General features: G+C 38.5%; 3 protein-coding genes across 6 annotated transcripts in view; 2 read left to right on the top strand and 1 right to left on the bottom strand.

The window, feature by feature from the left end:
- The window catches only part of LOC122123761 (bile acid-CoA:amino acid N-acyltransferase-like), an 8,947-nt gene extending 4,433 nt beyond the window's left edge, over positions 1 to 4,514 (top strand). For all 3 annotated transcript variants that reach the window (XM_042698198.1, XM_042698207.1, XM_042698217.1), the window contains exons 3-4: positions 1,832 to 2,034; positions 3,104 to 4,514. In XM_042698198.1, the coding sequence (XP_042554132.1) occupies positions 1,832 to 2,034; positions 3,104 to 3,697 (797 nt within the window). In that variant the 3' untranslated portion in view covers positions 3,698 to 4,514. The remainder of the gene's footprint in view (positions 1 to 1,831; positions 2,035 to 3,103) is intronic.
- Positions 4,515 to 18,253: 13,739 nt separating this feature from the next.
- On the top strand, positions 18,254 to 23,888 carry Baat (bile acid-CoA:amino acid N-acyltransferase). The gene is given in 12 exon segments (XM_042696597.1): positions 18,254 to 18,672; positions 18,674 to 18,720; positions 18,723 to 18,737; positions 18,846 to 18,852; positions 19,663 to 19,702; positions 19,704 to 19,800; positions 19,803 to 19,861; positions 23,210 to 23,264; positions 23,267 to 23,424; positions 23,426 to 23,454; positions 23,456 to 23,515; positions 23,517 to 23,888. Coding segments are annotated over 12 exon segments (1,227 nt in total). The 5' UTR covers positions 18,254 to 18,322; the 3' UTR covers positions 23,827 to 23,888.
- Positions 23,889 to 30,020: 6,132 nt separating this feature from the next.
- Positions 30,021 to 143,089, bottom strand: Plppr1 (phospholipid phosphatase related 1). Of its 2 annotated transcripts, none has more exons than XM_042696279.1 (8): positions 143,061 to 143,089; positions 142,613 to 142,720; positions 76,340 to 76,528; positions 60,500 to 60,632; positions 44,438 to 44,688; positions 40,534 to 40,710; positions 36,207 to 36,338; positions 30,021 to 30,553 (listed from the first exon to the last, which is right to left on the bottom strand). In XM_042696279.1, exons 2-8 carry the CDS (start codon positions 142,673 to 142,675, stop codon positions 30,521 to 30,523), a joined length of 978 nt encoding a protein of 325 aa, XP_042552213.1. In that variant the 5' UTR covers positions 142,676 to 142,720; positions 143,061 to 143,089; the 3' UTR covers positions 30,021 to 30,520. The 2 variants fall into 2 exon arrangements, with proteins under 2 accessions (XP_042552213.1, XP_042552205.1); XM_042696271.1 differs by lacking the exon at positions 143,061 to 143,089 and adding an exon at positions 142,875 to 142,952.
- Positions 143,090 to 144,179: the final 1,090 nt, after the last annotated feature.

Raw genomic sequence — 144,179 nt, 5'->3', positions numbered from 1 at the left:
AAGTTTAGATCACAATTGTAGAGGCTTCGGTGCACAATTGGTTGGCCTCATTGCTTTGAGCAAAGCGGCACCTCGTGGTAGGCATATGTGGTAGGGAACAACTGCTTGCCTCATGGTTAAGAAGCAAAAGACAGGAATAAGAAGATGGGGTCCCACCACCTCCTGCAAAGTATCCTCTCAATGACCTGAAGACCACCCATTAGAATTCAAGTCTTAAAGGTCCCACCACATGCCAGTATTGCCACCCTGGGACACACGACATGACTTTGGGGGACATTTCAGATGCTAGAGCATCTCCCATCAATAAAATACACATATGAATGGACATACCACATCTAGTATCTCATTTTAGGACTTTGGTAGGTTTCTTGAAATTTATTTGTACATATATTAGAAGTTTAAAAGCTTGCTGGGCACCAGTGGCTCACACCTGTAATCCTAGCTACCAAGGAAGCTGAGATCTGAGGATCATGGCTCAAAGCCAGCCCAGCAGTAAAGCCCGTGAGACTCTTATCTCCAATTAACCACCAGAAAACCAGAAGTGGTGCTGTGGCTCAAGTGGTAGAGTGCTCACCTTCAGCTGTAGAGCTGAGGGACTGTACCCAGGCCCAAAGTTCAAGCCCCATGACTGACAAAAAACAAAACAAAACAAAAACTTTAGCACAACTTTTATGGCTTTGTTTATAGCAAAACTATAGAAATAAGCCCCATTTTCCTTGGCTTCAGAGATTAAACAGGTCTAGGAATATGATTCGTAAGAAAATGTCTAGAGACAAGCAGAAAAGATCAAAAGCTATGTACATATGACCATATAAAATGATGCCAAGGGATAATAATGTCAGGAAAATGAACCCTTAGATATGTATTTTAATGGTTTTTTCTTTCATGCATGTGTTTCTAACGCATTTATAAGATTATCTCTTTGTTGCTTTGTATGTCCCTCCCCCACAGTATAACCCCTGCTTTCACTATATTTGATGTCAGTATAACTTGTGGAGGAGATGGGGAAAAACCAGTTGTTTAAGGATACAGGTGGACCTGTTGCAACACTGAGAAGTACAAGTTGTCATGTCCAAAACGAGCTTTACAACGTCGGTGCGGGGGGAGGGGGGGAGGTGGTGGAAGGAGAAGGATTGGGATTGGGGGGGAGGGGGGAGGCTGGGAAGGGATGTGAAGGGTAAACCAAAGGAGGAGGCTGCAATGCTTGGTAAGAAATGTACGCATTATCCTGCCCATGTAATTGTAACCCCTCTGTACAGTATGTTCACAAATAAAATTAAATTAAATTAAAAAAATATCCCCAGACATATAAAGGAAACACATGCTTTAAAAGGCAAAGCTTGAAAGAAAAAAACATTAAAATACATTGTACAGTATGTTCTCAAATAAAATAAAATTAAATTAAAAAAAAATGATGCCAAGGGAAATGAACCCCAAGATAGGGACACAAAAAGTTTTACTTTTGTTGCTGTTGTTCTTAATGTACTGTGTGATTTTTTTTTGGTTTCTTTTATATGTTCTTCCCCCATGGTATAACCCCTGTTTTCACTGTATTTGATTCCGGTGCCTGCATCTTATATATAGATTTTCTAATTTGAGAGGGGAAGGAAAAATGACAAAATGCTGAACCAAGAATCCAGGTTAACCCATTGTAGCAATGAGATGTACAAGATACTATGTTGAAAACAAACTTTACAGCTTCAGAGGGAGGAGGGAGACACATATATACTCATTTCAAAATTTGGATGCATTTCTTCTTTGTGGTTTCATATTTTATTAATAACTGTACTGTGTGTTTTGTTTGTTTGTTTGTTTGTTTTTTAATTTTCAGGAGAGGGCAAGTTCCCAGGGGTCATTGATTTGTTTGGTGGTATTGGAGGCCTGATTGAATTCAGGGCCAGTCTCTTGGCCAGTCATGGCTTTGTTACCTTGGCCTTGGCCTACCATAGCTATGACGACCTGCCCTTTGTACTTGAAAAGGTAGATCTGGAGTATTTTGAGGAAGCTGCCAACTTACTACTGAGACATCCAAAGGTAATTTTTTTATTCTTTAGTAGATGTTAGTCCCAATGTTGTTTGTATTTTTCATTTTTATTATCTTTAAATTAGTTGTACAAAGGCGTTTCAATTCTGCAGGTCAATTTATGTATACAGTGCATCTTGATTAGTGTCATCTCTTCCATTATCCCTTCCTGGTCTATCCCAGCTCAGGCTGTCCCCTTAAGTTCCCCAGTTCCATTTTCATATGGGTACATATGCATTTACATCTTTATTCCTCCCTTGATTCCTCTCTCCATTCTTCTACCCTTCTTGAAAGTCCCACTCCCCTTAGACAAGACAGGTTTCAGCTACTTGGTCTTTATTTTGTTGAGCTGTCTGTTAATTGTTCAAAGAGATTACACCATGGAAACCCACCTTTGCATTTACTGGGTTAGCCGGCTTATCTGTGTGCATTCTTATGTCAGAGAATTTATGATCCTCTGATTATCTAAGCTTTCCTTTCTTCCCTCATCTCTCCATCTGGCAGAGAGCTCCTTGATGATAAGATATTGTGCCTTTCTAGTGCTTATTTGATGACTAACAATAAAAAGAAAGCTGAACTAAGCCCCCTTTCAAGATCTTTTGGAAAGCAAGCAAGCCAACGACTTTATTCAAGTTTCATATTCTGTCTTATTAATTTCTACTTCTTCTCTCGCTGTAAGGTGCCCACTCCTCCGAATCTTTAGAGACTCGGATTTTGTGCAACCAAGTTTACCCATTGGTTAGCCCCCTGACCATTGTTCACAATACTATTTTTTTTTCTCCTCTATATTGTTATTTCTTGAAAGCATCTTGAACTCATAATAAAACACAATGTCGAATCCATAATATATAGGCAGTAAAGTGTGACAGTAACTATAATATTTCTTTGTAAATTCATAGAATTCAATATTCAGTAATACAGAGTTCTGTATTCCAGAACTCTAGAAATGGTTTATATAAATATATGGATGAGGATTTTTTTTTGCTTACTTTGTTCTCATTTCTCACCCAACTTCTTGATTGAGATAGTGCATTTCCTAACTGAAGGAAAGAGTCCATTTTGTTTCCATTTTATTTTCAGGTCTTGGGCCCAGGCATTGGGATAATCTCTATATGCAGAGGAGCAGAGATTGGACTCTCTTTGGCTATTCACCTAAAACAAGTCACAGCCACTGTGCTCATTAATGGTCCTAACTTCATTATTGATGTTCCACATATATACCGTGACAAGATCATAAAGCCCACCCCTTACTCTTTACACCTGCAATCCAGTGATGTCTTTGGATTTGTAGAGTTTTATCAAGTTTATGCTGAAACTGGATGTAAGGATAGCCGTTATTTTCTTCCTATTGAAAAGGCTCAGGGACATTTTCTCTTCATTGTGGGAGAAGACGATAAGAATATCAACAGCAAATTACATGCTGAACAAGCCAAGGAACAGCTGAGGAGACATGGGAAGAACAACTGGACATTGCTATCTTACCCTGGGGCAGGTCACCTGATAGAACCTCCCTATACTCCACTGTGCCGTGCCTCAAAGCTCAACTCCTTGACCACAGCCATCCACTGGGGAGGAGAGGTTATCCCACATGCAGCTGCACAGGAACATTCTTGGCAGGAGATTCAGAAATTTCTCAGGAAGCACCTTGTGCCAGTGAAGACCAGTCAACTCTGAAAAGACTAGATATGCCTTAGAAACAGAGACGTAAATTTCTTTATTAGCACCTTGTCTCAGTGTTTATGGAGGAACAGCTTTGATCTCTTCTTGTAATAAAGAAGTTAAAATGAGAACAGGGCAGAAGGACTGAGAAAGGGGGAAAATGATTTCCACTTAACCAAATAGACATTGGGAGTCCAACATTTGAAGAAGTAAACGTACCTGCCCTAAATATTGTCAGCAGAGCAATTCTCAGCCATAGCAATTATCAAGAGAATAAAGATAATCGATGATCAGTCACAGAAATCTTAGGCTTATAAAAACAAACTGAAAACAATTAGATGCCATTTGTTTCCTAAAATTCAAACTGATCACATTTCAAAATATTTTTGAAATTGCTTCATGAAAATAACATGCATATTTTCATAGTTGCTTTATTATTATTAGAAACTCAAGCTGGGTATTTTAAGGCAATTTGTAAACACGTCCATAAGATCATTGAACCATTTATGATCAATAAGTTAATGAAAGCTAACAAAATTATGTTTGTGCTTCAAAATGTACAACAGTTTGTATCCTCAATGATTTGAAGGGGAAATCAAGACCCATAAAATTGTATCTCAGGGAAGTAGTCATAATATTGGGAACTAGTTACCTTTCTGAATTAGGAGCTAGTATATTTTTTCTGTAAACTACCAGAGAATGAATATTTTAAGCTTTGTGGGCCAGAGGTCTAGACTACTATGTCTTACTTTGATACTTTAACACAAAATCAGCAAAGATAATGTGTAATGAATGATAGTGTCTGTGTTACAATTAAACATTTATTAAAGGATATTAAAGTTTCCCTGTCATAAATTTTATTCACCCCAAAAGCAATTTTTAAGATTCTCTTTCAAGCATTTTACAAATGTAAAAGACTATCCTTAACCTACTGACAACACAAAAATATTTTCTGGGTCCATGGAACCTAATGAATTCAATGACTCTGAGTATAGACAGAGCAAAAGGTCACATATGTGGTTCAAATATTCCTGAGTTATTGAGTTACAATAAAAGTGAAAGGTAATAATCAAGGAAAGAAGAATCAGTAGAAACAATTCTGAATCATTTTGGAGGTATGATGGGTGAGCCAGTAAAGAATCTGAAGAGCAGAAAGCACAGGATGATCCTTTTCTGCTGTGCCTGCCTAAACTTACTTCCTTCTATTTGCTTTCTAATACTATTTCAATTAAAATAATTCTGTTTATTCAGGGTGGCACAATTACCCTTTCTCATCTCTTATTCGGAGAAGTGGTTACATTTCACACCCATGGTCAATCAGAATACCTCACTTTGACTCTTCTAACCAGTAAATTTAGCCTGATATATATGCCTCAATTTATATTTTATGGACTCTTCTCAAAACTAAGACCATTTGGGATTTTTTGTGTGCTTTTTTTTTTTTGGACATCACCAGAATGTATAAATTCAACAGTCTCTTGAATAACAAAGGTTTGTACCCTTAGTAGTATGTGTACATTTTTCTCGTCTTTAACTGTTTTTTTTTTTCTCAGATTTGTAATCATGTTAGTCACTTTTTTTGTCAGTGGGACAAAATACAGAAGAAAAATGATTTAAAAGAGAAAGGATTTTTTTTAGCTGTTGCAGAGAGTTCAACTCGTGGTCACGTGACTTCATTACTGCTGAGCCTCTGTGTGGTTCAGGGAGTGTGTTGGGGAGCAAAGTGGCTCACCTCATGGTAGGCAGTGGGAAGAGAGAAAGACACACAAAATTGCCAAGGACAAGATATACCTTCAAAGATTTGTCCCCAGTGACCTACTTTCTCCAATTAGGTCCCATTTCCTAATAGTCCATTCAGTTAGTGACCCCATGACCATATCAGTTCTCAGTTGTGCTATTATCTGAGCTCCAAAGTTCAAAACATGAACCTTTTAGGGAGACACTTCTTGTCTAAACCACAACAATAATCCTGGAGGTATTCAGGGTTGGTGTAATATTTGTAAGTTTCACTTGGCAGTTGAACATTTTGCATACCAAATATTTATATTAGTCTTAAATCTGGATATGTGTATACATGTGTGTGTGTGTGGATGGGTATGTGTGTGTGTGAGAGAGATACAGACAGACAGACAAGAGAAGAAGAGAGAGAAAAAGAGAACTGGGGCTTGAAGTTAGGGCCAAAAGTTCTTGCTTACTCATGGCTGTCACTCTATCACTTGAGCCATGTGTCCAGTTCCAGATTGGTTTGTCTGTATTTTGAGATAAATAGCTATGAATTGTGATGCTGATGTTTTATGTAAGCATATTGGTGTTGATATCACTTTAAGAGAATTAAAACCATAGTGTTATTGATAGCAATTGGTATGATGAAATTAAACAATTCCCGGAGTGATAAATTCTCATTTACAAACTCTCAGTTTTTAATCTTAAAATGTAAATTGCTTACTTGAAACTTTGCTAGCTGTGACTGCATACCTGAGAGAAACAACTTAAAAGACAAGAGATTTATTTGGCCCACCGTTTGAAAGGTTTCAGTCCATGGCTGGCTGGTACCACTGCTGTGAGGAGGCCCAACCTACCATGAGTTAAAGCATCATGGTAGTAGGAAGATGTGACAGAGGATATTGCTTACTTCATAGTGAGAAGGAAGGAGAGAGAGAGAGGGACAGAGACAGGAAGACAGAGAGAAGAGAGGAAAGAGAGATAGGAGAGAGCAAGAGATCTAAGAGATCTGTAAGATAGCTGTAGAGACATGAGGCAGGGACAAGTTTTATATATATATTAGGGCCACCACCTCCTAATTTCTACTACTTTCCAATAATGCCATCAACTTATGATTCCATCAGGGATGGATCCATTGATTAGGTCTCAAAAGTCCATCAACTGGCAACCAATCTTCCAACGTGTCAGTGTCAAGATGTCAAGGGACATCTCAGATTTCAATCGGAACAGTGGCCTTCCACAAGGACACCTCAACAGTCTTATAACTATTGAGTATTTTGATTATTAAAGACTTTTAGTGAAAGCCAAATATATATGTTTTTTGTCTTAAGATATATTTTAGGTAAGATTATTAAATATTTAATGAGTCTTTTCCCACTGGTTTATTTTACATAGTCATGATATTATATGTAAATCGTCATTTTCGTCCTTGCTCTGGGTCTTGTAGGGGACAGGCTTATACATGAAATTTAGCCACTGCTATAATTTTAATGTTGGTGTCTCTCTAAACTTCATATGTTTAAATCTATCCTCTCCCCCTTCCTACCTAAAGATAATGGTTAAGAGAAGGGGCCTTTTGGTTAATGATGAACTCCTAAGTTTTCTGCTGTTATGATGGGATTTGTGCCCTGATACGAAGGTTAAAGGAACCTGTCTTGCTCCTTCTATCACGGGAAGATGTAGAAACAAGGTGCCATCTATGGAACAAAGAATGGCTCTACTAGCCATTGAATCTGCTAGTACTTTTGGATTTTCTAGTCTCCAGAACTACTGCTATGAGATATGAGGCATTTATTATAGCAGAAGAACAGACTTATACAGAAAATTGTATGAAGTGGGATGTTATTAGAACAAATACTAAAATGTGAAAATTGGCTTTGGAACTCAGTAAATGAATAAAGGCCAGTAGAGTTTGGAGATACGTTGCGTTGAGAAAATTCAGAAAAGAGTAGAGCTGTAATGTTTCAATCTTTTAGGAAATTACTTAAGTGTTAACCATCAGAATATAGATAGAAGCATGGAGAGTGAAGGTGACTGTGATGAAGTATAGCAGTATGATGTATGTTACAGGACACAGGGCCAGCTCACAACAGACACCAAATCTGAAGACCACTCCAAAGGGTGAGAAATAATTATTACTTAGAAATTACGCATTCTAAGGTATTTTGTTACTGCAACCCCAAAAGTATACTCACTTTCTATGTAAGAGTTATCAGTGACTTGGCTATGCTTTGCTGCAAGGAAGGTTGAAAAAATGTAACTCAGCCTAACAGCAAAATAGAATACATGGTATGTATTGAAAACATCACAGTCTCTACCACACGATCTTAGTATAAAAGGAACTTTTCAAGTATCAGGTTCTTTAAAAGTAGCTGGTAAATAGTTACATTACATTACATTATTTGCCTGAAATTATGAAGTGTCAGCTTTGAAGATGGGTGTGTGTGTGTGTGTGTGTGTGTGTGTGTGTGAGAGAGAGAGAGAGAGAGAGAGAGACAGAGAGACAGAGAGACAGACAGACGCAGAGAGGCACAGAGACAGAGACAGAGAGGCAGAGACAGAGAGAGAAAGAGAAAAATAGAGAAAGAGAAAAAGAGAGATACTGTAGTGTATCCTACAACTTCCAGCACATTATATGAGATCTGTCAAGTCAGATTTTTTAGAAGCTATGGGGAACAGAATTATTGGCTAGAAGACTCCTCAGCTGAATTTTTTTCAGGCAGAAAAGAGTTTTATTGGGTGAGGGATGGAGAGGAAACTGCCAGCCTGCACAAGATGGAGGCAAGTGGAGACAGAGGCAAGGGTAAAAGAGAAAAAAAAAAAGACAGAGAAAGGGACTCCTCAGGTGATGACCTGAGGTCATCCAATTATCCAATTATCCAAAGGTGGATAATTGGGGCCCTTCATCTTAGGAAACATTACAGAGGAATCTTACGAGATTGCTGACTTAGAGAGAGAAGAAATTAAAAAGTGACAGAGAACACAGCCAGGAGCCAAGAGGAGGAGCCCAGGGAAAAGTATTTTGATGAAAGATTAGACTCCATTATGAAACTCTTAGATTGAACAGCATAAATGAGAATTAGAGAGGCTCTGGTCAGACTTTATACTAGCAGCTGCTGTTGCAGCAATACTTGGGACCTAAAACAGGAGACCACCAGCTGTCCATGGAGATGATTTTAACTTGCATCAACAGGTTGAGATGTTTTGAATGATAAAAATTGGAAAGCAAAGGTAAAAACCCATGCCTCTAAAGCTCAGCAAATCATTTCACTCAATTCTGCCTTTGCAATTAAATTTAAAGTAGGTAGGAGTAGGGGAGTGTCGCATTGTTTAATCAGAATGGTCTGCTTTCTCAAATAATTGCTTACAGGGCATCTGGGAAAAGCTATTTTCATTTTGTTCTGGGTTTCTCTCATTGCAAGAAATAACAAGGTTATCTGAGGGACTAGAACTCACCGTCCTACCAGGTTATTGCTCAGAAATGCAGATTTTTATGTCAGTTGCATCAACCTAAACAAGAGGTGTTTTAGTGGTACTTTGGAGGTGAAAGATATAATTTGAATGCAAAAGCCAGTGTTCAGTTAATGTGAAATTATAAAGAGATGATTTCTGGATTATTTTGAAAAAAAATTTCCCTAGAATTCAGTGCATGTGTCTGGCATGGAGGTATTCTTCTCTGGACTGAATAATGAAGTCTTTTGTAACAAAGAAAAACAACAACAGGCTGCAAAAGGAAATAGCAATGTGTTTCTTGATTAGTAAATTGTATCTACCATGGGTGACCTTTATTGTGTTTTATTCTTTGTTTCTGATCTTTTCATATTGGTGCTCTGCCAGTTCCCCACTGGTTTATAGGCCTGAGTCTCTTCACCTTGGGAATCTGGACATCTAGGACCTGCTCAGAACCCCACCTTTCATGTTTAACCACCAATGAGGCTGCTGGAGTTTTCTCCCTCAACCACTTCAAGATTCAATCTGCTTGATGCAGAAGGATTATTGCTGTTTGTCCTTTGGCTGTTTTGTACTCTTATTTTGCTAATACCTTGCAATGGCAGGGTCCTACCTTCTGGTGTATGTGGGAGAATTTAGAAAATCTATACAACTGAATGTTGAAGACTCCCATCTTCCGAAGTAGCCCTTAATAATTTAATTTGGCTTCTGTGCTTTCTTATTCATATTCTCTCAGGAATTTCACTTGACTTTTTCTTACATATATCATTTTTTTCATTTAGTTAGTCAAACATTAAATGACCACTATCTGCCAAGCACTGTGCTAGGAATGCAGTATTGAACAAGGTATATTTTCTGCTCTAGAGGGATTTACAGTGCTGTATTATAATAGAATGTTTCTTGATGATAGAAACATTCTATATCTATATTGTCTAATGCATTAGCTTTTAGTTACACTTAACTATTGAGCAATTTAAAGGGTAGGACAAAGGGTAGACAAGAATGATACTCACTGAACACTATTTGAAAATGAACTATACAACTATACAACTGAGACATTGAGGGAAGGGGTGACACTGTTAACGAAGAAATGTGCTCATTGCCTGACTTATGTAACTATACCCCTCCTTTACAATAACACAAAGTGCATATTTTAATGTAGTTAATGTAAGTAAGGAACTACAATTATAATTGTATGTATATATGTATGTATGTACGTATGTATGCATGCATTGGTCCTGGAGCTTGAACTCAAGGCCTGGGCACTCTCCTTGAGCACTTTTGGCTTAAGGCTAGCACTCTATCACTTGACCCACAACTCAACTTCCAGCTTTTTTTGTTTTTTTTTTTTAAATTTTATTTTATTTTATTTGAGAACATACTGTACAGAGGGGTTACAATTACATGGGCAGGAAAATGCGTACATTTCTTACCAAGCATTGCAGCCTCCTCCTTTGTTTACCTTTCACCTCCCTTCCCAGCCTCCCCCCTCCCCCCCCACCCAATCATACCCCCCCTCCCCCCCCCCCACCGACATTGTAAAGCTGGTTTTGACATGACATTTTGTACTTCTCATTGTTGCAACAGGTCCACCTGAATCCTTAAACGACTTGTTTGTCCCCGTCTCCTCCACATGTTATACTGACATCAAATATAGTGAAAGCAGGGGTTACACTGTGGGGGAGGGACATACAAAGCAACAAAGAAATAATATTATAAATGCGTTAGAAACACATGCATGAAAGAAACAAAAACATTAAAATACATATTTGAGGGTTCGTTTTCCTAACATCACATTCTCTGACTTTTTCTGCTTGACTCATACCTATACTAGATATTGCAAATAAGGGAAACCATGGGACCTATGTTTCTTTGGGCCTGGCTTACTTCACTTAATATAATTTTTTCCAAGCCTTTCCATTTCCTAACAAATGGGGCAATGTCATTCTTTCTGATGGAGGCATAGAATTCCATTGTGTATATATACCACATCTTCTTGATCCATTCATCTACTGAGGGGCATCTGGGTTGGTTCCATATCTTAGCTATGGTAAATAATCCTGCAATAAACATAGTTGTGCTGGTAGCTTTAGTGTGGCCTTGTTTGTGATCATTTGGGTAAATGCCCAAAAGTGGGATTGCTGGGTCATTGGGGAGCTCTATGTGGAGTCTTTTGAGGAACCTCCATACTGCTTTCCAAAGTGGTTGAACAAGTTTACATTCCCACCAACAATGAAGTAAGGTTCCTTTCTGTCCACATCCCCTCCAGCATCTGTTGTTGTTAGAGTTCTTGATTTTTGCTGTTCTAACTGGAGTGAGGTGATATCTCAATGTTGTTTTAATTTGCATTTCTTTTATGGCTAGGGATTCAACTTCCAGCTTTTTGATGGTTAATTAGTGACAAGAGTCTCATGGACTTTCCTGCCCAGGTTGGTTTTAAGCCATGATAATCAGATTTTAACCTCCTGAGTAGCTAAGATTACAGTCATGAGCCAATTTTACTTGCTTTTAATTAACTGAACTTAGCCACATGAGACTAACAGCTATCTTTTGGACAGTGTATAAAAGGGAGAGACAGTTAAAAAACATGTTGTTACAATCACATGAGCTAAGATTATAAATAGATGGTTGGAGTCTTTGGCTTGGGAAGATTATCAATTTGCATATGCCACTGGAAATATCAAATAATGGGCCTTCAGCTTACTAATCAATTTCAAAAACGAATAATCAAAACTGTACACTATGTTCAAGTTGATTCCATCCAGTGGATGCAAGGCTGACTTAATATTCATAAAGCAATGAATATAACACAGTATAATAACATAACCAAGGACAAGAATCACATGACTATGTCAAGAGAGGCAGAAAAAGCATTTTACAAAATGCAACCTCCTTTTATGATTAAAAAAAAGCTCTAGAGAAGTCAAGAATAACAGGAACCCACTTTAGCATATAAAGGCTATTTGTGATAACCTACAGCCAACATCATACTAGATTGTGAAACACTGAAATAATTTCCACTCTTTTTCAATGTAGTACTGGAATTCTAAGGCAGAGCAATAAGGTATGAATAATGCATAAAGAGGATCCAAATAGGGAAAAGAGAAGTAAAACTATCCCTATTTGAAGATATTATGATCGCATATCTAAATGATCCTAGAGACTCCATCCTTGAACTCCTAGAGCTGATATATAACTTTGACAAAGTAACAGGCTATAAAATCAACTCACGAAAATCAGTAGCTTCTATATACTAACAATGAGCAGATGAGGGAAATCCAATTGCAATAGCCTCAAACAAACCTAACACTCAGGGCTCACATCTGTAATCGTAGTTACTCAGGTAGCTGAGATCTGAGGATTGCAGTTTAAAGCCAGCATGGGCAGGAAAATCTATGAGACTGTTATCTCCAATTAACCACTAATATGTAAGAAGTAGACTTGTGGCTCAAATGGTAGAGCAATAGTCTCAAGTCAAAAAAAGCTAAGGGATGGGCTGGGAAGATGGCTCAGTGGTAGAGCGCTTGCCTTGCATGCATGAGGCCCTGGGTTCAATTCCTCAGCACCACATAAGCAAAAAGAAAAAAGCCGGAAGTGGCGCTGTGGCTCAAGTGGTAGAGCGCTAGCCTTGAGCTGAAGAGCTGAGGGACAGCACCCAGGCCCAGAGTTCAGGTCCCACAACTGGAACCAACCAACCAAACAAACAAACAAAAAAAAAAAAACTAAGGGATAGTGCCCAGGCCCTGAGTTCAAGCCCTAACACTAGTATGAAACAAACAAACAAATAAATAATAAAGTCCCTAGGAATAAACCTAACCAAGGAAGGGCAGGATCTCTACAATGTAAACTACCAAACTTGGAAGAAAGAAATTAAAAGATACTAGGAAGTGGAAAGAAATCCATATTCTTGGGTTGGTAGAATTCATATTGTGAAAATGGTACTGCTAAAGGTAATCTACAAATGCAATTCAGTATTCAAAGTGCCAATGTCATTTTTTTATTGACATAGAGAAAACAGTTCAAAAGTTCTTGTGGAACCACAAAAGGCTATCACCAGAGCAACTCTACAGAGCTATAGAGGGGGAAATCAGCCTGGTACTGACACAGAATAGGCTTGAAGACCAATAGACTCAACTAGAAGACCCAGAAATCAACTCATATGCTTATGGTCATCTAATATTTAACAAGGGATCTAAAATATAGGTTGGAAAAAATTGCCTCCTCAATTAATTGTGTTGGATAAACTGTACATCCACAGAAAACAAACCAGATTTCTGTCATCTGTATTAATATCATATATGAATTGGAATAAATCATTTAGCTTTTTGGGTTCCCTTTTCTAATTAATGATGTAAAAATAGTATTGTAAAAAATATCCACAGAGTTGTTGCAAGGATCAAGAGAAAAAATGACTTGGAAAGGACCTTAAAAAGTGAAAAGGCTTAATCAGGAAAATTAATATTATCCAGTAGCTAGGTTTTAGTAAGTGCTCAATAATTATACGCCATTAGGAAAAAAGTGGGAGATGCAGGGAGTATGAATTAAGGGAAGAATAAATCCAATAGCCATTTAAAATAATCAGCCATTTTACTTGTGAAATGACTGTAATATAATTATATTTTTCCTGGAACTAATGATGTACTGTTTGATTAAAAAAAAAAACCTGTTAGTTTGACTATGCACAATGGAATAAGACCATTTATATTATAACAAATGCAAATCCTACCGGTAAACAACTTCACTGATATTTTAGTTCATGGTATATCAGGAAAGGACTAAAAGATGGTAAATTCATCTATAATCTTAAGATAGTTATCTTCAGTTCTCTTCTGTTTTACACTTATGTTTTAAAATCATCCTATTGGAAATGTAAGGTTGTGTCTTAATTGTTTGTTCCAAGATAGAACGAAGACACACTTCAGAAGACAGATTACAGATAGTTCAACAAATAGCAGAGGTTGTGGATACATTTTGAGGTTGCTTGTGGACTGTTAATCTTATTTCAAAGTCTTTCAATGGGCAACTTATGAAAATACATCCTACCTTTTTTGAGCCTGAGCACAACCAACCCAATCAGAGGGGTAGGGCCTGCTGCTCCAGGAATAAAGAGGGAGACAGCATGTCTGATCCCAGTGCTTGCTTGCCAGATTTTTGGCTGATGGCACTCCTTTCTGCAGAGTAAACTTTGCCTTTGCTGAGTTAAAAACAAATGATCCTATTGGGCCAACCAACATTTTTACAAATTGCAAATGCCTACTAATTAACGTCAAGTGAGAGAAGTTCCTTAAAACCACACGTTTTTATTACAGTGCTCTTTTGCTGTTCAAACCTTGCAATATTTTCAGTGATCGTCAAGTGTCGAGTGTGACTGAATGCCAATGCATAAAAATTCAGTTTCAATAATGCAAATTTCCTTCTGATTAACACCGGTAAAGTTTGCTCAGTCCCTTAACTCATTCTACTAAGCATTAGGATAATTCATGTGAGGTACATTTGGGAAGGAAAGGCAAAAATGTCGGCTTATTCTTGCCTCTCCATGCAGATACTGCTTTCTGATCATCAAAAAACCTCCCTTATCCTGGAACTGAAACTTAAAACAGACTCCACCAAAGGAGGGTGTACTTGCTCATGTTGTACAAGATGGATTAAAAGCCTGTTCAGAAGTCACTAAGAAGGCTTCTTAAATCACCCTTCATCATTGTGATCACTAGTCACACATGACACTTGAAATCCAGAAAGTGTTGCTTTTTCTTCCATTATTATTTTTGTTGTTGTTGTCAATTTAAAGCTCTTAAAGAAAACTTAGTAACATTTTGTAGGGCTGTAGGGATGAGCATTTCTGGTGTGCAGACAAGAAGACTTTGGTGTGTATTGTGTGTTTTAATCCTGGATTCTTCTCTAATTTTATTTTATTATAAAGGTGCTATACAGAGGGGTTACAGTTACACGAGTAAGGTAATGGTACATTTCTTGTGATGCCTTGTAACACCCTCCTTTGTTTTTCTCCTACTATCTCTTCCCCTGGATTCTTTTTGCTTCTACTGTTACATTAAGAATAGATAATAGATGGTTCTAGTAAGACTGAGATTTGACAGAGCAATTTGTAGGAAGGTGATCTGCTGAACTCTGCCTTGAATCCCTACCAAATCTTCATGAGGGCACACTCTGCCTTGTCCAGCTGTAAACAAAGGAGCCTTTGTTTAGCACCTATTGCAGGTGCAACAACTATAAGGTCACTGATCATATGGTCCATTCCCTGTCTTTGTTGGTTGGGAAACCTGAGACAGCATTTACAGCACAGAATGGTGACTGATCAAGTGATCTCTTCTGTTTGGTTGTTTTATGGCCTGATGTTTAAACCTTGTAAGTTTCACTTTGATTTAATTCCTGAATTTACCTTAGTGTGAATGGCAAACATTTGGAATTAAAATAGCAATAAGCATCCTGGGAAATTTCAGAAAAAAAACAGTCAATAAATTAATGCATTTGACAAGCCCTCCAGAAAAGTTGAGAGACAAAACATCCACCATTTAATCGTGATTTTGATACAGAGACCTGACAATAATATTCTGGCTCTGAGGAAGATTTTTCTGAAACTTATCATCTTGCATTATATATATCCACGTGACTCCTTACCTTCTAGATGAGCTTTTTTTCCTCCTTTCAGTTCTTTTTCAAAATAAGAAAGTTTACATTATAAAATTGCAAGCATAGAAGCAGGCATGAGAAGTTGAATTAAAACTCAGGTACAGAACCAAATTAAATATTATAGCTAGACATTTTTCCTAAACAAATTTATCACAAAATATATGATAGAAGATATTGTTCTAAACTACAAATGCATACTATGGTAAGCCCCTGAAATGGAGTATGGGGTAAAAGAGGAAGTTTAAGAAACCCAGTGCATAAAACTTTTTTAAAAACTTCCTTGAGAGGATATAATAATTCCAGGTCCTCTTAAGGATTGAACAAAGGATCAATATTAAAAGCAAAATAAAGATTAAAGGGGGCCGGGAAGGTGGCTCAGTGGTACAGAGCTTGCCTTGCATGCATGAGGCCCTGGGTTCGATTCCTCAGCACCACATAAGCAAAAAGAAAAAAAAAGCCAGAAGTAGCACTGTGGCTCAAGTGGTAGAGCGCTAGCCTTGAGCTGAAGAGCTGAGGGACAGCGCCCAGGCCCAGAGTTCAGGCCCCAGGACCGGACCCAAAATAAAATAAAATAAAATAAAGATTAAAAATGGTGCATACAAAGTTTCACATGAGTTAATTCCTTTTTTGGAAAGGCCTCACCTCTTCCACTTCTCTATGGAACTTTTGTTTTCTTTTGTAGTCCTGTTGTAGGACTGTTATATAGGAATTCAATTATGAGATACAGAAAAGCCACATTTTGAGAGGTTGAATCAAGAGTCTTTATTAGAAAGTCGGTGACTGTGGGCAGACATGTGTCCCCCGAAAACTTGCAGCCTCCAATGCACTTAATACCATTAGGAACCGTAAGGGGATAGTAAAGAAAGAACAGAAAACAATCTCAACAAACCAGATCAACTCTACTGGAGAGATGAAGTGGAATGCCATGGTGGCGGGAGGAGAGTCAGAAGACACGAGGCATGGTGCAAGGGTGGCAGGGATGGAGAGGCCTAAATAGAGCTGGGTTAGGGGGCAGGGTCCCATGGAGCTTGAGAGTTCAGAGTATTGCGCGTTCAGGGTACAGGCCTGGCAGGTCTGGGAACCTATTGTCCAAGTCCCTACTCCTGTTTCTAGGAATTCAGGCTCTATTGCCTGGGATTGGGATAGGGGAATGGAAGTTTACCTCTAGGGTTTTTGGAAATTCCCCATCATCCACCAAGATCCCAAGATGGAGTCACTTGGACCCAGTATCCATATTTCAATACCGGGGTTTGAACTCAGGACCTTGTATTTGTCAAGCAGGTGCTCTGTCACCGGAACCATGACCAAACCTTTAAGTATTAGGTAATTTTAAATAGGCTTTCATGCTTTTCCCTGGGTTGATATCAGACTGTGATCTTATTATTTATATTATCCACATAGATTAGATAACAGGCATGTGGGACCACAGGAGCTATTTGTTAAGATAAGAATGTGTGTGTGGGGGGGAGAGTCTTCCTAACTTTTTACCAAGATTGGTCTAGAACTTTCATCTCCTGAATAGCTGGGATCACAAATGTGGACTGCTTTGCCAGACTAGAACTTTTTCTGTTGGAATAAATAGAACAATGTAATTGATAAGATAGTATCCTTTCCTTTGGCTATACTTAGTTTGGTGCCAAACTTAAAGCCTACAAAATGCTATACTTTTCATTTTTCAAAGTTTTTTTCATGTGTCTGTGACTACAGTTCATATGTTCCTCAATCATATTTTGTTTTTTTATTTCACGTGTATGTGTTACTGGGATTTGAATTCAGGGCCCGTGTTTACTAGACAGGTGCTGTACCACTTGATCCACTCCTACCACTGGCCTTTTGAGCTTTAGTTCTTTTCAGATACAGTCTTGTACTTTTCGGCTGTGGCTGGTCTTAGACAACAATCCCCTTCCCCTCCTCCCCTCATTTCTGTCTTCTCTGTAACACCATGCGTAGGCCTGGCCTTTATTTCACTTTTATCTGTTGTCTTTAAATAAGTTTCAATCCTTTGTTGAATTACACACACACACACACACACACAGAGAAGAAGGGAAGAGAAAAGGCAAGGAAAGAGGAAGTCAGAATAATTTTCCTCATAATGGAGTAGGGTTTGAAATGACCTGTCTAATGTATATTAAAGGTCTCATTACTACAAACAACATAGGCATTTACCAATATTGGAAAGGCATAAAAACAGAAAAAAGAATGTAAAGTTAATGTTCTTTTAAAAGAACAAATGTCTGGGTTCTGGTGGTTCATGGCTGTAGTCTTAGCTACTCAGGAGGCTGAGACCTGAGGATTGCGGTTCGAAGCCAGCCTGGGCAAGAAAGCTTGCCAATTAGCTACTAAAAAAGGAAAACACCTGTTGGGTAATCCCTCTCCTGCCCCCTTGTGTGGGCAGTAGAAAGCTCTGCTGACTCAAAAGCCCTTTATCATGTATTACTCACGTTGAATGCTAACAAACACCCTGGTAAATAGCTCACCTGGATGGTTATTATTTCAACTGAAGAATGAAAGCTCAAGTGTCTTTGAATCACTTAACCATAATGTTTTAATGAATAAAACCTGAGAGTAGTAGTAACCTATTAACATGTGAGAAGTGAGCAGGTTATTGAACCCAGTTCTTCATCTGTAAAATGATCTTGAGTACTGTGAGGCTTTTGCTTTGTTTTGTTTCTCTCCTGGAATCTTGTACTTTGTACTAATCCCTAAAGTTTAATTCAACTCCATCTGATGCCCTTCACTGGAATTTGAGTCTCCAGCTCACAATCTTCACTCCCACCACAGGACAGCAAAGTACCACTTGGTCTTCTCGCCACAGTCCCCATGTTTCAGCTCACTACTCCAGAAAGTGCCCTGGCAGATGAGCCCTTGACCATCCAAGTGACAGGTTTGCCTCCATCCCAAGTGGTGACCCTCAGGGCCTCACTGACTGATGAGAAGGGGAATTTGTTTCAGTCAAGAGCCTTCTACAGGGCCTTCTACGAGGCTGGCCAAATAGACCTGGAGTGAATTCCATCTTTGGGAGGTGACTATGTAGGCATCCATCCAATGGGCCTCTTCTGGTCTCTGAAACCTAAGAGGCATTTCAGGAGGTTACTCAAGGAGGACATGATGAACAGCACCTTTTGGGTTACTTTGGACCTGTATGATTCCATGTGCAGTGCTGGTTCTCAGCCCAGGGGTAGAACGAAAGCAGAACCGAGAAGGTCGAGTCTGTGGACCCCGTTTCTCCCTCCAGGTAAGACTACACTAGTATTGAGTGATATAGAATACATTGTTGATAGAAATAAAAATGTGGGGCTGGGAAGGTGGCTCAGTGGTAGAGCGCTTGCCTTGCATGCATGAGGCCCTGGGTTCGGTTCCCCAGCACCACATAAGAAAAAATTTTTAAAAAGCCGGAAGTGGCGCTGTGGCTCAGTCGGTAGAGCACTAGCCTTGAGCTGAAGAGCTGAGGGACAGCACACAGGCCCAGAGTTCAGGCCCCACAACCACACCCCCCCCCCAAAAAAAAAAGAAATAAAAATGCATGTTTATGCCCATTTGGATGAAATTAATTTTGCGTTATCAAGAGTTTCGGGACAAAAACTTCTCCTTGGATAGATCCAACAAACAAGGGTCACCTGCCCCTCTCTTGATCTAGGGCCTTGTCTCAAGAAGAAAGTTAACATGGCCTGGGCTAGGGAGAGGTTGTGTCTACCCTTGTTGCAAAATGTTTGTCCATTAGACCTGGTGACTGCAGAAGAGGATAGCTCAGAGCAAAGAGACACATACAGAAACAGGTTTGCATATTGGGGGAGGGGGGAGGTTGTGTGTGTGTGTGTGTGTGTGTGTGTGTGTGTGTGTGTGTGTGTGTATACTGGTACTTGAGCTCAGGGTCTCTCATTCTTGCTTGGCCTTTTCTTCCAAGGCTGGCACTCTACAACTGAGCCATATCTCCACTTCTAGCTTTTTGCTGGTTAATCGGAGATGAGGGTCTCATGGATTTTTCTACTTGAGAGAGCTTTGCACTTGAACCACCAGCACCCAGCACATCCTGCATTGTGTTGCTTGTGGGTCCAACTGAGGAGTTTCTAAGTGTTTTAGAAAATAAAAGCAGTTTCTAAGTGTTATTGACCTTCTTTAGCCTTTGGATCCCATTTTCTTTTGTTTCTGGTCAGGGGAAGCCCTTTCCCAGCAATCATTGATTTGTTTGGAGGCATGGAGTGGGGGTTTAGGTGAACTTGGTGCCAGTGTTTTAGCTGCCCATGGCTTCGCAGTGCTGGCATTAGCCTACTTTGCTTATGAAGACCTTCCTGACCGCCTGCTGAAATAGATTTGGAATATTTTGAGGACGTTGCCAACTTTCTACTGGCTCATCCCAAGGTATTTAAAGTACTTGTTTTCTCTTGCAACATTACAAGAAGCAAAAATCACAAGGGTCTGCTCCCATTTATCAACCTGTGAAGACTTGGGCATAACACAGCTTGAATTTAAATAAGAATGATCACATATGTCTGGTAGGATTGTTGAGTTGATTAGTAATTAGTATGTACTGGTACATAGAAGGCAATAACCTAGTGCTCATGTGATAATTCTTTGAGAGAGAGAGAGAGAGAGAGAGAGAGAGAGAGAGAGAGAGAGAGAGAGAATCAACCAGGATTCCTTACATTTGAAATGCTTGTCACTTATTTGTCAGTGGCTCTTCAATTCCAGGCACAGATTCAAATAATAAGCTTGACTTCAGTGATTGTCTCTGCCTGGGGTAATGCCAGTATAAATTGCACTAAAAAACCATGAGATTTAACAACAATGCACAAGCTCATTATTGGCAATGAGGCACAGGTCATCCATAATCTAATTCTTTAGTAAAGTTTCAGAGCTCAGAGATGGACCCAAACTTAAAGTAAGTATCTACTAACAGCACCAGAGAAGAGAAAGGAATGTGAAAAGGCAGAGCTGCTTTACTTATTTTTTTTTGTCAATCATGGGGATTGAACTCAGGACTTGGGTGCAGTCTCTGAGCTCTTTTGCTCAAGGCGAGTGCTCTACCACCTTGAGCCACAATTCCCCTTCTGGTTTCTGGTGGTTAATTAGAGACAAGAGTCTCACAGTCCTGCTTGCACAGGCTGGCTTACAACTGCAATCCACAGATCTGAGCCTCCTGAGCAGCTAGGGTTACAGGCATGAGCCACCATGCTCATCTTAATTTATTCTTTAAAGACTCATTTAATTATTTAGGTCAGAGGGAGAAAGCCAATTGAAAAAAAATTAATATTGGAGTTAATCAAGCACATGAGTTTTAATTTCTACCTCTGTCCTAGATACTATTGTGGCATTAGGTACGTCTTCCACTTCCTACGCCTCATTTTTCCCACCAAGAAGACAATGAGGCCCACCTGTACAGCACTTAGCTGTGGCAAACTCTCCCTAAGTCCATGGGCTATCTTTGGCTATCTGGTACTTTCCCTTTCTCTTCTCACACATTCTCAACTCCTCCCAAAAGTTTTGAGTTCTACTCTCAGATCGTTTTCAATCTAGGGCATGTCTAGCCTCTCTGCTGTTACTATTTTATTTTTGCATAATTTTTTTATTATCTTAAGCAGTACGGAAGAGTAGCCACCCAACAAAGCAGTTTATGAATACGGTGCATCTCGGTCTGTGACACCCCCTTTCAGCATCCTCGCCCACCTTTCTCAACTCACCCCTTCCTTCATTTTTCTTAAGTGTCAGGTTATAGATTGAATTTGGTTTTGCCATTAACCAAGCAGTTTATGTATGCGACACATCCTGATCTGTGTCATCCTTTCAATGTCTTTGACCCACTCCTTCCCTTGTTTTTCTCCACTCTGTGGCATTCTCTCCTCTTCCCCTCTTCATTCTTCTGCCCCTTTCCCCTCGGCCAGCCATATTTTAGTTCCCCAGCATTACTTATCAACGGCACTGCAGCAGTGCATTCATCGCTCTTCCTCCCTTGCTTCCTCCTCTGTTCTTTTTTACTTTCTTTTTTTTTTTCAGGAAGTAATGAAATTTGATCTCAGGGCCCTGCATTTGTTAGACCAGTGCTCTGATACTTGTGCTGTCCCTCAGCATTCTTCCCCTTTCTTTGCTTTCTTCCTTTCTTTTTCTTTCCAGATAAGATCTTGCACTTTTTTCCCCCCTGGGCCAGCCTCTGCCTACATACCTCCTATCGATATCTCTCTTGTATTATAGATACATCTTCACCATGCCCAGCTTGCTTATGGATGTATAGACTTGCTAACTTTTTGGCCTCAAAGTGTTCTTCTCCTGGTCTCCACTCCTGAGTGACAGGGATTGCAAATGTAAACCCCCCCCCCCCCACCTATTCTTCACATGGAGAAGAATAGATTTGGATGACTTCCAAGTGTAGACACGTACTGGATTTCTTTGAGGATATTTTACAGTATACCTTGACCTACGCAGATCAGTTGAAGCAACACTTGAGAGGTTGGATTGCTTTTCTCCTATGAAAATAATGACAAAAAAGTAGCTCAGTATATGGTTTCAAGCAAAATAAACAACCTAGGTCTCTGTGTTTGCGGTTGTTTGTCCTTCCTGTCCCTACTCACCTGTCAGTCTTCTTCCCTCTCCTGTGCATCTTTTAGTCTACTTGAGAATGAAGATTCCTATTACTACTGCCAACCTATTCCTAGTGGGATGCAGCTGTTTAATGGGGTTCACTCCCAGTACTAGCAGAATTAGATATTGGATTAATGAAGGGTAATACATACACAAATCTTCATGGTGGTTAAAAAAGTACTAGGTAAATGGGAATTGCACACATAGTATTTCAGGGAACTGAGCCAACATCATTGCAGTTGTTGGTATTGTTTTGTTTTGTTTTGAGATGAAAAAACAGACTTGATTCTTTGAAAAGCTTTTCTGATGCCCACTGTCGCAGGTCTCTGATTGCATGTATAGATCTCTCTCTTTTTTTTTTTTTCCTTTTGGTGAAGGTAGTATGGTTTGAACTCAGGGACTCCCTTGTAAGGCAAGGTTTCTTACCATTTGTAAGGGTGGCTGAAAGGAAACTCCCACACGATTCAGGAGGAAGAGAGTTTATTAGAAGAGAGAAAAAGAGAAACCAAACTGCTGGCCCCTAGGAATTGGAGGCGAGTGAAGCAATAGAGTTTATGTCCAGAGGAGAGAGATTATATAGGGGAGAGCGAGGAAGAGGTATGGCCCCAGCTGATGAAGAGGTGACCTCAGAGAATGGGAAAGTACCTCAGAGCCTGGGGGTCCTCCCCCTGCTTCCAGACATGCCAGTTGCCTTGGTTACGGGTGGTAGGTGGGGACTTCTAGGCTGCACAGGGTAGAGAACCAAGGAAAGAGGCTGTGTCTCCCAGGTGCGATCTAACATCCGTGAGCCATGATAACAGCTAGAATTCTACTTAGGTAAGTTTTTGTTTTTATTGCTTCCTTTGAATCTTCATAACAACCCTGCAGATGTATAGAGAAGGCAAGTAGGTAAAGCTCTCCGTTGGAGAAGCTGATAAACCTGCGGTTAAAAACTCGATCATGTTTTGTTCTTTGTTTTTAATTTCTTTGTTTGCACAGATATGTGTGTGTATACTTGAATTCTTTTTAATTTTTATTATTTCTTTGTTTTGGGTTCTGTAATTGATTCTTCTCATCAGTCCAGGTGACCGGCCTTCAGCACAACAGCTTCTCAGAGTACAGGCTGTAATGGCTTCCCTCTGTTTTGTGCTTCAGATCCAGAGCACAGGGATTGTAGTGATCTCCGTGAGCAAAGGTGCAGAGATCGGGCTGGCATGGCCTGCTACCTGAAGCAGGTGGTGGCTACGATCTGCATCAATGGGCCCAGCGTTGTCTGTGACTTTCCACTCAGGTACCGGGGTCTGGTTGTGGCCCCCATCCCCTCAGCTCTAGAACGCATACAGGTCCTCAGCTCTAGAACGCATACAGGCCCACATCTCTGGGGCTGTGTGCCTGCGCCACATTAAAGGAGATCGTCAGAAAGAGCTTGCTTCCAGGGGAAAAGGCCCAAGGATGGATCCTCTATCTTAGGAGAGAATGACCAACGCATTGAGGGTAGAGCACATGCAGAGCAGGCCATGGACCAGCTGAAGAGCCCCAGGAAGAGCAATGGAAGGATGCTGATCTACCCTGGGGCGGGCCATCTCATAGCACCGCCCTATTCTCCCTTGTGCTTTGCCTCCTGGAACCCAGGCTTCTCCTCAGTCTTGCTCTGGGGAGGGGATCCTGTGGCACATGCTACAGCCCAGGAGCACTCCTGGGGAGAGAGTCAGAAATTCTTCAGGCAACACCTCACTGAGACCATAAGCAAACTCTACGCAAAGTTTGTGTGATGAAAGCATGGGGAGAAGAGGAGGAAAGATGTACTCATTACCTTGCTCATGTAACTATAACCCCTCTGTACAGTATTTTTCACAATAAACTTATTAAAAATAAAAAATTATTGCATGTTTATCAGGTATAATATATATATGTAAAACTTGCAGAATGATTATATCAAGCTAATTAGCATCAACCATTTCATATGTTTATTTTTTGGTAATGGGAACATTTTAAATCTCTTCCTTTCGTAATGTTGAGATATAAATACATTTCTATTGACAATGGTCACTGTGCTCTCCATAGAATTCCCTAGAGATCTTCTAGTCCCCCTGACACTTTGTAGCTTTGTACTGTTTGGTCAACCTCACCACACCCTCCACCTCAGTCCCCAGGTCCCCTTCTCCACCAGAGTAATTTGAATATGGACTGGATTTTAAGTCACACTAACTAAGAAATGGATATGATCTTGTTAGGTGTGGAAATAATTTTGTATTTATACTTTTTTGTTGTTGTTGTTGATTGTGGGGCTTGAACTCTGGGCCTGGGCACTGTCCCTCAGCTCTTCAGCTCAAGGCAAGTGCTCTACCAATTGAGCCACAGCGCCATTTCCAATTTTGTATTTATATTTAAAAAGGGGTCTGTTGAGATACATATTGAAATATTTGACAATAACTGGTCTTAATACCTGGGAGTCTTTTAAAATACAGGTATATGCTGGGAAGGTGGCTCAATGGTAGAGTGCTTGCCTTGCATGCATGAGGCCCTGGGTTCAATTCCTCAGCACTCCATAAGCAAAAAGAAAAAAGCCAGAAGTGGTGCTGTGGCTCAAGTAGTAGAGCGCTAGCCTTGAGCTGAAGAGCTGAGGGACAGCACCCAGGCCCAGAGTTCAGGCCCCACGACTAGACCCCCCCACCCCCACAAAAAAAAAAAAGAGAAGAGGAATATGGCAAAAACCATGCCTAGAGTTTATATAGTCAGCAAGATCTCTTACAATATTCTCTGCTTTTATGTGGGCCTGCCCTTTTTCAAAGTGGAAAATTTTAAAAAGAGATACTGCCAGGCATTAGTGGCTAGCAAAAATCCTAAAGTGGAGGTGTAGCTCAAATGGTAGAACACCAGCTTTGAGTGAAAAAGCCAAGCAAGAACACAAGGCCTTGAGGTTAAGCCCCACAATCAGCATGAGAGAAAGAAATAGAAGCAGAAAGACAGAGACAGGGATTGATTCCTGATCACACCTACATTCTCTTTAAAACTACATTCAAAGCACTATGCATTACATGTTTTGTGCTTGTCCATCTTTTTTTTTTTGGAGTGAGGTGGGGGGGTGGGGGTGGGGGAATGGGGAGGGAGGAGATGGGAAGAGATGGGAAGGAGAAACAAAGGAGGAGGCAACAATGCTTGCTAAGAAATGTACTCATTACTTTGCCCATGTAATTGTAAACCCTCTGTACAGTATTTTCACAATAAAAAAAAAGAAAAAAAGTCAAGAAATGGACCTAAAACCTGAAAAAAATACTGATGAAAAACAGGGCAAGTAATCCAGCTTTGTCTCAGCCTAGCAAGTATGAGGCATTGAGTCAAAACATAAATCTCAGAGGCTTAGAAAACACCTTTATAAATATAGCTTAAACATTATTTTCATTATTGTCCACCTTTTTTAAAATAAGTTTTTTATTGTGAAAATACTGTACGGAGGGGTTACAGTTATGAGCAAGGTAATGAGTACATTTCTTATCCAGCATTGTTACCTCCTCCATTGTTTTCCCCTTCCCATCTCGTCCCTCCCACCTCCTCAAATACACCCTGCTACCCCACCCCCTGCCTAAATTGTAAAGGTTGTTTTTCGACATAACATCTTGTACATCTCATTGTTGCAATGGGTCCACCTGTATCCCTGTTTAAACAATTTGTTTTTTCCTTCCCTTCCCCAAATTATACCAACATCAAATACAGTGAAAGCAGGGGTTACACCATGGGAGAGGGACATACAAAGCAACCAAAAAAATCACGTGGTACCTTATAAATGCATTAGAAACAACAGTAAGGAAGAAAAAATAACCACTTGTGTCCCTATCTTGGGATTCATTTCACTTAACATCATCTATCTGACCTATTCTGTTTGTCTCAGACATATACTAGTTATTGCAAATAAGGGAAACCATGGAACCTTTGACTACCTTTTTCTCCAACTATCAGCCTTTTAAGGGTAGAAAGCTGATCTACATTTGTGCATATTTCTTGTTAGGCTGGGCACCGGTGGCTCATGCCTGTAATCCTAGCTACTCAGGAAACTGAGATCTTAGGATCACGGTTCAAAGCCAGCCCAGGCAGGAAAGTCCGTTCTTATCTGCAATAAACCACTAGAAAACCGGAAGTGGCACTGTGGCTCAAGCAGTAGAGCGCTCACCTTGAGCTGAAGGTCACAGGGACAGTGCCCAAGCCCAGAGTTCAAGCCCCACGACCGACAAAAAAACAAAAAACAGAATAATTGTTAGTACATTATAGATGCTCATTATATACTTATGAAGGAATCAGTTAATTAATCCTGGTACATTCTGGCTCAAGAGCGAGGATGTGATCAGTTTTGTGTTTATTTGTGTTTATTACAGACTTGTCATGGAAGGATAAGAAATGACTGTAAGTGACACATTAGTTCTATTACACATCGTGAATTGAGCAGGCAGGAGTGCTATCACAGCTGTGGTATAATCTCCTTAACATAAAGTTGGAGAGTTCAAGCACTTCCTGTATGTACCTACAGGATATTCAAACACCTTGGATTCTTGCAATTGCAGTCAATAGGGAGACCAGACAATTTTTTGAAGCTGTGATAACCTCCTACAGTTTTTCACCCCAAATTACCTACTGGTCTTATTCAAAAATACCCACTCTCTTTTAAGTACAAGATTATGGCTATTTGCATTCTCTGATTTTAGAAGAGCTATCCACCATCTTTTCTTTCCCCTTTCCCTTTCCCTTCCCTTCTTTTGCTCCTTTCTTTCCTCCTTCCCTCCCTCTCTTTCTCTTTCTCTTCCTCCTTCCTATATTAGAATTTGAACTCAGGGCTTTATGCCAAGCATTTGTGCCACATTTCCAGTACTTAGTTGTTTTTATCCCCCAGAATATCTCATGCTAACTGTGTTTTGGCTGCCCTTAATGGACAAACCTATTTCAGCCTTCTAAGCAGCTGGAATTATAGAGCAGAGACACAGCTTCTGGCTTATCTACAACTCTTCTGTCTATTGAAACCTAATAGGGTGATCTTTAGAACTTACCAGAAGAGGCACTTACATTTTCATATCTGCTGAGTGAAATTTCTTCCCCATTATTATCTCGGTATCTAAATGTTTGTCTTTCTGTTCCTAAAGTCCCTATGATTATAATTCTTATTTCCATATGAGTCATGGTCTCCATTTGGCCAAGTTAAGAAAAAGTCTGGCATGCATCTATTGGACAAATATTTTAACAGTGTTCCCTGCATCAAGCCCTGTTATGGGCATGTAATCAAAGAAATGGAAGATGTCATAGATAACTACAAGGATAACTGTTGGGGGAACTTGTCAGGTTTTGTATGTCAACACACTTTTATTAGATTTTGTTTCTTTCCAATATCCTCTGACAGTGAGTCACATTTTCTTAGTCTCCTCTGGGCTTTCCTTAAAAGAGGAAAAGTGGCAGCAAAGCTCATCACAGAATTCATTCTCTCTTAAGCTAGAAGGACCAGTTGTCTCATTTGGCTGGATGACTTTGTCCTTGGCAGAAGACCTAAGCAGATGAGTCTCCAGGCTGAAGAAATGAATCTCATGTGATTGACATGAAAGATGAACGTTAGTGTGACACCTATAAAGTGTCATGGAGTAAATAAAGGCAACACTAAGTCTAGCATGGCACAATGGCTCAGGGATGCAGGAGTGCAAGCCTGCAGACAAAAACCTTCATTCCTTAGTGGCATCTTATAAAGCATGGCTGTCCATGCACCTGCCTTCCAAGTCTACAGCCAGAACTCTGAAACACTGTACACAGAACTCTCTGGAATCAAAACTAGAAAGAAGTATGGGAGGACAATGTAATTTATTGTAAATTAGTGTTTTATCTTTGGAATTTTTATCTTTGGAAATATAATCTAGTGGTCAAATACATCAGTGTCGTCTTAGTGTGACAAGAAATGAATGATATAGTCTGCCTTCATTTTTTCAGATATCTTATGAACAATCAAATAAAAATAAGTCTTCATTGCTTTTTTTTTGTTTTTGTTTTTGTCAGTCATGGGGGTGCTGTTCCGCAGCTCTTCAGCTTAAGGCTAGTGCTCTACCACTTGAGCCACAGTGCCACTTCTGGCTTTCTGAGTAGTTTATTGAAGATAAGAGTCTCATGGACTTTTCCTGCCCGGGCTGGTTTTGAACCGTGATCCTCAGATCTCAGCCTCCTGAGTAGTGAGGATTACAGCGCCTGGCTTCATTGCTTTTCTTTTTAATTAAAAAAATTTTAAAGCATGTTTAGGAAAAAAAATCATCCTAAAGTTAGATAGCATTATACCTAGGTAGTTTATACAAGATTAGAGACCCCAGAGGTTTCAAACTATTATTATTATTATTGACTAATTATTTATTTTGAAGTCCTTGGGTTTGATCTCAGGGCTTTGTGCTTGCTAGGCAATCGCTCTGCCAATTTACCCTTCCCACCCCCAGTACTTTTCTGTTTTAGTTATTTTTCAGAAGGCCTCACATTTTTGTCTGAGCAGTCCTACTTATGTCTCCTACCTAGCCAGGATAACAGATTATATACTACCAGACCAAGAGTGTTGTCTGAGTTGAGTTCTCACTAACATTTTGTCTGGGCTGGCTTCCAATTAGTGTTTACAGTCTCTATCTTCTGTGTAGCTGGAGTTATAGGCATGAGTCACACTGCTCAGCCACAAGTTATTCTTTCTCATTATTTCCTTGTTCTCTTCACCACAGTCCTCTGAGCTAGCTAAGTTGGTTAATTTCTAAAAAAAAAATCCTGTGAAAAGATGCAGACACAGTTCAAAAGCATCTGGATGCAAAAGAAAAAGCCAGAAATGGGAGTGACACAGATCTGGCTTATAATATTGGTATTTATGTACATAGCACTGATTTGTCAGAGCTTCCTTAGCATCACTGTATTGAGAGCCACCTGATTATGTACGGGAAGCTATGTGGTTTAATGTCTAGGATGAAGGGAACAAGAAATATTCCTTGTCCTCTTTTCCAACGTTCATGGATTATCACTCTGAAGGTATATGTGAGTGTGTATATGTGTATAAAGTTAGGCAAGTGAGAAGTCAGGAAAAGTTTAACTTTTACTGGTCTCAAAAAAATCGACAACTCATACATATCCACAGGCAGCTTGAAGAACGGGTATGCAGAATGCACATCTGAGAGTAGTTTAAGAAATCACTGTCTTTTGCCAATCCATCAGGTCCATCCCTACCCACACCTGTGTAGTAACGTCTCAGTCATGCCCTTATTTGGGTTTGCGGTCTTGTGAATTTGAAAGGAATGGACACTTGTTGAGGTATCTTCCTGGCCATTCTGCAAATACCTTTCTTTGCCCAATGCATGAAACTTAAAAAACAAAGGACAAGAGTCAGAATACATTTTGTGATAGTTTTCTTTTTCTTCTCTTTAGAAAAAAAATATGTACAAAAAAAGCTAAGAAGGATCAACATGAAAATGTAAGAAAACATTCTGATAGGTACAGACAAAGAGCTCCTTATCGCAAAGGAGGTACACATTAGTTAGTTATCACCATGCTAGAAAAACAGGATGCAGTTAAAATCCTAGGAGAGTTAAAAGCCGCAGAGTGAAGATGTTGCTCTGGGGACTCTCTTTTGTAGATGCTCTGAAACCTTTCTGTAAAATAATACTGTGTACACTGTAAAATATTCATTTTCATACAAAGTCCATACAATTGGAGATATATAAAACTGTTGAGTTGACAGGAAAGGCTGGTGCTGGCTGCTGTTTGGAAAGAAGGTTACAATGTCACCTGCCTGCTAAGGGACAGAATTCTAGGCAGATTATTAGTTTCTTAGAGTCATACAACCTGTTACCCTCCCTTCCTCCCCCAAAAACCTAGGCTTTTTTTTGGCAATTGTTGCATAATGGGGCAACTTCACTAATATTTTACCTTTGAATGTCACAAATAAACTATTAGATCAGAATGCAATGTTTTCATGGAATTTTCTTTTTCCTAGAATTGATTTTAAGATTTACCATTAACCAACATTGTCCTTCCTGGCACTCAAAAGTTTAACTTCCATTAAAATTCAAAAATTTTGGAGGAGGCAGCAACTGTGGTAATAAAAGTTTGAAGTGAATTGTCATATTCACCATCTTTGTGTCTATAAAACTGAGAATAGAAGGTTTGTGTACAAATCTCACAAAAACAACATCCACCAGTGAATAAATGTGATTCTGCAATGCACACTTGAACAAGAAATTTTTGTTGGTTTTAAAATTCTGGCATAAATATATTAAAGCTGACCAAAAGAGAGAGAGAGAGAGATCAGGGCAAGCTACATCACTTCTTCATACAAAAAAAATGTACAAAACATTTGCCTCTAACTAGATAAACATAATACTTGTCTCCACAGTTGGACATTGAGTAACTGTGTGTTTTGAAGTATTGAATTGGAAGGAGATTAAAAAAAAAAACAAAGCACAGCTGTGCACCTTACTCTTCTCAGGTGACTTCTGTCATGGAGGCTGAGTGGTTCTGTGGAGAAAACACAAGCAGAAAGGAGCTCAGGATTGGGTTGATTGGCTTTGGCACGCATCCACTCACCTATGAAAATTCCTTCCTTGGGTTTCCTTTCCTGTGCTTTTCCTTTAAAAATTTCCCCAAGTGTTCAACTAAACCAGGATCAGATCATTTCTCCACCTAAAACTTCTTTCTATTGGGATAAGTGGTAGAGTGCTTGCCTTTCATGCATGAGGCCCTAGGTTCAATTCCTCAGCACCACATAAGCAGAAAAAGCCAGAAGTGGTGCTGTAGCTCAAGTGGTAGAGTGCTAGCCTTGAGCTGAAGAGCTGAGGGACAGCGCCTAGGCCCAGAATTCAGGCCCCAGAACCGACAAAAGAAAAACAAAACTTCTTTCTATGTAATTCTAATAATTCTAGTACTGTTTTTGTAATATAAGCATTTAAGTATCTCAAAAGAACTTCAACTGCATCTCACAGTTCTAAAATGTTTTAATATTGACTAATACAAATTTTAAAAAATATTCTATATAATTTTCTTATTGGTGGTAGTGGCTGTTTGGCTTGAACTCAGGGAGTCTGGGCACTGTCCCTGAGCTCTTTTGCTCAAGGCTAGCACTCTACTGCTTTGAGCTACAGGGAAAATTCTGGTTTTCTGGTGGTTAATTGGAAATATTAATCTCATAGTCTTTTCTGTCTGACCTGGCTTTGAATCACGATCCTCAGGTGTTAGCCTCCTGAGTAGCTAGGGTTACAGGTGTGAGCCACCAGCTCCTGGCCTATATGATTTTTTTGTAGTTATAAGTTCTACAGAAATGTGTTTAATATTTTCCAGTGGTTTGGGGTTGAATTTAGTTAGTTGTCTATTTTTTTCCTATAAAATTTGATCAGTAGGATGCAGAGCCATTACTTTTTTTTTTTTAATTTACTTTATGGTCTTGTACTAGAGTTTTTTTTTTAATTTCACATGATTTTTAGGAAAATGAGTTAATCTATATATTTACTCTCTTTTGCTTGCCTAATAATCACTGAGAAGAATGCATTAAAAGTTTACTATGATTACTGACTTACACAACCTGCTTTCTTTTTGTAGCTTCTTTTTTTGGGGGTGGGAGTCAATACTTATGCCATTTATAGGTTTATATGATTTAATCTAATAGTAAATGGTAAAAAATAAAAAAAAGCAATATCCTAAGGTAACCAGAGTGACGTTGGGAAGATTTCATTTATTTATTTAGAATACAAAAGACAGTAGGTACTAATGGGAGGGGGAGAGTGAATAAAGATGAATATGGCTGAAAAAGATAGTTTGCAAGAAGATAGTATGAAAATAGAATAATGAAACCTGTTGCGATTATCTTAGGAAGGGAATAAAGGAGAGGGATAGAAGATGTGAGATAGACTGGAATGCAATGTGTACACAAGTAGAAATGGCACAATGAAATGCCACCCTGTGTAGCTAGTGTACGCTAATAATAAACAATATAATGTCTATACTACCACTTATCCTGAAGCAGGGTTTATCAGAATAATCCTCTGGGAATATTTTTCACTCTTCCTTTTCTGAAAAATAATCACTTGCTGTTTTGGTCTAATCATCAGTGTACTTGGTAACATCTGGATTTCTCATTTAATGTTTTTTTTTTTTTAACAGATACCTTGCTGAGTCTGTCAGGACACACCTGTAAATGCAACACTCAAGAGACAGAGGCAGAAAGATTGAATGTTTGAGACCAGTCTGGGCCACATTGCAAGACCTGTCTCAAAATCCTCTAAGAAAAGGGTCAGACAGAGACAGAGATGAGAGAGACAGACAGAGACAGAGACAGAGACAGACAGAAAAAGAGACAGAGAGAGACAGAAACAGAGAAAGAGACAGACAGAGACAGAGACAGACAGAGACAGAGACAGACAGAGAGCCTTTAAAAATCTTCTTTTCTCTGAAAAAGGAAGGCAAATGATGATTCTATGTTATATTCAGAGTGAGGTAACAACGTTGTTTTATTTCTAATTTAATTTCTCTATGAGAAGAGAATGTGAACATTTAAATAGAACATGAATTGCTAAAAGCTATTCTCTCTGATATGACAAAAATTGCACAGGGTCATAAAATAATGCTTTGGAAATGACTTCTTTCTATCTGAACTTTCTATAATTTTTATTTTCTGGCCTCTCATTAGTACTGAAAAGATTTTTAGAAAGTGTACTCTGTCTCACTCTATTAGACTAAGAGCTATAACAGAAAGCAAATGTTCAAAGCTGAATTAAAGTTGTAAGGAGGAAGAGAGAACTGTTGCATCGGTCTTATATCTTGGATGGTGAGTGGATTTCATGCATGAACTTGCTCTGAGGAGAAGAAGGCAATCCTTCTCTCAATCCTAGAAAGTCATTTTTTTTCTGGGAAGATGGTCTGTTTCAAAATTTACAAGGAGTAAACTTAAAGGAGTAGCACAGAAATTCTTATGAAGAGGAGAAAACAGAAGCTACTTATTTTGGAAATGTACCTCAGGTTAAATTATACCAACTCTATAGTACATTTGCATATTCAGGCCTGAAGGGTCATAGATTTCACAAGGGAATTTTTACTTGAATAAAGACTCAGGCTGTGTAGACAGTAGACCAAATAAGGCCTTTGGAATTAGATGTGTCTGTGCTTCATTTTGATTGAGAAACCTTGGGCATGCTGCTTGGACTGTGTGCATCTTTCTTTCCTAATCTATAAAACAAATAATACCAATTACAGTAGGATTGTGAAAATTAAATATGGTGGTTTTCAGTGTCTTTCAGGTTTTTTTTTTTGATGAGCAAATAAAAGGTACAACTTCCTTACTAACCATGTAAAAATGTTTGATATAAAAGCAGTGCTTTTATATCAAATGCTTTGTAGCTTCAATTTCCACTACTGGTATAGCTTGCATCGTGTGAGTGAGAAGTTCTAGCTCCCTGTGGCCCTTCATTTGGAGTCACCTGCACAAGTCCTGCTCAGCACTTCTTCTAAGTGTCTACTTGCCATGGAAGTTCAGAAAGTGTCAGATTTGGGGTTCTTGATTTTAAATACTGTATCTTATTCTGGCTTTCTTTCAACCATTCAATGTTTATTTCACACCTATTGAACAGCAGGATATAGAAAAAGTAAGGCAAGGTTCACAGAACCCAGATTCTCAAAGATCAAAGGTTTTCAAGTCTTTGGAAAATATGAGGGGGAGGTATTGACTTTATTTGCGAGAGGCAGTAATATGAGAGACCCTCAAAGTCCTTTGGCCCAAGCTTAGTATTCAGAAAGGCCTCATATTATTTTCAATGATATTGCATACATAGTCAAAAACATATACTGAAAAATATGATGGAGGTTCAGCTATAACCTATAGTGGATGACGAAGTTATGAGGAGTTCTGCTGTTTTTAAGAAAAGTCTTTTGGAAACTTTTGGTAGTTTTTCCTCTAGAATAAGTAAAACCTCTCTTAGCTTGGCCAACTATGAATTGTGGTGAAGGAGAAGGGAGAAAAAAATCTTGGGACGAGTTCAGATACAGGATAATGCGTAGGCAGTGAGTACAGAGCAGAATGATGGTAGGTAAAGACATTCTTAAACCGAGATACCCAGGGCACAGCATTTCCAAGGCCATGCGGATTGACGTGTTAGTGTGACCCAGCATGTGTTTTTAAAACTCCTTTTCAAAATTCATTTTGGTCTTCAGTTATCTCACTTCAAAAATAGTGGCTGCTTTGAACTCATTGGGTATTGAAACCTAATTAGAGAGTGAAGAAAAGCCAGCGAGATTCCATTTCCTGGAGATTCCATTTCCTTACTTTATTGTGAGGTGTTGTTATTGACTGTCATTCATTATAAAGTGTTGTTATTTACTGTTATCTACTGTAAAGTGTTGTTATTTACCAATAGGCTGTATATAAATTAGTCACATATGGGAGAATGGTAGGAGGGATGATTCAACTCACATGGTGAATTAAAACCCCTTTGTACAACTGCTTAAAGATAATTTTAAAAAGTTTATATATATATATTTAAAATAAGTACATCAGAACTGTTTTTTTCTGTTTTATTTCCAATTTGTTCATTAAAAATGCTCACTGTCATGTGAGGAAAGGGAAAACAATAAAAAAAAAGCTCATGGGGGTATAATGGTGAGCCCCAAGTATTTTTCCTTGCATGGAAATAGTTTGTCCCACTCCCAAGGCACACCTTTCCTGATCATATTAATTCTCTGACGGCAAGAACTGTGGTCTTAATTAGTTTTTATAACTTGGGCATAAGGCCAGCTTCTAGCCATTGTTTTCACTGTATTTGATGTTGGTATAATTTGTGGAGGGGAAGGGTAAAAACAAATTGTTTAAATAGGGATACAGGTGGACTCATTGCAACAATGAGATGTACAAGACGTTATGTCAAAAAACAAACTTTACAATTTAGAGGGGGTGGTGTAGTTGTAGAGGTGGAGGGAGGGGATGGTAGGGGAAAAACAAAGGAGGAGGCAACAATGCTTGACAGAAAATACACTCATTACCTTGCTCATGTAATTGTAACCCCTCTGTATAGTATTTTTACAATAAAAAAGTATTAAAATTTAAAAATTTAAAAAGCCAGGTTCTATTGTAAAATAACTGGTATTCATTGCATTGAAATTCTAATAGTTGTTTTTGACGCAGACTTAGCACTCATAGTTACCAATCTTTTTAATATGGTGTGGCTCCAACTTATATCACTGGATGTAACAAAAATCTTTTTCTTTCCAAATTCAGCTGACTCACTTTACTCATGGGTTCTACATCTGTGGATTCAACAATTACAGATCAAACGCATTCAGACAAAATGAACATGTATAGAAGTCTTTGCTTGCTATTGTTCCCTGAAAAAATCCCATTATTTCATTTACACTTTATTTATTTATTTATTTGTTTGTTTGTGCTTGTCCTGAGACTTGAACTTAAGGGCTGGGCATGGTTCCTGAGCTTATTTGCTCAAGGCTAGAATTCTACCACTCGAGCCATAGCTCTACTTCTGTTTTTTTTGAGTAGCTAATTGGCAATGAGAGTCTCACAGAGTTGCCTTCCCTGGCTGATTTCAAACTATAATCATCAGATCTCAGCCTACTCAATAATTAGGATTACAGGCATGAACCACCAGTGCCTGGCTTACACCTACATTTTCTCAAGTATAAGTAATCTAGAGATGGTTTAAAGCACATAGGAGTTTCTGCACATGTTACATGCAAATACTATACCATCTTCTATGAGTCTTGAACAACTTTGGATTTCAGTCTAATCTGGAGGGTTTGAACTAATCCTCTGTGAATACCAAGGGACAGCTGTACCTTGCAAGGGACAACTAGATACCAAATAAAACTTGGCTTCCCACATAATTAAGTACAATTTTGAGAATCTGTAATCATCTATTAGAGGTGAAAGTACAGGAAAGTATCCTAGCTTAAGTTCAATAGAAGAGAACTTCCTGAGACTTCGTGATTGCAAAGCACCTGAGCAAATTCAGAACTACTTGTGGGAGGTGGTAAAGACTTCTTTCTCAAGGGTCTTTACAATGAACCAGAATCTTACTGACGCTGACTGGATTCAGTGATGTCCTTTCTTCAGGGGGAGAATGGATCACAAGGTTTAAGCCCATTGGTTTGGTTCACTAAAAACACAGTACTATACCTGTGCACTTAGGGTTTCCAGAGGGCTCTCTATCCTTGGGAAAGCCATGAGGGGTACTCCACGGGGATCCTCAGGTTTGGGTTTGGAAGGAGATCCTTGTGTTCCTTTAAAGTTATGAACCACACACATTCCCTGTAGGAAGAGGGGAAGAAAATACCACATTCAGCCTATAGCCACCACTGTCTGGCCATCACGGAGAACAGCAGGCTTTCCTCTCTGCATAACACTGCTACAGTGACTTCTGTTCTTTCAATGAGGAGGCAGACATAAGGGAAAACTTGAGGAAATCTATCTGCTGAGCACATCTTAAGAGATACAGAAGCATCTACTTACTTACGAGATGGCAAGGACAATCCATCCACTCCATGGATGTGTGTCCTTCGCTGTCAAGGACAAATTGGAATACCTAGCTCATCGATTGGCAACCATTCAAGATGATAAACGTAAATCACTTCCTAATAAAAGAATATTTCTTGAGGATGATTATATGCATAGCACTATCCGCATCTCACCTAACTCACCCAACAACTTCCAGTAGTAACAAGAGATATAATATTGTCACCCCTAGGCTGGATAAGAAAAGTTAGGTAACTTTCCCTAGATTACCCAGAGGTTTAAACTCCCAAGTCCCTACAGCACTCCACCACACCATCCTGTTTTGTTGCTTTTCCACAAGTGCCAAACACATTAACCAAATGGGAACTCAGTCAGCTGAGCAGCTGTTGGCTGCTCTCTAACTTCTACCTAAGATAATCCTCCTCAAATTGTGGGACTACTATTACTTGGGGTTAAATAATTCGCTTTTTGAAATTGCTGTCATTAAAACCATTGTCTATAAATTGTAACTCAACATTCTGTATTTTATGTCAGAGTCATAACCACTGGGTTTTCTCTCGTTTATTTATTTTATTCCCCATTTTCTTTGCTCCTGTAGCAGTAGGAGAGTTTAAACGCTCTTACAATTTCTTTCATGATTTTGCATTTCTTCATGATTTTGCAGATAGTTTTACAATCTTTCCTACCAATCTTCAGTCCATACAGAATACTTATGTAAACACTCTTTATCTTGCTCACCCTATCTTGCTTTACAACTCTGTTTAAACTTCTTATACTTGGGGAATGCAAGGAGAGGAGACATGGAGGCCTTTGAGGGACCCAGGTGTAGCTTTCTTCTTTATTGTTTCATCGGTCATGGGGCTTGAACTCTGGGCTTGGGTGCTGACCCTCAGCTCTTCAGCTCAAGGCAAGTGCTCTATGCTTGAGCTACAGCACCACTTCCAGTTTTCTGGTGGTTAACTGGAGATAAGAGTCTCATGGACTTTCCTGCCTGGGCTGGCTTTGAACCGTGATCCTCAGATCTCAGCCTCCTGAGTAGCTTGGATTACAAGGCACCCGGCTATAACTTCATTCTTATTGATAGGTGACTCTTGGTAAGTTATTTACTGTGAGTCCCACATTCCTCATCTATAAAATGAGGACATAAAATATTGTGAGGACTCCCTTGGAAATACATGCCTACATGCATATCCTTTATCAACTAATTTTTGGTCTTTTACCTCTATTATTCATCATATGAAATATAAACATGTGAAACAATACTACACATAGGAAGCCAGTATGCTGCCCTACTCGATTTTCTGTTTATGTCTTTCTCCATTTCCTCTCCAGACCTCTGCTCTGGAATGCCTCCATGACTTCCCCCTACTTCCTTTCCCCACATCAGTGTGTGTGGGCCTGGGATGTATGTGTGTGTGTGTGTGTGTGTGTGTGTGTGCGCGCGCACGCACGCACACACGTGCACATGCAGAAGGGATGCTCTTTCCCAAGACAGGGAAAGTCAACAGCAGCTCTGACTCGTGGGTGAAGGTCATTTAAGGAAAGTAAATTTTGACAGCAATTGGGAAATCACTTAAAAACAACACAAACCAAAGAGTAAGTGGACTGGTGGAAAACAAGAATGCAAGTTACTGAGAGAAAACAAGCGTAATGTTAAAGCAAGATTTGTATGTGGACTGTTGATATTATGTCACTTGCAGAGCAATGGATGATTGTGTTAAGTGATGTAAGTCAGGCCCAGAGAAACAAAGAACGTATGTTTTCTTTCATATGTAGAAGCTAGATCTAACTTATAAACATATATAGGCTTATATGCATGCACACATAAATATATTAACTAATGTATGGTATATGCAAGGAAGAATTCCAATGGTGTAATTCCTTTGAACAACTAAGCTTACAGTTTAGCAAAAATGAGTATCAGGAAGCTGGTACGTGAGTTGTCTGGGGGCTAGGTTTGTGATGTCAAGGGTAGGGGAATAGACAAATGAAGAGAAGGGTGGAAGAATGCACCCGTCATATTTAATGTACATTTGTGAAGGGATAGGTGAAGCTGGGTGAGTTAGAGGAGATGGATGGAAAGGGCAACATTGATCAAGATGTATTATCCTCCTAAACTGACCCATTAAATTAAAATCTCTTCATCTAACTACTTAAAAAATAATTTATAGGGGCTGGAAGGTGGCTCAGTGGTAGAGTGCTTGCCTTGCATGCATGAGACCATGGATTTGATTCCTCAGCACCACATAAGCAGAAAAAGTTGGAAAGGGCACTGTGGCTCAAGTAGTAGAGAGTTAGCCTTGAGCTGAAAAGCTGAGGGACAGCGCCCAGGCCCAGAGTTCAGGCCCCACGTCTGTCCTTAAATAAATAAATAAATAAATTTATAAAAGGGAAATACATAGGCTTTCTCAGACATCCCTAAAAAAACGCCATGAAATAGCTTGAGTCTGTCTAAAGTGTGCTTTCTCTTAAGCCACATGTAGCTGGCTCTAGATCTGAATGATGGATGCCAACATTGTTTGCATTTTCTTTTGAGCCTAATTTCCTTTATGTACCAGTGATCTCCCTTGGCAGATGGTATTCAAAAAAAATCACATCTGTTCTTTCCCCTCTTTCCTAAAACATTCGGCAGGAAGTTAGTATATCAATATCTGAGAACCATTTAGGCATATTTTTTTTGAAACTTTACCCTGGAAATTCGCAGATAATTTCAGGCCCTCATCACGTTTCATTACAAAGAGAAAGGCTGGACTCTTCAAAGACATGAATCATAACAGAGCTTTACAATCAGTGTTGGGAGACAGGTATGTGTTTTATGTGTGCTTCTTAGTGGGGAAGGAAGTTGGGGATGTGAGTTAGAGGCTAGGATAGGCATATGTGTATTTTGTATGCTAGGGAGGGCTGGGAGGAAGGAAGGAAATGGAGCTAAGTCACATGACTACAAAACCAGTCTGGGTGCAATTCCAGTTGTAAGGGGACATAGATCATAAGGCATAGTAGGTGTGAGGTTCTTTTGAGACTGTGATGGCTCTTTTTCTCCTTACATAGACCAGATTGTTGACAGGGGACTTCTTTCAGGAAAAATATAAGAGTTTTCAGGCCTAGTGATTTACTGTAAGTCCTTTGGGCCTATTGTAAGAAGGAAAAATCTTTGAGGATTCAAAAAAAAATCCCTGCACAACCATAGTATACCCATGAAACAGAATATAACACTATAGGTACCACAATTGGGTTACTGATATATTCTACCACATGAGTGCATCTTTAAAAATAATTATACTAGATAAAATATTCCAGAACAATGATATGTATAATATGATTCCTTTGGCTATATCTCTTGGCCAAATTTTTATCAAATGGGACACTTTACACATTATTACATACCAATCACATCTCAATGGTGATGTGTAAAAAGAAAACAAAAAAGATTAAAAGAAGGGGTGAAGCTGGCTCCCAAATTCTTTTTCTTTAATTTTTTTATTGTGAAAATACTGTACAGAGGGGTTACAACAATTACATTGGGCAAGACATTGAGTACATTTCTTATCAAGCATTGTAGCCTCCTCTTTTGTTTCCAAATTCTTATGTTAAACAGAAGGATATGCATACTGTGTTGGCTCATGAGTCCCGGGAGGGTAGAGGACTGGTACCTGAGTTGCCAGTGCTCTGTCCTCTGTACTTAACGGAGACACAGACCTTCTGATCGCAAATACTTCCAGGCACCCTGGATGGAGTATGTCCAGACCCAACCCCAACCTCAGAGGTGAAGGAAGTAGAGCATTCCTTCTTTCTTGAGAAAATCCTCTCTGACACTGAAAAGGTGTTTTAGATTCATCCTTTCAGAAAGGGTTGCATGACACTTAGAGAATGAGAATTACAAGAGGGAGACAGACACAGACTGTGAAAGCTGGACTTCCCACTCACCATGACCCTCGCTAGCCCCCACTCAGTGAGTAAGAAGGAAGAAAGGGGTCACAGCAAGCTGACCTACCAGGAACAGAGCGACTGCAGTGCCCAGGATGAAGCCCGCGATCACGTCCGAGCAGTGATTCCGGTACTCCGAGACCCGGTTTAGGCCAGTCAGGAAGGCTGTACAGAGAGTCCCCAGGCACAGCACCGGCTTGGCCAGTCGACTGCTCTTTGTCTTGATTGTGCTTGTGATGTACATCTGGAGAGGTAGAAAAGCCAGGGAGTGACCAGACCGCTTCTTCCTGCTGGGGTGGACCCGTGTATGCACAGACAACACCGGATACATGAGCAGAGGTCCAGCCAAAGCAACCCCTTTTCCATGAGCAACTCCACTGAGTTGCTTAGCAACAAGTTTAAGTAGGAAAACTAGTGCAGCAATGACACTGAACAGATACACCTCAATCAGCCCTCTCTAGTTTAGTGAACATGGGGAAGAGAAGTTATGCTGTTGTAAAAATGATTGGGTTTAGAATATGCCACAAATTAGAAGATGGTTTGGGGTTACTTGGAAAACCATGAAAGAAGCTTAAATTAAAAAAAAATAATCCTCCCATGAGAAGGAATTTTAAGGTAGAGAAGGCCAGTTACAACAATAATTTGACTTATGGTACCCATAATTCTATCTGCTTCTGCACACTTTAAGGCAATAATGGAAAGTGTTGACTATTTGGTGGACTGAAACAGAACGGTCCAATCACTGATATCAAACAGATGGTAGTTGTGCTGAAGTAAAGATTCCTCATTTCTTGGGACATCTGTGCTCCCTGCCTTTATTTACTCCAAGGAGTTTGAAAATATTAAACTTTCCTGTGTGTACCACAACATGCAAAAGGGTTGGAAGAGTTGAACGAACTAAAGCATAGTATGACATGTAAGATGTGGGCTGTTAGTACTTCATCACGAGAAAGTATGTGAATGTATTTCTGCTGGTAGAATTAGGAAGATGGGAAAATCACCACTAGAGGGCATCATTGGTCCATCATTCCTAAACAGACGGGCTCCGTTTAGTAACTCTTGATACTTAGATCATGGCATCTAGCATGGTCACATGGTCTGAGCACACATGTGTTCAAATAGATGCACTTTACAACATTACAATGGAACCTGAATTTCCTAGAAAGAGGTTTTTAACACTAATATGAAGACTGAGAAATAGGAATCTTCATTCTATGTTACAGATGCTCTACAAACACATTGCTGGATCAAAGTTACATAAATTGCATCCTATTCTGAGACCATATGGGAACTAATGATTAAAATGTTTACAATGTAATTTTAGCTTTTTGTGCTCCGGTATTGTTTTGTAATTCATCCCTTGTAAATCTTTTCTTTAAGAGCATGAACTATTTAGAGTTTGCCCAGTTTTAGCTGGTAGCAAGGATATTGTGGAGTTTCTCTTTTGATTTTTACTTGTCACACAATAATTGTAAAGATTTATGATGTTTCAATACACGTCCACACTGTGTAATGATCAGCTACTGGTAATTAGCATATCCATCACTCTGGCGTAATAAGCACTTAACACATAAGCAGGCTCTGAGGATATCTGCGGTCAGACCCTTTGTCCTAGGGGGGAATGTGATTTGCATCAGGTTGAACGCAAACTCCAAATGTATGCTTTTGCAGCCCCTGTCCCAGTGAGGTTTAAGTATCATTTATTAATAAGACTGGTTTAAGTAATAGATTTTTTTTTTTTTTTTGGTCGGGGCCTGAACTCTGGGCCTGGGCGCTGTCCCTCAGCTCTTCAGCTCAAGGCTAGCACTCTACCACTTGAGCCACAGTGCCACTTTCAGCCTTTTCTGCTTATGTGTTGCTGAGGAATCGAACACAGGGCCTCATGCATGCTAGGCAAGCACTCTACCATTGAGCCACCTTCTCAGCCCTCTAGATTTGTTTTTTATGCTAAAATCATGAAACTTAATTTCCTACAACAGTGATTTGAATCTGATAAAAGTACAAGACAAGAGTACAGTACCTTATGCAAATCAGGTTCTACATAATTTAGGACAAATCAGTATCTTAAAAATGGAAAATAGACTGAATGTCTCAGAGGGTTTCTTTGCTTAGAAAAATATCCACATAAGTTTTTTTTCTTTTTCTTTGGTAAAGAAGTCAAAACAAGTGACAATTTGTTTGTTTACAAACAAATTTATGTTCACACTTCCTTAACCTTGGGGCAGCTGAAATAAGGACACAAATGGTTTGTTCTTTCTTGCTATTGTTTATAACATATTTCTAAGGTACTACGTGATTTTTTTTTGTTGCCTTGTATGTCCCTCCTCCACAGTATAACCCCTGTTTTCACTGTATTTGATGTTGGTATAATTTGGGGAGGGGAAAGGAAAAAGCAAATTGTTTAAATAGGGATACAGATTGACCCATTGCAACAATGAGATGTACAAGATGCTACGTCGAAAAACGAACTTTACAATTTAGGCGGGGGGCAGGGGAGGGGGAGTGTAGTTGTGGAGGTGGGAGGGAAGGGATTGTAGGGGAAAAACAAAGGAGGAAGTGACAATGCTTGATAGGAAATGTACTCATTACCTTGCTCATGTAACTGCAACCCCTCTGTACAGTATTTTCACAATAAAAACTTATTAAAAAATCAGGTAGACCATAAGGAACGGTCATCCTGTAGATGAGATGCTGGAGCGCAAATGGAACATAAAGGCACTACCTGCCCTACGTTGTGTGAAAGAGAATATTCACCATTATTTTATTTTATATTTTAAGCTAATACTGGAGATTGAACTCAGCATTTCTTGCTTAGCTTTCTTGCTGATAGTTAGTGCAATCCCACCTCAACCATGCCTCCAGTCCAGATTTGTGCTGGTTAAGTGGAGATAAATGTCTTCTAGACTTCCCTGTTAGGGCTGGCTTTGAACTGTGATCCTCTAGATTTCAGCCTCCTGAGTAGTTAGGATTATAAATGTGAGCTGCTGGGTGTGTGAAGCTCATGCCTTGTTTTAAATGCTGCTGCATAGATTGGGCCTGTAGTTAGCACTATTGTTCCAGCTTTGGAGCCACGGGAAGAACCCAGATCCCTCATAGACGGAGAGGGCCTCATGCAGCTATGGTCTTGTAGACTACATTATTCTAAATATAAGAAAGGGAGTGTTTCTGACCAATAGCTACTTCAGTGGGTACATGTATGTGACTCTTACCAGTCCTATTAGCATGTATGCCTTTAAAATGACCTTGCTGCTTCTGTGTTCTGGGCTTAAAGGAAGCACAGATCAGAGAAAGGTGAAAGATGGCCCTATCCAACATGGATACAGTCAAAAGGCAGGAAAATAAGCCCATTGTTTCTTCTCTACCGAGAGCAAAAATGTTCAAGAAAACCTTACACCCTAATGGGATAGTCAAGGTGGTATGATCTAGAGGAGCAGTGTGACATGAACTCTGGGGTACTGGTGTTTTAGGATCACACACCTCTTCTAGTAAATTGATGAAGTGTCAGGAGAAGCAAAGCAAGGCTGTGTAACCCCCTGGTCAGTTTGCACAGAAAAAGGGCAGCCATTTACCTAGGGCCACATTTGTAGGCCAGTGTGAGAAAGGTGGGATCTCCTGAACCTTGGCCCAAACTGGCAAAGAGTGGATGATAAGACAATCCCCATCCTGGTTCCAGGAGTCTCAATCTCAGCTTTATTGTGAGTTCCTAGTTATTCTCCCAGCATGATTTCTGCACAGAACTAGGGAATTTTCTGCAGAACTAACATCCCTGGAATATGAGATCAGGATATTATGCTGGGATGACGGAAGTGAGGTTGGAACGTTGTAACAATAGCATGTGTGCTACAGGAGAAACATGTCATACATGAATTGAAAGACCACTTGCAAACGACAGGGTAGAAGTTGGAGGTAGGGGTGTGTGCACATCCCAGCAAAACCCCAGCTTCAGGGTGATAGGAGACTTGAACACTCACTGTGGCATATAAGGCGGAGTAAATGCTCAGAGCAGCATGCTTGGAGGGAAAAGATCTCCGAGCCTTTTCTATAACTTCCAGGTCCCCAGTGCAAATGTTCCCATTGTTGATGAACTGGTGGTGTGTCCGGCAGTCTGAGCTGGTATAGTTTGGCTTGCACACCGTCAGGAAGTATGGTGTTTGGTGTCCAGTGACCACTTGTCCGGCGTTTACAAAAATGTCAGTAGCAAACAGTCCAAATGCAAACACCCCTGTAAAGAGATTGAAGAGAGTTCAGTGGCATGCAATTCCTGAATGGTTTCTCCCCTGAGAAGAAAGAGCAGTTAAGAGTCTGTGATGATCCATCACAGAGATTCTAAGAACATCCCGTCTTTAAGAATGCCTCCCATCTTTATCTTCCTAGGGAAGGGACCCTGCTTCTCAAAGGCCCCTTTCCACCAGCCTAGGCAAACAGTCTACTGTTGGCATTTTATCGTTTGATGTAATTCAGAAGTAGCACATTCTAATGGGAAGGATTTGAATTTTGGCATGTCATAGACCTGGGCTTCAGTCTCCCTTTTGGTGAGCCAATTACAGTAAACATTGTTTACCTTCTTTAATCCTTAGTACTCTTGGTAGAAAACTGGAGGGCAGATAGTTGGAGAAGATGAACGAAGACACATGTAAAATACCCAGTAAGGTATCTTGTTTTAAGTAACTACACAACATCAGGTTTCTTTCTATAGAAAATAATTTTTCCCTGATCTTATACAAGAAAATAAATATTCCTACGAGGAGTAATCTGTAACAGCATGGTACGTGACTATGGTAGATAAGCGTTTTCAGAGTGTTCATGCCTATAAAGGTAAACAAGAAATATTCCCCACATTTGATTCCTCCAGAAATTTGAACATTTTATCTGATGAGGGGTTAGAAAATGAGACTATAGGAAAAGTCATGCTAGTAGTATTTGAATTATTTACAATATTGCTGCTGCAGTGAATTCCCGCCCACCAACTAGCTTAACACAAGATAAATAGGTCATCACTGAGCTCTGGAAGTAAGAAACCCAAAGTCAGATTTCACCAGGCTACACTCAAGGTGTTGGCAGGCTGAGTTTCCTTCTGAAAGTGCCACAGGACCATGCATGCCTGGCTGTTTCCAGCTTTTACAAGTGCCCTCCTTCCTCATGTTATGGCCTCTTTCCAACTTTCACACAATTCCAACATCTGCTTCCACCCTCACACCTTCTTGCGCCCTGACCTCCTGGCTTGTCTCCTTAAAAGCACCCTTGGGATTATATGTCCTCCATCTGGATAATCCAGGATAATCTGCTCATGTCAAGAGTCTTAACATAATCACACCTGACAATTCCCCTTTGGTCCTATAAGGTAATGTATTCAGTTTCCAGGAACACGGCTGTCTTCTGGTGAGGGGGAGAGGGAACTTCTTTTCTGACTTTGTTATTTGGCTGAGAACTCTGTGGTGGGGGCACCTCTAGATTTTAAATTTTAAATTTCACAGGATCAGCATCAACAAAAGCCTGAATATGGAAAAACAGAATACTTTCCTTTAAGATTATGTTTTGGCAGATAAAGGAAAGCATAAAATTGTGCCTATTTATGGGGTATCAAGTGGTATTCCAACATGTGTATATTGGGTTATGTTTAAATCAAGCTACATACATCAGTGCCTTCAAATATTGGTTATTTGGTTACAGTAAGAATATTTAAACCCTTGTTTTCTAGTTACAATGTAACACATGATTGTTCTCTATGGTCACTGTACTGTGCAATGAGCAGAATATCCCATTTGTTTTGAACTAAAATTTAGTTCATATTAATCTGCATTTCCTCATCCCTCACTCCTGCCACTCTCTCCTGATGCTGGTAGCCATCAGTCAACTCAATTTCAATGAAGTCAACTGTTTTTGATTCCACTTAGATGTGAGATTCACGTAGCAAAAATGTCAAAAATGGTGGAATTTAATTCCTTTCTTTAATGGCTGGAGAGTATCCCATGACATATAGGTACCACAGTTTTTTTGTCCATTCATCTGTTGATGGACACTTAGGTTGTTTCTATCTCCTTGCTATTGTGAGAAGTGGGAATGCTGAACTAGCCTTGAGATACTGATTTTATTTCTTTGGGATACATACCCCAAAGATGGTATTGTTGGATCATATAACAGTTCTACGTTTTGCTTTTTTTTTTGAGGATCCTTCCTACTGTTTTCCATAATGGAAACTTATATTGACAGCTGTCAATTTATATTGCCATCTATTTATATTGACAGCAACAGCAAGCAAAGGTTCCCTTTCTTTACACCCTGACGATCCTGTTACCTTAAAGGTGACAGGCCACAACCATTCTTAGCTGTCATTCTGAGTTGTTTTCCCTGATGATTCTGTGATGTTGAGCATCCTTGGCTTTTTGTCTTGTTTTAAAGAAAGGTGGACTGCCATGGGTAGCACTTCATTTGGGATGTGTCTGGAAGCTGTCGACCCCATATCATCTGTGGACTTTGAGATCCTCTCTGGATGTTTTACCAGGGGATCATTGTTATTCGTATACCTTGACTGAAAAATGATAGTTCAAGTGTGTGGCTTTGAGAGGGTTTTATATGGAATGGGGAGGGCGGAAGGTGACATCTGGGAAGCCAGATCAGCTGACGGAGCCCTGGGATCTCTGGGGTGACAGATGTAGCCAGCTCCTCCCTCCTATCCATTCATATACTTGCTGGCCATTGAATTTGTCCAATATAATTCATTATAGGAAGTTTTGCTGTGAATTATTTCAAAGCCTATTCATTCTATCTATTAAATAAATGATGTTAAGCCAGGCCCTGCTCATGCCTGTCATCCTAGCTACTCAGGAGTCTGAGATCTGAGGATCGTGGTTCAAAGCCAGCCCAGGCAGGAAAGTCCATGAATCTCTTATCTCCTCTTAAGCACCAGAAAACTGCAAGTGGTGCTGTGGCTCAAGTGGTAGAGCACTAGCCTTGAGCTGAAGAGCTCAGGGACAGTGTCCAAGCCCAGAGTTCAAGCCCTATGACCAAGAAAAAATAAAAATAAATAAATAAATAAATGTTAAATATATCAAGAGAGGCTGACTAGAACCAGGTCTACAATGGATGCAGAGATAAAAAGAGCTTTTTAAGTGCAGTGGCAGAAGAAGTTTCCAAGCATGAGACCCAGCATTAACCCCTATGTCCAGGATCTGCTCGGGTTTTAATTACATTTCTGTCCAATTTTGACTCCCCTATTCAATGTCTTGAATCTGAAAATGGTGCTGATTTCAGCACCTCAACGTTAATCTATTGTAATAGAAGGGAAAACACATTTGGCTGAAATCTTCATCCGGTTTCGGTTTGGTTGGTATTGATTGCTATAATTTTCCTTTCTGTGGCTTTGCCAGAACATGCTTTATCACAATGAGAACTGGCTCTTTTAATAACTTCAGCTAGCTTCTACTTACAAGCTCTGACCCCTGGGTACAGGCATCCATTGATCATGCCTGGCAGTTTTCACCCCCGGGTTCTTGAAGTCCGAATGCCTGGAAAATTTTTACATTCTCAAGCAAGATTTTCAAAGACCAAGTCTCTGGCTTTGTCAAACATCAGTTTGTCTAGACATCCTTTTCCAGGAAAGGAAAGGTGACAGTATTTTCCTCCAGAGTTGCATCTGTCAGAAGTGCCTCCAGTCAAGACAGGTCTGTTCTTCTCGAGAGGAAGGATTTCTAGGCTCCTTGGATCAGTGTCTGAAATGCCAGCTTGGTGGCCAAAATAATTCTGTGACTGATAGCTCTTGCCTTCCCTGTCCTATGTGCCCTGGCTGAGCATTGCTTCTCTCTACGTCCTCTAGATGGAGTCAGCTTCTCCAGATGGGTTAACGGCATCTACTTTCCTAACACTTTTTTGTGTGTGTGAAAATACCATACAGAGGGATTACAATTACATGGGCAAGGTGATGAGTACGTTTCTTATCAAGCATTTGTTGCCTCCTCCTTTGTTTCCCCTTCCCATTCCTTCCCACCCCCCCCCCCTTACTATCCTCCCCAACATTTCTTATGGTGCATTTGATCTAGCCTGAGAAAGGCTAGAAATCCTTTACTTGGGGAGCCCAACTTCCTGGCCCAGGCCATGCTAAGGGACAGTAAAATCTTCCATGGTGACTGTAGATGTAGCATCAGATCACATGGAGGTTTGGTAAAGAAGTCTAGACCCACCGCCCTGCTACCTAACCCTGAATTCTTTATATATGGTTTTATAAGCTTCAGAAACTAAAAAAAAAAAAAAAAGCTGGTTTTGTCCTTAGAGTCTTGGTGAAGTACCATTTATGGTGCCTTGTATTGTGAAGTATGATTTAAAGGATTTAAAAAAAATAACTATGTATCCTAGCTTACTGGCTAAAATTCTCTAAGAGGGGGATCCTGTTTTGTGGAATGTTAACCCATTTATCATTCTTATGCTCCTTGCCCCACTGGTTCTATTTGTCTTATGCCTCCAGTTCCATCAACAGCCCTTCTTTGCTTCGGTGGAGCTGATTGCATTTCAGAAGGGAATTCTGAATTTACGGCAGTCACGAGGCTTAAATATAAAACACTTCACCAGAGCTGCGTGTTTGAGACATTCACTGCTGCTATTGTTCCTTCGTTTGTTCCAAACTCTGATTCATGGCAAGAAGGATGAGAAAACTGAGTTTCTAAAATCAGCCACAGAGCTGGGTGCTGGTGGCTCCTGCCTATATCCCTAGCTACTCAGGAGGCTGAGATCTGAGGATCAAGATCCAGAGCCAGCACAGGCAGGAGAGTCCATGAGACTCTTCAGTTAATTAGCAAAAAAAACAAAAAAACAAAAAACAACAAAAAAAAAAACCCCTGGGAGTTGAGCTATGGCTCAAGTGTCTAGAGCACCACCCCTGAACAAAACAGCTAAGGTAAAGTGCCAGGTCCAACACAGAGCAGAGAGGATGCGAATGAGAACGCTACAGGACAGCCAGGCCAGATCTTGCTGATAGAGTGAAGGGGAAAGGCATTTCTGTGCTCCCTGCCTTGTGCTGGCATCAGGCCTTCGGGGCTGGGTGATCAAAATCTTCAAAATGACATTTCAGACATGCAGAGGGAAGTGTGTTCTGTGCCTTTCAGGATACAGCTCAAGAGCCCTGCAAAACTCTTTTTTGTATTTTTTATTGTAAAAATACTGTACAGAGGGGTTACATGAGGGGTTCATGAGCGAGGTAATGAGTACATTTCCTATCGAGCATTGCTACCTCCTCCTAGAGACCTGTCACATCCAACTTGGCCTGAGAGCAACAGAGTGACAGCAATGGCTGAGAGGAGGAAGGGTTTTCAAGTATGGAAAGAAAAAGCCTGAAATTAGGACAAAGAGATTTGGCATCTACCAGTGATGCCCATCATACCTGTCCTGATGACACAGGTCATCAGAAGAAACTGTAGTGTGCCCTTTCTTTGTGATCAAAAAGAGCTGACACTTGCAAGCCAAAGCATGAAGAAAGAGCAGGAGGAAAGTTTTGAAATCTCCCGTTTCATTCCCAGGCTTTACCTGGATCTCTCTAATTTCAGATACCATACCCTGTTGGTCAAGCTAGGATCTTCCATCACCAGTATCTTAGGATGTGAAATGAAATGCTGAGACCCAGTTCTTCTGCAGGATCAGGGCAGGGAGGGCTCCAGAGCTTTTCCTTCCAGAGTGGCAGTGTCAAAAATCTGTATATGCTGATGACCTTGGAAGCCATTGAAAATTGGTAATTGATTAATAGGGCTTATTCCCAGACTCCTTTAGAACCAGGCAAGACACATATCCAGACTGCTGGGTGCTGAGAGGACTTCTCTCGATATAGACACATTTCATCAGGAAGCCCAGATCCAAGTAGCCACAATCATTAGCAGGGATTGGTGAGGGAAGGAGGGAAAGAAAGAATGATATTTCTTTCATCCTCAAATAGCCTGTGACCTTGGAGGTGGTACCTCCAAACGGAGGACCAAATGTTTTATACTAGGTTATGAATGCCTTATTTTCCAGTTAAAATTGAATCTTGTCAACCACCTGTCATACTAGATTGTCTCTCAGCTATTCACTAAAATATACATGATGTCTGAAAATATATATGATAAGGGGGTGGGTACTGCTGCCTCTAGCTAGCTCTGCAGCGAGCAAGGCCCTCTGTCATTGTGGTAGCAGTAGTAATGAGAAGTATGAAGTGCTTGTTCTCTGGCCAGTCAGTGGTATAGGCCTGGATGCTACATGAGAAAAAGTAGTAGCAGGAACCACAGCTCTCCCTTTCCCAATGGCAGAATAAGATCAGACAAGGTGCCAGGGTGGCTGGCAGCAGAAATTATGCAGGGGTGGAACTGTGTTGCTCCTCTTTGCTCTTACTGTGGTAGTGGCCAACCAGAAGTACAGTCAGTTTCAGCTGAAGCCAGCCATGCATTCCCAGAGTTAGGGTAAGAGCTAGAGCACCTCCTCACTGGCCTGTGAGCAGGACAGTAGCAGAATTGCAGTGCTTACTCCCTGCTGGTGCAGAGAACAGGTACAATGGGAATCACATGACTGTCTACCTTCAGTTGAAGTTCAATAGGGCTGCCCACACCCTTGGTTTCAACCCTGGTTCTCAAGGATGGTGGTTTCTATTCCTTTCTATGTCACATTATTTGTCTCTCCCAGTGCAAGTCACAGTCATGTTGCTGAGTCAAGTTGGTTGTGCTAGACAGTTATTCCCCCAAGCTAGGTCAGGGAAGTCCCAGAGATGTCCATGGAGCCCCAGAGATGGGGTTCTGGCCTCTAGGTAGTCCGAATTCAGATAATAGCTTACTTCACAACATGGCTCCTGGCTACAGCACTCTGGTGGTTCATTGCAAGATGATGTGAGATCCTTCTCCAAAGCAAGGTGACTGTGGAGATTGCAGGCTACTTATTAAAGGTGCTGTAAGCTCATAAGGATGGTGAAACTTTCCTGTAGCTAGAATTGCCAGCATTGGCTGGGTCTCTCATGTTTCCCCTTTCCCTCTTCTGGATCTGGAGCTAGGGCAGCAGACCTAGGCTCTTTCATTTTTCTTTCTATGCTGTTGTAGCAGGAGTCCAAATCTTAGTATGTTTTGTTTATTTATGCATTTTTGAAGGAATCTTCAAGCTGCCTTTCTGCAGGGCTGGCACTAGTTTACATTTCAACCAACATTGTAATAGGGTTCGTCCCCCCCCCACATCCCCACTGACTTTTGTTGTTTTTCCTATTCTTATTTCATTGTAAAGAGTGATGAACAGTGGGTTACAGTTACCTAGGTCAGGTAATGAGTAGTTCCTTTTTGAACAATGTCACCTCTTTCCTCATTTTCTCCCAGGTTTTTCCCTCTCGATCCCCCTTCACCAAGAGTTGTATAGTTCATTTTCAACATAATGTCTAGCAAGTTTTACTGTTGACTGAGTTCACCTTTTATGCCACCATTGCTGTGCTTTGAGGGCGATCTGGCTGCAACATCTGTCACCCCATTTATCGTCAGAGTTGATTCAGTTGATGTAGCTGGCTAGGCGGGTGTCCCCTCCCTCCCTCCAGTGCTCCAGAAGCTGCATACTCCATTGAAGAGGATGACCATCCCTGATAGAGGAGGACTGGTCTTCGATCAAGGGGAGATGAGTAGCTGCGCTCCCCTGCTAGAACCTCCAAACAAGCTCTCAAGGTCTAAATCTTATGGTGAAGCTCCATCTCTTTGTGCTTTTCAGAGCTTCATGGTACTTAACTTCAATGTGTAAGTGTATACCTGTTGATTATGTTCTTTCTTGTAAAATATACTTTAAAGAGTTCCTACATTGCAGAGTTGTTATTCAAATGATAAAAAGTTATGAACACATGTTGTAAAAGTGATTTCTAAATAGATGTTACTACTATAACTAAAGGATGTTGTTATTAAATTAGTTCTAAAATCAGATGAAAGACACCTATAACTCTAAAAAGCCAAGGCAAGAATGTTGGTTATTCAAGCTTTTATTAATAAAGCATTTTTTATACTGTGATGAGATTTCATCTTTTTTTTCTTTAAATGCCCTGCACTTGTCATTGCTGTGACTACTAATCATGGAAAATGAAGATGAAGATTAGTTACATAAGAAATACAAAAGGTAAACCACTTAAAACACAATAAATAACAAATGAAAAGGCAGTCGAATAGTTATTTTTAAGTCAATAAGTATGTCTTCTTCATTCTTCTTCTTGTAATACATCTCTTCTGTGTTTTCTTAAATGTTTACTTCTTTTCTCAACCCTGCTAACTTATTTTTCTTTTTGGGGGCCAGTACGGGGGGCTTGAACTCAGAGCCTAAGTGCTGGCCTTTAGCTTTTTCATTCAAGGCTGGTGCACCGTCGCGTGAGTCACAGCTCCACTTGTGGCTTTTTGCCAATTAATTGGAGATAAGGTTCTTATTGATTTTCTTGCCCTGACTGGCTTTGAACTCTGACTCTCAGATTTCAGCCTTCTGAGTAGCTAGGATCACAGGCATGAGCCACACTTACCTAGCACCCTTGCCACTTTCCACTTCGTGGCTGCTTAATCCTGCTTAGAAAAGGTGGATCCAAATGCTGGTTGGATAAAGAAGAAGAAGGGTTTCTAGAAGCGATAGTAACTTTTCCAAATGGAGAATGTGAATATAGATAAGACTAGAAAACGTGTTATGGATGCAAACTAAACATGGAGAGGAAAGTTTAATTCTCATCAAACCTAAAATCTGAATTTTTCAGAGGTCCTCCAGAATTCTTCAAGTCTTATTCTTTGTTTATAATGTTCTGAAGCTGATGATCTAAATCACCCAGTATTCCCACCAGCATACACTTTCCTTCCCAGTCCTCCCAGTACCATTGCTGGTAATCAGCACACACGGATCTGGGATCTGATGCTCTTATCTTCTGCATAATGCATCTCGCAGTAAGTTTTGTTATGTCCTACCATAGTAATTTAAATAGATTCCCAAACACACATTGGCTTTCAAAAAAATTAGAGAAAGCTTTGAAATTATCCTTTACTCAATGTTGGGAGCCATGTCAGGTGTTCAGAAAAGTGTTTTTGTACCCCAGTATGTACAATTTTGTTGTGAAATAGTTAATAACTTTGAAAAAGACTTTAAAATTTAATTGTGTTCTTAAAGCCCGTGGCAGTAGTTCTCAGCTGAGGACCCTCAGCATGACAGGATGAAGTAGTCAATGTGTGTAGACATTTGGGACACCAAATGTCAACCAAAGGCGGGGAATGGTATAGGTATCTGCTTATTAGAGGCCAAGGATGCTGTTATATATCCTGAAATACACAGTGTATATGCCACTCCTGTGCAGAAAAAGAACTGTCCAGTGTAGTTCTGTGGGCAACAAACACTACTTTATTCAGTTAACTTCACTGAAGTGTTACAATTCACACTGGCTAACCTTCAAAGTGCTAGATAAAGCAGTTATCTGCTTGGTTAGTCCTTTCATCTGAACAAAGAGGCTAGCCTGTAAATGTGAGTGATGAGTAGGTTCTTTCAGAAAAGGGTCACTAGAGTCTCAAATAGCTCAGTACTTATAATAATTAGGGAAACCTGTAGAATTCTGGCTTTGGAGTCTGTTCAGGTGTAAATGGTTCACTGAGGATGACATTTAAAAGAGAATGGAAATTTCCTGCACGGAGGGGAGCATCTGAAAGCAACTTCATCCCAACCTCTTGAGACCCAAGTAGAATTTGCTCCATGGCTATGCTGTGGCTTGCAGAGCCAGTATCCTTCCTCCTCCTAGATTCTTGAATCCCACGCACAGTGGGGAAATACCCCACTTCCCTACTGGGAAGCACTAAACATCTTGGTATCAAATTCATAGGGTCTAATAACTAGAGTTCCATTACCCGCCCCCCTACTTTCCATCCTGAATCTTTCCACCTGATCTGTGCACCTGAAATTCAACTCTTGTTACTACTGTTCAATTCTAGAAATGTCGCCATCTGCTTTTGTCTGTTTATCTTGCCTTTCTCTTGACATTCTTCTTTTACAGTTTGGACTTAGGATTCAGAAACAAAGTTGGATGCCTGGAGGATGTGACTTACTTTTAGATGACTTAAGGGAGTTGAACTTCAGTGAACACATGAAGTTGGCCCAGTTTTCTGGACATTTGATCCCCTGGGATTGTTTCTGTCTCAATTGTTCTTTCATTCACGTCACTGTTGACTCCAGACCATGCTCATACTATGGGAGCTTTCCTCTCCATTTAGAATACAGTGATTCCTTATTTCATTTCCTCAGTTATATTTGTCCACAACACATGTGATCCGACAGGGTCTATGACTGACTTATTTTCTTTAATATCTGGCTTTCTCTACAAGAATATAAACTGAGAGTGAAAATTTTACTCCATTTGGTTGACTAATCGGTCTTCACAAATGATTCAGTACATGTTATAGATACTCAATCAATTATTGGTTGAAAATAGAATGAACACGACTAGTCCTTTGCCTATATTTCAATTATAAAAGCTAAATGAAAGCCCAAGTACACTGATTAAACCAAATAAAGGTCATTTTTTTCAAACAAAATACATTTAAATGACTTTGAAAACTCAGAAGAATTAATTCTCAAAAAGGTTGACATTAAACTTGTCTCCAGCTATCAATTCTTACAACCGTAAAACACCGTGACCTTTGAAGCTGCATTTGAAATATTCATGCTTCATTGAGATCACATTTAATTTATGGCAATTAATTAGGGTTACATTAATTAACTGTTTACTATGGCATTTGATATTCTGTCCAGTGCTATCTAATTCTTAGACTTGACCTAAATGGCATAGTCTTGGTTAGTATTTAATTAAATTTTTACTGGAAATAGCATTAGAAACAATAATGAGATATTTATATGATAGTCAATGAAAAGACCTTAACGGAGGATTCTTGGAAGGTGGTGAAGTAGTGACAGGGAAAAGTCAGAGCTTCCTCTGATCAATTAAAGCTACAGGGAAATCCAGCTCAAGAGAAGACAGCAGGCAAATTATAAGTAGTCAGGATTTAGTGTCAGTCAAGAAATATTAAATCTTAATGTCTGAAATATGAGAAAAAGGAAACAAAAATCCTAACCAATGTGCAGAATAATGGCTTGGCCTTGATCCATGGCTTATCAGAAATGCTAGGCCACCGTTGCCGAGCCAAGCCTGTGATTTTCTTCTCTCTCACTCTCTCTCTCTCTCTCTCTCTCTCTCTCTCTCTCTCTCTCTCCCTCTCTCTTTCTTTCTCTCTCTGTCTCTGTCTCTCTGTCTGTCTCTGTCTCTCTGTCTGTCTGGCTCTCTTTCCTTTATTTCCCTCCCTCCCTCCCTCCCTCCCTCCTTCCCTTCCTTCCTTCCTTCCTTCCTTGTCTTTCTTTCTTTCTTTCTTTCTTTCTTTCTTTCTTTCTTTCTTTCTTTCTTTCTTTCTTTCTTTCTTTCTTTCTTTCTTTCTTTCTTTCTTTCTTTCTTTCTTTCTTTCCTTCTTCATTCTTCTTGGCAGGCATGAAATATTTTCCAAAATAGACCATAGATCTAAAAGCATACATCATAAAGCAAGTCAGCAAATTTCAGAGTATTGAAATTACCTTGTATCCTGTCAGATCATAATAAAATTAGAGCTTAATAGCAAAAGATATCACAGGAAACACTCAAACTCATGGAGAGTGGAACAACACATTACTGACTGATCAGGGGTCATTGAGGAGATAGGAAGGGAAATCCAAAAGTTCCTAGAATCCAGTGTAAACAAATACATAATGTACTAGAACCTGTGGGACACAGCTAAGGTAGCTATAAGTTATAGCTGTAACTAAAAGTTATATAACTATAACTGTAAGTTGTTTATCTATGGGCATCTACATAAACAAATTAGGGAAATATCAATTAGTACTCTAATGATGCACCTAAACAAGTAAAATCTAAATCCAGTAGACAAAAAGAAATAATAAAGAATAGATCAGAAACAAATGAATTAGAAACTAAAAGAACTATACAAAAATCAAGAAAATAAAATGTTGGTTTTTTGAACTATAAAAAGACAAATTGGATAAGCCCTTAGCAAACCTGGCCAAAGAAAAAGAAAAAATCATCCAAATAAATAACATCAGAGAGGAAAATGGGACATCACAACAGATATGAGTGAAACTCATATCTAACAAACTGGCAGAAATGCATGCATTCCTAGATAACATCAGTGTACCAAATTGAGCTAACAGGATTCAAACCACTTAAACAGATCCATTAGAAGTAATGAATAACTTATAGTCAAACCACACAGATATCAGAAAACTGGCACTTGAAGGTTGTGTATGTCAGGGGAGGGGGGTCAAACAGAGGAGGTTAGACAAATGAAGAAAGGAAGGGAGAAAAATGTAGTCATACTATTCAATGTGTACCCAGTGAAACTAGAAAAATTGAGGGGAGGGGTTAGGTTGGGAGGGATGGGGGAGAATGAGGAAAGTGGGGATATCAATCAAGAGGCATTGTACTCAAAAACTGATTTGTTGAATGGTGATCCTTTTGTACGATTACTTAAAGATAATACAAATATTATTAAAATAAAAATGAAAAGACTATAATAAGTAGCTTCTGTCTTAGAGGCTATTTTAACTGTTAATAGGCAGTTTAATCTTGTCATGTTTGCATCAGCATTTTTTTTCATTGACTCCAAAGAAAGTAGCTATTTCAGAAGGAAAGTCAATTTGGTATGCCTTCCATATGGCATGCAAACCAAACCTTTTCAATATTAAGTACAAATATAATCATTCATAATTGATACGTACAAGAATAGTTTACTGATTTGAATGAATGTGTGTGTGTGTGTGTGTGTGTGTGTGTGTGTGTGTGTGTACATGCATGTGTGTCTGAATTGTGTGCTGTCCCTTAGTTTTTTTTCTCAAGACTGGAACTCTACCTTTTGGGCCATGGCTCCATTTTTTACTTTTTGTTGGTGTATCAGAGATAAGAGTCTCAATGACTTTCTTGCCTGGGTTAGCTCTGAACCATGATCCCCAGATCTCAACCTCCTAAGAAATTAGGGTTAAAGGTAAATGACACCAGTGCTCAACTGAATGAGTAGAATTTAATGGAATCTAATATATCATATATATGTATATGTATGTATGTGTATATATATATATATATGTAATTAGGAAAAGGTGGCTTCTTTATGTCTTTGTTGCGAACAATGTTATGCCATGGGTTTATCTTCCTGGAATGTAAATATGTGGATTGCTGTTGCCAAACAATGGGAGGCAGCATTATGGAAGGGAAAGGAATATAGATGGGGGAAATTAGGAAAAGGAGAGGTCCAAAAACTTGTTAATTTGCTTACCTTTATTTGTACAAAATGTGGTAAAATTTGATAGTTCAATCTTTTCTCCTCTCCCATATATCCTGTAAATACCACCTCAGAAAATATACCATGGTTTAGAAAAGGGTAGATGAGTTCAGCTAAGAAGGATTATATTTAAGACCTACAAGACCAGTCATGCTTTCCCTAATGTGAAAAGAAAATTGGAGAAAATTTTATTGTTGGAATTCAACCTCTTCCATCAAGGTCAGTAAATATTAGCATTTGCTGGAGGAGATAGTTTAATTTAAACGTTTTCCCTTCCCATTTTCTCATTTAAAATTTGATTTGGGTCTTTGACCTGGATCAGGGCTAGCTAATGAACTCTAGAGAAAACAAGAGAGAGCTGGGGGGGGGGGCATTTTCACCTCTCCTCTCTATTTTGAAACCCCTCTAGTTGATCAATAATCATTATTTTGTCACACATACTTTGTTTAGACAATTATACACATTCATGATTAAACAAATGGAAATTACAAGACAATATGAAAGCAAAACAAAATCATTCATACATTAGTCAATAACTAAAGTGACATCAGATAGCTTTCAATGTTAACTGAAAACCAAAACTTTTGTGTACACACACACACACACACACACACACACACACACACACAACACACACACACACACACACACACACACACACACATGAGATAGAATGTTGCTAGGCAGTCAACTCACAATCCTCTTGCCTTAGCTTCCTGAATGCTGTCACCACTATACACTAGCTGTATCTTTTTTGGGGGGGGTGGAGGGGGAGAGGTCCGGTCGTGGGGCCTGAACTCTGGGCCTGGGCGCTGTCCCTCAGCTCTTCAGCTCAAGGCTAGCGCTCTACCACCTGAGCCACAGTGCCACTTCCGTCTTTTTTCTTTTTGCTTATGTGGTGCTGAGGAATCGAACCCAGGGCCTCATGCGTGCAAGGCAAGCGCTCTACCACTGAGCCACCTTCCCAGCCCTGGCTGTATCATTTTTATATTTATATAGACAAGTTTCTACTTTTTCACATAACATACCATAGACAATCTTAATATTATTTTTTAGATTCCAACTTTTGTTGATAGCATTATTTAAAAAGGATTTTGTTAGATATTTATCACTTTTATTATGACAAAATAGTTTTAGCCTATAAAATTACTCTCTATCTCTGCTTCCTTAGGATCATTATTTGAAGTGAATTTTGAGTTTAAAAGAACATTGTTTTTATTGTCATCAATTAGTTGTATGGGGGGGTCCATTTTAACTACTCCATTTATGTAAGGGATGATTCTTTATTATAATCACCCCTCTATCATTCTCCTTTCTCACCCATCTTCCTTCCCATACCAGTATCATCAAATTTCCTTGTATACATTAAGGGAAGTATGTTTCATTGTTTTTCTTACCTTAAAGTAGGAAAAAATATTTTTGACACAACTAAAATATGCTGCCAAGTTGTAATTCAGGAAGGGAATATGAACTCTTACCAGAATCCCATTTTTTTCCTCACTGTTGGCTATAAAGCAGTATTAACAATATATAGTAAATCCACTATCTTTTTTTGCAATGTGAATCTGATTAGTTGGGAAATAATATTTATAATGGTTTCTAGGGAATAATATTTATAATGGATTTTAGAATAATTATATAAAGTGCAAGAGAAAAGTTGTGTCATTTCAGCTTAATTAGAATAGTTATCTAAAATAACTGTCGCTTTCCAAAGGCAATTGTATGTATTTTGGTGACTATTGGGCTAGAATAAAAGACAATTAAGCTCTTTGCAATAATGTTCCTAATTCATTTTTATTACTACCTTATTTTACTTTAATTTTTGTCAAAGGAAACATTTAAAATATCTTGATTCCAAGTAGTACATTTTCTTCATCTTCTGAAAAGGACACCCCTGTAGATACTGAGCAATATTAAGTCATCTTTCTCAAGACAAACAGAACCATTGCCACTTCTCTACCTCCAATCCTACAACATAATATTAGAATATACTTCTCAGACTTTCTCTCAGAAACTGCCTTCTTTGTATATACTTCAATATCCTAGAACTAAGCCAAAGAATGCTAATAAAGGTAATTTAAGATGAGGCAAATGAATATTGAAGAATCAAAATTTCTGTAACTAGTGTTAGTCATATGTATGTATGTATGTATGTTTGTATATGTGTGTGTGTGTGTGTGTGTGTGTGTGTGTGTGTGTGTGTGTGTGTGTGTGTGTGATTTAACTGTGTTTGCTATATACTCATCCAAAAACAAAACAAAACCAAAAAACAGCCCTACTATCCCTCACATTGAAAAATCTATATGCCAGGTCCTGTTCATCAAGCTGTTGATGTGACCATCAAGATACAATCTTTGCTTTCCCCAAATCACAAATCATTAGGTGTAGCATTAATAGAGTAAATGCCTGTAAAAGATGCAGTGTGGGCTTAGAAGACAAGATTAGCTAGTTGCCTGGATGGGCACACAGGTAATGTTTTATTAACACTCTGAAGAATGAGTAGAGTGAGTAGAATTTTGGATAGCTTTTCTGGTAAGAGAGTAGCAATGTGATGTTCTAGGCAGGAACAACATATGAACAGAGTCTGAGTCAAAGAATCCTATAATCTTTTGAGGGTCCTTTTGTGTTTGAGTTCATGAAGGGCTCTGCAGGTTATGTTAAGAACATTAGAAATCTTTACTTCAAGGGTCAGACTTGGCACTAGAATGGGGTAAACTTATAACGGGTTCTGGAACTCACCTATGAATCTGATGATCCTTCGTAATAATGGGTTCAGGTAACAGCATTCTCCAGTTAGAATTGTTTTCTCCTCAGCAAGCAGGGATTCCCTCGTTGACTTTATGAAATACATGGATAGCTCGCCAATAAAAATCTGGGGGAGGAATGTTTAAGAAATGTCAAGCTGGAGAGTTGTTGAATTAAGAAGATATGTGTGTATTTTTTCAAACAAAATTTCTGAGAATTGAGTCCTTTGTAAAGATATGATGTTGGAGATAAGAGGAGTTAAGATACTAATCTGTATTTAATTCTTCAGAAAAAATTAGAGAAAGCAAATTGACCATAGTAGATAGAGTTCAGGGCATGACACTAAATTCAACTGTCATACAAAATATAAATTGAAGCAACAAATTGTAACTGAATTTATGATAAAGCTCATGATAGAACTGAATTTTTGAAACTTAACATCTGCATTACAGTTCAGACAGCCAATGAATCTAAGAAGACATTATATCTAAACATCCTATCACAATAAATTTTTATTTACTATGTGGAAAAAATTATCATTGTTTGCATTGTAAGTCCTTATTTGATTGTATTTACTGTGGTACCTTTCTCCTACACTGAAATGGTTGATTGCCCACGGCACTTACTGGGCACTTATCTCTTGTTTCTTTGAGCTAATTAACACACTGTTTAAATCATCATGTCCTTTCATGGATTGCAAGTTCCTTGATAGCACAGTCTATATCTCACCTTAATTTTTAAATTATTATTATACAATCTAGTAGAGTGATCCCATTTAAAACAATGAATTGGCCTGAGATAGGTTTTTTTTTTTTTTTTTTTTGGGTCCGGTTGTGGGGCCGGAACTCTGGGCCTGGGCGCTGTCCCTCAGCTCTTCAGCTCAAGGCTAGCACTCTACCACTTGAGCCACAGCGCCACTTCTGGCTTTTTTTCTTTTTGCTTATGTGGTACTGAGGAATCGAACCCAGGGCCTCAGGCATGCAAGGCAAGCGCTCTACCACTGAGCCAACTTCCCAGTCCCCATGAAATAGGTTTTTAACAAATCCTGACACTACTATGCCTAAAGACTGAGTCCCATCAATAGAGAATAAAAAGTTGATTCCCAGCATCTATTGAAACCTCAGTACCAGGTATTTTAGCACAACAACAGGCTCACAAGATCCCTCATTTAGAGATGGATCATTACTCTTGTTTTTCTGGAAAGGAGTCAATGAATGTCCTCAAAAGCATATAGATGGGACAAGATAGAACTGGGAGTGGGTTTCAAACTTCCCACATTATATGCTATTTTTAATCATTTCAACCTTAATGTAAACATTTTTAAGAAGACTACGCTTTCCTTTGTTATTCATAGGCCTGTGATTTTAAGAAATAAATGATCAATGTTTTAAGAATTCCCATACCTTACATTCCACTTGTTATCATGGAACATCTGTTTGAATGGATGAAGATGATAATACTTTGAAAAACATATGGCTAGTCATTTATAAGTGTTCTTTTTTCCTTCCCTTTATGGGCAAGGAAACACAGGTGTCAGGAAGTTGGTCACATGCAGACAGATGGTACCTGAGGCAGCTCTGGAATGAGGCCAATGGTTGTGTTTTCACTGCATCTGTATCTCATACTTTACAATTACATGAATCTTTCAGTGGGTAAAGTATATTGCACTTAACCTATTGGCTCCAGGTGTCCTTGATACCAAGTGTACTTCAAATATTTTCATTGAGTCACTGTTGTGCTCAAGTGTAATGGTCAAGAAAAAGAACTGAAGACAGCTTTTCCAGGATTCAAAATTGGTTCTAATGAGTCTTAACTTACTTTCTCACTATTTAACCATTTTGGGCTTTATCTATGTTGTTTTATCTATGATATAAGGATAGCAGTAATTATAAGTTTAATCATGCACATACATATATGCACATATACCCACATAAATATGAATTGTTTAATACGTACACACATATATATACATATATGAGAATTTTTTGGAACAGTGACAGCAAACATGTACTATAAAAGGAGATGAAGTTGTTATTGTTGTCAAATCAATAACAACAGTGTCAACATGGTCATTATTATCATTATTACTATTGTCATGGTATTATAAAAAAGCACTTTGCTGGTGGCTCATGTTTGTAATTTTAGCTACGCAGGAGGCTGCAATTTGAGGAGAGCAGTTCAAAGCCAGCTGGGGCACACAAGTCAATATGACGCTTATCTCCACCTACACACACACACACACACACACACACACACACACACACACACACACACCAAAAAGCGGGAAGTAGATTGGTAGCTCAAAGTGGTAGAGCGCTAGTTTTGAGCAACAACAACAAGAAAAAGCTCTCAGGGATAGACAGTTCCCAATCCCCAGTACCAACACACACACACACACACACACACACACACACACACACACACCAAAAAGCGGGAAGTAGATTGGTAGCTCAAAGTGGTAGAGCGCTAGTTTTGAGCAACAACAACAAGAAAAAGCTCTCAGGGATAGACAGTTCCCAATCCCCAGTACCAACACACACACACACACACACACACACACACACACACACACACACACACACACACACACACACACACACCTTGCCAGATTATTGGAAAGGCAGATTCCAAGATGAATAAAGACTTCATCTACCTGAGAACATAATCTATAGGAGCATATACACATAAAGAACTTGGAAGAACTGGTTGTGGTGGTTCATGCCTGTAGTTCTAGCTGTTTGGGAGACAGAGATCAGGAAGATCATGATTTATAGCTAGCTCTGAGCAAAATGTTTGTGGGCCCAGTCTTGACAGGAAAAGCTGGGTATCGTGGTGTATGCCTGTGAATTCAGCTAATACAAGCAGTATAAACAGGAGGACTGCTGTCCAGGCAGTCCTGGGCTAAATGTTAGTATCTCAAAACTTATCAGAGCAAAAAGGCTGGAGACATGGCTGAAGTGGGGGGATCACTGCTTAGAAGACACAATGTCCTGAGTTGAAACTCCAGTACATCCTCCTCCAAAGAAAGAGTAAAGCCAGATCATATCATACATACATTACAAAGACCAAGTGCTCAGAAACTGGTTTCTCCTTTAGGAAAGCCAGGTTTGCTCAAGTCAATGTTCATCACTCATGTCAAATACCCCCCTATTTTTGCCAGAAGATGCTTGTTATATATTTATATTACACCATCCTTATTTACAGAAGAGCCTTGCATCTCCTCTTCCAGAAGTACTTGGTCTGGACTAGTACTGTAGTTATTATCTGACCATGTGGAAAAATGCCAGTTTGTCCTCAGAGACTATAGCTCTTCCAGTTAAAGCTTATTAACATTTGTACTTATGATCCCACCCCTTGCAAAGAACTTTGGGTGTAACTAGGTCTTTAATAAGTCATGCTTTCCTTTCAATTCTATTTAGAAGGGTAGAAAAGAACCAATGTCCCTTAATTTTGTGTAGTAAAATATCCTTGCTGTCTTACAGACTACTGGGTCCCTGATAATCCTATAGTAGATCAAGGCCCTTGAAGGGCTCCTTGATTCGTAAGATGTCCCTTCAGACGTTCTAAATCTGGATCAGGTGGCCTTGCAATCTGGATCAGGTGGTCCAAGTTGACATTAGAGAAACCAATAGGGAAGGGAGAGAAGCCAAAAAGAACTCTTTAGGGTAGAAAAGGTATAAAAGTTACAGCCTCTGTTGACTGTGAGGGTAATAAGCTAATTTAACAATTTTGACAGAACGATGTATAAAGATCCTTAGCAGTAGTATTTGGTCTAACAGTAAATTTGTTATGTCTACTTCTTAGCCAGAATAATTTTTTTTTACTGAACAAAATGATCTTTAGCTTTTAAATCCACAGACCCTGCTTTAGAGCTTTATCATACTTTAAAAAAGTGACAGGGTTTGGGTGAAATTGGAAGACTCTGTTCGGCTCCAGCCCCTACAAAGATGGGGCGCATAAGCAGAAAACATGATCCCCAAGGTCTATCAGGTGAAGTTCACCCTGGAGCCCTACTAAAGTCAAAGATACAGGCCAGACACAGGTAGTCTGTGGGCAGGATAGGTGTTCAGGGCTGGCACAGAGAAAGGCAAGGAAGTTAGAATGGGGTAAGAAGTAGGAAGGAAGAGTTCAAGAGGTGACAGTTAAGCAGATGTCTAGAAATGGCTGGACAGGGCTGGAAATGCTTTACACTTAATATTCCTTGCAATTAACAGTGAATTGATGTTTTGCCATGTAGACGGAAAGCTTTAAGTAGCCCGTTTCTTTGCAAGACATATCTCTGCCAAAATAAGTGCCAAAGGGCTTTGTTCATCCCTAATGTACAGGCGTTTTTGCAGGGCTCTTCTTAATGAACATATGGGGTTAGACATATGCATGCTCAGACAGATGAAAGAGTATTCCCCTGGAGGGAGCCTTCCCTGATTCTACAGACTGTTGTTGTATTTTTATTTTTACTCTCTTGCTTTGTGTTTCTATTTTTATCTGGTATACCTCAGAGCCTGGCCTAATATAGAGTACATAGTAGTTATTTAATGTTGAGTGAATTAAGCTTATTAGATTAATGAAGACCTCAGAGGATACATGGTTTAGTGAACCAGACTACAAAGAAGAAAAATTTCTATTATTTATCTTTTTCAGATCCAGGGAAATGTCATTACTTTTGGTGATGCCTTGGTCAGCGTTCCTCAGAAAAACGGAGGACCCCCCCCCCAACCCAATGTACTGTAGCTTTTACAGCACATTGCATAGCTCACTATGCTGACTTCTACCCAACAGATCGCAGGTGCTGTTGGTATATATGTCACTCTTGATTTGACTGTGATAGGCTTGGAGAATTATTTCTACATAGATTTTCTATAGATTGCCTAGAACAGAGCCGGGCATGTGGTAGGCTTAATTAACATTTAGTGAATGAATAAAAGTTTGATTGCTTAAAGGTCTTACTAATAAAGAGAACCTGAAAATGAACAGATGCCATTCTCTACAATATTCATATTACTCTCTGGCCCCAGTTCCAAAAACAGAGCTACTCAGCCCATTGTGATCAGAGCCCCTTGGATTCTCATGGGGTGACTCTGGTAGGTTCCTGGGGAGCCTGAGGTTGCAGGGCCATCGACCATATGACTAGAGAATTGTACCTTCCATCTTCACTCCACCTTTGAAGAGGGGAGAGGGATGAAAGTCGAGCTCATCACCGATAATCAATTATACCAATGTGATGAAGCTGCCATGAAATCCCAAAAGATGGAGTTCTAAGAGCTTTCGTGTTGTTGAATGTATGGAGGTTCCTGGAGCGTGACCTGGTAGGGAAGGCATGAAGTTCTGGGTTCCCTTCCTTATGCTGTGACCTATACCTGATTTTCATCTGACTGTCATCTGTATAACTGTCCATTAGTCAAGTCATCTCTTGGCTTCTGTGGGCCTAGCAAATGGATTGGACCTGAAGGGAACCATGGGAATCCTGACTTGTAGCTCTCAGAATTATCAGTCAGGTGAGTGGTTTGAGATTTGGTGAGACTGGGAGACTATGTCCTCAACTCATGATATCTGATGCTATCTCCAGGTGGAGGGGGTCATAACTGAGTTCAACTATAGGCATGTACTAGATAGAGTTGCTTGTTGTGTGTGGAACAAATCCTACATGTCTTACATTGAGTGATTGTGTAAGGCAGAAAAAAAGTCCATTTTTTACTTTAGAAATATCATGAAATTACACATGATTAAAAAGTAAAGTGCCTGGGTGCCAGTAGCTCACACCTGTAATCCTAGCTACTCAGGGGGCTCAGAGGAGAGGACTGGGGTTTGAATCTAGCCCAGGCAGAAAAGACTCCGTGAGATTCTTATTTCCAATTAAACACTCAAAAACTGGAAGTAGAGCTGTGGCTCAAAGTGGTAGAGCAAAGTGGTAGCCTTAAATAAAAGAGCTCAGAGACGGCTCCTAGGCCCTGAGTTCAAGGAAAAAAAGAAGTAAACCAGAGAGACAGGATGCAAACTGACAAATAAATGAGAACTGATAATAAGAAAAGAAATAAGCACTGCTTGCCTTAGAACTATATCAAAAGCCCAGAAATGTCACTAGAAATAAGTAACAAAGTTGTGTTGGGAGAAAGGAAGAAAGGAAGATTAGAAAGGGAAAAAGGAAGGAAGGGGAAAAAGGAGGAAACAAGGAAAGAAAGAAGGAAGAAAAAAGGAAGGAAGGGGAAGAAGGAAACAAGGGGAAGGAGGAAAGAGCAAGGGAGGAGTCTCATTTTATCATCAAAATGCACAGAGCTACTCCTGGTTTTCAGTGACATTTCAATGGACACAAAGGTGGCTAGTAAAACAATCCAGCTCTTATATCTAATGAGTGAGCTTCATGAACATCCATCTTCCATGAGGAAAATAGAATACTATTTTGGGTCCTACAGTCTCAAATAGATACTGATTCTGCTTGGAGAATGAAGATAAAGGGTCTTTTCTTCTTTCTGTCAAGTCAGCCCATATTGGATGCCATTTTGCCCATGGTGGCAGATTTGTGACTCTGGTTTTGGCAATGATAGGGTTTCTCCATCTGTACCTCTGCCACTCCACTCTGTCTCAATCTATCACTACCCAGAGAGCAGCTGGGACATGTGGGACTCTCCATGTGTTCATTCCTGGCTGCCTTGCCTATTTGGGCCTTTCTGATTGTTGGCTAGCAAACATTCTATTAATCATGGCAAATCAGAGAGTCCTCCAGTGACAAATGGTCAAGGCCAAACTAGCTCTGGCAATGAATGAAACACAAATGAATTCCATTGGTGTATTTTGGTTTCCCTGCTATGTCAGCTAATGCCAGGAGCAACATATAACCTTTAGATAATAGTAAATATACTCAAAGTAGTGAAAGCATCTGTCGTATTTTGATACTTGTATTTCACATATGGAAACACTAATGGCAAATACATAAACAACTCTGAAGCATAGTACATCATTTTTCTATGTTGTCTTTTAAAAATCTATTGTTTATTTATTTACTTATTTATTATTGGTGACACTAGAGTTTGAATTCAGAGCTTCACATTTGCAAGTCAGGTACCTTAAAATTGTGCCATGCCCAGAGTCCTTATATGATATGACATGTATCTATGTATCTATCTATATAGCTATCAATCTGTAAGTGTGTGTACCCGTGCATGCATGCACACACGCGCGCATGAGCTCGCTGATACTAGGGCTTAAACTCTGAATTGTGCTCTCACATGCCTTTTTATTTTTTTAATATGTATTTTTATTTAATATGTATTTTTTATTGTACAGATACTATACAAAGGGGTTACAGTTACATGAGTAAGGTAATGAGTGTACTTCCTATTGAGCATTGTTACCCCCTCCTTTGTTTTTCCCCTACCATCCCTTCCCTCCCCACCTCCCCAACTTCCCCCCCCCCCCCACAGCTGTAAAGTTCATTCTCAACATATTGTCTTGTACATCTCATTGTTACAATGGGTCATCCGGTATCCCTATTTCAGCATTTTGTTATTCCTCTTCCCCTCCCCAAATTAGAAAAATGTATATACAAGATGCAGGGCATCGGAATCAAATACAGTGAAAACAGGGGTTGTATGGGGGGGGGGAGGGGGGTGTGAAGAACATACAAAAGAAACAGAAAGAATCACACAGTACAAGTATATTAAAAACAATGCTTATAGTTGGTGCTCTATCTCTCAAGTCATACCTCCAGTTCTGGCTTTTTCTTTACTGGTTAATTGGTAATAAGCATCTTAAAGAAGATTCATTCGCTGCCTCTTTTTTACTATACTAATTTCATTTCTTTTGATTACATACCCCAAATTGAAATTGCTAAATATTATGATAGTTCTATTTTTATTTTTTTTTCAGAAAGCTCCATATTTTTTCCATAATGATCACACATATTTACATATCCAGTAGTATATTACATTCCTAATACTATACAAAAGCACACTGTTTTCCCCACTTTTGATTATGCTTTTTTTTAAATCTTTTTTTCCATTGGTCTAGATATTTGTTTTTGTGCAAGTGCTATGCTGCTCTGGCTACTTTAACTTTGTCTAATACTGTGACATCAGGTAGTATGATGTCTCTGGCTTTGTTCTTTTCACTCATGTTGTCTTTTACCATTAGAGAATTTTTGTGGTCTTGGATGTATTTTAAGATTTGTTTCTATTTCTCTGAAGAATGTCATTGTTATATTGATAGGGATTACACTGAATCTGAACATTGATTTTAGTAATATGGACATATGAAACACATAAATTTCTTGTACCCATTACTCTTACCTGATTCATGTACCTGTAGCCCCTCTGCATAGCAACTCTACAATAACAATAAAAAAATTCTTAAAGCCTATGAACAAGAGATGTCTTTCAGTTTAGTGTCATTTGCCCATATCTTTTGTGATTGCTTTGTCTCTTGTGTAGATGCTTTCATTATTTAATTTTTTTTTAGATTTTTAGAATTTTAATTGTTTTTTGTATGTTTTTATTGTAAAAATGTTGTACAGAGGGGTTACTTAATCTATATTATCATAACATATACTTCATTTAGTAAGCTTCATTTAAAATTCATGATGACTTCTTTTTTAATCAGTATATACTAATTGTAAAAGGTGTTCAATGTGATGGTCACATACACATGACATCTTCCTTTTGTTTACTAGTTTATGTTCCATTTATTTCTTTCTTACATTTATGTATCTTTCTCTTTAATATGTTTGGGCTTTTCTTTTGTTGTTATTGTTGTTCCTTGATGTGAACATTATGTTGTTTTCTCTCTATCTAGATAAAGTAGATGTTTTTAGCCATAAAATTTACTACTGGAGTTGCTTTTGCTGCTTTTGTTGCTATGGTATCATTTTTTCTTTATTATTGTTTGCCTCAAAAAAATTGTAAATTTCTCTGTTAGTATCCTCACAGATCCATTGGTTGTTCTTGAGCTTGTTGCTTAATTTCTATGTATTTGTGAATTTTGTGAAGTTCTTCATGCTATTGATTTATAGATTTATACCACTATGCTCACAAAAATACTTGACATGATTTCAATCTTCTTAAAGTTGCTATGAATTATTTGTGGTCAGACACATTCTAACCTTGCAAATGTTTGCATAAATTACAGAAGAATATATATTCTATAGTGATAAAAATATATTCTTTAAAGCTGGTCGCTGGTGGCTCACACCTATAATCCTAGTTATTCAGGAGGCTGATATCTGAGGATCCCGGTTCAAAGCCAGCCTGGGCAGGAAAGTCTGTGAAACTCTTATCTCCAATAAATTACCAGAAAACCAGAAGTGGTGCTGTAGCTCAAGTGGTAGAGCACTAGCCTTGAGCTGAAGGGCTGAGGGACAGCACTCAGGCCCAGAGTTCAAGCCCCACCACCGACAAAAACAAACAAACAAACAAACCAAAAATACATTCTTTATATTGAACAGATATTCTATGGTGATCAGAAAACCTTGACTGTCTACTATATGTATCTGGTTTAGAATGGAGTTTTAAATCTGATGTTCCTTCTTGATTTCTTATTAGAATATCTATCATTGCTAAAAGTAGGATGCTGAAATGATTACATTGCAATTTATATCTCACTTCAGCTCTCTTAATATTTGCCCTGTAGACTTAGTTGCGTCAACGTTTGGTATTTACAATAGTTATATCTTCTTGCTGAGCTTCCCCCTTTACCATTATGTAATGGTTTTCTTTGTCTCCTTTTATGAATTTTGACATACAGACTTTTATGAATAAGTAGAGTTACAAACTCACTTCTCAAATTTAAAAACTAATAAATTTGAAATGCTCTAAACTATGAAGCTTTTTAAGTGTTAGTGCTCAAAAACTTGAGATTTTGGAGAATTTTAGGTTTGCAGACACAGTTTATGCAAATATTCCATAACCCCCAAATATGGCACATCTGAAATGTTTCTGTTCACTGGTACTTTGAATAAGAAATATGCAACCTGTACTTCAACTTCCTTTTGGTTTTCATTTGCATGGAATATTGATCTATATCTCCATTCCCGTGTATGTGTGTACTTACTATGAGATGAGTTTTGTATGAATATTATATGACTAAGGCTTGATAAGAAATGTACTCATGATCTTGCCCATGTAAATGTAACCCCTCTGTACAGTATTTTCACACACAAAAAAATCCTATCAGAGCCGGGCACTGGTGGTTCATGCCTGTAATCCTAGCTACTCAGGAGGCTGAGATCTGAGGATTGTGGTTCAAAGCCAGCCTAGGCAGGAAGTCCATGAGACTCTTGTTTCCAATAAGCCACCAGAGAACTGGAACTGTTGCTGTGGCTCAAGTGGTAGAACACAGCCTTGAGCTGAAGAGCTCAGGGACAGCAACCAGACCCAGAGTTCAAGCACCACGACTGACCAAAATTTTTTTTTCTATCAGATAGTCTGTGTTTTTAAGTTTGAGAACAGGGTGACTGTAATATGTCTTTGGGTAATCCTATTTTAATTGCATCTGATTAGTAACTTTTGGAGTTCTATAGATGGGTATTTTACCACTTTTTCTAGCCTTAGAAATTGTTCAGTTATCATATCTTTAAATAAACTTTCTATTATTTTCTTTTTCTTCTCCTTCTCCAAGTAGTTAAGACTTCAAAATTTGTTCTTTTGACATACTCCATAGATCCTACAGGCTTTTCACATTTCTAGCCATTCTTTCTTCTCATGACTGTATATTTTCACACATGCCTTTGCATTCACAAACTCTGTGTTCTTTTTGATGAATTGTTATTAATGCTGTTATTTTTTCCATTTCATTCATTTTCATCGCAAGGACCGAGATTTGAATTTTTACTATCAAATTTCATGTCTTTACTATTGAATTTCATGTTCTAATCACTGACTGTTTTCCTCAAAAAAGATCTTATGATTGTTTCTCAGGCAATTCATACCTTTTCATTTCTTTAGCATCATTCACAGGCACTTGATTTTTGTCTCGTTAGTGACATCTTGTTTCCCTGATTGTTTTGTTCCTTTTGGCCATGTGTCAACTGTCTGTCCATTTAAAGAAACAAGTAGCTATTATAGTCTTCAGTGACTGGATTACTCCATCCAGTCAGTCCATCTAGAAGTGTTAGACAGTGTTTGAAGTCCAGCCCCATTACAACTGGTGTGCCTCTGGTGTGCAGCTGAAGTCTGTCCTGCCTGTTGCTCAATCCAGGTCCTGAACCACTGAAATTGGCCTGATGATGGTGCAGACAAGAGATCAGATTTATACTGCATGTCTGAAGCTTGGAGCTGAGTTGAGTCTGGTGGTACCTTTTAAAATTCATAACTTTAATAGTAGACACTATAATGGCATTTTGAATATCACATCATTCAGTATCTGGTATAATCCTGGGTCCTTCCTATCAGTTACTATGAAAGACAAATTCACCTTCTCAGAAAGTGGTCCTTATGTGATACTTGATATAAGGCATGGCACCAAACTGGTATTGTATATTTATTTCTAAAACATAGTATTCTCTCTTGTCTCTTATTTATTCATTTTTCTGGAACATGAGTACAAGAGAAATAGGAATGTAAAAAAAATTATCTAGACTATGTCTTTCAGGAAACAGTAAAAATTACTGTAATCTCCAGTAAATTGACCATCATATATTTACAGAAAAATAATTTTTTTTCAAGAAGCAAATTATCTAGCTCCTTAACACAAATGTCTGGTCACCAAATATTATGTAGAACACCTTGAAGATGGAAAATATGTCTCTGTGACATTGTGGCAGGCAAAAACAATATCTAAATGATTTTTGGGGGGGGATCCGGTCGTGGGGCCTGAACTCTGGATCTGGGCACTGTCCCTCAGTTCTTCAGCTCAAGGCTAGCGCTCTACCACTTGAGCCACAGTGCCACTTCTGGCTTTTTTTTTCCTTTTTGCTTATGTGGTACTGAGGAATCTAACCCTGGGCCTCATGCATGCAAGGCAAGCGCTCTACCACTGAGCCACCTTCCCAGCCCCTCTAAATGATTTTGAATAGAGTTTCAGTTTGTTTTGCTTAAATCTATAAACTACAGTAGCATATCTATATGTCTTTTCTAGAAGAAAATGTGAATTGTAAATAAAAAGGAAATGTAGTCATAGTAATTTTTTTAAAGTAGTCATGTGATTAACATACAAAAAGGAAAAGGATGTAAACTACAAAATGTTAAAAGGCGTTTCAATGATGAGCTTGTTCAGGAGCAAACTATGAGAGAATACATGGCCTTACAATGTCTCCTTTCCTCCAACAGCTGCAGCCCTTGTCTGCCAGCCAACAGATTTGCATTATTGAGTTCATTTTGTGATCTGCAGTGTGCTTTTATATTTGCTATAAGTTTAGTGCTTAGACACTTCTCAATGATGATTCCAAAACTTCCTTCAAATCAGGCCTTTCTATCAAATTGTGTTTGTCTCTTCCTAGGAAATTGCAGATGTGTTTTGCATATGCCTTTATGCACACTGGCATGAAATCTGTGAGCTATTTCAATTCTCTTGGGCTAGGAGTCAAATGTTCTGCTGCTTCAACACTAAATACTCCCCTGTCACTTCATTTGGAGGCCAAGAAAAAGGTTTAATAGCTATTTTTTCATGCCTCATGGCTCTGGGACTGAGATAAAATCAGGGTAAATCAGATTGTCCACTGAGTAAATCCTCTTATCCAAGTACAGTTTGGTCCTTTAACTCTGAATGTGCTAGTTTGTTCTGACGGCCTAAGGTAGTAGTTCTCCATAATTTTCAGGTGGTCAGAGTGTGCTGTCCAGATTTCACTGAAGTATGGAGGTTCCTACTTTTGGATGAACAGTTCAGGACATGATATATCACGTGCTAACTTTCCCTACAGATCTAGGACACTAGTGGCACTGGCCCTGTACAGTTTACCCCATGTGGCTTTATCTAAATATGACGCTGATATTTTGTGACAGAAAAGCACAAAAGGAGAAATAGGAAACGACAGGTCAAACAGCAGTGTCTTTCCCCTTGTGCCTGTCTTGTGCATCTCGGCAGCTGTGATGGGGATGTTGATGCTTACATAGCAATCCAGACTGCCGCTTCTTCCTTTGCCAACATGCTGGAAGAGGCATAGAAAGTCAAGGGCAAATCCAAGTTGAGTTACAAATTTATCATTAGTTAGGACCACACAACCACCTACAAGGAGGCCTGCATTCATCATACTCTAGAGAAAATGGATAACAGTTTCAGGAGGGAAAACACAAACAAACAAGCAGCTGTATAGTTCTGTGGAACCCTCGGCTCAGGATGGAAGAACAAAATTAACCCCCCAGACAGAAAACTGTGACTTGGGAGTTGGGAATCCACGTGTAAAGACTTGCAATCAGAATGTTCTTTTTTTTTTTTTTCCTCTTTCTTTTCCTTCCCATGGAATCTGAGAACTGGAAAGATGTTGAAAATCATTTAGCCTTACCTTTTCTTTGATGGAAAGATGAGGAAATTGAACCTATGAAGGGAATACACCCTACAAGAAATCACACAATTACCAGAAGCAGCCTCTCCAGGGAGAGAGAGCCTGGGGAAGCTGCATGGTAAGAACAGAAAAGGGTTCATGCTTTGAAATAGGAGTGTGTGCTGAGGAAGGGCCTGGGGATCTGTGATCTACTGGCTCAATAAAGGCTGCTCTTGAATAAGCTATACCTTGGTGTGATGGGGTAGAAATAAACATAACTCCTTGCTGCCAGGATATTTCCCTGAATATTAGAAGAATTCTGCTTCATGTCCTGTTGCAGCTCACTTATCTATAGGCCTTGAGGGAAGATGAAATTTCATTAGCAGGGTTTCAAGGCCACAGCACCACTCTCTGCCATGATCAGCCCTGGTTCCTAGAAATATGCTTTTGCTAGGAGGGAAATAGGCATGGAACCAAATGGATGGCTCTTTGTCCAACTGTGCATGGAACTGCTAGGAACCTTCACCAGATTATCTGACCTAGTCGAGCCTCAATATTCTCAACTAAAAAACAAAGACCGCACGCTTTTTCTTTGGAATGTCCCTTTTCAATTTCATTTGGCTGTTGTGAGTATCAGTCAAAGACTGTGTAGAATATATATAAATTATAAGATGTTTGTTTTACCACTGTCATTGATGGGCTAATCCTAAACACATGCCTGGAGTCTTGTTAGTATTATTGGTCATAGTTTTCACCCAGAGAAGCAGGAATTGTAAAGTTGAAGCAGGGTTTCATGATCAACAGCTAGATAGGAACTGAAGATTCTTAATATTTTGTGTATATTCCCCCTTTGGAGCACTGGATCTGCATCTCAATTAATGTCATTCTGGAATGTGAATCAAGGGTAAAGATAGTATTTAAGTGTAGCCTGGAGAAGATGTTCTACAAATGCATTTCTAAGTCTCACAACAATTATCCCCCCATACAAAGTATGGGAGGTGATCTGCCCAATGTCACACAGCCAGGATGTAAACGTAGGTATACTGGACTGTAAAGCTTGTATAGTTAACCACTCTGAAATATCATGGTTCGGCTTATCATTGCTGTCCTTGGTATCTACAGCATAGTCTTATTATTTCAAGGGGAACAGTATCAAGCCTGGAATAAATGATACAAATAAGTTAAAATACTCTATGACATCACCCCATTTGTTAGGAAGTGGAAAGACTTGGAAAAAATCTTATTAAGTGAAGTAAGCCAGGCCCAAACAAACATAGGTCCCATGGCTTCCCTTATTTGCAATAACTAGTACATGTGTAGGACAAGTAGAAAAGGTCAAAAGCTATGTATATATGTTTGCATCACTTCTTAAAATTATATTTCTTCCCTAGAGCCAGGAAAACTGAAAAACACATTGGAACTGAATGTCTGAAGTATCAGTACATTCCTTAGCATTCAAGTCAGTATTTAGATTCCTATAAAGAAAGTAAAGGATATAGAAAAAGGGAGGTGAGTAAGGGTTGGAAAAAAGGACAGAATGGAAACTAAGACTTCATTGTAATGAATACATCCTAGTAACATGTGTAGATATAGAAATATTTACTTTAAGATTTCCATGAAATATCATTTTCAAAATAAATATATCTAAGGGTTAAAACCCTTAGATATTTCCCAGAGGATTGGCCATTTTTTTCCTTTTTGCTTCATGAGATAAAATGAAACAAATGAAGGAAAGGTTGCAATTGAGTTGAATGTAATAGAATGTGGACAGAGTCAAAATCATCAAGAATGACAACTATTGTTAAATAACAGCAAGCTTGGGGTGGAGAGATTTCCTTCACCGCTGGTCTCTCTGGAAAGCCAATCAGAACTGTAAGAGATACCAGCCAAGGGGAGTTTATTCCACCGTGATCCAGTCTTTATGCTAAGCCTACACTCACTGTCAAAACTGTCTGAATGCAACCAATCTCCAGTTTTGTTTTATTTTTGTTTTTTTTTTTAGGAGCATAGCAGCTGTACTTAATGCTTTATCTAATCATTCCTATTGAATTATGACACTCTTGCTTTTTAAAAACATACATATATATTTATATATAAGCATATATTTAATTATATACTAGTTAAAATATACTACGTATTATATTTAATATATAAATATATGCATAAATATATATGCCTATCTATTTAAACTATATAAATATAGACATATTTTAAATCCAGATGCTAAAAATAAAAGAAAAACTTACAAAACGCAAGACCTGTTTCAATGAGTTTTTATGCAGAGCTCTATTTACTCTGCTTGTCTAAAATAGAATCCCATTGATCAGATTGCTGGTGGGTTGTCCAAGAAGAGAGCAAAACGGAGAAAAAGCAGAACAGGAAATAGGCTCTGGTACCTGACAATAAAGCAGGAAGTCTCTTTCTGTACTTACAATAGCAGTTGGGGTGGCAGCCAGCACACAATAGAGCACCAGAGGGGTGATGAAGCTTTCTTCCTCCGTCCCTGGATAAGGCTTCATTAAGTCTCCATCCTGACAGAAGAATCCTTGGATATGCACCTGAAAAGTGTCCGTGCATTCGAAGTAGTAGGCAAGTAGCACTGTCCCAGCCATGATGACAAGCTGAAAATACAGCATGGCCACACAGAGACGTTAGCAGGGCTGGGGAACAACGCTCGCCCCTCAGAGCACACTCCCTCCATCTCCTGGTGTTAGTATTGGCAAGTGCATGTGTGCCTGTGTGCCTGTGTGCCTGGCTCAGCATACTCTAGGCGCTGGGAGTGCGTGCTTGCTTGTCTGCCTGGTAACATCTGTTATAGAAAACTTCCAGCAAATAATATGCAGCTCCCATCTGAAAGGCAGATCACAGCAAGGCTTGTAGAGAGACCCAGGGTCTGCTGCCACACTGTCAGAGGATGCATAGAAACCAAGGCAACATTTCTATACAAGACATAGGGGAGAACTGGAAAACACATCCTGAGCAACCTGCCCGTACTTTTGGGGCCAGCACATCTTCCATTTCAGGGCAGATATCTCTGTGATTCTACCTTACCGTAAGTAAGAGCGTCATTTTCCTAAAGAGTCATTTGAATTAAGAACGTGCCTCACCCTTTCCATTTTCCCTCTCTTTTTATTCTTTTATGACTCCTTCCTCCTTTATTGTTTGTTTTTATTATTCAGTCATGGGACTTGAACTCAGAGTCTGGACACTGTCCCTGAGTTTTTGTGTCCAAGGAGATAGTACACTACCACTTAGAGCTACAGCTCCACTTCCACTTTGTGTGTGTGGGATTAATTGGAGATAAGTTTTATGAACTTTCCTACCAGGCTGGCTTTGAACTGTAATCCTCAGATCTCAGCCTCCTGAGTAGCTAGAATTATAGGCGTGAGCCACCAGCACCTGGTCTGAAAGTGTACCCAGCAAACTCACTCATGATCCTCCTGCATTATCCCCATTGGCCATCATTGCCAGCGACTTCCTTTTTTTGATTCAGAAACCTTTTACATTTCCTCCTTTTAATGTGCTCAGTACAAACTCCTAACTCTTTGATATAGAAGTCTCTTACTCAGGTAAAACACAAACCATACTCCCCTTCACTTCCTGTTTATATGACTTGTTTCTGTCTCTAAATGGATTACTCTTCTTATTTTTTTTTAATTTTTTTTTTTTGGAGGGGGTCCGTCGTGGGGCCTGAACTCTGGGCCTCAGCTCTTCAGCTCAAGGCTAGCACTCTACCACTTGAGCCACAGCATGACTTCCGGCTTTTTTCTTTTTTGCTTATGTGGTGCTGAGGAATGGAACCCAGGGCCTCATGCATGCAAGGCAAGCGCTCTACCACTGAGCCCCCTTCCCTTCTTATTCCCCACATATTATATCCAGTGAATTCCCCAGTGGCTTTTCTATCACAACTTGTGACCATCTAATAATCTCTAGACTCTCACATATTATTTCTCCAGATCTTGCTTATTGGTACCATGTACAAATCAGCAAACATCATGGCAACTATCTCTGCTGTTTCAAGATTTTTTTTTAAACGATTGCAGCAGGGAAGAATGAGGGATAATTATGATTCTTACAAGACTGAGAGACAGGTGCTCCAAAGTTCTTCCTGTACCTCCAACTAGCTTACAAAGTCAAAACTAAGGAGTTTTGTGCCTAACAGCTTCAACTAAGTTGGCCTCATGGAATGAAACGTAGCCAGCTGCCTTGAGTGCTTTAGACATACGATGTTTCTAGGATTTCAGCATTTTGGGGACTCTGCCTCTGAGATGGTCTCTGAACCCTGCACAGGATGGACGTGAGATTTCTGTGTGCATCTCCTCCATGTGGCTAGAAGCACAGTTCTATCTTCACTTCATCAGCTGGTCGGAGACAACTGCCTAGAAAACAGGCAGGACCTGGGAGGAGAGGCATTTCGGATACAAAGAAACCACAAGCAAGACTAGCATCTAGCTAGTAGAGGAACTCATTCCATCTTACTGAGCACCCGTGTAACTTCCGTTTAAAAAGAATAGTAAAAGTGAGGGAAGTGAGTGTGGAAACATAATTCCACAATAAAAGTAAGGAATAGGAACTTAAACACAGAGATAGATGTCTTAACATAAACTACATCAATCTCAGCAGTACTTTTAACAATGACAACCCAGAGACAACATCCTCTACTTAAATTTGAAATCCATAGAACAAATCTTGAATGACTTAATCCCAGAAGCAGCAGAGAAAAAGGAACAAATGCACACTGTACATTAATACAACAACAACAACACCCAGGAAATCTCAGCGTGATAGAGGACAGCTTAGGCCCAGGACTGATGCATCAACCTAAGGCGATTTTCCTTGGCTTGTTCTTCTCCTGAGCAGCCATGAACCCCTATTCTGTCATTTTCAAGCAATTTGCAAACTCCTGGGAACATCTCAATATCATTCAGAGATGCAAAGAGGCAAAAGCAGAATAACTCAGGTCTTAATTTCGAATCTTCTTTTCTAATTGAATATTTTTTGGTGATTTTTTGTTACTTTTTTATTGTAAAAATATTGTACAGAGGGGTTACAGTTATATGAGCAAGGTAATGAGTACATTTCCTATGGAGCATTGTTGCGCTCTCCTTTGTTTTCCCCCTACCATCCCTTCCCTCCCACCTCCACAATAACCTCTCCCCCCCACCCCTGCCAAAGTTGTAAAGTTCATTTTCAACATAGTGTCTTATACATCTCATTGTTACAATGGGTCATTCTGTATCCCTATTTAAGCATTTGTTTTTCCCCGTCCCCTCCCAAATTAGAGAAGTGTATATACAAGATGCAGGGCACCAACATCAAATACAGTGAAAACAGGGGTTATACCATGGGGGAGGAACACACAAAGAAAAAAAATAATCACATAGTACATTATAAATACATTAGAGGCACAAGAACAGACCTCAGGACCAATGGAATAGAATTGAAAACCTAGAAATGAACCTACAGACCTATAGCCATCTAATCTTCGATAAGGGAGCTAAAAAAATAGAATGGAAGAAAGACAGCCTCTTCAGTAAATGGTGCTGGCAAAATTGGTTAACTACTTGTAGAAAACTAAAGCTACATCTTTATATAAAAAGAGGCTGGTGTCATTGGTGGAAGAAGAGAAACAAAATACATGGATTTCCCTCTTGTGAGCATGAACAGAGGTGTGTCCATTGCACCAATGATACCACACACAGTTATCCATCTGAAAACTCTCTGTCCTGGGTCACGATTCGTCTCTGTCTGGGTTTGTGTTCCTGGTGCCAGCTGGCATTCTTCCCATCTCTGGTTCCTTCATAACCTCATTTAGGAATGCATGGAGGGAGGCCAGCATGTTGCTGTCATAGGAGCAGATGGTAAGGCTGCATGGGGCTGAGAACTAGGGTTGCGGGTGTCTGTGTGCTGAGGCAATTATGACTGTGGGAGAAAAGCAAGGTGCAGGGACTCTCCATAGCTCTCACTTCCCCAGGACAATCCAATACAAGACAATGCATTAAGTGTGGATCTTGCCCCAAGGATTCAGAAAGGAGATGCCAACTGTATCTGTGGTCCAGAGCTGAGTGCAGTATTCATTCTTACCCACTTCTCTCACCCCACCCCTTCCTTCACTCTTCTTGATTTTCAGGTGATGCACTAAAATTAGTTTGCCATTTAAGAAGTGGGTTATGTATACAATGCACTTTGATCGGTGTCATCCATTCAATATTTTCTTTCCCTTTTGGTCCGCCCCTTCCCTTATTTTCCTCAATTCTGTGGTATATGTACAATGCAGCCTTGCCTATACAAATGGTCTAATGATTTAAAGAGTGCATGGACTAGAGAAAAAGCTAGGAGTAGAGTTTGATCTGTCAGAGGTGTCAGCTGACCCAAGTGGGATTCATGGAGATGGCTCATGAACCCGTAGGGAAGGGTTTGGCAGAAGGAGATTAGAGGAAAAGATTCCTGTAACCTGGGGGGAGAGGCAGGTGCAAAGGGAGGGAGAGGACTGTAATGTATCTGTTCAAGATGTCTTGGCTCAGCCCCATGAAGATTCTCTGTTCCATAGAACAAGGCAATGAAGAAACAGTGCATCCTGGCTTAGGTGGTTAGCACTGATTTTGATGCCTACCCAGGATTTGAGGGAGGATTCTAGGGAAAAACACTGCTTCTGCCTTTCCAGGAGAATGGAGGAAGAGTATCGTAGACTCCAGTATCAGTGGCTGCACACAGAAGTGAGGTGGGAATCAGCCAACTAGGATTCAGAAGTAGAAACCAACGGAGCAGGTTGGAGGGAAAAGTGAAAAAATGTACAGAGAGCCCTTTTGCGACTTTGCTGGGGTCCCTTAGAGTTAGTGTGACCCTTTGAGAAAGGCTGGAGGGTTGAAAACAACAGAGGTATGAGCTAAGAAGGCAGAGGGAGACAGGGAGGAAGATAAGGAAAAGGAGATGGTATATATATACTAGGTGTGCACCCTGAAAAATATTCTAAGTACTTTACATAAATTAGCTCTTTTGTGTTGTTTGAGCCAGAATTTTCCTTATGCTGGCCCAGTATTCCTGGGTACAAGCATACCTGCTTCAGCTTAAGTAGCTGAGCTTATAAGCATATACTGCCATACTAGCTTAAAAATTAACTCTCATCCTATAGGATAGGTATATTATCATGTACACTTCACAGATAAGAAAAAAAAGTACAGAGAAGTTTCTTGAATTGTATGAAGTCACAAAATTCATGGGGATGAACCTGGGATTATTAAATATATCTCTCCACAAAAATTTATGTGCCCTGGGGAAATCACATTATAAGTGGGTCAGCACACTATTAAATGCTAAACTATGTGGAACATACTTGGATATTTCATTTAAATGCCTTTGAGGGTCAGTTCCTTCCTCTGTATAAAGGGGGATAATAACTGTCTCATAAAGATGCAAGGAGGCATATTTGCATATTCTCACTTTGTTCCACACAGAGCTATATCAACTGTCACCAAATAAAGCAAGCCAGCATCAGCAAGAAGTTGGAAGAGAATAGGAAAGGAAATTAGTAGGCTGACATAAAATAGAAACAAGAATTATACTTCAGTGTAAATCATCTAACAGTCAATATGATACACAAATGTGGATCATATCACAGCATCTATAAGATAAAAAAAAAACAAATTGGTAGGTAAGGATGAGTACAAGGCTTCTGATACTGTCACCAGGAAGGTCACAAGGAAGTTTTTCCTTGGCATTCTCATGAGGGATATGAACCAGTAAGTACTGGCTTATGGTAAGTGTGATGGTGTTATTCTTTACATGAGATCTCAAACCCATTCAATAATATTTAATGTGGACTAGAGATAGTTTAGCTATAGAGATCCTGCCTAGCATTCAAAAAGTTCTGACAGACACACATGTAATATTGGCAAAAGTCACTAAAACAACTGTGTGAGATAAAATGGAAATGGTGGGCATTCTGATTCGATCTAGGTCAAACGAGAATGACAGCAGAGCAAAAACTTAAGAGTGTAGACTAGCCTGTCATCCCTGAAAAAACAGCTCTGCTGCTCATTAGGTATGTGACATAAATCTTTGTGTCTTGGTTTCTTCATTTGTAACATAGCCAGTTATTCTACTCTGTCATTTGTCAGGAGGATTAAATGAGAAGTATGTATCTGGTACTAAGAGAAGCACCCAACTCATAACATACAACTCCTAACACGTTTGTGAAGTGGGGATGAATGATGTGTTTTTCAGAACTCTCCTCTAGCTGTAGTTTCTCTGGTCTCAAAAGTATTGGACAAGAGTGAACTAGACTATCGTCTACCAAACTCCTGGCTAGTTAAATGTAAACTTAGCTCTCTAAATTAGAAGGTCATTAAGCAATGGTTAAGAAAGTTATCCTCTTGGGAAAACTGAGGAACCTAAAGTGCATATTAAAATTCATTCTTCCTTCTTTAAGAACAACTGGAAATGTTCAGAGGCAACCATGAAGTGAGACTGCATATATTCAATTAATACTCTCTGCCTACTTCATGCAGACATTGGAAATATTCAGTTGTTTCAAAAACTGTTAAGATTCATTGTATTCATAAACCAACATGTTGAATTAAAACTATCTGTACAACTACTTACAGTTTTTTTTTTTCAAGGTGTGGTCTTTTGACTTAATGTGGCTTTCTATGGTGATAAACGATCTTAAGGCAAGCCAGGTGCCGGTGGCTCATGCTTGTCATCCTAGCTACTCAGGAGGCTGACATCTGAGGTTCAAAGCCAGCCCAGACAGAAAAGTCTGTGAGACTCTTATCTCCAATAAACCATTAGAAAACCGGAAGTGGTGCTGTGGCTCAAGTGGTAGAGCGCTCACCTTGAGCTGAAGCACCCAGGCCCAGAGTTCAAGCTCCATGACTGACAAAACCCTCCTCCCCAAATTAAAGTAAGGCAAAAGGAATGTTGATAAGGCTCTCACTCATTGGCTACATAACCAACTACATAAGTTTAAAGTTCTTGTCTATGATGCTCTGTAAGTTGTAATAAGCAATCTTCATCTAATAAAGAGAATGCTATCTAAGCTCACAAAAAAGCTCAGACCTGGGATCTGAACTATCTATCTATCTATCTATCTATCTATCTATCTATCTATCTATCTATCTATCTATCTATCTATCTATCTATCTATCCCATTAGCAGAATTAGCTGACATATGCAAAAATATGTAGTAAAGTGCCTTGTGCTTGGTAAGGGATGGGGTTCTTTCTCTTGTTTTTAAAAACCTATTTCCTCTTCCACATGCCTTTGGTGTGAGAGATTGACTCTGCTCTTCATAGTCTCTCTCTCTCTCTCTCTCTCTCTCTCTCGTTTGAACTCAAAACCTCATATTCTTGCTCATAACTGACACTTTGTCACTGAAGACATACCTCCAGTCTAGCATTTTTGCTGGTCAACTGGAGATGATGTTCTGTAGACTTTTCAGGTTTCAAACCTCAGTTTTCCATGTCTCAGCCTCTGGAGTAGCTTGGATTACAGTTTGTGAGCCACTGGCACCTGCCTATCAATCTATTTTTCTTAATCCTTTACCAACACTACATTCTCCTATGTGTGATTTTTTTTCTTTTTCCCAATTGTCTTTAATGTTTCCTCTTCCTGGGCCTGGTTTATAAGCGGTGGTGTCCTCAAAGATCTGTCCTTAGCCTTCTTGTCATTTGCTCTCCTCTTGGAAGGTCTCACTTCTTTCTGTTGCATCCATTCTTGTATCTATACTACTTATCCTCATAAGACCGCTCAGCTCTCTCTGCTCCCCTGCCCAGTGTCATAGTGCTCAAAAAATTGCAAATGCCTCATGCCAATACTAGAACCCAACATTTCTCTTCTCTGCCAGATGCAGTTTCTCTTGAATTCCTTATCCACTCCACCACACAGTATAGAAATCTCAATGTCATCTTAAACTCCTTCCTCTAATGTGCACCACACGTGTTTGTTTACCAAGCTGTACACACCTGCCCCTTGGTGTTTACCTCATCCTCCTGCTGGCTGCCACTGCCCTTTTTCAAGCTCCGCATCATACTCTTAGAATCTTGGTCACTACCTGCTGTTGCTACCCTAGCCCATCACTTACTTACCCTGCTGTTAGAGTCAGGATTTGAAGGCAGAGCTATAGCTATAAATTCCTGTAGAATCTGTAGTGATTGCTTCTCATGGACCAAGTGTTTAAGTGGTCTTCAAGTTCACGAGATGAGCTCTACATTCTCAATATGGTGATAATTGGAGGTGAGGGGGTCTATGGGGACTTCTATAAGTCAGATCAGTATCTTTATAATAAGAGACATGAGAGATGATCTCTCTCTCTCTCATGTATATGCATAGATATACAAAAAGACAGCTAAGGATCTTCAACAGACACTGGATCTATTGGTAACTTGATTTGATGCTGTCCAGCCTTCAGAATCATGAAAAATAAATTTTCATTGCTAAAGCTATCTTGTATGTTATAATTTGTTATAGCAACTGGAGCTAAGATGTAGCTATTTTAGAAAAAACAAGTGATTGTCTGCATTGAACAAATTGGTCTTTATTCTGCCTATGTATTTGGCACAAGAGAATACCCTGCCTAACACTCTACCTAAATAAAGTTGAGGCCATTTAAGTGGTTTGCCCAGATCAGGATTTTCTTCTCTGAGAATTGTACATTTAAAACCTATAGTCATGTTGCTCTCTTGCTGTAACTGACTCAATTCAGAGTTAATACTTGGCCCATGCCAGGCCAATGAGATTTCATCAAGAATTTGAAGTAAGTTTTATGGATTTTTATGTGTCTTATTGACCAGATGAATTCAGGACAAGTGGCGCTGTGGCTCAAGTGGTAGAGCACTTGCCTTGAGCGGAAGAGCTGAGGGACAGTGCCCAGGCCCAGAGTTCAAGCCCCATGACTGACAAAACATAAATAAATGAATTCAAGACATATGAGGAAACTATACAAATACAGAGCCAGGAGCTCGAGAGCTGCCTTGTGTGACCATCTGAACCTGGAAACACCATGAAAGGTAACGGATTGAACATATGGAAAAGAATGTAGCAGATGTACAAAGTAAAGAAACTGCAAGGCCTGGAAAGAAAGAGTAACGTTGACTCTGACGGTTGTCCACTTTCTTGTAGTTTATGCTGAGTCCAGTTTATGTTGGACTTTGTATGTGTCACTTTTGTCCTAATTAAAAAAATTCCCCATTGGCCTTATATGAAACATTGGTAACTCAAAGAATCATGGCTGAAACACTTGATCTTGTGCCTGGAGAATTAAGATGTGGACTCTGGACTGGGCTCCTGCTCTAAACTCACAATATTGTTTGGGTTTTACTTGCCCAGCACATGTCTTCTTTTTAGGAATGAGAATCACTAGGTAATCTAGAAGGATAAAGGCATGCTGTCAGTCTTTAGATGCTAAAACCATGGGTAATTCTCTTGTCTTAAGAAGGGAGAGGGACAGGGAGAAGGATGCAGATGTTAGAACAGAACCTTTCATACACCATCTGCTGCAGCCAAAATACATTGGAAAAAAATTAGGAAACTGAAAAGATAAGATTCTACAGATGTCCAAAATACTTTCCCCGGTCCTCAGTAAATGAGATGTGTATCACTTCTGACAGCAGAGAAGCATGCAGTAGACCCATTAAGTAAGAATGGAGACATCTCATTAATCTATGAAGATAAGGCCTTCTCAATTTTTAAAGAGCCAGTTGAAGAAATGGCACTCATAATTTCTAAAGGAAACGTAATTTTCTTGCCATCTTTAAAATTTCCTTCATTCATAATTGAAAGAGGTTTTCAGTAAGAAAGAGGGATGGCTTCATCAGGAGCCACTGTGTGTATGAAACCCGGCAGCACAGAGAATGCAAAGCCCTGGTATTGAATCATCATCAATGTAGCTGCTATATTTTGAATTCTTAATTGGTTTGGGGAAGATTGGTTGTGCTCTCTGGTTCTAAGCCTCTCACCTATCCTAAGAAATCATCTCGAGTCTTGTATGTAAGGGGAAGAAACAGAGAATTTTATCATTACTTCTTTCAGCCTAGTCATGCTGCAACAATATCTGCATTAAAATTTTAATGCATGACGTTGCAAGTCCCAAGTAAATGTAATTTACTTAAGGATTTAAACATAAATTTAGACCTTGGATGAAGAAGAATAATCTAATAGGCTTTGTTACTGGAATATTCTCAGGGCATATCAGTATTGTGGATTTCCCAGAAGCATGTGTTAGTGTGTACTGTACTTGAACATGAATTTCCCACACTTACCTATTTTGATATGGTATAATTATCAACACCTTATGAAATATTCATAGGGCTCAGTTTGGAATGTGCAGACAAGCTGTTGATTGGGAAGGAAGGATAGAAAAAGGAGCAAATAAAAGAATGGGAATGTAAATGTTTAGTTGTGCTGTGTATGTGTATGAGAGACTGACTATATGTATCAAATGAGGAAATCAAAGCTCCATTTCTATCATTATCTATCTATCTATCTATCTATCTATCTATCTATCTATCTATCTATCTATCTATCTATCTATCTATCTATCTATCTATCTATCTATCTATTGTCTTTCCTTGACTATTGATCCAATGACCACAATTATGGTTACATGGGAATATTTACACTATAGTCAGAATTTCAGACAGATGACAACTTACAGTTCAGAATCCCCTCCTCACCAACTGAAACACCAGTGCCCAGATATCATGCCAATCTAAGATCATAAAGCTAAAAATAGCTGGCACCAGTGGCTCATGCCTGTAATCCTTGCTACTCAAGAGGATGAGATCTGAGGATTGTGGTTCAAAGCCAGCCTGGGCAGGAAAGTCCATGAGACTCTTATTCTCCAATTAACCACCAGAAAACTGGAAGTGGTGCTGTGGGTCAAAGGTAGCACAGCACTAGCCTTGAGCAGAAATGCTCAGGAACAGCAGCCTGGATTTAAGTTCAAGCCCCATGACTGATCAAAAAAAAAAAAAAGAATATGGCAAATAGAAATAGAAATTTTGCATCTCTTCTACACTGAGACTATGCTAGAGTTTCTAAGATTACAACTATCCATTTCTTTTGTAGCTTCTGAGTAATTGTTGTAATGCTGTCTTTATGGTAGTGGTAGTTGTTCATTCAATCCTCACCCCAGTAGGTCATCTTATTGTACACAGCTCTTCCTGCTGATTCTAGCCAGCCAGGCTCAGCATCAGCCTTCAATATCTCTAGAAGACTAAGAAATTTCTCCAAGGTTCCTCTAGATGTAGTTCTGTATAATCATATCATTAGATGAAACTGGAGGCATGCACCTATACAATCTTTCAAAAATTGAACTCCTGGGTTTCTTCACATTATTATGTAAAGTACCTGTATGTTATTTTGAACATAGGAAATTATATAGAGGAAGTTTCCAGGAAGAAGGTTAATTTTAGATGTAGTTCAAAGGGATCTGGGTAAGAGGAGAAAGACATGGTGGGAGGTAGTCTCCAATGGAGAAGCAGATGAAGAAAATAAGAAGTGGAGTGATGTTGCATGCGATCAGATGGGTTTTCAGAAATGGGTAGTTTAGAAATGGAGTATAAGACTTGAACTTCATCACTGCTAGAAGGTGATCACAGGTTGTTTTATCTTTAGACAATCTTCTCAAAACACAGTAGGCAAAATTCCCAAGATACAAGGAGTCTTTGTGAAATTATAAGGAGTTACTAATTTATCTGTTCTAGCTTGCACAATTCAAAACTGTGAAATCATTACAGAACATACCCTATTGCTCTCTGATGGCAGTTCTTGAATTATTTCTACAGGTATAATGTTGGGGAAAATTGTTATGCTGTGAAGACACAGTGAAATATTTGAAAATGTAGTGAGGCTAACCACATTCTGTGTTGTGTTGCCATTATTTAATTGACCCTATTTTCTTGCCACTCAACTACAAGCTCCCCAGGAATTCATCTTTGAGTATCAAGCAGAAAGAATGGAACCTGGTGGTTGTTTGATAAACAGTAATAAACCCACTTAAGTGGGATGTATTTCTTAAATGAGTCTCCAAACACAAAAGTCATGAAAGGGGAAAATGGAAAGGTTTGATTACATCAAAATTCAAAACATTCTATTTGATCAACCCTTCAACAAAATCAGCAGAAAGGTAATAGATTAGGAGAAATTATTTATAATATTCAAAAATAGGTATGATTAATAGTATAACACACACATATACACAAGACTCCTGTAAATCAATAATGAAAGCAAACCAAAAGGAAAAAGAAAACTAAGGTAAAAGGTAGAGTTTCTTGTGTTTACTTTAAAAACAGCTTTAAAGATACTTTAATTAATTAATTGATAATTTAATTAATCATTTTAATTTCTCTGTGAGAAAGAAACACAATTCTTTTTTCTCCCAATGCATTACTACTTATTGAAAATTAGGAAAAGGAGAAGAAAAAAATTGTTCTCTCCAAATCAACTTGTTTTTCTTTCCAACTAACATAGGTAAATATCAACATTGCAAAATCATTGATCTTCTCATTTTCCTTAAAAAAATTAGTAGGTAAGAATACTTCTTATTTCCATTTAAAATTACTCAGCAGGTTGCCTCTAAGATGCTATTGCTCCCAAACACATGCAATAAACTTACATAAATGAACACACAGATTGGGGCCTCACCCATTCCTAGTTGCTGGCAGATCACAGGTGCTCAGGCCTGCACCTGTTTTACTCTGTCGGAATCTAAATGAAGCCAATTATACCCAGGAAGGCAATCAAGTGAACATTTGAAATATGGCTAGTGAAATGGTCAAACAGAATGTTTAAATAATGCATTTAAATTGATTTAAAGTAAAATAGATAGGCTAATGGCTACATATAGAACAGAGTATGTAGGCTAGTGCCATGAACCAAGGATACAATTTTTTTATTATAAACTATTCTAATACATACATAAAAATGGAAAACCGACTCAGAATTGTACCTAGGGAAGACTAATCATTATTAATTTTTGGTGTTCATTGACTCTTTTTTTCACCCCATGCATATGAATACACATAGCCTATAGGTACATTTTTAAAGTCTATAAAGTAAATCTCTTGGCTGTTTTACAGCCTAATGTTCTCTTTACAATATAGTGTGATAATTATTTTATGCTAGCTCAGAGGGATTATTTATAGCCACATACATGAGCGTGTATGTTCCTGTTTTTTGCTAACCAATATCATTTTTATCAGGAACAAAATGTATTCAGGGACTAGATCACCTTTAGGGTTATTAGATTGCATAAGGGCCCTATCATAAGATGAAAGGAAAGAGAAGTAGGTAGAAATTCAAAAGAGGAGAGCACTGGATACAAGAGGGAGGAAATAGAATTTTATCATATATTTCAAATGAAACCGCTGAAGAATTTGGAGTAGGAAGGCAGATGGATCAGATTCACCACAAAAGAGAGTAACCTAGATGAGACTGGAGCAGAGAACTGAGGCAAAGAATTCAGATTTGGTATGAAAGCTTGTTTGCAGATCAGTTGTTAGGTACTCAGAATACCTCTAATATCAAGCCACAAGATTGAAGGCGTAATCAACAATACCCCCATTCTAAAAAAAATAAAAGAGAGAGAAAAGCTCAGGACCAGATGAATTCATAGACCTTTAACAAAGAAGTATTATCAATGATCCTCAAAATATTCCACAAAATAGAAAAGGAAGGAACACTTTCTAATTAATTCTAGAAAGCCAGTATTACCCCGTTACCAAAACTGTGTACATATTAATAACAATAACAATAAAACTACACACAAATTTTCCTGACACTTTGCATAGAGTAAAGTCCCTCAATGGAATATTTATAAACCAAACTCAAAATTATGTTAAAAAGATGTTACACTATGATTAATGCAAGGATGGTTTAACATATGCAAGTCTATAAATGTAATATATCACATAGAATCAAGAACAAAAATCATATGGTAATATCAATAGATACAAAAAGGCCTTTAACAAAGTTCAACATGATTTTAAAAAATCCTTGAAGAACTTAAGGATAGAAGAAATCGATCTCAACTATTATTATGAAGTACAATATTTTATGCATTAATATTTCATTGAGTGCTTACTATAAGCAGGACTCAGGATCCATGGTATATAAAATGAAGTATTTCTGCATGAGAGAGACTATAAAAAGAGATCAGGGGACTAGGACAAATAAGAAGTTTAATTTCAAATGAGATTGGCATATTCAGGTTGGTATGGCTGTAGACAAGAAGTGTAATTTCAAATAGACATTTGGAAATGCCTTATGCAAGGGAAATTACAAAAGATTGGACTAAACAGAACTAGAAATAACAAAAGCATGAAATATCTCCATCTTCAATCTATAATTATGACAGACACATTAATTATTCTCAGATTCCTTTTTGTTGATCATTTTTTTATGTTCTATTGTAATCATTATAATTGATGAGAATTGGGCCACTCCTGATGATAGAAGAAGTACTTCATTTGTAGATAAATGGAGTGGGTTCTGAAGTGGGTCAGAGTACCACAGGATTTTAAATAAATGCTTTGGGATCTTCAGTCAATGAAACTCTTGACTGAGTATCTTCTGCAGAGGAGAGGTACACAAAAGGTAAGTTAGCGTGATACATTGTCAGGCAGCTCTCATCAAAGGTGTAATTTAATTTTGGAGGAGGGAAGATGGCTTCAGTAAAGATGAATATCTCTTGCAACAGCTCCCAACTATGCCAGTTGATGGTGTTGGAGTGCCTTGACATTCAGTGGAATCAGTGCCGCTACAAAATTCAGAAGCACTGAATGGAGCAAAGGTTTCTACATTGATTTTATCTCTAATCTTAGGCTAAGTTATATCTGATGCACTCTGTTAAGGGTCCTTAACAATCTTCAAGATCATTTTTCAATTTGCGTTTTGGCCTGGGAAAATCTGTGAAGGAATTCCCAGGTCACCCGCACAAACTCAAGCTTCTTAGAGGTGTGAACTAGAGGAACAATTATGCTAACGCACATAATAGGGTGAACTAAACCTCAGAATCCATAATTTCCTGATTCTTATGAAAAAATTGTCACTTTGTGGATGTCTGTGCTTGATTGGAGGCTCTGCAGAAATAACCCAAGCCTTCTTTTCATTTATCTTTTTTTGGACTGCTTTCTGCTCCCTTTGAAAAAGTTGATTGTTCCACTTTGAAACTTTCTGAACATGGCACACTGTTTCATTTGGCAATCTAATTACTCTGCCATTCTGTGAGACTCTTAGGACTGAGCATATTTTATCCATAGAAATTTATTCAATGAGGTATGAAATCACTTTAGAAGACATATGGAGAACATTCGATGAAGGACAAACATATTGAGCTGAAAAGGTTCAGGAATTTGCATTCTTAGATGGTCAATAACAATCATAAAATACTTTTTCTTTTTCTTTGTGGTGCTAGCGATGGAATCCAAGCTCTGTGCATGCCAGCCAAGTGCTCTGCCACTGAACTATATTCCTATCACTTCTGATATTAGCTTCTGATCTCTCAGGAGGTACAGGAGCTCAGTGTGTGCCAGGACATTACAATGATATCTTATTTTCCTCACATACTTGATGTTATAACTGTTCTCACTGGAACAGTGAGAACAAGTGGAACTGGAACAGTGGAATAGGGGGCTGCTGTGCGCTGTAACCCATACACTTTATTTCTTACATCACCCCCTTTTTTACTTTCCATGTATAGATCATGAGAACTCTTAGTACTGCTATGTGAGCTAAGTGAGGAATAGGCTACTCCTTTCATGGACCTAGACCTTTTTATTTTCTATGAAGAAGCTTAGGAACTCCTTTTACTGGGAATTAGGAAAACTAGTTATAGCTGGGTGTATTTAAGAGGAGGTTATAGTCACTTAGCATGTTCCAAGACTGAGGAGCCTCAGGAGGCAGAACAACAATCATTGTCACTTTAATTCCTATAGATTTTTGCAAAAAGCACTTGGACTTGAAGTCATGTCTTTCCATCTGGGACTCAATGAAAAACTAAATGTTCCAGACTAAGAGACTCGCCACAGACTGTGAATAGCTCAGGTATTGTGTTTCCAGAACCTGGTATGGGGCAACTGCCACATGAGGTCAGTTAATACATGAGAGTCATAGTAGACAGAACTCTGTAAAGTGCAGCTATGAGTAATCAGGGCCAAAACATAGACTACTAAACCCACAGCCCAAATCCTTTCTCATGCCTTAGGACAAATGTTGCTCACAAGGTGTGGTTTATAGACTGTCTTGAAGCAGCTTTCTTAGCCTATTAAATTTGAGATTTTAAGCTATTAAATGAAGTACTTGTTAAGCTTTGTATATAGCAAGAAATAGTGAAGCAACAAATATAAATATTGACTGAAGAAGGACTCGGTAACAAGAAATCATTATGACTAATCAGAAGCCAGTAGCTCATGCCTCTAATTCTAGCTGCATAAAAAGTGAGATCTATGGCATCTCAGTTGGAAGCCAGCTCAGGTAGAAAAGTTCTCAAGGCTCCATTTCTAAATTCAAGGAGTAGGGTGCCAACTGAAAAAGCAAGCTGAGCAAGAGCAAGGCCCTGAGTTCAAACTCAGGTACCATAAAGATAAAACAAGCTGGGTGCAGTGGCTCATACCTATAATACTAGCTACTCAGGAGGCTGAGATCTAATGATTATGATTCAAAGCCAGCCTGTGCAGGAAAGTCTGTGAGACTCTTATCTACAATTAACCACCAGAAAACCAGAAGTAGTGCTATGGCTCAACGTGGTAGAGCACTAACCTTGAGCAAAAGAGCTCAGTGTCAGCATCCAGGCCCTGAGTTCAAGCCCCATGACTGACAAAAAATAAAAAAGATTAAAAAAGGGAAAAGAAAATAAATCATGGTTATAAAAACTGAGATATCCTACTTTGCTTCAAGAAAGAACCCACTTTCCAATTGCAAGGGATGTTTTTTTTCTGGTAGCCTTCAGCCATTCAGAATCTACCTTGTACTTGAGCCGTGAGCATTCCTTCTTCATCTAAGTTCCTAGCCAATGATTGTGTAAGACAATGGCAACCAATACCACATTCTTGGAGTGTCTTCACTCAATGGCTCAACTAGATGGAGTGCAAAGGTCCAGCTGTTTCTGAACAACTGGATGCTCCTTGGATAAGTAATCTTTCCTATAGACTTCCCCATGAGGCTGCCAGAGACTTGATCTGTCTGCATCCTGGCCTGATATCACCTCCTGTCTGGTTCTACTCCCTATTCTTTTCACATGTGTCTTTCCCCAATAAATTTGTTACACACACTCCAGCTTAGTACCTGCTTCTTAGAGAATACGACATGTACAAACCTCATTATCTTAAGAAAATTGTAATAGCAGAGTCTGGAGGAAGATGGTGGAGGAGAAGCTCAAGGCTAAACAATTTCTCACATAGAAAGTAGTTTTAGTGTTCCAGTGAAAAGTCCTAGGCTAGAGAATCACACCAAGTGTGCCATCACAGTACAGAGAGTTTGGCCAGAGAGGAAAAATCCAGGCAGCTTGGTTAAGGAGAAAGATTTGAGCACTTGTTGGTGTCCGTGGCAACAGCTGCTGCTCCTAACCTCCATATCAACAGAGAGCTGGAGAAGAACTCCATCTTTGATACTGACAAAGACCCAGACAGAGCAGCTAACACCTACCTTAGGCTGCATCCAGGGGAAAGTTGCCCTTCCCAAGCAGAGGAAGCTCAGCCAATGGAGGAGTGACTTACTTCACTGGTAAACAGAGCCAGAGGCTACCCCTCCCTACTGCAGCCTAGGCAGCATGCCTAGCAGCAGGAAGGGTAAAAGAAAAACAATTGAAACTCAGTAAACATAAATCCTGAGAATGGTTCTAGGCTGAGCTCTTTGAGTGTTTCAGAAGCTAGCCCCTCAGGGAAAAGCTACTGATTGCTGACAGGTCTCAACCTACCCACAAACCAGCCCCATCACAGCAACTCCAAGCTAGAGGAAACAGCCATCTTCCTCTTTTGTGATACTCAAAGCAGATCTCTCTCTTACTGAACTAGCCTGGGAGGAGAGTCATAAAGTCCTGGATAAGACAAAGCTTCTTTCTACCTTTTCAAACAAACTGACTTAAGAAACCAATCAAGCCACAGGAAAACCAAACATCACAAGCAAACCAGAGATTCTACCAAGAGACTGGTTATGGACACAGGGGAGATACAAGACTCCCCCCCCCCAAAAAAAAAATCAAAGAACTCTTTTTTCTACCTAATTTTTAAAAATTAAAAAAACTGTTTCAACATTTTTCATCATTTTTATTTTAGGTGTGTGTGTGTGTGTGTGTGTGTGTTTAAACTCTTTTTACTCTTTTCCTTTTGGTCTTTTTTTTTGTGTTACTTAATTGCTGTTCTGCTCATCCCCAGATGTATACTTGTTTTTGATTATTAGACCCTATCCTTCACTGTGTGCATACTTAATTCAGAAATTGATTACTCAATTCACAAACTCACAGCCTTAACTCCTTTAATAGTAGTATTTAATAGTAGTATTCTTCATACTTAAGTATTTCATTTATTCTTTTTTCTTCCCCCATTCCTTCTATCATTCCCCCTCTCAGTATTATTTCTTTATACTTATATAATTTTTAAGTGTTTCATTTTTTTATTTTTTATATTTTTCCTTTTTCCTTGTTTCTTTATCTCTCTCCTCCTTTCCTTCTATCCAGTTTCTTCTCTCTGAATGTAGGTCTTGGTTAAATTCCTTCTCTCCTTTTCCCTCCCCACATTCCTCTAATCTTATTTTCTTCCCACAATTCTCCCCAAACCTATTAATTTCTGGTCTGCTGACTCCTTTGACTCCAAACAACTCCATAGTTGTTTGTTGTTGAACTAGATTGATTCTGTTGAATTAGATTGTATCTGTACGCATTGTGACTGTGTCAAACAATCTGTGCATCTACAGGGTTTTGGTTGATGCTTGCTTTAAAATGGAGTTCTAGCATGAAATTGATTCTGCTTTCATACCAAATGGGCAGAACAAGCCAGAGAAACACAAGAAAAATGGCAAGGCCAGGTATCTCAACTCCCATTCATAATAATCAGGCAACGGAGCAGTTAATCAATAATCTAGAGGAGAGTTCCCCGAATGCTCTACAAATACTACTGGTAAACATGCTGAATGAAAGCCTAAAAGGACTCTGTGTGAGAGTGATAGAGAAACATGTGAGCAGGATAGGGAAAGCGTGATCATGATGAGGCAAACCAAAGATTAATACAGGAATTTTGCGAGCTGATGAGGTTAACCAAAGAATAATACAGGAATTTTGTGAGCATGAGGAAGCTAGTAAAAGATTAATACAGGAATTTCTTGACTGTGAGAAAACTAATCAAAAATTAATACAGGAATTGCATGAGCAGGATGAGAATAGACAAAGATTAATGGAGGCATTCCTGGTATCCACAAACAGACAGCTGAAGGATTCCAGGGAGGCCACAAAGGGAATGCTGAATGGAGCCCATCAGAAGGAAAGAGAGTCCAATGAAACCATAACCAATCAACTAAGAGATTTGAGAATGAACATTGAAAACAAAATAAAGGAAATAAAGAAGTCCATACAAGATCTAAAACAAAGCTCCAACAAAGAATTTGAAGCCATCAAAGCTGACCAATTAGAAGGAAAAGAAATAAAAAACAAAGTAGAAAGTGTTGACAGTAGGTTAGTCCATGCAGAAGATCGAAACTCTGTAATTGAAGACAGCCTATATATTATAGAGAAAGAACAGACAACTATTCAAGACAAATCCAAGAAAAATGATAGATCTATTCAACATTTGGAAGATACCATCAGAAGGCCTAATCTGAGGATAATGGGTGTAAAGGAGCACTGACAGACAGAAGTTAATGGTCTAGGAAATTTATTTAACATGATCCTAGCAGAGAACTTCACAAACATGCAAAAAGATAGGCCTATTTAGATACAAGATCTTTTAGAACCCCAAATAGACTAGACCAGAACAGGACATATGACTGTCACATTATAATCTGCACAGGATCAATTGAGACTAAGGAAAGCATCCTTAAAGCTGTCAAGGAGAAAAGATCAATCACCTATAAAAGGAAACCAATCAGAATAACTTCAGATTTCTCAGCAGAGACAATTAAAGCAAGAAGAGGGCTGTGAAGGTGCCTCAGTGGTAGAGGGCTTGCCTTGCATGCATGAGGCCCTGGGTTAGATTCCTCAGCACCACATAAGCAAAAAGAAAAAAAGCCGGAGGTGGTGCTGTTGCTCAAGTGGTAGAGCACTAGCCTTGAGCTGAAGAGCTGAGGGACAGCGCCCAAGCCCAGAGTTTAGGTCCCACGATCTGACCCCCCCCCCCCGCCAAAAAAAAGCAAGAAGAGCCTGGAATGATGTATGCTATGCCCTAAGGACAAACAACTATCAACCAAGAATACTGTAACCAACTAAACTCTCCTTCATAACCGAAGGTCAAATGAAAACCTTCCACAGCAAAGAAAAACTGAAAGAATATATTTTCACCAAACCAGCCCTAAAAAAGATACTTAAAAGATGTCCTACACATAGAAAACCAACAAGACCACAATAAAGGCCAAGAAACAACCCCCAAACATAGAATACAAGGACCATAAGAAGAATATGATTGGCACAGCCCTCAAGAAGGTGGAAAACATGGCAGGAACTACCAAACACCTCTCGGTCCTAACTCTCAATATTAATGTACTTAACTCTCCAATTAGACTATCTTGTTGGATCAAAAAACAAGATCCTTCTATCTGCTGCCTTCAAGAGACACACCTTGCCCACAGAAACAAACCTATTGTGAAAGTAAAAGGCTGGAATAAAATCTACCAAGCAAACAGCCCCCATAAACAGGAGGGAGTTGCAATCCTAATATCAGATAAAATATACTTCAAATTAAAATTAGGGAGAAGAGATAAAGAAGGTCACTACATACTAATTAAGGGATCTCTCTTTCAGAAGGATATGAAAATTCGAAATATCTATTCACCAAACAACGGAGCAAAGAAACACTACTTTCCCTCAAATCTCACATGGATCCAAAGACATTAATTGTTGGGGACTTTAACACACCACTATCTCCACTGCAGATCAACTGTAGATCAATCCAGCAAAAACTTAACAGAGAAACCTCAAATATAAATACCTGCATAGATCAACTAGACCTAGCAGAAATCTACCAAATATTTTACCCAGAAGCATCAGAATACAGGTTCTTCTCAGCAGCACATGGAACATTATCCAAAATTACCCACATTTTAAGTCAAAAAGAAAATCCAAATTCAGAAACATTGAAATTATGCCCTGCATTCTCTCAGAGCACAAGGGAATAAAATTAGAACTCAACACCAAAAGCCCCAACAAATGGAGGCTGAACAACACACTGTTGAACCACCAGTGCATCATGGAAGAGATTAGAAAGGAAATTCAAATGTTCATGATATTCAACCAAAATGAACACACAGATTACCAGCTCCTCTGGGACACAGCAAAGGCAGTATTCAGAGGCAAGGCAAATTTATAGCTCTGAGTTCCTATATTGACAAATTGGAGAGATCTGAAACCAACAATTTAATGAGACACCTGAAGCTCCTTGAAAAAGAGCAGCAAGCTAAATTCCAATCCAGTAGATGGAAACAAATAATTAAAATTAAATAAGAACTAAATGAATTAGAATTTTTTTAAAAACCATAGAAAGAATCAACAAAACAAAGAGTTGATACTGCAAAAAAATTCACAAAAGTGACAGACCCTTAGCAAATCTTATCAGAAAAAAAGAGAAAACACCTAAATAAACAAACTTAGAAATGAGAATGGAAACATCACCACAGAAACAACCAAGATTCAGAACATTATAAGGGAATACTTCTCAAATCATTGTGCTAATAAGTTTGAGAATCTGGAAGAAATGGACGTGTTTCTAGGAAATAGCGACATGCCAAAAACTAAACCAAGATGATTTAAACCAACTTAATAGACCCATATCAAGCATTGAAATAGGAACAGCAATAAGAGACCTCCCACCCAAGAAAAGCCCAGGATCAGATGATCTCACAGTTGAATTTTACAAGGCCTTCAAAGCAGAACTCACACCAATACTCCTCCAACTCTTCAATGAAATTGAAAGAGAAAGTTTACTACCAAACTCTTTCTATGAATCCATCATAACCCTCATCCCCAAACCAGGCAGGGATTCATAAAAGAAAGAGAACTATAGACTCATTTCTTTGATGAACATTGATGCAAAACTTCTTAACAAAATTTTGGCCAATCGACTTGAACAACTCATCAAAAACCTCATATACCATGACCAAACAGAATTTATTTCAGGGATGCAAAGCTGGTTCAATATATGCAAATCAATTAATATAATTCATCACAACAATAAGAGCAAGGATAAGAACCACACGATTATCTCAATAGATGCAGAAAAAGCATTTGACAAGATCCAACACCCATTGATGATAAAGGCTCTGGAAAAACCAGGAATCAATAGAACATTCCTCAATATAATAAAGGCTGTGTATGACAAACCTACAGCCAGTATTATACTTAATGGTGAAAACTAAAACCATTTCCCCTAAACTCAAGAATAAGACAAGGATGTCCACTCTCTCCACTTCTCTATTATTTAGTATTAGAATGCCTAGCTACAGAAATAAGAAAAGATGCAAACATAAAGGGGATCCAAATAGGGAAAGATGAAGTAAAACTCTCCCTCTTTGCAGATGACATGATCTTGTATTGAAAGAATCCCATGGACTCCACTCCCAAATTACTTGAGCTGATTCAAAACTTTGGCAAAGTAGCAGAATATGAAATTAACCCTCAAAAATCAATGGCTTTTCCAAATGCCAATAATGAGAAGAGTGCAGCTGAAATCAGGAAAGTAACTCCTTTTGTAATAGCCTCACAAAAAATAAAATGCCTAGGAGTTAACTAAAAAAGTGAAGGGCCTCTATGATGAAGAGTTTGAACACCTTAAAAAATGAAATTAAAGCAAAAGTAAGGAAGTGGAAAAAGCTCCCTGGCTCCTGGATTGGGAGATTAACGTCGTGAAAATGTCAATGTTTCTGAAGGCTGTCTACAAATTCAATGCAATACCTGTCAATATTCCAACCTCATTCTTCAATGAAATAGAAGAAGCAACCCAAAAATTCATATGGAACAATAAAAGACCCCAAAATAGCAAAAACAATACTTAGCAGAAAGAACAGTGTTGAAGGAATATCAATACCAAATTTCACACTCTACTACAAAGCCATAGTAATCAAAACTGCTTGGTACTGGCACAAGAACAGACCTCAGGACCAATGGAATAGAATTGAAGACTCAGAAATGAACCCACACACCTATAGCCACCTAATCTTCGATAAGGGAGCTAAAAAAATAGAATGGAAGAAAGCCTCTTCAGCAAATGGTGCTGGCAAAATGGTTAAACACTTGCAGAAAACTAAAGCTAGATCCTTATATATCACCCTGAAACTGAATCAACTCCAAATAGATCAAATACCTTGAAGTCAAAGTAGGCACCCTGAAAACATTACAGGACTGAATAGGAGAAACTCTAAGGATCGTTGGCACAGGTCAAAATTTTCTTAATGGAGACCCAGAAACACAACAAATCAAAGAAAGGTTGGACAAATGGGATTGCATGAAACTACAGAGTTTCCTCATGGCAAAGGACATAGCTAGCAAGATCAATAGGAAGCCTATGGATTGGGAGAAGATCTTCACTAGCCATACAACAGATATGGGTCTCATATCTAAAATATATTTAGAACTCAAAAAACTAAATCCCCCTACAAGAAATCTTCAAAGACGCAACTGCCCAATAAATAAGTGAGCTAAAGACTTAAAGGGAGATTTCTCTGAAGAGGAAATAAGAATGGCCAATAGACACATGAAGAAATGCTCAACTTCTTTAGCCATTAAAGTAATGCAAATCAAAATAACATTGAGATTCCTCTTCACCCCAGTTAGAATGGTTATAATCAAGAACTCTAATAACAACAGATGCTGGAGAGGATGTGGACAGAAGGGAACCCTACTGCATAGTTGGTGTGAGTGTAAACTTCTTCAACCACTTTGGAAAGCAGTATAGAGGTTCCTCAAAAGACTCCACATAGAGCTCCCCCATGACCCAGCAATCCCACTTTAACCCAAATGAGCACAAACAAGGGTATACTAAACTACCAGTACAACTATATTTAATCACAGCATTATTTACCATAGCTAAGATATGGAACCAACCCAGATGCCCCTCAGTAGATGAATGGATCAAGAAAATGTGATGTGATGTGTGTGTGTGTGTGTGTGTGTGTGTGTGTGTGTGTGTGTGTGTGTATTGGAATTTTTTTAAATTTATTTTTTATTTTTTTATTGTGAAAATATCATACAGAGGGGTTATAATTACATGAGCAGGGTAGTGAGTAGATTTCTTATCAAGCATTGTTGCCTCCTCCTTTGTTTCCCCTTACCATCCCTTACCATCTCCCCCCCCCCGCCCCGCACACCAAATAACATCTTGTACATCTCATTGTTGCAATGAGTCTACCTGTATCCCTATTTAAACAATTTGTTTTTTCCCTTCCCCGCCCAAATTATACCAACATCAAATACAGTGAAAACAGGGGTTATATAGTGGAATTCTATGCCTCCATCAGAAAGAATGACACAGTCCCCTTTATTAGGAAATGGAAAGACTTGGAAAAAATTATGTTAAGTGAAGTAAGCCAGGCCCAAAGAAACATAGGTCCCATGGATTCCCTTATTTGCAATAACTAATATATGTCAAGGACAAGCAGGAAAGGTCAAAAGCTATGTACATATGAGTATATAAGATGATGTTAAGTGAAATGATCCCCAAGATAGGGACGCAAGTGGGTTGCTCTTTCTTGCTATTGTTTTTAACATTTTTATAATGTACTATGTGATTTTTTTGTTTCTTTTGTATGTTCTCCCCCCACAGTATAACCCCTGTTTCACTGTATTTGATGTTGGTGCCCTGCATCTTGTATATACAATTTTCTAATTTGGGGAGGGGAAGAGAAATAACAAAATGCTCAAACAAGGATACAGGTTGACTCATTGTAACAATGAGATGTACACGACACCATGTTGAAAATGGACTTTACAATTTTTTTGTGGGGGGAGGAATTGAGGAGGTGGGGAGGGAAGGGATGGTAGGGGAAAAACAAAGGAGGGGATAACAATGCTCGATAGGAAATGTACTCATTACCTTACTCATGTAACTGTAACCCCTCTGTACAGTATTTTTACAATAAAAATATATAAAAAGGAAAATTGCAATAGCAAAGTACAACTTATTTTAACTTTCAAAACTAGTCCACCAGTACTAATGTGGCTCTTGGTCCTAGTTACTAAACAGCATATAATTAATGATTTTTTATGATGGTTGAAATAAATCACAATCATGGTCTTTTATGGTTGGCTCCTTAGATACTTCACAAAACTAGGACTTCAAATTAAAGGAGGAGATTAATAGGCTACATACAGATATTGATTCTGCACGTGTCTGAAGAAAGTGGCAGAACTCTCTGAAAGACATCTGTGGATTAGAAACAAACAAGCAACCGTCCTCCTACCTTCACTGATTTTCGACATTGTCACAAATTCTTATTTGAGGCTACTTGCTTACGTGGACAAGCAAAGAGGTCTAGTGTCAATTTCCAGTCATTGATAGAAAAGGACTGAGATTGATCTTTTGGGGACCATTCAAATTATATAATCACAGAAACTGAACTCGCCTCCTACTTCCTTTACTAAGTTAGAAGATGACTATTCTTAAAGTAGTAAAGTAGGTAGTAGTGATCATGAAGAGAGATTCAGATAGAAAGACAGAATGTATGTGTGAACACAGATGTATGACACATGTACATGTATGTGTGTGTGTGTTAAAGAGTGTGTGTGTGTGTGTGTGTGTGTAAAATAGTCAAGTCCCGGAGGCTCATCTTAGCTTCTTAGGAAGCTGAAATGTATAAGATATGAAGTCTCATAATTTGAAACTATAGGCAGGTAAGTTCTTGAAATTTTGTTTCCCAATTAACCATCAAAATGCCAGACTCGGGCATAGCTCAAATGGTAGAGTTCCGCCATAAGCAAGAAAGCTGATTGGGAGCTCAAGGCACTGGATTCAAACTCTGGTACTAGCACAAAGAGTTCATCACTTTAAAATAGATATTTAATAACATACTAGCATTCTGTTCTTTGGTCTCACATTGCTAGAAATATTTGGCCTTTCTCTGGTAGGTGACATTACTCTTCCTGGAGAGAAGAATGAGTGGTGAGAGATGGACATGATTTTTTTGTTCAATTATTTGAAGAATTAAGAGGAATTAGACTCGTTATCACAGCCAACTGGTAGAAACTGGCTAATTTCTGAACATAAAGAATGTGCCTGAGCCTTTTTGAAGAACTGTTGAAAGATGCGATGGGCTGCTGAGGAAGGCGGCATGCCCTGCTGGAGCAGAAAAAAATCTAACTAAGCACAGCTCTCATGCTCACTGTTGGACAGAATATTCATTCAAATCATTCTTTAAAGCCACAGGATCAGAAATTTTACAAATACCAAAAAGACAGAAAGACAAATGTGAAGGTACTTTAAGAGACATTCCCTCCTTTTTAACATAAATATAATGTAGCAGGAATTATATTATCCTAATCAAATGTTAGCTCTGATTCTCATTTTGTCAGGTATAAAGCTCAGTTGATACCTTTGAAATTGTTTTTCTAATACAGCCAGCCAAGCATGAAATAACTTTGTAGCTGCTTGAGTAGAGAGTAATAGAGGAAATTACACTAATGAGGGACTAATAAGGCAGACTCAGATGACCCCAGATGCACTTCTCTTTCTGAAATAAGGCTAGTGGATACAGGATCCCTTATAAGTGAAGGTTTATGTTCTCCTGTTCTCAGGAAATGTTTGGGGAAATTTATCAGCAGGGGGCATTGGTGGGCTATCAGCAGGAAAATTCAACATGGAGATTCAGTGCTTTCCCTAATTCTGAGCACTTTAAAAATAATCACCAAATAAGGGAAATCATGGGACCTATGTTTCTTTGGGCCTGGCTTACTTCACTTAATATAATTTTTTCCAAGTCTTTCCCTTATTTGCAATAACTAGTATATGTCTGAGTCAAGCAGCAAAGGGCAGATAAGTTGATGTTAGGGAAATGAACCCTAAGATTTGTATTCAAATGTTTTTTTCTTTCATGCGATTGTTTCTAACACATTCATAAATAAGATTATTTCTTTATTGCTTTGTATGTCCCTCCCCCACGGTATAACCCCTGCTTCCACTGTATTTGATGTTGGTATAATTTGTGGAGGGGAAGGGAAAAACAAATCATTTAAATAGGGATACAGGTGGACCCATTGCAACAATGAGATGTACAAGTCGTTATGTCAAAAACAAACTTTACAACTTTGGTGGAGGGGGAGGAGGGTTGGGGGGAACGGGAGGAGGATGGGATGGGAAGAGGAAACAAAGGAGGAGGCTACAATGCTTGATAAGAAATGTACTCATTATCTTGCTCATGTAATTGAAACCCCTCTGTACAGTATTTTCACAATAAAAAAACTAAAACTAAAACCAAAAATAATCAACAAGCCAAAGCTGAAAAGAAGTCATACTTCTTACCAAAAAATGTGAGAAATTTTATCTGTTCTAAATGAAATTTCAGGAGACAGAAGCACAGAATGTTCAAATATCTGGTTAATCCAAGATAAATAAAAGATAATAGAGGCTTTACAAAATTGTTTGTTGAGACAGAGAGAGAAAGAGAGAGAGAGAGATGGCAACTGCAAACTCAGTGTTTCCAAGGCTAGGGACTGAGAAGAGAGCTGAATTTGCATCCTATTGAAGGAACACCACTAATGATCAGGGCTCCCATTTAACCATAGAGTGAAATTAAATAGTTCCCTCTGTTAGAAACGTCTCCAGTGTAATAAATGCTGGTTTGTTCTTCTCTTTTCCTTCAGCCTTTGCAGGAAAAGCCATACAGTCATGAGAGGAATAAGAAAATAAGGGACATTTGTAGCACTGAAGAACACAGCTTATGAATTAAAGAGCTATATTTATTTCCACCCTAAAGCACACTAAAACCCTGAAATCCGTCTTGGTAGAAACATCAGTAAAAACAAGAATATTTCCCACACATCCTCCATCACACGAGTGTGACATGCAGATATAATTATCTATGACTTACTATGTTTTATAGAAAATGTTGCTATCTCAGGTTTCATGATTTCTATCCTCAAGAATATTGTAGTTTCACATCATGGAAACTAGAATCTTGAGAATCTTGAGACTTAACAAAATTGAAGATCTTAAGGAACAACAAAATGGGCTGTAACAAGACTGACAAGGCAGAGTGGTACATGCCTATAATCTAAGCTACTGAGGCCACATAAGTAGGGGAATCAGTCTGAGGTTAGCTCTAGGCCAAAGGTACAAAATCCTGTCAGAAAAATAACTAAAGCAAAAGGAAAAGGGGGCATGGTTCAAGTGGTAGCGTGTTTACCAAACAAGAGCAAAGCCTCGAGAAACACTATAATAACAGTAACAACAACAATAGTAATAAATATGTAAGTAGATAATAGATATGAGTGCCAGTAATATCCCCCCACATACACAGTACATACACCAATGATTTTCTCAGATTTAAGTCTATTGGAAGCACTAGAAGGCTAATTCCTACCCACTTTTACGGCTTATCCGGATTTCTGCCTAAATTGATGAAGTAGTGATGGGGTTGAAATATTACTGCAGTTATTTTTAAAAGTCTTTAAGTAGCTGTACAACCCAGTTGGCTTTTAACAAAGCAGCTTATGAATACAATATGCCTTGATGAATGTCACCCTTTTCAACATTGTCACACACCCCTTCACAACCCACCCCTTCTCTCACTCTTCTTAATTTTCTATGATATACATTCGATTCTTTTTTTTCTTTTTTTATTGTGAAAATACTGTACAGAGGGGTTACAATTACGTGGGCAAGATAATGAGTACATTTCTTATCAAGCATTGTAGCCACCTCCTTTGTTTCCCCTTCCCATTCCCTCCGCCCCCTGCCCCCCATCCAACCCTCTTCCCCCCCGCCCCACCAAGTTGTAAAGTTCGTTTTTGACATATGACTTGTACGTCTCATTGTTGCAATGGGCCCACCCGTATCCTAGTTAAATGATTTGTTTTTTTCCCTTCCCCTCCACAAATTATAACAACATCAAATACAGTGAAAGCAGGGGTTATACAATGGAGGAGGGACATACAAAGCAACAAAGAAATTATCTTATAAATGTGTTAGAAACAATCACATGAAAGAAAAAAAAACATTTGAATACATATATTAGGGTTCATTTCCCTAACATCAACTTATCTGACCTTTTCTGCTTGACTCAGACATATACTAGTTATTGCAAATAAGGGAAACCATGGGACCTATGTTTCTTTGGGCCTGGCTTACTTCACTTAATATAATTTTTTCCAAGTCTTTCCATTTCCTAACAAATGGGGCAATGTCATTCTTTCTCATGGAGACATAGAATTCCATTGTGTATATATACCACATTTTCTTGATCCATTCATCTACTGAGGGGCATCTGGGTTGGTTCCATATCTTAGCTATGGTAAATAAGGCTGCAATAAACATAGTCGTGCTGGTAGCTTTAGTTGTGGTCTTGTTTGTGAACATTTAGGTAAATGCCCAAAAGTGGGAATGCTGGGTCATAGGGGAGCTCTATGTAGAGTCTTTTGAGGAACCTCCATAGTACTTTCCAAAATGGTTGAACAAGTTTACACTCCCACCAACAATGCAGTAAGGTTCCCTTCTGTCCACATCTGTTATTAGAGTTCTTGATTATAGCCATTCTAAATAGGGTGAGGTGGTATCTCAATGTTGTTTTGATTTGCATTTCTTTTATGGCTAGGGAGGTTGAGCATTTCTTCATGTGTCTGTTGGCCATCCTTCTTTTCTCTTCAGAGAAGCTTCTCTTTAAGTCTTTAGCCCACTTATTTATTGGGCAGTTGTTTCTTTGAAGATTTGTTGTTGAAGTTGTCATGTCCAAAACGAGCTTTACAAAGTCGATGCGGGGCGGGCGGGGATGGGGGGGGAGGGAGGAGAAGGATTGGGATGGGGGGGGAAGGGGGGAGGCTGGGAAGGGATGTGAAGGGTAAACAAAGGAGGAGGCTGCAATGCTTGGTAAGAAATGTACGCAATATCCTGCCCATGTAATTGTAACCCCTCTGTACAGTAAGTTCAAAAATAAAATGAAATAAAATTAAAAAAAATAATTAAAAAAAAAGATTTGTTGTTGAGGGATTTAATTTTTTGAGTTCAAGGTATATTTTAGATATGAGACCCATATCCGTTGTATGGCTAGTGAAGATCTCCCAATCCGTGGGCTTTCTATTGATCTTGCTAGCTATGTCCTTTGCCATGCAGAAGCTCTGCAACTTCATGCAATCCCATTTGTCCAACCTTTCTTTGATTTGTTGTGTTTCTGGGTCTCTATTAAGAAAATTTTGGCCTGTGCCAAGGAGACCTAGGGTTTCTCCTATTCCATCCTGTAATGTTTTCAGAGTGTCTGGTCTTTGATCCATTTGGAGTTGATGCTGGTGCAGGGTAATATATAAGGATGTAGCTTTAGCTTTCTACATGTAGTTAACCAATTTTGCCAGCATCATTTACTGAAGACGCTGTCTTTCTTCCATTCTATTTTTTTTAGCTCCCTTATTGAAGATTAGATGGCTATAGGTCTTTAGGTTCATTTCTGGGTTTTCAATTCTATTCCATTGGTCCTGAGGTCTGTTCTTGTGCCAGTACCAAGCTGTTTTGATTACTATGGCTTTGTAGTAGAGTTTGAAATTTGGTATTGATATTCCTCCAGCACTGTTCTTTCTGTTGAGGATCGTTTTTGCTATTCGGGGTCTTTTATTGTTCCATATGAATTTTTGGATTGCCTCTTCTATTTCCTTATACAGTCGATTCTTGTCTGCATTTCTCCTTCTTCTCTGTCCTTTTCCCTTCACCCTTTCCAGTACCTGCTTCCTATGTGTTATTTTGCTGAACATTGACTTTGCTTTTCTAAGGAACTTTGCTGAACATTGACTCTGCTTTTCTAAGGAGTGACACTATTTGTGTTCTCCATTGAATCTACTAGATTTCAGTTAATATATTTGGATACACTTGCATACCACCCAGTGTATTTACTTATAGCTTATAAGCTCCATCTAGCTTCCACATTTAAGGGAAAATATGCATCTTTTGTCTTTCTGGGCCTGACTTACTTCACTTAACATTATTTTTTTTCAGGTCTTTCCATTTCTTTACAAACGGTACAATATCTTTCTTTCTAATGGATGAGTAAAATTCTATTGTGCATACATACCACATTTTCTTGGTCCATTTGTCCACTGAAGGGAATCCGAGCTGAGTCCATACTTTAGCTATGGTGAATAGGCTGCAATAAACATGGCTGTGCTGGTGGCTTTACTGTATTGCAGTTTCTAACTCTGAAACCACAGCTGGAGCCCAGCAACTACACAATGAAGGCAGTGATTAGAATATCAAGACTATTTTTATACCAAAGCTTCCCTGAGCAGTACAAAGAGCACAGATTTGTAATCAGATTCAATCCAGACTCTACTTGTTAGATCTATGATCTTGGGCATATTAAGTGACACATAAATTCAGCTTCTTCAAGTGGGTAGAGATGGGAGAAAATTATTTTTCTCAGTCTGAAGTAAGCTCCTCATACAAAATGTCTTTGAGGGCAAGGAAATGTGGCTCTTTACCATGCTCATGTAACTGTTACCCTTTGGTACAGTATTTTCACAATAAAAAACTTAAATAAAAAAAAAAAGAAATGTGGCTCTTTTACCATAGCAGGACACTGGCCCTCAATGTGAAGAGTAGTCTTGTTTACCTGTACCAGTTTTTACTAAGCTAAGAGACCAGATGAATTGAATCCTAGAATGTCTCAGTGAGACTCAGAGGCCTGGACAAAGAGGCCTGTGAAAGTTATTTACTTTCAAAGACATTAAAAAAACAAAAACAAACAAACAAAAAACCATGGCAGAGTCACACAAAAAAACTGGCCTTCTACAAATCAGTTCAAATAAATATGTGACTATGTTTAGGCATCCCTTTCCATGTTCAGTACGCTTCTGTAAACATGAAAATGCTAAAATGTCTATTTGTTCATGATCTTTCTAGTTACCTTTGAGAGTGTAGCGCTTTGGGGATAGGATTTTAATCAGTCACATGGTTTGATGATTAAAGATAGAAACTTTGGAGCATAAGGTTGAAACATAGAAAAGCAGAGGAAAGACACTGGGGTTCAGAACACAGAGTCATTATGAGTTAGAATGGCCTTGCTCACTACCTTCCCCACTCCTCCCAATGCTGCCTAGAAAAAAAGGGAAGGAAAATACCACTATTTATGGCAGGTTAATCAACAGTGCATAGAGGGTACCTGAATGAATTACTAAATGGTGGGTTTTATGATTATAGGGACATAAATGAATCTTTACTTTGTTGGATTTGTCAGTGTGTTTGAGATAGGTACCCCAGATTGGCTTCAAACTAGTGCCCATTCCACCTCAGCCTCCTGAGTGTTGAAATTATAGATATAAATCACATGGCTGGCTAGAATCTTAACTTTTTCAGAGGTAAGACTTCACTGAGTAATAAACTCAAGAAAATTTGTCTTTTGCAGGGATATTTCTAAAACAACTGAGCAATTCTGGAAGAAACATTCATCACAATTGTTCTGTTATTGAAAACCCTCATCAATTAATTAAATACCTAATCAAATTAACGAATAACATAATAAAATAAGATACCTAAAAAGAAAGAAAAAAATCAGTGTAGAATCCTCCTAAGAAAACTAAACTCTTGCAATTGATCAATTGATCAATTTTTGCTAAATTCCTGGTTCATATTTGTGGCTTAATCTGGGGGTAGAAAGAAAATAAAACTAAAAACAAAATGAACCAACGTATACTCAAAGGGTCTTACCCTGTGGATGGCTCCTAGACAAAGCACTGGCTTTTTAAAATTTAAAATTTCTTTCTTGCTATTGAGAAAGCCATCTACAGAGGTGTTACAGTTACTTGAAGAGTACATTTCTTCTTAAACAATGTCAACCTTTCCCTTGCTCTCTCTCAGTTTTTCCTTCCTGTCCCCGCCTACAAGTTGTGTAGTTCATTTTAACAAAGTGCCTAGTGAGTATCACTGCTGCATCTGTTCACCCTTTGTCCCTCCATTTCTGTGCCCCATTACCATCCCAAAGACAGATAAACAAACAAGACCAAAGGATAAATCAGCAACAAAGGAAAAACTCTCTTGTTTCCATTTACTGGAGCTCATTTTGATAAATATTAGGTATATGATCAGATGCACATAGCTGTTGCACCTTTGTGATTCTCTCCTAAGAATATCCTTCTGTAGTCTCGTTCTGTGTGAATGTCTAGAGACCTGTATTTAGTGTATCGTGTCCCAGTTCCCAGTGTATTTTTTTATTGTGAAAATACCATACAGAGGGGTTACAATTACATGGGCAAGGTAATGAGTACATTTCTTATCAAGCATTGTAGCCTCCTCTTTTGTTTCCCCTTACCATCCCATCCCCTCTCGCCCCTCTCCCCTCCCCCCCAACCCCCACGCGCCAAAGTTGTAAAGTTCATTTTTGGCATAACATCTTGTACATCTCATTGTTGCAAGGGTCCACCTGTATCCCTATTTAAACAATTTGTTTTTTCCCCTTCCCCTCCACAAATTATACCAACATCAAATACAGTGAAAACAGGGGTTATACTGTAGGGGAGGGACATCCAAAGCAACCAGTGTATTTTTTTCTTTTACCAATATGTTTACTTGTAGATTTATAGGCACATTCAAGTTACCATGACTGAAAGAAACCACACAACCTATGTTTCTTTGGGTGTTAGACACTGTATTTGTTCCTTTCCTCCCTCACACCTTTCCTGTAGTGGTCTCAGTGAAAGGGCAGGGCCTCAGGGGAAGAAGGGAGAAAGAGAGAGAGAGAGAGAGAGAAACAGAGACAGAAACAGACAGACAGACAGAGACAGAGAGGCAGAGAGAGAGTTTTTTTCCCTAGAAAAACCATGTCCTGACTTCAGAGCTGAATAGTCTGAAACATTTCCCTGTTGCTAATCAACTGTGTGAGCTTGAAAAAGTCACTGAACCTACACAAGGCTCAGCAAAATAGGGGACTTAATCGTGGTACAGGAGAGAAAAAATGCTAATGTGTGAGGAATGACATCCTCCTCCAAGAAAGACTCTGTCCACTTCACCTAGCTCTTTTCCTTATCGTTCCTATTTATTTAAAAGATTCAGAATTTAACACTAAAAGAGCGTTCAGGGGAATTTACAAGGAAAAGAACTGAGGATTCAGAACAAAGAATGGCTCATTTTGAGGGGGGAAAAGCTCGCTAAACAAACACACCTTAAAAATCCGGTGTTTGTTGTTTGTTTTGGAAGTAGCCTTTGTACTTGGTGGTACTGACTGTGAAGAGAACTAGTAAATAGCACCCATGTTTTGCCCACCCAATGTTTTGAATGAATGGAGAGAAAGAAAGCTGATGAGATTGAAACACTTCTCCATACTTCTCAAGATTTTGTTAGAGCATCTGGCTTGGATGGACCTCCCAGAATTCAACCACAGAACTGGGCAGCTATAAGCTTCTCAGTCAGTGCTAGAAAACCACATAGAAGGAACCCACTAATGTATGTTTCCTGTGGTACCTGGTGCTGATGAATGAAGGAATGAGCCATTCTTGTCCGTATCTTTCAAACTTTGTCACATATCCTATCTCAGGGAGAAGGCACTGGAGACAAAAGGCAGGGTTTGTACCCTTCCAGATCTCTTTCCATATTATTGGAAAAATATCATGCATGAAAAATGTGCTTTGGCAAGCATCTGTCATCACAATTCACTCCTGCTCAGCAGAATGAAATGGATTTTACAATAATGAAATTTATTATAAGAAACAGAACTCTGTATCAATAATCCTTACTGTTTAAACAGTCCACATTTCAACATATTGATGAATACATTCTGGTCTTATTCTGCATGGCTTGACATGAGATATGACATGAAATATATATATATATATATATATATATATATATATATTCCTTCTACTTTTTAAACCTTTTGATGCATTTAATTTACAGAGATGACTGGATTGGTTCCAGAACAGGGTGGGGGAAGTGTTTGCATCTGTAATGATGATGTCTGACGGTGTGGCACAGAGCACAGATTTTTTACAGCAGCAGTCAAAATTACAGTAATTAGAGAAAATATCCACATCTTTATAAACAGAGTGTTAACTGATTCAAAAGGGACTTAATGAGAACTTACAAGAGGAAGCATACTTTTGCCACCGAGTATTAAACATTAATTAAAGTCAGAAGGCACTAGTCAAATTGCCTCTCAGCTCGGTCAATTGGCAAGGCATGGGAATTGGAGAAGCCGTGGATTCCGCTAACATGCTGCTCTCACCCCACAAATGGGTGCTCTTCATGTACAGTCACTGTCCATGTTGAATTTTACTTCCTGCTAAAGACCTTGTGAAGATCTTATGGTGGAAAGGCAGTAGACTGAATGCTTTCATTGCATGGCCTTTTTGAATGAGGTGCCTTCTTTCAAAACAATGGGGTTGGGGGTATTTTTTAATGCCTTCTTATGGTAAAAGATCAGTCAAAGAAGCTAGCTATCAAATATAATGTGCTAGCAACTATGAACTCACATGTGCCTGGAAAATATTGGAAAGAAATATGGCAAGTTATTAGAAATGAAATTTTAAAGATGATTGAACAGTAGATGATTTTTATCTTTGTTTTCTTTGCTGAATTTTATGGACTTTTGTTTAATAAACAGGAAAAACAAATTTCACTGTCTACACTTTGCCAATTCTCATGAAGGAGTGAATCAATGCCTCCAAACTGCCTTTAGAGTACTGAGGACACTAAGCTTTTGTTTGTGGCACTGAGACCTGGGACTGTAGAAATTTGATGAAGTAGAAAGTAATAAACACAGCTAACATCTGAACTTACACGGCATTTTTTTTTTTGAGATAAGACTTGCTACATAGCCCCAGCTGGACTTCAATTTTCAATCCTCCTGTCTCATTTTCCTGAGTGCTTGGATTATAAGTAAGCCACCATATCCAACCATATTTTAAAAATTCTTCTTTTTTTATTGTGAGACTACCATACAGAGGAGTTACAATTACATGGGCAAGATAACGAGTACCTTTCTTATCAAGCATTGTTGCCTCCTCTGTTTCCCCTTCCCATCTCTTCCCATACTAAAGTTGTAAAGTTTGTTTTTTGACATAACGACTTGTACATCTCATTGTTGCAATGGGTCCACCTGTATCCCTCGTTAAACGATTTGTTTTTGCCCTTCCCCTCCACAAATTATACCAATATCAAATACAGTGAAAGCAGGGGTTATACCATGGGGGAGGGACATACAAAGCAGCATAGAAATCATCTCATAAATAGTTGTACAAAGGAGTTGCAATTTAACAAAACAATTTATGAATGCAATTCATCTTGTTCAATGCTACCCCTTTCAACAACATTTTTTGCTTAATGACTAATTGAGCTTGAACATTTTTAAAAAATCTTGATATACAACTATGCTTTAGAATAAAAGTGTCACTATGGTTTTGACTTAGGGTCAGACCTCTGGTAGAAAAACAAATAAGAAATTTCCAGAAGCAGATCTAAATATTTCTTCATTTAAAGTTTACAATGGGATGGTTTTTGACAAGGCAGACATGTGGAGTTCCCAGTTTTATCAGCTGAATGTCCTTGGGGACTGCAACCCCAAAATATGTTATACTGATTCCCAACAACTGGACCAGGTAGTCACTTCCTTTGATAATTTCAGCTTATTTATTTAGTATCTTTCCCCAGTGAGTTTCCATCTACCTCCTGTTTTCTTCCCTGGCCACTTTCCTCTAAAATTTAGCTGCTCCTGCCCAATCACTTTCTACTGTCATGCTGAATTTGGTGTTTTGTTCTTTTAGAAGGTGACGTAAATGTCATTCTATCCAGCATTTATGCTGAGCTCAGTTGGCTCCACTTTTTATTTGTTTGTTTGTTTGTTTGTTTAGACAGTCTCACTATGTTACCCACGCTGGAACTGTCAGCTTCCTGCCTCAAACTCATGCTGGAATAGTTGAACCTCTCTTGTTTTGGATATGGCCCTGGAAACCTCTATCTGTCCCCAGCAGAATATTTTTCAGCCATCATTTGTGTATAACCACCAACAAAAGCAAAGATCTTCTACTCTCTGATTTGTAGAGAAAATCCTTTTTGTGGAATCTCTCCATTTGACTCAGATTCTTACATTGTCAGTTGCCCAGATGAAGGCACAGATGGACTTTCTTATTTACACTTCATAATAGCTCTTGTAGAAGGTTAGAGGGCTTGTTATTTCTATTTTGCAAGATGGGGGCATTTTATTTTATTTTATTGTGTATGTTATCTACAACATTTAAGTGAAATGAAAATAATGCAATTATTTTTGCATAGGTCTTAACTTTCATATTTAATTGTTATTGTAGAGGTGATGTACAAAGGGGTTACAGTTACGTAAGTTAGGAAATGAGTACATTTTTTTGAATCATGTCACCCCTTCCCTTGCTCTCTCCCAGTTTTTCCCTCCCATCCGCACCCACAAGTTGTACCATTCATTTTCCACATAGTGTCTAGTGAGTCCTGTATTTATCCTACCTTTTCCACATCCTCAGTTACCCTCCCAAAGACAAATAAACTGACAAAAAACTCAACAAAAACAGCAACTACAACAACAAAAAAATCCTCATTTCCATTTCTTGGAGTTGATTTTGTTGCATTCTAGTTACAACTAATGAGGGAAACTATGAAACCTATGGTTCTTCGGGTCTGGCTAACTTTACTTAATATAATTTTTCCAAGTCTTTCCATTTCCTTACAAATGGTGCAATATCACTCTTTCTGATAGAAGAATTCCATTGTGTGTATATACCACAGTTTCTTTATCCATTCATCCACAGAGTGGCATCTATGTTGATTCCATACCTTGGCTATGGTAATCAGTACTTCAGTGAACATTGCTGTGCTGGTCATTTTACTGTGGCCTTGTTTGTTCTATCGGATAAATGCCCAGGAGTGGAATTGCTGGATCATAGGGAAGCTCTCTGTTTTTAGTCTTTTGAGGAACCTCCATATTGCTTTCCAGAGTGGTTGAACAGCTTACATTCCCTCCAACAGTGTAGAAATGTTCCCTTTGGGCCACATCCATGCCAGCATTAGTTATTGTTAGTTTTCTTGATAATGGCCATTCTAACTGGGGTGAGGTAGAATCTCAGTGTTGTTTTGATTTGCATTTCCTTTATGGCCAGAGATGTTGAACATTTCTTCATGTGTCTATTGGCCATTCTTACTTCTTCAGAGAAGTCTCTCTGACTTTAGCCCATTTATTAATTGGGTTGTTGATTCTTTGATGGTTTATTTGGGAGTGTGTTAATTTTTTTGAGCTCTAACCATATTTCAGATATGAGGCCCTCGCAAAAACAGTCCTTAGTGGGAAGAACAGTGTTGGAGAAATATCAATACCAAACTTCAAACTCTATTACAAAGCCATAATAATAAAAACTGCTTGGTTTTGGCACAAGAATGGGCCTAAGGACCAATGGAACAGAATAGAAAACCCAAAAATTAATCCATAGACACATAGCCACATAATATCTGATAAGGGAGCCAAAAAAGACAGTCTCTTCAACAAATGGTGCTGGCAAAATTGGCTATCCACATGCAGAAATCTGAAGCCAGATCCTTATATATCACCCTGCACTAGAATCAATGACAAATGGATCAAAGACCTCCATGTAAGATACCATGAAAATATTACAGGAAGAGGTAAGGGAAACACTAGAGCTCCTAGGTGTGGTTCAAAATTCCCTAAGTAAAGATCTAGAATCACAACAGATCAAAGAAAGACTAGGTAAATTGGATTGCATCACAATGAAGAGTTTCTGCATGGCAAAGGACATGGCTAACAAGATAAATATAAAGCCCACAAAATTTGGCGGGGGGGGGGGGGGAGATTTTTACCAGCTATGCATCAGACAAAATGTGGGGCTTTTGGACCCAGACACCAAACCACAGGTTGTAGTATCATTAATAGGAATAGGAATGAAATGTAAGCTGGGAGTTCATCTTGCCACAGAAGTTTTTGAAAACCTCTTTCAATACAGCCTATAACCTAATTTTGAACAGTGATGAAGTACTGGTTTGGCTGGATCCACTAACACATGTATGTAGTTCACAGGTATACATTTCCACATAATTTCTCAAAATTGACATAGCTAAGCTGAATGGTTGTTTTATTTTACGCTAGGATTATCATTTCATTGCTTCCCAGGGCACTCAAATGCCTCAAAACGCACCATTATTTTTCCCCATCCACATGTTAAACACATTTCTTCATCTTCTCAGGTGGCAGAGGAAGGGGAAAACAGTCTGCAGCTGCCTTTTTCTGGCACTAGTTGCCATCGACAATCCAAATGCCTGAGGCTTTGGCACATCACTGAGAATGTATCATTATAGGTCTCTGTGTACTGTGGGTGACTTTGTGAAAGGATTTAATTCTCATTGGATGGGGGAGGAGCTCTGGGATGTACAATTTTAGAGCTTCTACTTTTTGGATATTGTGACTATTACTCTTACATACCAACCAATAGGATCCCATGCAAATTCAGGAAAGACTTGTCACCAGTTAGCTGGTGTGTTCTACATCTGTTGGTTTAGGACCTGCCATTCTGAGATTAGCTCAGACCTTTCAGTAGTAGGGATGTGCTTTCGTCCAGAACAGTGGCTTTTGACCTTTGCTTGAAGTGAAATCTTCACAGCCATGATCTTACACAGAGTCCACGATCAGAAGTACCATAAAGTGGAGGCAAAGCAGAGTAAGAAAACACACTTTCTTCCTTCTGGCTCCATGTCTGGCTATCTTTGAGACTTACTCCTAGATGTTTGAGATTAAACTCCTAGATGTTTAGTTCTCTGCAGAAACCAAAGAAGGATTCTTTCTCTAGGTTATTTGCAGAATATCACAAATCATATAAAATTGTCCATGGTCTCTGTGCATCCTGATTATTAATTAAGGAATGGTAGGGGAGAAACAAAAGAGGAGGTAACAATGCTTGATAGGAAATGTACTCATTACCTTGCTCATGTAACTGTAACCCCTCTGTACAGTAGTTTTACAATAAAAACATAATAAAATAAAATAAAGCAACAAAAAATTAAAATAATAAATTATGGATCATGGACAAAGGAATGGATAGTAGAACTTGTAGTTGTAGTTGTAGTCCTGTAGTGGATTTAGAGAACAAGGAACTAGAGATTGAATTGGGTAGGGCTTTTGTTATTGTGTTTGGGTGTAACTGAAAGACATATTCTTTGCCAAAGCAGAAATAAATGTACAGAATACTTTGTTATATGAAAAGATACCACTACACTGGTTTTCAAGGTAGCCTAGGAATGAGCAAATACTCTCCCAATTTATCTTTTTCAAAATTGAACTGTTTGGTTATGTTTTCCCTTATTATATGGAAGTTAGATTTAGCTTATAAGCTATAAGTAAATACATTGGGGTGGTATGCAACTGCATACAAATATATTAGCTGAAATACAGTAGAATCAAGGGAGAACTCAAATAGTGTAATTCCTTAGAAAGTCAAAGTTTAGCATAATAAAACACTAGGAAGCAGGTACTCAAAAGGGATAGAGTAGAATCAAGGGGAAAGGACAGAGGAGAAGAAGGGGAAATGCAGACAAGAATGCAACGTATATCCTACAAAATTAAGAGGGAGGGGTGGGTAAGAATGTTGAAAGGGGTGACATTGATTAAGATATACTGTATTCATAAATTACTTTGTTAGAGGACAACTCCTTTGACAACTACTTAAAGATAATGATGAAAATATTCTAAGATTAAAAAAAAAGAAACTGGATTTTAACAAAACTTACACTCCTGTGTATGGTTGTGCCATCACTCACAGCAGAGATTTCCTTAGGGCATAGCAGCCTGGGGCAGAGCTGAGTTGCTTTCCATGGGGCAGTTACACACACTTATGGGCCCCCTGATTTCTCAAGTTGCTGTCAGGCTGCCTCAGCCACTGCTAACTTCTCTAGGGACTTGATGTCACATACTCCGAAGTCATACAGCATGCTGCTGCTGTAGAAGCTGCTTCTCTATTGTTGTACACACTGCTATTGTTCCATGGTGATGCTGATTTTCTGTATCATCACTCTATTGCTAGACTGGCCAACAATCCTCTCATTATACCAAGCTTCATCTAAGTTTATTTTATTTTCCTTCCCACTCATTTTTTCTTGGGGAAAGGGGAAAAGGCATTGTATTCCCTCCTATCCAAATACTGTTGAGCATATTGCTTGATAAACAATAGATTCTCAGTAACTGGTAAACATAAATTCTTCTAAGGTGCTCACGTGAAAAGCCAAAATATACAAAATTTGGAATGAAAGAGCCTTCAAGCATGAGTTACTATTCTGCTTTTTACGTCTTCATTGCCTGTCTGAATTCCCATTTTCTGTCTTTAAAGTGGTGTACAAATACCTCACCTCTCCAGGTCAGTGCAGAAGTGGTAGGGATAGGTGTCTTGCCTAGCGGATGGTAAGTACTCAAAACAGGGTAGTCCTTTTCCTCTCTCTTTGAAGAATGAAGTGCATGCTGCTTTCAGTGGTGGAGGAGGAAGAGACCAGTGCCAAAGTATTGGAACTGTTCAGTGAAACCTCCCGACACCTCAGCACATCTGGACTTAGCATTCATGCAAACCAATCAGTTTTACTATTTTTCTGATTAGTTATGATCATGTTTTGGCAGATAGATTCCATGTCCTTACCAGACAAAAGGGTCTAGTAATAAATCCCTTCTCATTGATGTGATCAATGGCTAGATTATATATAAACCCCTGTGCTCAATGAAATTTCATGTTAATGGGAAAAGAATGAAGCCATACCAATCTAGAAATCAGGGCCAATTTTTACTTTTTGCCGTTCACCAAACATTTGGCAGTGTATAGAGACATTCTTTTGGTTGTCACAACTGGAGGAGAATAGTTTCTGGTATTTAATTGGCAGAAATCAGGGATGCCACTATAGATCTAAGATGACTAACATAGCCTCTCCACCCACGCGATGAAGAAGCCAGGGATGATCTTACACATCTTATAATGCCCAACAGAACCTCTACACAGCCCCAAGTGCAGCCTGTGCTAAAATCCAGAATCACAGGGAATTCATGGGTGTGAATGTCAGTAGAGCACTCAAATTGAGCCTGGAGTTACATTGTTTCCGAAGAAATGAAGAAGGAAAAAAAATGACAAAATGAACAAGCACTTTAAAGAACCATCAACCAATACAGAAGAAGCCCACACGCTAGGAGAGTTCTACCTGAGGCGTGTAAATTTTTGAGTAAATGAGGGATAAGAGCCACATTGAGAAAACGTAAGGATTCTGGAGGTCTACTGAGCATGAAGTTGCTATTTACTAGGGCTGGAAATAGCCAACAAAGAGAGGATGAAGTTATCAGCATGGGCCTGGCAAGTTCTCGAGCTTCAAACTGAAAGGCATTCCCTGCATCTTTATGTTTTTCTTTTGGTTTTTTTTTCCTGAGCCAAAGCATAGTCAAAAACTGGAGAGCTTGCTCTCACAAGGAGTAGAACACCTTCATTTCATTAGGCAGCTCTTAACAACCACTAGATTATGTATGACTTCAAATAACTTAAACACAGCACATCTAACTTTCTATGATGAGACTGCTTGCCCATTTTGGCATGGTGAGGAAATAGAATGTTGCCTAGTGCAGTGTAAGGACAGTCTCAGTTGTAACAGGTAAAAAAAAAAAAGGTCTAGAAATCATCACCTTCCTTTGTCCTTTGTGGAAATGGTAGTTGCCACAAATTGCAGAATCATTTCTAGTTTTGAAATTAAATGTTTCTTTTGTCCTGAAGCTATTTAATGTGTCTACCCACCTCCCAGACCTGAGCAAAGGGGCTTAGAACCTTTGTTGGGAGCCCAACAATGATAGGATGAGCCTACCTACAAAAATGAAGACAAGGGCAATGAACCAGAACTTCCTGTCACTAATGCTAATGGTATGCTTCCTTCCCCTTTCTCATGGGACAGAAGCTGTAGAAAGGAGAAGGTTCATGGCATGACTGGCTTAATGACTATCTTCTGCTCCTCTCCTCTAAAGGACATATAGATGCATATGATTGTGTGTGTGCACGTGCATATAGCATCAGCTCCATTATTACCCCTCATTATCCTTCCCTGTGCTCATTCTAATTGTCTCTGTGGCTGAGCTTAGCAACTTATTTTAAGGCCATTTCAGCAGTTCTCTTTGCATTCACCGATAGGTGAAATCTTTCTATTTTCCCTGTTTTTGTAGTTTTGATTTGCTACCTGCTGAGATTTGCTCTCGTCTTAATCACAATATTTTGAAAAGACAACTGTTAGATGTTTCTTGAACTATATGAGTAACCTAACATCTAAATGAGAAAAACAACAACAAACCCAACAGTGAATTTCCCATACTTTGCTAATAAAAATCATAGCAATAATAACAATAGTACCGGATAATAACCGAAAGCATTGTACCATGTCATTCAGTATAAATGCCACATAAGTCTCATAGTACTGTTAGGAGACAGGTAATATGGCATTTATTTATATCTGTTTTGGATAAAAGGAAACAGTCTTAAGAGAGGTGACAACTTGCCTGGGGTAATGACAAATGGTGCCAAATAATGCAAGCCCAGACTGCTAGCTCAGCATTGACTGATTCTAGAGCTAGAACTCAAAGATTTCAGTATTTTAGTTCCAGCTTTATTGGTTCCTTCCAGTATGTATCATGAGGCACACATCAGTTTTTATATTTTGCAAGCATAGCACCAACAGATAGCTCTTCATGAAAGGATTACCTTGCCCAAAATGTCAGTGCCAGTATTTGGAAACCCTGCTTTAGTTTTTGAATTTTATTCACTGATGCTTTTTAACATAAGCTCCTTGACCTCCTTCATTGTACTGCCTATCAAAATGGTAATTAATTTTTGTGAACGTTTGTTTTTGCAAGTAAAGTTTAGACTAGCTTCTGATATTTTGGCAAAATTGAACTAGCACTTACAAATTAAGTTATATTTCCAGTCATTTCATCTACTTTTACACAAGTCTTTATCAGGTGAGATTTCCAGTTAAATTTTTATTTGTCTTACATATTTCATAAGATATTTTGTTTTAAAGTGATCCACTTTATTATTAAATGATTATTTTAAGTACTTTATATATGTTATTTTTATTTTTATTTTTGTACTGGTCTTAGGGATTGAACTCAGGGCTCAAGTGCTGTCCCTGAGTTTTTTCATTCAAGGCTGGTACTCTGCCATTTGAGCCACAGCTTCAATTGGCGCTTTTTGTTAGTTAATTGGAGATAAAAGTCTCACAGCCTTTCTCCCTGGGCTGGCTTCACACCTTAATCTTCAGATTTCAGCCCTCTGAGTAGCTAGGATTACAGATGTGAGCCACTGGTGCCTGGCAAGAACTTTTTACTGAAAACAAGGCTATTAAAATGTGTGATTTGAGAATGTGACTGGTTCCTTTGGTTTCACAAGCAGTAAGGAAATATAATTTATAGATTCCAATATTGATCTTATTTTATTTTAATTAATTTTTATTGGCTTATATTAGGTGCAGAGGGGGATTTTATTGTTACATCTCCACATATGTTTACATGGTATTTCAATCGATTTCTCTTCTCAATATAGAGTATCCCTAATAAGGTTCCTTTTATCTCACTTTTTTTGGGGGGGTCTGGTCATGGGGCCTGAACTCTGGGCCTGGGCACTGTCCCTCAGCTCTTCAGCTCAAGGCTAGCGCTCTACCACTTGAGCCACAGAGCCACTTCCAGCTTTTTTCTTGTTTGCTTATGTAGTGCAAAGGAATCGAACCCAGGGCCTCATGCATGCAAGGCAAACACTCTACCACTGAGCTACCTCCCCAGTCCCCCTTTTATCTTACTTTAACTTAGTCCTTACAGCATAGATATGGACTTATAAACTAATTTTAACAAGTAACATTGATAAACTTAAAATATACACAATTTCCCAATTGAGCAAAATGTTACTGATTTATAATATTTTATTTATTAATCTAAAAACAATGTAGAATAGCTTCATATAACCATTTCAACTGTGGCTTTTTCATATTACTCAATACATTTTATGTATATATACATTGTATGTGCATATTTATATACACATATAGTACGATTCTAAGACTGATAATGTGAAGAGCAAACAGCTGAGCTAGATTGGAATGTGATGGCAGTAAAGGATGTACCTAAGCTCACTGAAGCACAAGGCGCTGTTCATGAGCCACCAAAAGTGTAAAAGGTCCTTGGATTGCAGGTTCAAATTGCGGTTTTCTCTAGCTTTGTTAAAGAATCAGGTAATTGACTCTTGAATGGACTTGAACAATTTGACTTAATCTTTAGTCTTCCAGTGATAGCACTCCTTAAGCCCCTCTTTACCCAGATTTACTTTGTTATTTCTCTTTCTGTAAGGCTTCCAGAAAAAAAAATGTGTAGAGATGACAGAATTGCCTCCAGATAACTGACTGGATCACACATTTTCTGAAGAGATCCAAAACTGCAGACAGTACTTCTCTGCAATGTGGCCAGAATTTCTGTTTTTTTCTTTGAGTGCAGGCAGTCAGGAGTTTGTAGATAAAATACGGATAAGTAATTTCATTCATTCATTACATATTCCTGCCTTTCTTTTCTCCTCTTTCTTTGATCAGTACTTGACCTTCTATGAATAATATTAAAACAAGGACATTTGCATTTGGGGTGCTTATGATTAAACTAAGTTTCTCTGATGATTTACAGTGTTTCTCTTCTTAGTTTCTAGAAGGCACTGCTCACTCTTCATATATATGGCATCATTTTTCCTGAGCTTATACCTGAATTAACAGGCACTGTGCACAAACTTTGTGGAAATCAATGCAGTCTGATAGACAGAGCAAACTCAGAAGGTAAATAGCCTTATCATTAAAAGACACTGAAAAATAATCAACATTTGCAATAATTCCTTAGAAAGACTATCTCAGTAGTTAACATTAGACATACCTTAAATGGTCAGATTGCTTTACATCTTTTTTTGATGTGGAAATCTAATACTTTTGTAAGGTCCGCTCCTGGATGGCTAGCAGACTCCACCCTCCTCACAGCAAAGTCTCCACCCAGTACCTGCGTTACCTACGCAACTGGGACACCTGGAAGAAGTCACATCTGCATCCGCTGAAGTCACATCTGAATTTGATGTGGCCACATCTTTCGCCGTACAGACCCTAGATAAGGCCTAGCCCAGGCTGAGACGCTCTCTCTGCTCTTTTCTAGCTCTTTCTCAGCTCTTTCCTTCTCTTCTCTTTCCAGCTCCCTTCTCTTTCCTAGTCTCTCTTTCCCACCTTTTCCAGACGCTCTCTTTTCTAGCTCTTTTCTCAGCTCTCTCTGCTCTTTTCTAGCTCTTTCTCAGCTCTTTCCTTCTCTTTCCCAGCCCCCTTCTCTTTCCTAGCTCTTTCTTTCCCACCTTTCCCAGACGCTCTGCTCTTTTCTAGCTCTTTTCTCTCTCTTTCCTCTCTTTCCCAGCTCTCTCTCTTTCCCAGGCCTTTCCCAGTCATGTGGCATGCCAACCTTGCCTGGTCCCAGCAAGTCTACTGAATAAACCTACCCCTTACCTGAATACCACGTGCATGGTGCAGCTCTTACTCGACTACCTCTTTTTAAAAAAACCTAACAACTTTGACAAGAAAGGAATCTACATTGTCAACTGCTTAAAACATCCAGGATATATTCCATGTATGCCCATGGGTTGGCCCAAATGGCAATGGACCAAATGGACCTCTCATTTTGAATTGGTTGAGTTTTTCCTGACTGATGTAGAGAGAGTAGAAAAGAAATTGTGAAAAAGGGAAGAGGCACATGCTGTTGGGCTGTGAAGTTGCTGGTGGATTCAATGTGCCCAGGAGCTCTGGGAAAGGAGCCTAAACAAATAGATACACAAGAAGAGAAATGTCTCATCCATTCCACAAGTTCCTTAAAGGTTGTCCCTATATATAACGCCTCCATGGTAAAATATGCACCCAACACACTTGTCTACTAGGCAGTAAAAATTCACAAAAGAAAATATATCTGCCTCTTTGAAACACAGAACTCATGCCTCATTTCTTTGCTGGAAGCTGTGGGGACAAACTTGGAGTATAGCTTCTATAAATTGAATATGGAATGCTTAGATTCTCAAACTTATTATGTCTGTCATACTTACCTGGAGGTTTTGCTAGAACCCTGAATACTGGGCCCTACCCACAGACTTTTTGATTCCTTAGGTCTGAAGGATGGCATTGAAAAATCTGCTTTTCAATGAGTTCTCAGGAGTGGACTAACGGTAGAGCCCTGGGAGGTGGCTCCACCTTTGTTAAAGTGAAAGGTACAATTGCAGTTTATAACTAATTAGCATTTGTGTGGGGATTTAGAAAATCTCTCTAAGGCCACCATTAGAAATTTTCTATTTCCTGTTTCTGACTACTCTGGAAGAAAAAAAATACTTAATAGAATTACCTTTACAGAATGTATTAATTTATTCTACCCTAAGGATAGTATATTCAGTGATTTGCCAAAATGAATCTGAACTAATAACAGAGACACATTTACTGAGACTAAGCAAGTTTTCCAGAGGGAAGCTATTTAGCCATTTGGAACAAATGAAGGTTGAGGTATAAAGATTAAAGAATAGCTATAACGTCCAAAATAGGTTAGAGCATTTACAGAAAGATCAGCACAAATTGCCTAAAATGCACAGCAAGATGTTGAGAGCCAAAGAAAATGAAACAACAAAGAAAAAACGATTACAAGGCTACCAGGAGACTCTAAACCAATGACAGTCAAGAAATCAGGGACTGCCATTCACTGTTGTATGTTAATGAACTATCAACTGCCAGCTATCCCTTTAAAAAACCCTAAATCTAGTCCATAGACTGGAGGTGAACTCTTAAAAGCCTACTGGAATCAATATAAATGAATGAAACCAGGGAAAGGTGAAGCTTCACTCTAGCTTCCAGAGATGATTATTCTAGAGGAATATGATACCAATATTTCCAGATGTTTTTGGGTCCCAACTTCTTAGAAGTAAAAGCATCTGGATTTTCATACATTTTCTGATTTCTAGACACTCTGTAACTCAAGCAAAATACATCTGTGTTAAACCATTTGGAACTTCTCTTTGGGCTCTAGGAGGTCCTTCTCTGGTTTGTTTTCTTGACTACCCCAAATTTCTCCTACATGTGTAGTCCATCCCCACATTGAAAAGCGCTCCTGTTTTCAAAAAGAACTATAGGCTCAAATTGTCCCCTATAATTCCTTCCAGGCAGGTGGATCATGATTCCCTCAGCAACTGCCACTTCACATGCTGAGATACTGATGAATCCAATACTGATGAATGTGAGTGGCCTGATATCTTATAGACTGGTAAGGGACACGTCTTAATAAGAAGACATGTGGGTTCTATTCTTCAAAGTCACTCCCACTTTCTTCTTACAATCCAAATCCACCTTTCTGACAATGCATGTGAGCTCCAAGATAGCCCCCTATACAGCTGCTCAAAAAATGAAGGCTGCTAATGCCTAGGTAGGCTCAGACAAAAATGAAAAACTCAAATAATTAAGGATTTGAACATCTCTGCTTAGTTATTCTAATCCCTATGCAACCAATGAGTAGGGAAATGCCCTTGTAATATTTCTACAGGTCAGTTAGTCTAATGCTTCTAATTCCTTCTTGACTCATGTTTTTTCATTTCCTGTCAAAGGGGAGAGGAGACTATAGAGGACAAAGAGGATTAGTCATTTAGATTCTCCTTTAAGGATTCATCTATTCTGCATGAATTGAATATTGTACTTTTGTCAGACATAGGAGAGCCCTAAAAATTCTCAGTGGGCTTTGAGCTGAATGTTACTATCCCTTCTAGACCATTCGACCAGGAAGAACTAGAATAGGAGATTGCATTTAATAGGTAATATACCCATCACAGGCTACAGAAAACTTCAAGCTTTTTTTCTTTTAATGCTAAGAGATAGGAAATTATTTTATTTTAATATAAGCCTTCTGATCTTCTGAAGAAAAAAAGGAAATGAAAAGAAATTAGCATCTCTTGACAAAATAAGCTTGGGTTATTTGTACACAAAATTTCAATTGATATTCATCTTTACAGACCATTTAACCATGCCAATGCCAAGCAAAGCAGATACGGCTCAATCACTGTCGTTGTTATGGTTCTAACATGGAAAATATGTTCTCATTTGCAAGTGGTGGAAAATATTTTCTTTCAGGAAAATGGAATAATTTTAAAGCATATATTCCCAGTGCCACCATTGTTTTAAACTTTAGAGTAAAAAAAAAAAACTGGGGAATCTTTCTCTCTCTAAAAAAATACACATTGCATAATTTATGTAATATATTTTATATATAATATTTCCATGTAAGTATAAATATATAAATACATTTACGTATAAATATATAATATTAAATGTATAAAATGCATTTATGTATTATGTTACAGATATATATATACATATGTATACAAGTGAAAGCTTGTGTTTTTTTACCCAGTCCTCATTAGATCTGCATATATAAATCCCATTGTCTTATGCCTGATGATCTTAGTGTTCAGTCTGTACATTTTATAAGATGAGCAAAATGAAGTCTATAAAGTTCAAAGCGATTCTTTCAAGGTCACATGGCTATAAAAATCACAGGAGAAAGTAGATAAAAATCCAATTTCTCTGACTTCTGGTCCAGCATTGTTTCCAAAAACTGAAGTATTTGTATCACACACACACAAAAAAAACCCCAAAACCAGACTCGGCTGAGACCCATATAGATTGGCTTAAGAAATACACACACACACACACACACACACACACACACACACACACGCACGTTCTTTTATTGCTCCATCTGTTACACAGCCTGGTTATGGAAGTCAGCCCACTAGAGCATTAGAAGGGAAAGTACCTCACTGCTGCTGTTAAAGGTAGCACTGCCCCCAGATTACTCAGTACTGACAGAACTGATACTGTTTAAAACATGGATCTGCAGGAGGTGAGTGAAAAATCAATGATTTGAAGTCTTAGGGTCATTTGACATTTCTTACAGCTCTTGGCAAATCCCATTCACTTGTGTGCTGGGCACTAGGAGTTTATAGAGCATTAAAGCAAAGGCGGTTAGTGCCCTGGCATAGTCCCTTGGCACTAACTGTTTCCTTACAAGAATGACTCTCTGCCTGAGGGTTTTCTGAGGTTCAGGAGTGCACTCGCTGCATGCAGCGCAGACCAAAGTGTCCATGAATCGATGACCCAGGAATAAACCTCAAACATCAACACAGCGACCAAACGATAAATATGACAGCTTCTTCGGCTCTCAGTTGGAATAATGCTGAGGTAAGTTTTAGGCAGCTATCTAGAAGGTTCTAGCATTCACCAAGCTCCACTTCTTCACAATGAAAACCTGCTTTTTAATATGCCTGTGTTAGTTTCATTCCTTTTCCATCTCCTTGCTCTCTCTGGGTACTTTCTGAGGTTGACACCCAGATAAATAATTTGAATTCAGATCCTTATTTTAAGGTCTGTTTCTGGAGAAATCCAACTTAAAACAAGTATAAACTCTTTTTTGTTGTTGTTGATCGTGGGGTCTGAATCTGGGCCTGAGCACTGTCCCTCAGCTTAAGGCTAGTGCTCTACCACGTGAGCCACAGTGCCACTTCTGACTTTTTTTCTGCTTATGTGGTGCTGAGAAATTGAATACAGACCCTCATACAAGGCAAGCGCTCTACCACTGAGCCACCTTCCCAGCCCATATAAACTCTTTATAAAACACCATGCTATACTGTGTCCTGTGACAAAAAAATTAAAAACCATTATTCCTACTCACAAAAGATTGAAGGTAGGGAGGGATGATAAGGGTTTTACAATATTTGGGGATATGAAATAAAAAATCATTTTTGCCAGGGAAGAATTCTCACAGTGAAGAATGTATTATGTCATTAAGAACAAATTTGTCAGCAGATTTGTCGTTGCTTATACAATGCAGGCTTGAATGATCAGAGGACCATTTAATACAGGTAGGGAGTGTGTGTGTGTGTGTGTGTGTGTGTGTGTGTGGTTTTGTTTGCTTATTGTTAGTGGAAAGAGTAGATACTCCCCACCCCACCCCCGGAAAAAAAAACTAGCTGAATAAGATTAACTGGTTATTTTGCAACTCCTGTTTGAAGACTGTCAGAACTCTCTGTGCTTACACTGTTATGTCAAAATAGACTAATTTCTGTGGAAAGCAAACAAATTACACAGTAAAATCTTGTGCATGTCATTAGCCAAGAACAGGTCACTAAATAAAAATGACAGAGCAGAGCAAACCAAATAAAACTTACGTTAAGAGAGCTCCAGAGCATTCCCGAACTGATAAATGCTAACTTCTTGTGTGTGCTTCTAGCTGGATTGTCATATGAATTAATGATTACTAAGCATGTACCTGACATGAATTAGGCACCTTAAAATTTCTATTTTTACTTAACCTGCAGCGCAATCTAGTAAAGCAGATCTTATTACTCTCTTATAGATTGGAAAATTGGGAGTCAGTTGCTTAGTAACGTGTTGAAGGTCACAGAGCTCTTTTGTCAGACACTAAAATCCAAAATTTCAACCAAAATATCATCCTTTGGGGCTGAAAATAATGGACACCAATAAGTCACCTTCAAAGTGCTTTGTCAAAAGAGACAACAAAGAAGAGTTGGAAGAGATGATTCATCCACCTCTCCCCATTAACATCCATTCAAGACATATTTCAGCTTCCTTAACTTCATTTTGTGAAATGGTCCATTCATTGAGGAACTTCGATTTCAAGAGATCGGGTTGAAATTCTTATTAGATTCTATAGTTTGTCCCCTCCAAATTGCAGGTGTTGAGATTTATTGGGCAATTTGTAAACATTAAGAAGGGGGGCCTCTAATGTTTTGAAGAGGTGACTGTAAACATTAAGAAATGCCTCACTGAATGGGGCTAAGGATCTAAGAAAGAGACTTCATGTGGCTTCTAGTTCTCGTGTCCTTCTTCCCTCTGCCATGTGAAGACATGGCATTTTCCCCTCCAGAGGACACAGGAACAAGGTATCATCATAGAAGCAGAAGGAGCAGCTCTTAGGGAAACTGAATCTGTCCATGTATATCCTTCTCATCTGTTTCTATGTGCTAAAATAAGCCATGGAAGCCTTAGGGCCATGACACTGTCCCTGTGTGAGAAATAATCTGTGGTAAGGGTAGGGAGAGATGTATCTATGAAAAGGTCTTTGAAAATATGAACTCATGCCTCCTTTCCATGGTTACAGGTTCTAGGTACCACTTCTGCCATTGCATGTTGACAGGTAAGGTATAAACTTACAATATTCAGGAATGTTTTGGTTTCCCAAAGATTATAGGACAAGGAAACTGAATGAAACGTCCTTCAAGGCATTTCATGATCTGGCCACTTTCTATGCTTGACTCCTCCGTCACCACCTTCCATTTTATCCTCTAAGCTCTAACCTTGTGGAATCAATCCCTGTCAGCTCTTTAAGTAAGTTTTTAGGATCTTTATAGGTCTTGGTTCATGCCATTCTGTCCTTTTTGCAGAATTCCCATTTGCCTACTCATTCACTTGAAGAGCATCACACCAGTTATCAGTTGTTGGTCTAAATGTTTCTTCCCTGAGATACTCTACAGGCACCTTTGCAAAAGGGATCCAGAGCTGTTAGGGAATCTTTGTAAGCCCATAGGTCTCTTATACTTGAAGGCTCCTCCTCACTTCATCGACATTAAAATACATGGCATTACTAGATAATTGTTTTTGCTGTAAACATTTTGAAACCTTTTTACAGTCCTAATTTTGAAATTTCACCAGTGGATAAATTATTTACCATTGATTATGACAGAGTCCAGAATTATAGGTATGATTGTGAAGTCAAATTGATGGCCAGTTGTGTGATCTTGAACAAGTTACTTAGCTTCTTTGGATATCTCTCTCTCTCTCTCTCTCTCTCTCTCTCTCTCTCTCTCTCTCTCTCCTCTCTCCCTCCCTCTCTCCCTCCCCCCCCCCCCTCTCTCTCTCTCTCTCTCTCTCACACACACACACACACACACAACACACACATGTATATCAGTACGGATTTGTATAAGGAACTATGACCCTCATTAGCATTATAAGTCTACATTTTTCTTAATAACTTTGGAAAGAGCTGTTACTAATGGTCAATGCATGGGGAAAGGACTAGGGCACAGATTTGTAATTGATGTATAAGGCACCAAATAGACTAAAAGCAACTACAGTTCAACACAGATGTGTAGGAATCACAGAACGTTTTTTGTTTGCTTTGTTTGTTTCATTTTTGAGAAATCATGTATTTCTCTAATTCATTTTTGTTTTGCCTTAAAATTTTTATCTTTAAATAGTTGTATAAAACCGAATATAAAGGTGCTTACTCATTTTACATAATGCAGCTTAATATATGAACCTATAGTCAGTGAAAAGACAGTCAACTCATTCAAATGCGTTTTTTCCTCAAGAAGACAAACAAGTGAAGCACTCTAATTACTTATACTAATATTTCTAAAGATTAGCATGGGTAAAGATGACATAGAAAGTGTACAAATGATCAAGTATTTGAAAAGACAATTCTCCCTGTTGTTTTCATTACGTCTTCTCTGAGATACGATATTAAATCTAGACATTGTAGATTTTTAAAATACAACTAGCTTTTGTCCAGTGCTGGTGGCTCATGCTTATAATCCTAAGTACTCAGAAGGCTGAGATAAGTGTAAATTATAAATTATACAAATAAACTATTTATGTAAGTTATAAATTATGTTACATAATTATTACATGATACAGAATCATAAATATTCTGTATTTTAATTACAAACATACACATCACACACCAGTAACAATGTAATCTTAAAAAGGAATCTTAATGTTTCTAAGAAAACTAATACATTTTCATATAAAATATTTTTTTCAAATACTCAGATAAAATCACTGATATTTGTGCACATCATTTCTTTTGAGATTAGTAGTTGTGCAGGAATATATGCATATTTCAGAAAAGGCATCACATCTTTTAGACATGTACTGCCCAATCTGCATGAAGATGTTGTCTGGCTTGTGTCTGCAATATTCTCCATCATATCCAAAATGTCTGAGAAGTCAGTGAGCTTGATGACCCAAACAAAGCACTTTTAATCAATTAACCTAGATAGAGAGAGTGTAAGAAACATGAGGATAGAAGACACTGGTCCATCCTCAGGTGCATGGGTTCATGTCTGACTCATATGAAGGGAAGGGCTGTAGGCAGAAACTAAAGACTCAGCAACTCTGGATGCTCAGGTGACCCAGCAGACATCAAGTGCACCTGCAGGGCTTCTTCTTATTAGCATCCACTCTGTGAGCAGTATCAGCAGTGACAAGGTGATGCACCTTTCTGTGGTTTCTTTGCTTGAGGAAATAGATGGACATGGCTAGACTTGATGAAAGAAAGAAACGCTGATGCTCAGGATAAAAAAGTAAGAATTCTTTGTAAGACTATGGTGAGCAGAACCTTCCCATCTGTTCATACAAAATCATCATGTGTTTAGGTTAAACCGCTATGATTTGGGCAGTCTGTTATTATGTCAGAACCTCTCCCATACTGATTGCCTCATTTAAACAGAGGTTAATTTAAAAACACCAATTTACAAGGTATAGCCTTAGCCATTCATAACTTTGGTCTTTTTCTATAAATCTAGGGCTATGATAGAGCATTTGAACACACACCTTGTGTTCAATTACTATAACATTAAAAAAAATTAACAGTTACCAGGAGCTGGTGGCTTATGCCTGTAATCCTAAGTACACAGGAGGCTGAGATCTAAGGATTGCAGTTCAAAGCCAGCCTGGGCAAGAAAGTACATGAAACTCTTATCTCCAATTAGCCACCAAAATAAACAAAAGAACAACAAAAAAGCCAGAAGTAGAGCTTTGGTTCTAGTGGTAGAACACTAGCCTTGAGAAGAAAAAAAAAAGCTCAAAGATAGCACCTAAGCCCCTAGTTCAAACCCCAGGACCAGCACACACACACACACACAGAGTAACATCTTTTAATATTTTGAATGTATTTATGTGCAAGGTAAACAAATACATTTTTTAAAAGTTGATTAAGTCTTAGAAAACCATGTGCATCAAATTCAGCTTGGTGGTTACTGCTGAAGAAGCAAAGAAAAAATAAAAATATCCTGGAAGGAAGAGTACATGGAATTATAGTCAATTGTATTATTATGTCTTATTAGTAGTATTTAAATCTGAACTAAATAGCACCAAAATACTAAATTTTATATGACTGGATTATAGTTACTTGAATGATTTTTAAGTTGTTTTTATTATGAAGAGTATAATTGAGATGACTCAGATACATTTTAAAAGAATGCTATTTTAAAAACAATTACAGATGTCAAAAGGATTTCTTTTGTTTTCTTTTTTATTGTTATATTCAAATCATTACGTTTACATTCAAAACAGTTTTCTGATTACCGTTAATCAAGTCAAAACTCTATCAAATAAAATTATCCTATTCACAAGGAGTTGTAGATAGTTGAACCTTGTCTGGATTAAAATATAAAAATATTATTTGGGCTCTTATAGGAGACAGACTGTAGAAAGGGAAGTCCCCATTTCAGCATTTCTATGTCTGAATTCTGGCTCTAAATATATTGAAAATGTTTTCCTTACTCTCATTCACCTACTCAATATGCAAAAGCATCTACAAAAGAGATCTAAAGAACATACATAAGTTTCTATTAGCAATGAAAGAGCCAAGACTTAAACTCAGACTGCTTGATGCCATGTTATGTTTGCTTTTCAGGCATTGTATATATGCAGGTGAAACTAATACTTTCTCCTTAGCAGGAACCAGCCAATTTCTTGTTTTAATTAAAGGGCACTCAGTGGGCTGGGGAGGATGGGTGAGAATGTTGAAGGGAGTGACATTGGTCAAGATATACTGTATTCCTACACTTCGTTAAATAGTAACTCCTTTGTACAACTACTTAAAGATAATAATTTTTGAAATCTGAGAACTGCAATCTAAGACTCAAAATCAAAGCAGTCTTCACTGTAGAATCTAAATACCCATGAGCACAGAGCAGTTAAAAAGGTAAGATAGAATTTTCTTTCAAAACTAGAGGGACCTGAGGCTAGGGAAGCTTTACTAGCTAGTTCTTGGTACCCAAAACTAATGATGTACATTCATTTACCTCTACCCTAGAGAAACTCATTCAGAATCATCAAGTTCTTGCTGAACTTCATGATATTCTTTATCTTCAGACTGATTTATAATAATCACCTGGTAGGTTCAAGTTGAGAAAAAACTGAATTGTCAAAAATAAGCAATAAGAACTGCAAGAACAAGCAACTATCAAAATGAAAAACTGTCTCATCTGCGCACATCAAGCTACAATTGCATTCATATTGTCTGCTGTGGAAACGAAGCTCCATTTAAAGTTTTGCTGGTAGTCCAGATATATTTGAAAGAGGCTTGACAGTGTGTTAGTCAGGATTTTAGAGAGAATATAGAAAAATGGTCTTGAGAGGAATCTACTTGTGTTTGGGAAAATTTGTCAAAGGGAATATTTAAGGGTTGGTATTTTGGAAAAGTACATCTGGCATTAGTTGTAGAGGAGCTCAGAGACCACACAGACAGCTCCCCGTCTTTTTTTCCACATTCTGTAGATGTTAATTTGAGTGGTGTTTCCCTCAGGAAAATAAAATCATCTTTTTGTAGATCCCCAAGTATGAAAAGTGGTGCTAAAATGATAGTTAAAGAAGCAATGAGAGGAAAAAGCAATGGGGAAAAAAAGAGAGAGGTGAGGAATACAAAGGAAGGAGAGAGAGAGAGAGAGAGAGAGAGAGAGAGACAGACAGACAGACAGACAGACAGAGACAGAGACAGAGAGGAGAGTGAATATAAATCAGAGAGAAGGATGTGAAAGAAGAAAGAAGGAAACTCAAATGAAAAATGGGCTGAAGAAGAAAAACATAGACTACTTGATTTTTTTATATCACTATTTTTATTTTCTAACTAGTATGCTCTAGGTGACTGCCCAAAAATTCATCTTATTGAGTGCAAGGAACAAAAGTGAGAATGAAAAAGTAGATATCCCCACATTCATTTGAAGATTAGCTTTCTCCTTTTCCTGCTGTGTAGATTATGTAGCTTTTGTCTAGTCCAGCATTTGCTAATTTTTTTACCTCATCTAGTGAAGAGCAAAACACTATTTTGTGGATCATCTAGAAATTTTACTCATTTTGGATTTCTCTCTTTATTAGCCGTGAAGTTTACTACCCTTTTAAGAGATGCTGATAAATCCAGAAATATGTATTTAAAGGCCAGACAACACCAGGAGATGCAAACTGTCGACATTTTTTTCTGCATTTCCAACATTCAAGGACTTGGTTTCTAAAATCACCTGCCTTGTGAATCACAAATCATATTTTAACCCATTTTGCTTTCCTGATGTTTATCTTCTCTTCTTCCAGCTATTCATTGGCTTCTACATGTGTTCCTGTAGGCAACAAAATTTGTTTTCTTCCTAATGACAACTGAACAAGTCATTTTAGTGCCATTCCAGTTTTACCCAGGGCAATATGGCTCCTGACTTCTCAATATTGTGAGCTTTTACGCATTCCATTGCCTTGCCGGGATGCTTCTCCACCATTATTTTAGCATTATGAATGGGCTAGGGCAGGGCCCAGACAGGCAACTGCTTCCCTAGGAACTTTAAATTCTATAGGTTGGTTTTGCTCTTCTCACCCACTGCCATAATAAACAAAATAACCCCAAGACCACACACTGTGCTTACATAATTAAAACCTTAGGAAAACACACATCATTTTTCCACTATGGGCAGTCATGTCTTATTCTCAATGTTTATTCCACACACATGTTTTAAGCATGGCAATAATCCTGGCTTTACAAGGAGTTTTGTTAATCTAAGTTACAGAAGCATAATTAGTATGTTTAAAAAAAAAAAGGGTGGAAGGTGTAAAACATATAATACCTTAGTGAAAGAAAAAAAGTAAGAACTAAGTCTGTTCTGAATGACTTGACTGCATTTATGAAACAAAATGCACGTACAACATCTTGCTGGAAACATCACAATGAAGGATTCTCTTTCTTTCTTTTGTTCATTTGTTTGTTCTTTCCTTCTTTCTTAGGTAATCTAAAACAAAAAGGTACTGAAAATCAGAGTAGAGCTGAATGAACGGATGACACAGAAGACATTGGGTAAAAGAATGAACTTAGGGCAATGCCAGGAATGGAGCTTGGGCTTTATGTCTCTGGGAGTAAAGTATAAGGACTTAAGTCAGAACTGAGACTGCTATGCAAAAGCATAGGAGATTCTGACTTTTTCCACTTGTGAAGAGGGGGCATCTACGTAAACTCACCTACAGAGAAAGACTACAGAGAAGGAAAACTTTCGGCCAGATATACTTCAGGACTGTTCAAGTTTAGGTTTTGAATATAAAGCCAAAGCCAAGGAAGCATTCATACCAAAGCCCTTTAAAGTGATACTTCTAAAACCTATGTCCCCAATGAATCCTACAGAAGCAAGCTCTGCTAAAAAACTGACCTTAAAAAAACACACAAAAATAAACTAAGAATCTACAAAGATGACAGACACAACAAACAATAGGATCAGAGTGCTAATTGTTTCAGGTAGTAGTCTGAAAGAGTCTAAAATAAATGTATGTGATATAATTAAAGATGTGCAAGAAACAAAGCATAAACAAAAGGAATAACACAAAATAGACACTTTAAAAACAAGCACATAGAACTTCTGGAATATGGTGGGTGAAGAGACAAGATTGAAGAGAATTACTGTAGCATCTGTTACAGTCAAAGAGATGAAAGAGAATATAGGTGATGCATTAGTTTTTTAAAGAATTATGATTTTTCATGTTCAAGGTGCAAAGCAAGTCATAGCCAGTAAAAATTTACACCTAGAAACTGAAGGATACTCAGAAGAAAAAAATGAAAGGCAACTAGAGAAGAAAAGTGGCTCATTTGTTGAGAATGGTAATAAGAGAGAAAAGTTTGAGCAGCAATAATAAAGGCTAGGGTGAAGCATATATTAGAAGAGTGGAAAGAAATCTTCTCTTTCTCAAATTCAATGCCAAGTCCTATTACCATTCCAAGTTAATCACAATATAAAGTCAACTTCAGGTAAATATTAAGAATGTTTATGATTTAATTAACCTCTTCTCAAATAATTTCCAAAAGATAACATCTATTCATTTAATCAGGGAATCAAAAGAAGAAAGGAATAAGAGACACAACAGTAATTAAGAAAACTAGGGAAGGGGAAACAAAGGAGGAGGCTACAATGCTTGATAAGAAATGTACTCATAATAGAGACCCGGAAACACAACAAATCAAAGAAAGGTTGGACAAACGGGATTGCATAAAGTTGCAGAGCTTCTGCAGGGCAAATGACATAGCTAGCAAGATCAATAGAAAGCCCACGGATTGGGAGAAGATCTTTACTAGCCATACAACGGACAAGGGTCTCATATCTAAAATATACTTGGAGCTCAAAAAATTAAACCCCCCAACAACAAGTCCTCAAAGAAACAACTGCCCAATAAATAAGTGGGCGAAAGACTTAAAGAGAAACTTCTCTGAAGAAGAAAGAAGGATGGCCAATAGACACATGAAGAAATGTTCAACATCCCTAGCCATAAAAGAAATGCAAATCAAAACAACATTGAGATATCACCTCACTCCAGTTAGAACAGCAAAAATCAAGAACTCTAACAACAACAGATGCTGGAGGGGATGTGGACAGAAAGGAACCTTACTTCATTGTTGGTGGGAATGTAAACTTGTTCAACCACTTTGGAAAGCAGTATGGAGGTTCCTCAAAAGACTTCACATAGAGCTCCCCTATGACCCAGCAATCCCACTTTTGGGCATTTACCCTAATGTTTACAAACAAGACCACACTAAAGCTACCAGCACAACTATGTTTATTGCAGCATTATTTACCATAGCTAAGATATGGAACCAACCCAGATGCCCCTCAATAGATGAATGGATCAAGAAAATGTGGTATATATACACAATGGAATTCTATGCCTCCATCAGAAAGAATGACATTGCCCCATTTGTTAGGAAATGGAAAAACTTGGAAAAAATTATATTAAGTGAAGTAAGCCAGGCCCAAAGAAACATAGGTCCCATGGTTTCCCTTATTTGTAATATCTAGTATATGTATGAGTCAAGCGGAAAAGGTCAGATAATGTGATGTTAGGAAAATGAACCCTTAGATGTGTATTTTAATGTTTTTTTTCTTTCATGCATGTGTTTCTAACACATTTATAAGATTATCTCTTTGTTGCTTTGTAAGTCCCTCCCCCACAGTATAACCCCTGCTTTCACTATATTTGATGTCAGTATAACTTGTGGAGGAGATGGGGAAAAACCAGTTGTTTAAGGATACAGGTGGACCTGTTGCAACAATGAGAAGTACAAGTTGTCATGTCCAAAACGAGCTTTACAACGTTGGTGCGGGGGTGGGGGGGGGGGGGAAGGAGAAGGATTGGGATTAGGGGGGGAGGGGGGAGGCTGGGAAGGGATGTGAAGGATAAACAAAGGAGGAGGCTGCAATGCTTGGTAAGAAATGTACACATTATCCTGCCCATGTAACTGTAACTCCTCTGTACAGTATGTTCACAAATAAAATTAAATTAAATTTAAAAAAAAAAAAAGAAATGTACTCATTATCTTGCCCATGTAATTGCAACCTCTCTGTACAGTATTTTCACAAAAAAAAAAATAAAAATAAATAAATAAATAAAATAAAAAAGACTATGACCATAAAAAAAGAAATGTACTCATCACCTTGCTCATGTAATGGTAACCCCTCTATACACTATTTTCACAATAAAAAAGTATTAATAGCAAAAAAAGAAAACTGATGAATGTGGGACAATTTTAAGAAATTTTATCTTACAAATTTAGGGATGATATAAAAATCAAGGCACTGGTGGTTCACTCCTGTAATCCTAGCTACTCAGGAGGCTGAGATCTGAGGATCACGGTTCAAAGCCAGTCTGGGCAGGAAAGTCTGTGAGACTCTTATTTCCAATAAACCACCAGAAAACCAGAAGTGGCACTGTGGCTCAAGTGGTAGAGTGCTGGCCTTGAGCTGAAGAGTGCAGGAACAGTGCCCAAGCCCACAGTTAAAGCTCCACGACCAACAAAACACACACACACACACACACACACACACACACACACACACACACACACACACACACACACAAGAATGCAAACTTAAGAGCTCACAGTTGCCTAAGAATAGGCTTTGATTGTTTTCGAGAACAGAAGAGCAATGAACAAGCCTGGGTGTTTGTTGTCAAGTACATATGTCTACAATTAAAAGGTAATTTAAAAAATAGAAATATAATCAGTCAGTTGGGTGATTGATAGTAATTCAGGCTTGTAATTCTATCTATTCAGGAGGCTGAGGATCATGAGCAGCCCAGGAAGAAAAGTCCTGAGACTTCATCTCCAAAATAACCAGCAAAAAGCAGGGTTGGAGGCATGGCTTTCATGGCTGAGCACCACTAGGACAAGTATGAACCTCTAAGTTCCAATCCTGGTACTGCCAAATGTCCATAGCTATACCTATATCTATTATATCTAATGACATATTTCTAATAAATAAATGAACTTATATCTAATCAATAAGGGAAATGGGCTTAAAACAAATTAAACAATCTAATCTACAAGGAAGGAACAGAAAGAAAGTCTACATGCTCATAATTTAGTAGTAGAGCACGTGTAATTGTCCCATTCAAGTCAGCAAGTAGCAAAGATGTGGTCTATACTACTTCTATTCAGTATTATACAAGAGGACTTATCCAGAGCAGTAAGACAGGAAAAAAATTAAAAGCCTATCTCAGTGTTGATACCTCATGCCTGTAATCCTAGATACTCAGGAGGCTAAGGTCTGAGAACCACAGTTCAAAGACAGCCTGAGCAGGAAAGTCTGTGAGACTCTTATCTCTAATTAATCGTCAAAAAGAGAAATGGACCTGATATGGTAGAGTACTAACATTGAGCACAGAAGCTCTGGGACAATGCACAGACAGTTCAAGCCTCAAGACAAGCACAAAAATTTTAATCAAAAATTAAAAGCCTAACAAGCAGAAAAGGTAAAAATCTATGTACATATGACCATATAAGATGATGCTAAGTGAAATGAACCCCAAGAGAGAGACACAACTGGTTTTATCTTTCTTGCTGTTGTTTTTAACATACTTATAATGCACCATATGATATTGTTGTTTCTTTTGTATGTTCTTCCCCCTTGGTATAACCACTGTATTTGATTCTGGTGCCCTGAATCTTGTATATACATTTTTTTAAATTTAAGGACGGGAAGGGAAATAACAAAATGCTGAAATAAGGATATAGGTTTACCCATTGTAACAATGAGATGTACAAGACACTATGTTGAAGACTAACTTTACAACTTGGGGGGGGGCAGGAGGGAGAAATTGGGGAGGTGGGAAATGAAGGGATGAGAGGGGGAAAAAAGGAGGGAGTAGTTACGTTTGATAGGAAATGTACTTGTTACCTTACTCATGTAACTGTAACCCCTCTGAACAGTATATTTACAATAAAAATATATACAAAAAATTAAAAGCCTAGCAAATGAAAAGAAGAAATAAATCTGCTCTTACTTGCAGATGATTGTCTGAAATTTTTAAGAAATATACAGATACACTGATAAAATTAATAATAAAACTTTTAAGTTTTCTTCTATGAAATGTATATGCACATATTAATGTGGTTACTATAATGTAGAAACAAATGCCTAGAAAATAAAACTATTCTCTAGCAATTCTAGGGTTTCAATCTTGTTCCATACATATACATTGATATTTTTAATAAATATTCTTTAAAGTAAATATATTAGGCAAAATATTAATTAAAATTATATATATGTTTTAAGTAAGATATTAAGCAAATGGCTCAAGCTGTACCTCAGTAGGTATATTTACATAATCAAATAAAATAAGATGATTAGATTGAATGAACTGCCAATCTGGATAAACTCAGAAACAGTGAATGAAAATTTAAATTATAAAAGGAAGGTTTATATGGTATCATTTATACAAAATTCCCCTAAAATAGTATTTGTAAAAATATACATACAAAGGAAAGATATAAAAATATGCATGGGAATCATGTAGGGTTAAGTAAGTTTCTAAGTTCACACATATAATTACTTCACAGATACTTAAAGAATTCACATGAATAATACAGGCCCACAGCATTACCTGCAACATTTTTCTTTCCTTCAAAAAACCTTTAAGAAAATATTGGAAAATTTTAAGCTTTGGTCTAAGTGGTGGGTACAGAGATATCTGTTTTTGTTTGTTTTTATATTTTGTGTGTGTATATAGGTGTGTATTTGTGTATTTTATGTGTGTGTATGTGTGTATAGGTAGGTGTCTGTGTTTTATGGTCTTTCATAATTAAAAACCAGCAATGAAAATACATTCATTGACGCAACTGACATTTTAACAATGTTATTCTGAGCTAAGTTTTCTTTTACCCCTGTTATAGTGTCTAGATGAATGTAGGTGAACGGTTTGTGCTTGCTAAATGGAATACATGGAAATCATGAGAATCACTTTGAGATTCACTTCATGCTTTCTCAATTTTCTATTATATTCTACTTCACTTCTTTTTTCTTTCTCTTGTCCATTTCTAAGGAACCCATTGATATATCTTAAACTTTCATACGGTATAAGAACAGCAAAACAACAAGAGAAAAAATAAACCATTTTTCATCTCTCAGATTTTTAGACTTATATTTATGTTTGTGCCAAGGTGAAGTAGAGAAAGAGTAATTTATTTCTCTAGTTTCTGCTCCGCCAGCTAAGCTCATCATTCATGCATTAGAAAGCTAAAGACCTTCAGAGATTACAGCATCTAGCAATAAATTAAATCTCTTACTTTGAGCCTTGGTTCCTGTTTGATTTTTAAGAAAATTTAAGATTGAAGTGCTGCTGGGAGGATAAGCATCATGATGGATGACTTATTCCCTGGTTTTCCCTAGCTTACATGTTTTTGTCATTTAAAAAAAGTATGTTTTTTATTTTCTTTAGCTACCAGCAGAAGATAATAAAACTTTAGAGTTGTCAAGGGAGAATTATACCCATGAAATGAATCAGATGACACTGAGACTTAAAGATATGGACTCTGAACTCTGTCAGGTGAAAACACAAGAAGATCAGTACAAAAGAGAGAACTTGACATGTCTTCCTCTGTAAAATGCAGACATTATATGATCACATTTAGATCAAATAACTGAGTAAGTAAAAAGAAAAGGAAATCAATTGAGCTCATTAATTTAGCTACATTGCATAACCTTAGCTTAAAGTTTTGTTTTTCTGACCACAAGAGAAAGAGAACACTTCAAAAGCTAATGCTAGCTGGCACCGATGGCTAACACCTGTAATCCTAGCTTCTCAGGAGGCTGAGATATGAGGATTGCAGTTCAAGGCCAGCCTGAGCAGGAAAGGCCCTAAGACTCTTATCTCCAATAAACCACTAAGAAATCTGGAAGTGGTGCTATGGCTCAAAAGGTAGAGCACTAGCCTTGAGCTGAAGAGCTGAGGGAGAGCACCCAGGCCCAGAGTTCAAGCCCCACAACCTGAAAAAAAAAAAAAAAAAAAACAACTAATGCTATGCCTTCTACCATTTCTGCATGACCGGCTGGGAAAAGGGCTGCTTTCTCTTCCTCACAGAACCTCCTACTATACAGTAGGTGTGGTTGTTGTCTGATTGGAAATGTCTTTGGTATCATGTGGCAAGTTGCATGCAGATTCTAAAGAATGTGTATTTATTACTGTGAGACAAGTTTTCTGTTTTCCCTTGTAGAGGGTTAGTGTAAATTGAGTATATGTGTACCTCAACTTACAGTAACATCTTCCAGCCTTCTCTCCTATCTCTACTGGATTCTGCAATGCAAACACCTGGTTCACAAATACCACCAGAGAATATAAATTATCAATAAAATTAAACTGCCAAGTAATGATCATCAAAATACAGCTTTACAGGTTGGAGGTATGGCTCAGGTGGTAGAGCACCAGCCTATGAACAAAAGCAAGAGTCAGTGAGTCTGAGTTATGATTTTTGGAAAAATATATGCAAATTTATAAATACATATTTTATATCTTTATAATATACAAATATAATAATATGTGAATATACATATATTTATGCATGTATATAAATGTATAGAGATTTAAGTAAAAACCATCCTTCAAAATAATTCATAGGTTGTGTATAAAAGTTAAATGTAATTCCACTGTGCTTATTATAAGCAGTGGTTAGCCCAAGTGTCTGCTTTCACATAGACAATTAAATAGATCAAGATGCATGTTCCCAAACTCAGTCAAAAGATCCCCTAACACAGAACTACAGCTATTTTTGACAGACTTTTGCTACAGCTGACTTTTGACATAATGAGAGACTATCTAGGCAGCTTACAGGAAAAGATGTCACGGCTTTTACTTTTCAGCTGTATTCTGTCCTATTTTAAACCTAATATTTAGGATGAAAAACAATCTTCTGCATACCATATCTTGTTGAGAATCCAAAAAAAAAATAACATTGGCAAATTGACATCTTATTCTGAGATAATCTGGTAGCTTTCTTACCATTGAATTCCATATTGCCCAAAATTTCCCATGTTTTTGTCTTCACTATAGTAGTCTTCATTACATATAGAAATATACAGGAAGGAAGGTGTGGAAAAATTTAGCCAGGAAGATGCTGGAGAACCTGCTTGCTGGCCTATAGTTGAAGTAACTCAAAGTAATCCACTTTGGAGGCATGGCTCAAGTGGTAAAGCACCAGATGTAAATAAGCAAGCTGAGCAAACATAAAGCCCTAAGTTCAAGCCCCTATGATTACAATTTTTTTAAGAATCCATACATTATAAAAGCTACCAATACTTCACTGAAGAAAAATAGCTAGTAGAAACAGTCAATTCTAACATTATCTTCGTATATTTGGATTTCAAGGCAAAAAACATAAACTAACATCAGTAAAGCACCTGACATATTGAATTTCTGAGTAAGAATATGATTGTAAAATAGAATTTAATTCAAATGCTGCAGTAGCTTCCATCATTAATATAGTCACACCACCAGCAAAAAGAAAACAAATATAACATGAAAATTTTCTGTACCCCATAGATGCAGTTTATAAACCTTCTTACTTCATGGCTTCCTATTTAGGAAACATTTTGCTAACCTACCGATTCTTTACCTGACATCTATACTATTAAAATTTGTACCAACCATAAGATTAACAAATTTAATGAAGTCATCTAAGTTCGCAGCATAAATTTGTGAAAATGATTACAAGTTATGTGTAAAGTTTTTAAAAAATGCACATACCTCAACAAATATAAAACACGGGATGATGGAATAACTTCGTTGTGTGTTGTTTCCTACAGCCATTTCTCAGAGCATGTAGCAAGACCACACCATCTAAAACTGTCCAGGCTGAAATAGAAATAGTTTGCATGGTATAAGAGTCACATGTTGAGAAGTCCTTTAGATCCACACATAAAAATATCACCATAGTTTTAAACAACACAAAACTATGGTACAATAAATCCAGACTAACAATTATTCCAATCAAAAGCAAGCAATGCACATCAGCTATAAATAGTCTTAGAGCCAAAATGACCAGGTCAATAGCTTCTGTGTGTATAACAGGCAGAATTCTAATTTCCTGGGGCTGCTCGGCACCTTCTCCTAGTAGATTGCTCTCATGCCATAAAACACGGTTTCTCCTATCAAATATTTGTGATTGTCTCCATCCGCGTGGATCTCTCCCAACCTTTGCCTGATTCCCCCTAGTTTGCAACCATATTTGCCTTCATCCTTGCTCCTCCCTCTGGAGTTGACTTTTACTACAGGCTTCTCATTTCCGACTTCTTTCCCTCCCCATGATTTGCCCTTGCTCCCTTGACTACTCAGCCACGAGCAATTTTGAGTTAATACATCACTGATCTGTCTCTATATGCCCTCTGTCCAGAGTCTATGACCCAATCACAAAACATTAAAGCAGTAACACATCATCTTAAACTTATAAGAAGGGAGTAGCTAGACAATAGCAGATTATTGTTAAATGGTTTATTAGAACATCCCTGTTCTGCTTTAAAATGAAGATAATCTTGTATAAGTGATAGAATAGCTTGAATTCTGCTTAATAAAAATTAATTAAGTGAAGATTTGGGGCTTTTAATGAAAATTGCCAGATTACAAAGAACTTTTTCTCAACACCTTTTACTCTCTATTGGAGCAATGACTCACTTGTTTCCTGTCTCTGCTCTGAACATTTACAATTTTTTTCACTTGTTCTGCACTTTAAAAAAAGATTATGAATTAATGTTAATGTCTAATTATTTTCTCTTTTTACCAAGTGTTTTTAAGCCTCTTCTGGAATGAAACTTTTCTTTCTTACATTTCTTTCTCTCTAAAAGATACCAACTTCTTGCTTGTCAATAAAATCTCTCTCCAATCAAATTTAATATTATATGTTTATAAGCCCCTACCCATCACAATAATTATATAAGGTTTACGCAACTTGTTTTTTCAACTAAAATGGATATTATATATTATATAATACCACAGCACATCTGCATTGTGTCTTAGGATTTAGGAAGAACTAATTTTTATATTAAGAAAGGAATCTATATGCATAAAATCTAATACATTGATTTGATTATTGACTTACATGCATCCTTTTCATTTTGCTCATAGTCAAAGTTTCTTAGAATTCACTTGTCCATATTTATGATTCAGATGAGTACTTTTATTAGCATGAATGAGATACAGTGTGATATGTATAAAACAAAAATTTTAATCTTATCCAAGCGGTGGAGGGTATCAGAAAGAGAAAAAGCATTAAACATCTAGTATTTTAAATGACTTTTTAATACAATTAATAATGAAT

The sequence above is a fragment of the Dipodomys spectabilis genome, unplaced genomic scaffold, assembly GCF_019054845.1.
Source record: "Dipodomys spectabilis isolate Male_0828 unplaced genomic scaffold, ASM1905484v1 ptg000006l, whole genome shotgun sequence".
Classification (NCBI taxonomy): domain Eukaryota; kingdom Metazoa; phylum Chordata; class Mammalia; order Rodentia; family Heteromyidae; genus Dipodomys; species Dipodomys spectabilis.
Note: the sequence above shows the minus strand (reverse complement) of the source record. Positions and strands in the feature narration are given on the sequence as shown.

What these genes read in the sequence shown, in the direction of transcription:
- Plppr1 (XM_042696279.1), bottom strand. Translation starts at nt 142,675, where the DNA reads ATGGCTGTAGGAAACAACACACAACGAAGTTATTCCATCATCCCGTGT. An exon ending in CTGCAGTCGCTCTGTTCCTG is followed by an intron (nt 36,339 to 40,533) that starts GTAGGTCAGCTT and finishes CTCTTCCTACAG; the next exon opens with GGAATGTGTGTGGTTCATAA. An exon ending in TGGAAACCCTAAGTGCACAG is followed by an intron (nt 30,554 to 36,206) that starts GTATAGTACTGT and finishes TTTTCTCCACAG; the next exon opens with AACCACTCAGCCTCCATGAC.